This window comes from Xyrauchen texanus, chromosome 37 (assembly GCF_025860055.1).
Source record: "Xyrauchen texanus isolate HMW12.3.18 chromosome 37, RBS_HiC_50CHRs, whole genome shotgun sequence".
Taxonomy (NCBI): domain Eukaryota; kingdom Metazoa; phylum Chordata; class Actinopteri; order Cypriniformes; family Catostomidae; genus Xyrauchen; species Xyrauchen texanus.
Window position 1 is genome coordinate 22,952,606 of NC_068312.1, and position 144,179 is coordinate 23,096,784.

The following is a 144,179-nucleotide window of genomic DNA, read 5'->3' on the forward strand; positions in this document are numbered from 1 at the left end:
CCAATAGCTATTTAATAGAAACATATTAGCTATTTATAGCCTAAACACTAGGTATCATCAAGAAGCAAATCTAACATGCTACTTACCTGCACCTACTACCGACACAATGCTGGTCACACACAAATAAAGTCAACTTTTTGAGTCAGTGGTCCGGTACCGGCGCTCAAGCTGCTGCTGTTCCCTGCACTGAGCTCTGCCCTGATCTGCTCACCAACAGATGCTCAGCGGCCGCCTGTTGGGTGGAGAATGAAAGGGGAGCTGTGTGACAAAGCAAACACACACACACACACACACACACACACACACACACACACAGTTGTGTTTCCATGTTTTATGGGGACTTTCCATAGACATAATGGTTTTTATACTGTACAAACTTTATATTCTATCCCCTAAACCTAACCCTACCCCTAAACCTAACCCTCACAGAAAACTTTCTGCATTTTTAGATTTTCAAAAAACATAATTTAGTATGATTTATAAGCTGTTTTCCTCATGGGGACCGACAAAATGTCCCCACAAGGTCAAAAATTTCGGGTTTTACTATCCTTATGGGGACATTTGGTCCCCACAAAGTGATAAATACACGCTCACACACACACACACACACACTGTGTGACGATTTCTCTCTCTTTTATGTGTATTATTTAGGGTAAATCCAATGCATGTTATTTGAGTTTTTGTCTCAGGAAAGGTAATCTCTGCATGAAACAAGAGACTGCAGAGTATTTTTGCAGGTTCTAGAGGTTTGCTCCTTGTTGAAATTATGCTGGAGTGTTATGACAATGTTATAATAACGTTTATAACATGGAATAATCTATCAAGAATTACTGGTTTCAATGTTAAAAATGTAGTCTAATGTACGTGTTTCTTTGCCCACTCTAACCTTTTCTGGCTTTTTCTTTGCAATACTTCCCATAAGGCCTGCACCCCTGAGTCTTCTCTTTACTGTTATACATGAAACTGGTGTTGAGCGGGTAGAATTCAATGAAGCTGACAGCTGAAAACATGTGAGGAGTATATTTCTCAAACTAGAGACTCTGATGTACTTATCTTCTTGCCAGTTGTCCTTTATCTTTGAAGACTGTAGTGTACACCTTTGTATGTTCCTCAAAACAATGACTGACTGATTCGTTTCTAGAGAAAGCCGTTTCTTTTTTTGCCATTTTTGACCTAATATTGACCTTAAAACATGCCAGCTTATTGTATACTGTGGAAACTCATAAACAAACACAAAGACAATGTTAAGCTTCATTTAACAAACCAAATTTAAACTGTATATAATGATATAATGGCAAGTGATGGTACCATATTAACAATTTAGCATGATTACACAAGGATGAAGTGTTTGAGTGATGGCTGCTGGAAATGGGGCCTGTTCCAGAAAAAAAACAAAACAGTACAACAAGACAGAGATAATAATAAAACATTTATAAGGAAAATAAAAAGTGAAAAGAAAATAATATTCTACAAATTTCACAAATAATACAAGTGAAGTCTATTTACTTGAGTACTTTATACTCCTAATCACCTGCAAAACACACACAACATTGCAGATACCTTAGAGATACAAACAGATCTCTCTTACAACACCAAGTGAAACACACTCAATTTACAAATCTACACATCACCCACTCATTCAAACACACCCTGTATTCAGCACAATGAAATCAAAGAGCAGGTGTTTTGCTAAACATTTTGTTATTTAGGTTTTAAGCTATGACTGACAATTTGCTTCAGTAGGCCACAGAGCACAACAGTGTTACTGACAGTCCAACTGCATTCACTGCAAGACCTGTCACAGTTATTTGAATGCAACTCAACAATCTACAAAGGTACAATATACTGTATATGCTCTGTAAAATGAAATCACTGTAGCATCAAAACTAAACAATCTGTTGAATGCAAAGAAAACATATACTGTATGTGTGAATTGTTTTACTGGCGTGCATGGTGGTAGTGTGGTCATGGTCACCTGATTGTAGTCCGCTACTGGTTTGTAGATGTCAGTGCCAGGAATCTGGCCAAGGAGAGAGTATTTCAGTCTGTAGGGAAAGAAATGGGAAGATAAGGGGTAAAGGAGTGAAAAGGAGGAACAGATAGAGAGACTTTCATTTACAAACAGCTGAAACCACAATGTGTGATGCTGGCAAGAACCCACATTTAATTATCTTCATAAACCTCATTTGACAAAAAGGGTTTTATTTAAAAATACAATGAAAACTGAATTAAAAGTTACACTTCACTCCATGGGCCAATGGCCGCTCAGAAAACCGAATCCTCCATTAAGCATTTAACAACCAGAAAGTTTTATATCTCATTGGAGACTATTTCTTTATCTAAAATAGTTATTTGTGTTAGGTACAGGGTTCAGAGATAAGGGTTTAAGCTGTTTGGGTCAATGATTTAAGTGTAAGGAATCAGGGTGTACAGTTACATAGTTAATAGCGCAGGTATAACTTGCACACCTGAATGGTTTTGTACTGGGGTTTAGGGTGTGTGGAAGAGTCTTTTAGGCTTTAGGGTGAAAATGGTTTAGGGCAGTGTTTCACAACTGGATTTGCTTCAGGACACACATTTTCATTGCGACCCATGACAGTACCAGAATTGTTTTCATAAACAAAAATGTCCTCAAAATCAATTATTGCTATTAATTTATTAATCAACCCATATTTACCACACAAAACACCTTGTGGACAAATCTTTTGGATCCTCGTTGCAAGTGAACCTTTATTTAATGTAATCTAGAAACCCTGACATCCCCTCATTCCCCATGTTAACAAATGCCTAATAAAACATATGACTACATTGTATTATTTGCATTTAGTCTTCATATCGCCATGATACCACAGTAGATCTTTTTTATGATCTATGCACAGAACCAAGATTAAGCTTTAAGAAATCCTAAAAGCAAAAGAGGTCCATGACCTCTGAACAGGAAGAAGCAAAACTGATGACTATTAACTTAGTTAAAATGTAACATTGTCCACAATGTGTATTTTTTAATAACTGAGTGACTCACAGTGATGGGAATAGGAACAGGAATTTTGCATGCCGCCAAAGCACTTTGCAATGACCAAACCAGCAATGGATACAATGCTAAATACCAATGTTAGTCTCTCTGAGCAATGCACAAACCTCTTGATACTCTGGAGAGAGAGAGATAGAGGGGGAGAGAGAAAGAAAAATAGATAGATAAGTGTTTTTCATAACTTAGGGACAAAATATCATGTTCCCCACCACTATGGGGCACCTACAACAAATTACACTGGAAGATGTCAGAAGCATTATTGGGGATTTACAGGAGACACACATAGTTGTGTTCATGTGTGTGTTCATACTCACATAAATAAGAGTCAAAAGACCTCTGTACCATTTAGGGCTGATGCCGAACGAATATTTGAACTGTGATGATAACACGGATGGCAGCCGCTGTGGTGTAACTGCTCACCTGAATCTCAGAGAGATATGTCACCACAAAACTGAACCAAACTATACCAAGGAGAAACTACATGCATAAACACACACAGACACCAGAGACATAATATATATATATACTGTATATGTGTTCTGAGAATACTGAAGTGAATAGACATGTAGAAACACTTTTTATACATGAAAACGTACGGACGTTATTGAAACTCATGATAATTTAAGACTATTATTGTTGTCTTTTGATAAAAGTCATGCTCACAAACTGTTGGGAAATGATAGATTTGCTTTGTTCTTGTAATGCATAAAACCTCTAATAAATTCTCTTTGTATGTCTGTAGACATACACATTTTAAAGGATTATTATTTTTGATAGTTGATTAAGTGACTAACTCATTTCACACAAGACACTCATTTGTCACCACCTTCTGGCATCACCAGAAATGGTCACTGAATCATTAAATTAATCTGAACAAATTTTGGTTAATGTAGTCAAAACACTCGAGCCACTTAAATCCCACAATGCACATGCACAGAGTAAAAATAAAAATGTGCACATGCACAATTGTCATTATTGCAATTGATTAAATAATTTATTGAGGACCAGCTTGTGCTCAGTCTTTTATTGTCATGTGTGAAACAGAAGCAAGTGCACCACAAGATGCCTTTTATTTTTGCAGCTAATTTTGCAACATCTTGCAAGTATTTTGCAATACTTGAATCTTTAAAATACTACAAATATAAAGTAAATAATATGCATATATTAAAGTAATACTTATATCATACTTATAATAATAATTAATAATTCCTTGCATTTATATAGCGCTTTTCTAGGCACTCAAAGCGCTTTACATAGTATAGGGGGAATCTCCTCAACCACCACCAGTGTGCAGCATCCACCTGGATGATGCGACGGCAGCCATAGTGCGCCAGAACGCCCACCACACACCAGCTATTGGTGGAGAGGAGAGAGTATAGTTATGTAGCCAATTCAGGGATGGAGATTAATACGATGCCATGGTAGATAGGGGCCAATGGGGGGTATTTGGCCAGGACACCGGGGTTACACCCCTACTCTTTACAAGAAGTGTCCTGGGATTTTTAATGACCACAGAGAGTCAGGACCTCGGTTTAACATCACATCCGAAGCATTCTGTATATTAATACTGCACTGTAAGTGTTGGGTCTGTGCGAGCCACCATTTGACAGCTGTGCCCCCCCCACAATGCACATACAAATATACAAACACCTTTAATGCTACATAGGAAATCAAGTTGAAGAGAACCTACACAGAAAATACCAGATCAGATAGTTACTGTGGCAGCGATCTTAACCCTCTCCACATCACGGCTGGCAAAGTCTGTGATGGTGCAGTTAGTGTCATTGCCCGGCAACATGAAGTCGAGTTTATATACTGTATGTATTTATATATACACACACAAACACATTACTTTGCTAAAGTCTTTCAAAGAATAATGTGTTTCACTAAAACATATGTCTTAAGATGGTGATTTAAATCTTCAGCTTTACCTGCAACAGATGTCATGCAACAAAGCCCCACACTGAACATTGTGTCAGTGACAGAAGCAGTTTAGACAGCCTGAATAGATTGAAGATCTGTAGCAAATTCTCCAAGGAGCTTGGATCTGCCAACAACCAAGAATATATATATATATATATACACTACAGGTCAAAAGTTTTGAAGCAGTTACTCATTCTTTATTATAATGTTTTTTCCACATTTTAGAATAATAGTAAAGTCATAAAAACTGTGGAATAACATAAATGGAACTATGGGAATTATGTTGTGACTAAACATAATTCAAAATAAATCAAAACGGTGTAATATTTTAGCATTTTTAAAGTACTTGAACTCTTGACATTTTCTCAACCAACTTCTTGAGGTATCACCCTGGGATGATTTTTAAACAGTATTTAAGGAGTTCCCATCTATGTTGGGCACTTATTGGATGCTTTTCTTTATTATTTGGTCCAAGTCATCAATAAAATATATTTTCTTTTGTTTTATAATGAAATAAATGAATATGGTGACACAATTATACTTTTGTCTACAAAACTAATTTCAAACATTTAAGCATACGCCAACAGATCAAAAGATTTTTATGATCATGAGAAATATTTCAGTCAAGTGTTTCAAAACTTTTGACCAGTAGTGTAGATATTTATGTATATAAAAGAAAATGAATAGAAGTACACTAGATGGCTTCAGAGCTAACAGACATGGATTAAAAATGTAAACTACTGTAGTACAACAAGTCTACACAAGTGTGTCTGTAAAAGTGGCTTGGGTAATGTAGGTGAGCATGTGTCTTAGACCTTGTGACAGGTGCATGATTCCCACAGTGATTCCTGATACCGGATCTCCAATAACATTTTCTCTGAGAGAGTATTTTGGCAGCCATGCCAGGAGAGGAACATCAGACAGGATAAAGCTCTTAAACTTTGGGTCTGTACACCTGACATACAAAGAAAAAGAGAACAACACCTAAATAAATCACACAGCAAATCACCCCCTTTGCACAGATCTAAAAATGATGTTGTCCCAGTATGATCTTATTCTTTCAATGAAATTTCAATCCTTGTGGTAGCTGTAGAAGCTGGTCGTTTCTGGACATTAGAAAGGTTGGAAATCAGAAGAGACCTGGCAATATCGTATTGATTTCTGGGTCACAACACGATAATGTTGTTATTTTTATTTAGTGTATAGTCATTGAGAACAGTGATATATTGCAATATAATACTGTCTTGACTTATCTTTCATCTCCATAGGACTTTAGTGCTCTGTGCAATTATATTCTTAGCTAATTCTTAGTTTGGTTGTGTAGAATAGTGTACGTTGACCTAATGCTACAGTATTATTATTGCTTTATCAGACTTGCTTTGAGTGGCGGTCAATCTGTTTTTCCCAAAAATGTAAGAATTATTGACTCTTGGTGTTAGAATATAAATGCACCATCGCAATGTAAAATATTGCAATACTTTGAAATATCCTTTCCCATCACCCCTAGCCAATATTGTGCCATATTCCCCAAACTTTCACTGACATATGGCAAAATCTGTTACTTTTGTTTGTGTGGTTTGTATTTTATCAGCTACCCTGTGTTGATAAGAGTGACATAGATGATAATAATCAATGTCTTAATAATGTTGCTTGCAGCATAATTTGTTTGCAGCATAATTCAGTTAAAGGTGCAGTATGCAAAATTCAGAAACCCTTGTTATGAATGACACCTGTGGCCATTAAGTGAACTGCAGCCAGCTACCTGTTGCTCGTGCTCGCACTAGTGCACACACTCCATAGGGATGCGAGCAAACATCAGCCAAAACAATGACTTAACATCCAAACAGACAACGTGATTCACTGGCATCATGCTGACAGATGGGGTAGCATAATTAAAATGACGTTTTATTTATGATTGTTCTACTACAAACTTTGAGACTGTTTATTATATTTGACTCTCCAGTGCTGGAACAGGGCTAAAACAAAGTGTGGATATAGGTCTGACTATGCAAGAATGCAGTTTATAGTAATCACTTTTCTTTGCATGATACATTGACTGCATTTATACGATGCATTAGCCTATGTCAGTGTTAGCTAGCTAGCTAGCTTTATCAATAGCTGTTAGCTAAATTTGGTGTTTGATGACAGTAGCTGTTTATAAACTAGACTGTACATTATAAATATGTTGACACTATTCAGTATTGATGTCATTCCATCACAACTGTCATTTTGATATATCAATATGCAATTGTTTTATAATAATAATAGATTGTATATATTTTCTGTATAACCAAGTTACGTTACGTTGGAGCTTTTTGCATTATCTTGAACATTATTTAGCATTCATTTAATGTGTTATTGTAGTTTACCTTGCTGAGTAATTACAGATTAACATTGTTTATGACAGCTGTTTAGGCAATATCAAGTTAGCTAAAATTACACAGATCAATCCTTATGGCACTATATTTCACATGCAGTTATGTAAGCTTACCTGTCCAATAAGAAGAACGCCAATTCAGGGTCGGTTTTGATCTCCAAAACTGAACGAAAGTCCCTCCAGTAATCAAATGCCCTGTCGATGTTCACTCTAGTTTTCACATGACCACGATCACGTTCCCGCTTAGCCAGACGGGATTCAGTAGATACATTTTTTGTTGTTGTTGTTGTTGTTGTTTGGCTTACTCTGAGTTTGTGTAGGAGTCTGTGTTGTGCTGGGAACCGGACATTTGATGGATTCCATATCTAAGATAACATTACCTAGTGTTGCAATTTGTTGTCTCAGAGCGCGCATAAACGTCACATCCTTTGGATTTTCCTGGCTAAAGCAACCTGCTCCCTTGGCATGAAAATCAGTCTACAGGCTTTATTAGGCAACCTCGTTAGTCCAGGAAGGGCTCATTTACTTAAGTTGCATTACAAGCCATTCACACATTAGCAAATATAACATGAAAATTGTTACATATTGTACCTTCAAGCAGAATGAACCAAAACTGAATCATAATTTTACTTCATTATTTTATGTAGTCATTTTTTTAAATAGCCTGTGAGGAGACGCATGAGATTGTTTAAAATTTCAGTTAACATTTGTTCACCATGATTTAATTCCCTGTGAAATAATATGTCTGTGCTTCATGTGACCACTGTCTAAATATTAGTATGAGATCAAAACAAATGCATCGGTTGTCTTTGTGGAGAGATAACCACCAAGTTACAAAGAATGTGAAGTAACATATCTCTTCTCTGAGAAAAGACAAAATATAATCTTATCAGGCTGTGTAACTGTGAATTGATCCCAAATAACTATGACTGTAATGTGGGAATATATTTCATCAGAGATCAGGTAAAGGACAGCTGGTGTTCTCACCTGAGTCTGTCTGTCCAGCACCACACTACGAGACATAGATCCACTCACTGGAAAGCACTGGAACACCCCTCCGATGGAGTAACACAGACCCATAGCCAACAGCTCCTACAGTTTGTATGGGTTCAATGATCTGAATTCCATACTGAAAAGACAAATCAAACTGCACTGATGATAAAGTGGCAAATAAATCTAGAAACATCGAGAAAGAATTGCTATTGCAGAGAAAGTGTATAAGGGCAAACCTGCTGATAACTATAAAACTGAATCCAGTATGCGAAATGCAATTTTCTTCTGTAATGTAATGTATTTCTGAAAGGCTATTAAACAAGAATAAAATGTAGGGAGGAACTTAAATGTACACATCAAGAATGTATTGGATTGTTGAAAGTGGGTGTTATATAAAAAAATGGAGTCAGGTGTTTGGAGAGGATGGGTTGAAAAATAAGAGGGATTGATGACATGAGGCGAAAAGCAAAGTTGTTTTAGTGGTGAAGGATAGGGAAGAACGTGTATTGAGACAGTAAATAGGGTCAACTGAATAAAATAATTTAGTGATGACTTTTAAGTGTGCTTGCGTGCGTGTGTGTTTACCTGCATCAATCCACACAGAATGGTCAGTTGAGCTGCAATGGCAATTCTAGTCCTTTCAGCCTCTCTCTCATCTTCCTCTCCTCCACTGCCTGGCAGCACCGCATCACCTGTCACTGTACCGACCATGATGGAAAGGATTGAAAAAGTACTGACATTAATCCTGAATGTCAAAACATCTGTGTGTACAGTAATTACCCACTGACTGAGATGTGTTTAGATGTTCCAAATATGAAGTAAATAAGAACAGGGTAGAAGGAGGAATACAGGAAACACTGGACGAACTGCATTCAGCAAAGCATTCACAATTCCAATATGGAGAGAGAAAAAGAATTTGAGTGAATTATATTATAAATATAGATTAGATTAATATTTTAGAACAGGTGTATTATGTAAAACAGTTGTATGTTTGAAGCTATACTGTAGCTCAGGTAGCACATGTGTGTTCGTTGGTATAGCTCAGGTAACACAGGTGTGCATGTATGCATCTCAGACCTTGTGGCAGGTGCATGATCCCCGCACTGATTCCTGACATCAGATCTCCAGTAGTATTGTTTCTGAGTGAGTATGATGGCAGCAATGGCAGTAGAGGAACAATAGACACTTCTTCAGAAACACTTCTTCAGTCTCCAACTTGAACATAGATGAATGCATTCATTTATTATGAAAACTGTTCCTGCTGAAGTATTGTCACAATCATCTTATTGTCATCTTAGGTGCATCTGCTTCTTAAATGTCTAGTGTGTAATTTCTATGCCACTAGTGTCAGCAAATGGAATTGCAAAATAATGACTGCTTTCAAAAAGGTTTCCAGAACACTTCCCCTGTTTGCCATTGGCCATGTACACAGATAGTCCTGCCATATGTTGATATGTTGGGCTGGTAAAGATGCTAAAACAAACAGGTCAATGTTTTCATAATGCCACAGTGTTTACACTTTTCAGAGAAATCAACAGATGAATTAACTATTCTCTGCATAATAAGCTTGGATAAGAGAAAGTATTTTAACATAAAAAAAATGACACACTTCATCTTTAAGCAAGCTCTTGTACTCATATCCCACACCCACTCACCAGAACTCTGTTTTTAGCTTTTCATGAGCAGCCACAGCCTAAGTTTATAAGACATCAAGCTCATTCCTGTATCTGTCAGCATTATTTTATATGAGCACATGTGAGGACAGGTGACTTGGCAGGTGTGAGTGTGCCATAAAATTGGAAATAAGGTTGTTATCAATAAGAACCCAGAAAAAAGATTGCTTGTCTAGAGAATTCACTGATTTCTACCAGTTGTCCTGAAGTGAATTGCTAAAGTAAAACTCCACTTGTCTCTAAAGTACTCTCCTTAAATATTTTCATTGTTTTCTGATATTTAAAAGGTAAAACCTCATAAAACATTCAACACGAACAATCTCTCAACCCCATATAATGATCTCTGTGGTTATATTCCCCAACTCTGTGCTCCATTGGTTGGTTTGCTAATATGTTGACCAATGACAATGTTTAAGAACAGATAGCAATAAATTAATGAATAAAATATAATAATAAAATAAATAAAAAAACACACATTCCATAAATGTGTATTTAACAATCTAGAAGAAAATATTCAAAAGGAACAACAAAACCAAGCTAGAAATGTTCCATTACTCCAAAAGCTAATTATTTTACAGAGCCTAGAACACATAATGAGTTTAAGACTTCATTAGGGGTGTGAGATTATTATTATTATTATTATTATTATCATTATTATTTATTTATTTATTTCAGAATTGGGGCTGTGTTAAAGTAGACCCTGGATCAATTTATTTAAACAGGCACTAAATACAACAGTAAGTGTGGGACAACCCAGGCATATGAATTAATAAAGAGTACTGATCTAGGATTAGATACCACCACCAAACTGTCCAAGAAGCACACCAGGGTCAGAAATTAAGGGGGGCTTGGGGCAAAAAATGTCACTGAAAATAATAAAATGCCCCCAGAATTAAAATTTTGGGAGCAAAAAATGCCCTCATAATGAATACCTCTGTTTTTGTTTTTTTTTACATCTGACATACGTTTTAATATTCTATTCTAGGCATAGTTATGCATTTTATCACTTTAAATGTAAGCATTTAACCTAAAAAGATGACTTGAGTATATTTTTAAATAGTTAGAAAATTATTGCCCTCTGAAATGTAAAAAATGCCCCCAGGATGCAGAGTGCAAATATTGCCCCCTAATTGTAGAGTCAACTTCTGACACTGAGCATACCTTTTTTACTTTTAGAGTCATTTGCATACCAAACTAACAAATGAGAACTTTTAGCCACTTATTACTAAACACTATCACTCACTGAATAAATAATCATGGCTGACTGTAAATTGCACGTTTCTACAATGGCATCAGTAACTGAAATCTTTTGCGGGATGCTTTTATTCACACTGACTGGTGTCAATAAAAAGTCCTAAACCACTATCATATCAACCAGTGCTACATAAACTAACAAACAACAAAAAAATACTCAAGTGTATACACCCCAAACAGAATATAAAAGTTGTGTGCTGTCTTGTCCTGGTAATTGTAAGAGTCTAATGTAAATTTGCTTAACATCTTTTTCCACTGGATGCAGTTCTGCCCTAGATTTATCATGTTTTTCCTTTAGTAATGAAATTGCTTCAGTAGCACAGTTAGATCTCTGAGTCTCTCCGCTCTGTTTCGTGCTGACTGGTGAACCGGCAGCTCAAAAAAGGAAAAAGTGAAACTTCGCGAGAAGCTGAGATTTGTGACTGGCCTCAGAGGGGGCAAACGGGGAGGTCTAGGGGGAAATCTTGGTGGGAGGGGCTTACGTTTTACCCTGGCAGTCTGCCCATTTTCAGGCTGCGTGTTTTTGATTTGAGAAGGGGGTAGTTGGGGAAGGGGGTCCGGTGCTGTGATTGGTTTGGAGTGGGCAGGAGGAAAGGTTGAAATTGGAGTATGGAAACTGATCAAAGAAGACTCAGAGTGGGAAGAGCCTTCCCAGGGTGCCATGCTGTCAGGGAGAGCAGCAGAGGAGATGGGGAGATGACCACGTTTTCTCGTCTCAGACTGAGGAGGGCGCTGAGGCGTGGATAAAGCAGGCCTCACTAAAGATAACATAGGCAAAGAAATATTAGAAATGAATTATGAAAAAAGATGGACACAGCTCTAATTCCTCCTTTCTTTAAATTGATCTCACACTTGATTACAATTATCTACTCTACTGACAAGTCAAGTCCCCTTAAAAAAGATCAATGTACTGATAATAGAAGCTAATTAATTAAGCACCTTCTGAATTTCCTTGTGTTTTGTACTTGCATTGTTCATTGACAAGCTCAGGTAACATTGTGTAGACAGGAGGAACAAAGACCAGTGTAAACACACACTTTATACATCACGCATGAGAGAACTGATTAGCGTTCCATCAATTGCAATGGCCTTTAAAATGCATAAGAATCCTAAATCCATTATCTTGTCAAATCACATTTTGTCCTATATAATAAACAGCCAACACATTAAATCAATGCACTATTGATATTTATTTATTTGCAGGTTATGTATTAACTATACCTGCAGTTCTGTTGCCTGACGAACCAATCAGAGGAAGCCTATCTCTCGACATGACCCCACTGGCCTGTATGGTCATCATCACACATGCAAGCATGATTCAAAACTGGTAGATGTTGCTTAAATTACTTTTGCTAATAACAGACTGTTCAATTGATTAGATGTATTCCTATGTATGGTTGTAAATATGCAAGAATGCTCAGGAACAGCCATACCTTGTCATTTTCAGCATATCTTTTCTGTCGTTTTTGAGACATCCTCAAGTTCTTCTTTCCAGATTTGTCTTCTTTAAAGCCTTCCCTAAATCGTGACATCCTTTTTCTAAAGATCTGGGCACACACAGACATACTGAAACACACTTCAGCACACTGAGACTTACAAGTCACATACGTTCATGAACTGTTATGGTGCAATAGTCGTAAAGTTCTTCCATACTTACATCATTATTTTATCATCTCAACGTTTACAAGTTCTTCTTTTTTTCTTTCATTCTCAGTCTTCTTCATATTCCATCATACATTTTCACATACACTCTTATCTCAATTCTAACAAATGAAATAAAGGACACTTTCTCTTCTTTAACGTTCTGTCTGTAAATCCTAATAAGGCTTTTATCTTTTGTCTCTCCCTTCATGCTTTCCTTCCTTCCCTCCCTTGCTTTCATTCATTCTGCTGTGGATTAAAGGGGTTGGCCATCAAGCCACTAAGATGATGAACAAAAGGAAACTGGAGAAGGGGGTGAAATATTTATACTTAGTTGCACAGCCAAAGCCCCCCAACACTCTGTGTACCCTCTCTCTCTCTCTCTCTCTCTCTCTCTCTCTCTCTCACTCACTCACTCCTCCCCACACACACACACACACTGCTGGCATGCAGCCCAGGAAAACACTGATAAGGTGGCAGCATCATTATTTTTACACAAATATGAGTACTGTAGGTCTATTAATAAAATTTGTTGACTTCAGCATCCCTTGTTTAGTGTTGTAAGATGGTGTCTATTAAACTCCAGAAGTATTTCAGATATCTTAATATCCTTTTAATTTCTGGTTCAGAATCAACTTTCCTTTTGGTATCTTAATTTTTAAGGCCTAAAGTGGTTAAGTCTTATAGCTTTGGTACTTTCGATGTTGCTCCATGTGAAAATTTCGAGGGTTGAAAAATGTACAGTTATATATTCACATAAAATCAATAATGTAAAAATCTTGATTTTTGAGAGTCCAAAAACACACTATTAAGAATAAGCGACACCTGTGGCTCTTCAGTTAGGACTCTTTTTCCCCAAAAAATTGTATCCCCTTTTCTCCCCAGTTTGGAATGCCCAATTCCTACTACTTAGTAGGCCCTCGTTGTGGCGTGGTTACTCACCTCAATCCGGGTGGTGAAGCATTTTATCACGTGGCTCGTTATGCAGGACACTGCAGCGACTCCCAGCATGTGGAGGCTCATGCTATTCTCCAAAATCCATGCACAACTTACCACGTACCCCATTGAGAGCGAGAACCACTAATCACGACCATGAGGAGGTTACGCCATGTGACTCTACCCTCCCTAGCAACCGGGCCAATTTGGTTGCTTAGGAGACCTGGCTGGAGTCACTCAGCACACCCAGGATTTGAACCAGGGGTGATAGTCAGCATCAATAGTCAGCATACTCGCTGAGCTACCCAGGCCCCTCAGTTAGGACTCTCAAATTATCTAGTTTTTGGATCCCAGAAATGTACATCTGCAATATTTTGACTTTGATCATAATATAAGTGCATAACATAACATAAAAATTTTTTTTGGCTTTTGTGTTGACATGGAATGTCCATTAGATACTTTCCTTAGACAGAACAAGGCCTTCTGCACCACAGTAAAACAGTTAAAACATTTAACATCTTTATTTGAAAAATTTAAATTTTACAATTAACATTTTTGACTTCTTAACTTATCAATTATGCTATTTTAAGCAAGAATTATGTCCTCAGAAAAACTTTTTGAAACTATCCCTTTCCTTCTCTCCTCCTCTTCTTTTCTCTTAAGAGTTTCATTCAGTTCCTCCCTCTCTTCATCAGTTAATTGAAACAGCTGCCAGCCCTGACCACAAACAACCACCCAAGCTCCTCCCTCTAGCCCAGCCCCATGCCACACCCACAAACCTGCAGCGTCTGCTGTATGTGAGAACATTACCTTCTGTGGGCAGAGCCCATCACTGCTCACATGCTACAAACACATACGTTGGTCTGGTGAGGTGGAAAAAAACAGGGTATGGCTTAGCAAACATAACTCAGTAAGCAGGGCCGAGTGTGCCAGGGCCACTGACCAAAGAAAGTAGCTGTATGACAAGCCTTCATTCTCATGCTGTTCATGCTGTATCCTGAGATGCGGCACAGACAGCTGTCCGTCATCTCCACCGCTGACCAATGAGATGTGATTTTCCTCCATTTGTCCTTCCACTTTCAATTTTGATAAAGCAAGAGTACTGACTCCACTTTGATGGACAGGTATGGAAAAGAACAGGCTGACAGATCTAAAGCACACAGACTAAACAAAGATTCACATTTTAGAGAGGTCTGCTACATGGCCTGGGCCTGAAGGAAGCTTTACAAATTGTCAGGTTTAGGGCCAGGTTCAGGTCAGTCATGCATACCTGGGTTAATGTTATGTTTGGTTAAAATATTATTAATTTAAATAGACACACATTTCTTATCTGTAAATCAGAGCAAAAGCATTGTAAAATCAAGCCTATGAGAATCCATGCATCTGGGTCTACTCACACAGAGGGGAAATAAAAGAGTGGTCCATTTTGGGCTCATCTTAGATTTGACAGTCTGTTCCAACTCATTTATGGGCCGTGTTCAGGCTAGATTCAGCTTTACTTCAAACATAAAATTACATTACATTAACACATAATAAAACATGCAGACAAATACAAATAATTTTTAATTCATAATAAATAAAGCAAATAAGAGCACAGTTACAAACAACCACTTCTGCACAATAATGGCTCTCACAAAAACTGAAGCAAAAAAATAAACATCAATAAAAAGCAAGATTATGGTCAGCAGTTTGTATGACTCACCCTGCCTGCTAACATTGGCCTTAATGTTCAAAACTGCCGTTAAATACCACACACATATACAACCATCTGTAGCGGTACTGAACAGCAAAAAAATCTTGAAGGAGCAATAGATAGAGAAAGAGTGGTATGAAAGAGGGGAAAAGAAGTTATAAAAGATTTCTTTAAAACTTTTTTTTATATATTTAATAATTAACACAAAGTATCATCTGCTTACTATTTGCCATGTGTGTCTTCCAGCTTGTAGGTAGCAATGCTGAGCACACACCTTTGATGATAAACGCACTCAAAAAGCATCTCAACCCTCCTATTGCTCTCAATCACACTGACTAACCTAGCATGGAAAACAAGCACACACTCATTTAAACATGAATAAATACAGTTGCAGAATGTTAGAACATTTATTTCATGAATATAATTCATTTTCTCATCATTTCAAATCACCTTACTGCACCATCACTACACCCCAGAGCCAGGAGGACACATTCAGTCCCATCACACACCACTTCCATAGACATGCAAAACTGAAAAAGGATTTACGCATTAGAATAAGAATAAAATTGCTTACATCATTAAATGTAGGGGGTACTTTAGTGTTGTCCACCCTCTAGTGGTGAGAAATGGTCAAGTGGTCAAACCAGCAAACCATTAAAACACTTTGAAATCCTTATACCAAATTCTAGAAGCAAACTTGTAAGGTAGAAATCATTTTAATATACACTAATACACATATACACACACACCTCATCTTAGGGTCCATACTGATGGTCTTGTGTCAGTTCTGCTTCCATTCCCAATGCTCATCTAATCGATGACCAGCGATCTGAGGTACCTGACAGATCCGCTGACACTGCTGCTCATCCAAACAAATCAAGAGCTGGTAACACTGCAATTGGGCCCTTCCCCCACTGAGAAGACCACAGTAGAGAAAGAGGTGGAATCCTTTCTGCTTTCATTACTTTCTCCTCTTCTGATGGCATCCAGTGTGCGAACATTTGAAATATGGTCCATTAGAACAGTAAGCAAATTCACAGTTCCACTCTGCAGTTCTACAGCAAGTTCAATCACTGTGGTATCCTCCCCTCCAGTAACAAGAACATCCCAAGGTTTTGATCCACACTTGGTGACACTACCAAGGTGATACACACAGCCAATGCCCGCACATGTTGCCCCACCTTCAAGATATGCCCATTCAGATCAGTTTCTGTAGACTCTAAAGAATGAGACACCATGACATCTCCTTGCTTAATGAACACCAGAATACTGCCCAAGTGTGTGTGTGTGTGTGTGTGTGTGAAAGTCTAAGGGTATGTATCAGGGATCTTAAGACCCAGGATTGATGTCCGCTTTTTTATACCCTCATTTCCCTATTTTTTCGTATCTTTTATGACCATCCCAAAGATACAGGTGGGGAAGGCTTGAGGGGTGAGCCATGGAAGGTGGAGCCGTGGGAGGCTCGACAAGAGCTGGCTGCAACTGGGGAACGACCTCAGATGTTGTGAGCACTGGCAGCGACTGGGGAACGACCTCCGTGGTCGTGAGCACTAGCAGTGACTGGGGAACAACCTGGCAGATGTGGGCGCTGGCTAGTTGGCCGTGGTAGATGTGGGCGCTGTCTCGTTGGTCGTGGCAGGTGTGGGTGGCAGGTGTGGGTTCCGGATGCACTGTATATACACACACAAGTGATAATGGACGAATGGAAAAAAGGTGAGAACAATGGAGAACAGATGGCAGTAATGAGGGCAGTGCATGATGGGTAACATAGTACAGGGGAAACATGAGGGAGACAGTCTGTGATACGTAATTCATGTTTTTGATGTATTCTGCATAAATAATATTATTTAGAAATACATGTAACCCAAGTAATGTACTTAAAAGTAACAACTCAAAGTCAGTAACAGTAATCTCATTACAAGTATTTAAAAATGTAATGCTTTTAAAATGTAAAAAATAATTTTTTTAGCTCGTTTCGAGGGAAATAACACTGCCCACGTGGAGAGAGCTCTCGCAGCCGAAGCTACAGAGGTTAGTTCACTCTCCGTCTCTGTAGAAGATGTAACCCAATCCTTCCGACGGGTGAATATCGGGTCCATACGGCATTCCGGGCTATGTCATCAAGGCATGACCGAACCAACTGGCTGGTGCTTTTACAGACATTTTCAACCTTTCCCTCTCCTTGTTTGTAGTCCACACATGCTTTACCAAAGCAAGCCAAAATCACTTGCTTAAATGACAGGCATCCTGTTGCTCTGACCCCCATCATCAGCAAATGCTTTGAGAGACTAATCAGAGATTGCATCTGCTCTGTGCTGCCCGCCTCACTGGACTCACTGCAGTTTGCATACCGCAACAACCACTCCACTGATGATGCTATTGCATCTACATTACACACTGCTCTCTCCCACCTGGAAAAAAGGAACACGTATGTGAGAATTCTGTTTGTAGACTACATCTCAGTATTCAACACCATAGTGCCCTCCAAGCTTGATGAGAAACTCTGGGCTCTGGTCTTAAACAGCTCACTGTGCAGCTGGATCCTGGACTTCTGGTCAAGCAGATGCCAGGTGGTTAGAATGGGCAGCAACATCTCCTCATCATTGACCCTCAACACTGGAGCCCCGCAGGAATGTGTTCTAAGCCCACTCCTGTATTCCCTGTACACACATGACCGTTCATTTGAAATGAAATGAACAAGATGTGCTTTAACTGGAAACTTTCAGCTTTAATTTGAGGGTATTTACATCCAAATCAGGTGAACGGTGTAGGAATTACAACAGTTTGTATATGTGCCTCCCACTTTTTAAGGGACCAAAAGTAATGGGACAGATTAACAATCATAAATCAAACTTTCACTTTTTAATACTTGGTTGCAAATCCTTTGCAGTTAATTACAGCCTGAAGTCTGGAACGCATAGACATCACCAGCAGATGCCAGGTGGTTAGAATAGACATCACCAGACACTGGGTTTCATCCCTGGTGATGCTCTGCCAGGCCTCTACTGCAACTGTCTTCAGTTCCTGCTTGTTCTTGGGTCATTTTCCCTTCAGTTTTGTCTTCAGCAAGTGAAATGCATGCTCAATCGGATTCAGGTCAGGTGATTGACTTGGCCATTGTATAACATTCCACTTCTTTCCCTTAAACTCTTTGGTTGCTTTCACAGTATGCTTCGGGTCATTGTCCATCTGTACTGTGAAGCGCTGTCCAATGAGTTCTGAAGCATTTGGCTGAATATGAGCAGATAATATTGCCCGAAACACTTCAGAATTCATCCTGCTTCTTTTGTCAGCAGTCACATCATCAATAAATACAAGAGAACCAGTTCCATTGGCAGCCATACATGTCCACGCCATGACACTACCACCACCATGCTTCACTGATGAGGTGGTATGCTTTGGATCATGAGCAGTTCCTTTCCTTCTCCATACTCTTCTCTTCCCATCACTCTGGTACAAGTTGATCTTTGTCCGTCCACACTGAAGCCGTTGTGAAGAAGGCTCACCAGCACCTCTTCTTGCAGAGACGGCTGAGGAAGTTTGGAATGAACCACCACATCCTCACACAGTTCTACACCAGCACTGTACTATAGAGAGCATCCTGACTGGCTGTATCACTCTGGTACGGCAAAAGCACCACCCTCAACCACAAAGCCCTGCAAAGGGTGGTGCAATCTGCCAGACACATCATCGGAGGTGAGCTTCCCTCCCTCACCTCCGATGATGGACCCGCACCAGCCAACTTCATGACAGCTTCTTCCCCCAAGCAATCAGACTTTTGAACTCTAGATCTATCACAATACATATATCAGCACCACAATTTATTGCTGACTGGACACACATTTTATACTTCTCTTAATAACACACTGGCAACTTACAATCAACCGACAGCTGAATGTCAACAAAACAATTCATATATATTTCCACTGATTACATGATTACAAATACAGTGTATTTTTATTGTGTACAGTCTTCTTATTTTGTATTGTATATTGTATAATATTAGGTGTATATTGTGTTTTTTAACAGATGTGTTAACTGTGTTGTGTGTAAATTGGATGTTTATTGTAATTGTCACACTATTATGTTGCTTGGAACCGCACCCAAGACTTTCACCCATTGTTGCACTCGTGTATATGGTTGAGTGAAAATAAAGGGATTTGATTTGTTTGTTTTGACAGGAAACTAATGATTAGTTCTCTCTCTCTCTCTCTCTCTCTCTCTCTCTCTCTCTCTCTCTCTCTCTCTCTTTTTTCCTCCCTTAGTGGGGTTCTCAGGCACTAATGGGAATGATCATGAAGATGCTGACCATAGCCAAAATTATGTAAGTCTGAAATCGCTTTCAAAATTATTACAGGAAAGCCTCTTAAGCTTTGAATTTACAGTGAATTGCCATGTAAAGTGTTGCCAATTTGGGTATTAAATTTGAATTAGCTATTCTCACTTCATCTGATAGATTTTTCTGATAAAAATGACATGCAGAAAAACAGGTGCAGTGTACTTGCAACACTGGTGAAAGTAAATAAGTGAAAGCAAATAAGTTAAAGCTGTATGTGGCAGGGCGAAGGGCAGGGCCGGGTCGTGATCATACACACCCGGTCCTGTATTAGGCTAATCAAGCCTCTGAGGATAAAGGCCGACTGCAGAGTATCGTGTGGGAGCGAGAGATCGTTAGCGGACATGGCCGTCATATACACTCACCTAAAGGATTATTAGGAACACCTGTTCAATTTCTCATTAATGCAATTATCTAATCAACCAATCACATGGCAGTTGCTTCAATGCATTTAGGGGTGTGGTCCTGGTCAAAACAATCTCCTGAACTCCAAACTGAATGTCAGAATGGGAAAGAAAGGTGATTTAAGCAATTTTGAGCGTGGCATGGTTGTTGGTGCCAGACGGGCCGGTCTGAGTATTTCACAATCTGCTCAGTTACTGGGATTTTCACGCACAACCATTTCTAGGGTTTACAAAGAATGGTGTGAAAAGGGAAAAACATCCAGTATGCGGCAGTCCTGTGGGCGAAAATGCCTTGTTGATGCTAGCGGTCAGAGGAGAATGGGCCGACTGATTCAAGCTGATAGAAGAGCAACTTTGCCTGAAATAAGCACTCGTTACAACCGAGGTATGCAGCAAAGCATTTGTGAAGCCACAACACGCACAACCTTGAGGCGGATGGGCTACAACAGCAGAAGACCCCACCGGGTACCACTCATCTCCACTACAAATAGGAAAAGAGGCTACAATTTGCAAGAGCTCACCAAAATTGGACAGTTGAAGACTGGAAAAATGTTGCCTGGTCTGATGAGTCTCGATTTCTGTTGAGACATTCAGATGGTAGAGTCAGAATTTGGCGTAAACAGAATGAGAACATGGATCCATCATGCCTTGTTACCACTGTGCAGGCTGGTGGTGGTGGTGTAATGGTGTGGGGGATGATTTCTTGGCACACTTTAGGCCCCTTAGTGCCAATTGGGCATTGTTTAAATGCCACGGCCTACCTGAGCATTGTTTCTGACCATGTCCATCCCTTTATGGCCACCATGTACCCATCCTCTGATGGCTACTTCCAGCAGGATAATGCACCATGTCACAAAGCTCGAATCATTTCAAATTGGTTTCTTGAACATGACAATGAGTTCACTGTACTAAAATGGCCCCCACAGTCACCAGATCTCAACCCAATTGAGCATCTTTGGGATGTGGTGGAACGGGAGCTTCGTGCCCTAGATGTGCATCCCACAAATCTCCATCAACTGCAAGATGCTATCCTATCAATATGGGCCAACATTTCTAAAGAATGCTTTCAGCACCTTGTTTAATCAATGCCACGTAGAATTAAGGCAGTTCTGAAGGCGAAAGGAGGTCAAACACAGTATTAGTATGGTGTTCCTAATAATCCTTTAGGTGAGTGTATATATATGTGTGTGTGTGTGTGTGTGTGTGTGTGTGTGTGTGTGTGTGTGTGTGTGTGTGTGTGTGTGTGTGTGTCATTAAAACCATCATTTATATTATCAAGCCGGTTCTCGCCTCCTCCTTTCCATTGAATACGTTACACTATACTATGGAAGACTTGGTTAAAAAAAATGAACGAAATACCATTATTGAACAGTGTTCAAAACAATGTCCTTGCCTTACCACGATTCACTACGGTAAGCTTTCAAAAATGATTTGTATTTTGAGCTGTCGGATTTTATGCGAAATCACAGGCTTATGTTGTTCCTCCTTACGTCATTACTGTTACGTATTCCAGACGGTTAAAACTAAGATGTTCAGTCAGTCACGGGCACACAGTTCAGAACATGCATCGTTGCAGTCTGGATTGATGTTTTTCTGTTAACTATTTGGTGAATTTCTTTACTTGCTTTAATGCTTGGATATGTTGTCTGGTAGGGATGTAGATGCTTGTATTGCTTGTCATGCTTGTATGAACCGAACAATAATACTTGTGTGTTTGTTAACCAATCGTTTAGTAGCTACATTGTCCAGTGAATTACTGTAATGTGCTTACAAATATTCATGACTTCTGAGTATTTATAACATTGCTGTAGTTTCCAGATTTCTTAAAAGTGTGTGTGCTGTTTTCTCATTTATTTTGCCCCAGTTGTAGAAATGCCTTAGCGATCACTTATTGTCCTTTTAGCAGATAGCTTCTATTTTTACAATGTATTATCACAAGTTGTTTAAAATTTACCAATTGCATAGCACAGTATTGTACATATTAATTTGTTTAGTTTGTAACCATCTATCTATATTATTTTATAGCTAAATAAATGATTAATTAAACATATTATTGTAGTTTTTACAAGAAGAAGCTTTATTTTTGTCACACGTTTTTATATATATATATATATATATATATATATATATATATATATATATATATATATATATATATGTGGCAACTGTATTGGCAGTGCTAGGGCCACTGAAGTAAAGTGTATAAATGTTTAATAGAATAACATAATATCAACATTAAAATAGCACTTTATGACTCCGGATCTGAATATCTCCCAGTCATGATCACACACAGGTGATGTTCAGGTGCTTAAATTATGAGATCCATCAGCACTGAAGAGCACTGCTGAAACACAACTCATGTAAAGTGTTCTTCTGCCAATGGTTTTCAATTTTAAGTGTAAACAACAGATGTCGCTAGAGATTACAAAGTTCTGTATTGCAGCTTTAATATAAAAAAAATTATAGATCTCATGTAGGCTATCACGGACACAGAATGTTATATACAGTAGAATTATTCCTGGATTCTGATTGGTCAATACAGCATCCAGTTTTGCTAACATATGGAATAGGGCACAACAGTCTGGTTCCGGAAATAAAAAACCCTGTTAACTAATTGATTTTTAACGATAACTTACAAACCTTTAAAGACAAACCTACTGTGAGCTCCGGGGTTGTTGATGATATGTGCTTCTGCTGATTAAGTTATTTCGACTTAAAAATTTGAGTAGCAGAATTCCTGGTAAAGAATTCATGATCCTGAAGACTAAAGATCCACCGATCAGCAAGAAATAACTACTGCGATCGCCCACTCCAATTACGTACTGTGAATGACACAATGGAGACGGTCCCCCTTCACTCTCAATTCAAGCTACTTATAAATTTGTATATATATATATATATGAATATTTTGCAATAAAATAAAAAAATACAGTATTATTTCTGTACTTATAATCAAGAACCTAAAATCAATAATTTTTATGTTTTTTTAATAAACTTTGTATTTGATTATGTCATTCGCAATGCTTCGTGGGATTGTAGTTCATTTCCTTATTAAAGATGAGGAATTTTCAAATATTTTTTGCTTCAAATCAAAGCTTGTAATTAGGGATGTGCAAAACTAAAACAATATCATAATCGACTGGTCGGTTGTTTGAACGACTGTTCAACTAGTTTGTAATAATGTATAATTAGTCTTGTTATGTTCATGTGACCCTGATCAGTCATGTTTTAAAGGGATATACAGATGCTAAGCGCAGCACTTCAACATCTTATTGCACAAATAGAGAACAACCTCCCCGAACAATAGTTCCTACCCCCTATATACCCAACCGTGTGCTCCAAACATGATCACATGGTATCAGGAAGTGAACAGGAAGTAACAGGTGAGCACAGCATTATGGGAAATGGAGTTTACATAGAAAATAACATTTTCACCAGTCAAGAGGCAAGTACTTGACATGTCATTGATATTACATTTATCTTTTAACTTTTTATTTTTTACTGACATAGACAAATATAAATATGTTGCGGTGCTACATTATTGCTACAATGTGCTTTTTTTTCCAACAATTTTCCATCTAAGGACTATGTATAATTTTGATTCTGATATTTTTTAACAGTAAGCTGACAGCCAGGAGAACAACTTAGCCATCGACCTCGGTCACACTTAACCTTCCAACTATCAACTTTGGGATTCCTCCTGGCCCCACCTCCTCTCATCCCCCCATCCATTTCCATTCACATTCCAGCACTTCCAGGGTCAGTTGGCCCACTCTCTTCCATCCTGGCCATGCAGGAAGCATCTCAGGGCTGGGATCAGGTACAGACGAGGTCCACAAAATCTTATAGACAGGAAGTGCATCTACAGTCTGCAGTGCCACAGGATCTGCTGAGAATTTGTTACTGAATGACTCTTATGGGCCAGACTTAAAATGGGAGGCACGCCGATTGGAGCTGTTCAAGCTGGAGCATCAGCAGATGATGAGCCTGTTGCTGCTTCAGCAGTGTGTGTGGGAGGAGAAGAGGAAAGCAGTGAGACAGAAATAAAGCGGAACGGGCCAAGAAGCGGTATTATCAAGCCAAACTGTGGAAGATCAGTGCAGAGGTTCTGCCCTCCAGTAGTGACAGTGAAGATAGTGACCATCCACAGACTTGAACACAGATGTCTTAGCTTTGTTTACTTTAATTTGGAAAGTATTTTTTTCTTCTATTGATGCTGTTTATTTACAAAATAATATATTTTTATTTGTGGACTAAAGTTTTTTTTATATTTAGTAACGTACCATGCACTGCAAAAAATATATATATTTTTCTTAATCAGCATTTTTGTTGTTTTCAAGTAAAAATATCGAAACATTCTCAAAATAATACTCTACTTGAAAAGCAAAACTGCGCAAGATATTGTTTTCAGAGAATGAACAGTAACTTGAATTAAAATTTGTTTTAACCAATTGGCAAATGTTTATTAAAATTTTTTTAAGCAAAATATTAAATGTATTGAAGTTTATGCTTAACAAAATAAAAACCTTTGCCAATGGGGTAATTTGCCAATTAAAAATCACAAAATTCTCTAAAAACACCTCTAGAAAATGTATCTTGTTTTAACAGGATGTTTAGACATTTTTAATAGAAAGCTAGACAAAATGTTAATTTAAGCTTTGTTCCAATTGCCAAAATAAAAGTCTCATTACATTAAATCTTCAGCACTGAACCTCAGACTCTCAGGCCAGAATTGAGCAGGGAGAATGTGCTTACATTCAGTCCAGACTGAAAATTTTGTTGAAGAGTGAAAATGAAGAAGAGAAGGGAGATGCTATTTAAAAGATTCAGCGCATAATCATTTTGACAGGATCAAACTCATCCAGCTGTCTAATGGTGGTGTTTTCATTCATTTTTACTATGCAAATAAGTAAATAAGTGCTTCTCTTAAACTGACTTAAAACTTTTGAACTGGCTGAATTTATTTAATTTAGGCTCACCGCAGTGTTGTTCATTTACTATATAAATATAGTAAACAATGTATTTGGTGGGACAGAGCTCTTAGAACAGGGTTGTGGCCAGCGTCATGAAAAGACTTAAAGAATAGTTCACACAAAGTGACAAATTCCATTACTGTGTATTTACCTTCCAAACCCGAACAACTTTAAGATGGTAAGGTTTTCAGTGAATAACAACTTTCATTTTGGATTGCTCCACTCACAAAGAAGACATTTAATTTGTTTGTATGGGTTGTAAGGGCTAATCTTATTTATTTTTTTGGTCTTTTTTTCTTTTTGCTTGACAGCTCCCTGGACACTATAGGTTTCGTTGTTTAGAAAAGAGCAGCGTGAACATTCTTCAAAACATCTTTTGTGTTCCATAGACAAAAAGAAAATCATATGGGTTTGGAATGATTTGATTATGAGTAAATTATGTTTTTTCTTTTTTTGATGATTTTCATTTTTGAGTAACTTTTCCTTTTAAGCGACGTTTAAATAGCCATGATGCAGGATTGGGTTTATACAGACTGTTTTAATAAACAATGTTATAGTGAATGAAACTAGTGATAACCCACAACTGTTAAAACGTACAGTGTTTGATTTTAAAGCAAATTTAAATTAACATTGTACATATAATTTTATTTGATTAGATTAAAATTCTTGAACTGTATGTTCCTCAAGTGTTTGCCTTGAATATTCAACAAAAAATATACAGGAGCCTGGTAGCAATAACCTCTTTATTGATGTCCAGCTAGTCTCTAGTTCTCACCTCCCTTTGGTAGCAGTTGTTTTCTTTTTGAAACCCCCATAGGTAAATAGGATGCATGTCCCAAAATAAACATGTTGACCAATTATACATTCCCCCCTATTCTCTCCCACCCATTCACAGTCTTCCACTACTCTTTCTTTCTCTGATGGACACAGAACATTTATTTTCCCAGAATGCATCATTTGCAGAAGAGGAGGGGGGGCATATCAGATAGTACATGTACAAAAGTTTCACACATAAAACATTTTAACAGATGAAACCTTGTTCTTATAAAAACAAATCTCCCACACGCACCTCTTAAAAACACTCCAGCGATGATTATGATTAAGTGAAATTAACCTAATTAAATATACATTTAATAAATAAAATAATTTAATGTCTGTACAAGATAAAGTCTTTTAATAATAAATAAATTATAAAAATGATAAATAGAAAAAGTCCTGGAGCACTTTCTGACAGGTAAGAGGTATAAAAGGAATGACATAGGGCACTTTTTTTGTTTTGTTTTTTTGGCAAAAACTCTTGATAATACTGTAAAAGGAGATAAAGTCATATGTTGAAACATTATTTTCCTTTTAAGCAGCCTGATATTTTGAAATCTTATTTAACCTCAATGACTGCATGTATCTCATCTCACCATGTTTCTTCCCCTGAAGCACCAAGATTATTCAATACTTCACAGAGATAAGCACTGACATTTAGATATGCTCTCTTTGTCAAAAGGAATCAAAGATGGATTAAATATGTTCTCCTGAATAGCTGATTTAGGATCTGTAACTTTTCCTCAAGCAATTGTTGATTTATGATAAGCCAAGTTATGAAAGAGCTCTTGATTATGCTGTGAATATGCTTGTAGACTAAATAATTAACCAATCCATAAAGGCCTCTTCACACAGCTTCAACAAACTCCTTTTATATGCTTCAGTATTATCTCATATTGGCATAAAATGTCAAAAATTTCCTAGAAATAGGAAAGGCAAGTATTATTATACTCTTATACTCTAAGCCAAATATTGATGTTTGCTTAAGAAATGTTTAGACCAACCTAAAAATCTTCCATTTAAAAAAAGCAAATTCCTTGAATGACAATCATTACGGTCCAAACTTGTCTTTTGTTTCACAACTCTTTACAATTACAATCACATCTCTGGAGTTTCCTAACAATCCCATGCCAGTGCCAATACCTTCCTCAATAATATCGACCAATCATTTTCTTCATAGACTTAAGTTTCTCAGTCTTTTGTCAGAGGGCTTGGTTAATGTTGCATAAACACATGTTGGAATACAAGGATCAGAAAGTTTGGGACTGTATTGGCAAGGAATGAGTTTGAAAATGTTTTCAATCTTACCAAGTTAAAAACATCCATTCACACAAAAACTCAAATGCTGGACGCAATCATCAAAAACATCACTAGAGTTTTTTTTCCTTTGATCTTTGATGAAAAATATACAAAACGTATAAAAATTGTATGTACAGTTTTCTCTCTCTCTGTCCAGCCCTCTCAGCTGTTGATCTGGAAATCTGAGCTGCAGATTGGAAAAATTATTATCAATTAAGGCTACTCCTTATTGTTAATTTCCTGCCTGTTCTCAGGAGGATTATTTCTCAAGCCATTGGTGAGCAATTTCACTCTCAAGTGTTCAGTATGAGTCCTGATAGCTCCGGTTGGTTATGTCCTGTGATCCTCTTGAGCCCCTCTGTAGAAATGCATTACGGGGCTGCGAGGTAATCATCAAGATTGTCCATCACTTCTGTTAACTCTAAATAGAGAGAAACAGAGAACGAAAGATTAGGAAAGATGTCACTACCATGCCATTATGAGAAGGAAAACAATCAGTTATTATGAGAAAAGAAACTATGGCTATTAAAGTTCACCCAAAAATGAAGATTCTGTAGGACTTTCTTCCATGGAACACATGTGTTGATTTCTTTATATATTGTATATCCTGGCCACTCTTTTCAATATAATGAAAGTACATGTAAATGAGGACTGGGGCTGTCAAGCTCCATAGTAACAAAACAGCACTATTATTATTATCATAAAATGGTCCTTACGACTTATGTGTTTTATGCCAAGTCTTTTGAAGCCATAGGATAGGGATTGTGTGAGGAACAGACACAATTTTAAACTCTTACTCATTTACATTTTTGACATCTGGCCTAGCTCTCCTTGGCACACTCACGAGAGAAGCAGCGATGTCTGATTTGTGACTCAATTATCCAGCATTTATCAACTCCCTGGAAATGAAGATTATCAGTGAATAATGATTTCAATTTAGGTCTGTTCCTCACACAATAATTATTGATTGTTTTTAACATTTTGGTGCTTGTAAGCCCCAATTATTTTACTTGTATCATATAGAATCAATTGGTCAGCATATTATTAAAAAAATTCACCTTTTGTGTTCCATGGAAGAAAGAAAGTAATATGGGTTTGGAACTAAATGAGGGCAAGTAAATAATGACAGAATTTTTAGAACTTTTAACTATTTAAAAGCCATTATTTGTGCTTTTTTGAAATAAATGAGGGCTATAAATGGACGTACAGTGAGACAAAAAGGGTCTGGACTTACTCAGTGTCAGGTGACACTTCAGAGATGCTCTGAGAGGTTACAGAGAGAGGAGGCGGGGAAGGGGAGGGGCCAGTCGATGCAGAGACAGGGTTAGGGGGTGGGGTTAAGACAGAGGAGTTGAAGGAGGCCAGTATAGAGGACAGGATATCAAGATGTTCATTAGAAGGTGGACGACTAGATGGGGCTCCAGGTGCAGCTGCAGATGAAGGGTACCTACATGGAGGGGCGGAGTCTAGCCGTCCGCGCCGAAAGGGCATGGTTTCATGGGGTTCTTCTGTGATTGGTGGAGGGGGTGAGGAGGGGGGGTGTGGCTCAGGGTGTGAGAGCTGTCGCGGTGGCAGGGTTCTCAGCCACTCTCTACACGGCTGTGATCCGCCGTTAGAATCCAACTGTTCCCGAGACCGACTACTCATCAGCGCCCCCCCAAGATGTTCCCGAGAGGCCTGTTGCCTTGTTAGTGTGTTAAGTTGTGTTCTTGATCCACTTAATGAACTCTCCGCCCCCATTAACCCTGCCATCCCACCCCTGGCCACCAGATCCTCCCTGGAGGCATGGATGCTGTGAACAGGGCCAAGCCTCTCTCTGGACCCACCCAGGTTTTCAGCACCAAGATCACGTCGTCGTGGCAACAGGTCAAGGTTGTCGCGGGAACACTGTCGTCGGGCAAGTGAATCCAGGTGTTCGCGGGAAGAGTATCGGGAAGCGGGTTGAGACAGTGAGCCAGTACCGGAATACATACGACCATAGGAAGCAGCTGGGACACCTCGGTGACCCAACGTGGAGGTCTTGTACCAAGACATCTCACTAGGAGCACTACCCACTGCAGACAGACCCTGCAGAGCAGGAGGGCGGCCCAGACGATTCTTTAGGATTCCTGAGAAAAGGATGCAGAGGGGTATAAATGGGCCAAGGTTATTATAGTTTTCCATTTTCCATTTTTAATTAACTAATTTTCAGTTTTAATTTAATTTAGTTCGTTTTAGAGTCCTGTAAATGTATTTTCATTTAATATCAGGATTTTTTTCTTCAGTTTTTATGTTAGTTAAATACTTTCATTTAGTTTTATTTTTTTCTATGAAAATAAAACTGGCATGGGCCTCATCTGTCTGTGAACTGAGTGTGTTTAGTATTATACTTTGTCTGTATAAATATGTGCCTCACCCTTACGGTGTCTGTGTGTGAGCCCATTCTCATCCCCACTGGTCAGCGCTGCATCTGGCTGATTGTTATTAGCTGCATCCTTGCTGTAGTCGCCCCCTAGGCGGCGCTCTGAACCCCATTTCTGTAGAGAGTGCGCCTCGCACCCTTCCAGCGCTGGCCAGTAGGAGAGCAGGTCATTGCCATCCATATCTGATACATAAACAGTTTCATACACTAATACTGGAGCATCACACAATTAAAGGGACAGTACACCCAAAAATGAAAATTCTCTCATTATTTATTTAGACTTTCTTTCTTCAGCAGAACACAAACAAAGACTTTTAGAAGAATATATCAGCTCTGTAAGTACATCAAATGCAACTGAATGGTGATCAGACATTTGTAGCTCCAAAATTCATATAAAGGAAACATAAAAGTAATCCATAAGACTCCAGTGTTTAAATCCATATCTTCTGAAGTGATATAATAGGTGTGGGTGGGAAGTCCTTTTTTACTTTAAATCTCCACTTTCACTTTTACATCTGAAAGTCACATGTGGTGCCTGTTTAGTTTCACTTTCACATCTGAAAGTGAAATTTTAAGTTGATATTTAAAAAATGTGCTTTTTAAAGTGAATAAAAAAAAATGACTTAAATATTGTTCTGTTTCTCACTTACACCTATTATATTGCTTCTGAATATATGGATTTAACCACTGAAGTCATACTTAAGGATTACTTCTATGTTTTCTTCATGTGATTTTTGTAGCTACAAAGGTCTGATCACCATTCACTTGCATTGTATGGACCAACAGAGCTGAAATATTCTTCTAAAACTCTTCATCAGAAAAAAGGTCAGACACATCAGGGATGGCATGAGGGTGAGTAAATCAATAGAGAATTTTCATTTTTGGGTGAACTATCCCTTTAACAAGTGTTTTGGAACTCTTTTGGATTTAATAGATGATGTTGGTACCTTTTCCACCATTGTGAGTGGGCTCTGTGAGTAAACGTTTGCCGTGACTGGTCCGTTTGAAGCGCCGCTGGATGCGTCCACGCAGATGGACATTGTCCTCACTCTCTGAAGATGGGATGGACAGACTCCTCTCCTCTTCCAATGAGAGGTCAGAATCTGAGTCAGAGTCTTCACCTGTGAGAGAGAGAGACAGACAGACAGATGCAAAGAGAGACAGGAAATTATGAATGTGCACTTAGAAAAAAATCTTTCTTTTTTATCTTATTTAGCTTTTACTGTACAGTACCTAAATATAATCAGAAGGATACTTGAGAAGCAAAATTTTGTAAGATTCTAAGGCATCTTTTCAAAGAATATTTCTAAAGTTTTTAAATACATCAGGTTTTATTTCATAAACCTCACATTATTTTATTAGTTTTATGCTTTAACAATTGTCAAAGATGTAAAGAAAATAAACTTTATTCAAGATATGTTCTCTCAAATCAAGTCTAACTATCTTCTGAAATTTTGCTTCTCAAGTTAATTTATCTTGCTTATGGATGTTTAGATATATGTACTTAAAAACAAGACAAAAATACTGATTATAAGAACCAAAAACCATTAATGAATTAATAAAAAGATTTGTCAAAGTAGACATACTCATTAGAAAAGACAAGACCTTTGCAAGTAAAGAATTAAGAAGTGTGAGTTGCTTGTGTGTGTGTGTGGGGGGGTATACGTACATGCATGCAGGTTATTGTGTTTTAGTGTACCTCCATTGCGGTGGAACATTGCCACGTCCAGGTCAGTGGCTCCTGTGTGAGCTAGATTGTGTTCTAGAGTCTGCCGTGCCAAGAGATTCTCCCTGAGAGCAGCAAAAGGCAAAAAATAGATCAAGCTTTCAATTTGCTACATGTATAATGCAATTCTTACATCCTCTTTCACAGTTCAATAAACAATCTACAACAATGCACAATAGTAAACATTGCATGACAGGCCTTTCAATTCCATTCCTGGGCACCACTGTTCGACAGATTTACAGACAAACTCATTACAAGGCAATATTTGCCCTCTGGTTTTGCTTTTCCTTTATGAAGGCATGATTTCTAAACATTTAATTCTATGTTAAGTACTTCAATTTAATAAATGCATTAACAAAATTAATGTCAATAATTGTATCTTAGTTTTAATGCAATATGCTTACTTCAACCTAGAATCTAATATCTATAAACATATCAGATCTGATGTCACAAAGAAAACATTCATTCTAGGGTATTTTTTGCCACTTTTATGGACATTATTTAAAATAAATATTTTATTGCATATATGTAATAATTTGTGGCTAAAAGTATAAAATAAGGGTTAAATGCCTGTGCATGTAGCATATGCTGTACAGTACACTGTACATACATAATGCAGAAGAAAAAATATGTGTAAAGTAAAAATACCATTGACACTGTTTGTATTTGTTTGTTTGCATACTACTGTATATGTGTTTATATTTTCACAAACCTTGCACTGCTGACTGATGAGATGGTTGAAGTTCCAAGTGTGATCTGGTGTAATCCGCTCTGTTCAAGCAGGGAGGCGCTGTTGTATGGGTTTTGGCCCTACACACACAGAAATCCACATGCTTATTATCACGCCATGAGGGCAAATACCTGTATATGTTTGGTGTGGAGATCTGTGAGAGTGACTGTGCCCTGTGTGAGGGTCATATGTTAAATGTATGTTTGTTCATACTAACAGAAATCTGTGGAGGTCTGGGAGGCTCTTCGCTGCTTTTCTTGCCCAGACAGGCCAGTTTCCAGGCCTCCTGCACCTCCAAGTTTAGTACTGTGAACACCAACATTATGGCCAAGCCCTACACACACACACACACACACACACACAAATTAATGTAGAAGAGTAACATTATACTGTCCAGACCATTAAACTCTCTATGATACAATTAACAAAGACTACTGTGTAAAACTAAATATCAAGACCAGATCTTATTAAACTTAAAAAAAACTTGCATTACAACACAATAAATCACATGATACCAAACATCAGTGATGAGAAGCAGCTTCGCTACAAATAGCTTAACTGCATTTATGAGCAGTTAGTAGCTTCGCTAGTTTTTAAATCGAGTAACTTTTCAGTAGCAAAACAATATTTTTGACTAGGTAGCGGCATAGCATTGAGGAAAGCTACATCATGCCTTGTACCCAGTGTTTACTATTGCCAGTTTTGAATAAAAACTAAAGATGTTCGATCACAAATTAATCGCTCATCTGAGTCGGTTCATTAAAATGTATTGGTCACACGTGATTGGAAAGCAGTCTGTATCGGTTCACGATTTGAGAGAAAGCTTGCGTGCGCGCTGCTGAAATATTTGTGTGTGCTCTCACTTGCCAGTAAGCTCACTGAATATTTTATTGCACGAAAAATAAAAATAACGCTGTTGGAGTGGACCTACAATCAATGGAAACCAAACCTGCAAATGCGTCCTATCGTTTGCCAGTGATGAAGAAGGTTTTTATAAAGTGTAAACCACCCAAACCCGCACACGCGCACACACACACACACACACACACACACACACACACACACACACACACACACACACACACACACACACACACACTTGTTGTGTTTCCATGTTTTATGGGGACTTTCCATAGACATAATGGTTTTTATACTGTACAAACTTTATATTCTATCCCCTAAACCTAACCCTACCCCTAAACCTAACCCTCACAGAAAACATTCTGCATTTTTACATTTTCAAAAAACAAAATTTAGTATGATTTATAAGCTGTTTTCCTCATGGGGACCGACAAAATGTCCCCACAAGGTCAAAAATTTCGGGTTTTACTATCCTTATGGGGACATTTGGTCCCCACAAAGTGATAAATACACGCTCACACACACACACACACACACACACACACACACACACACACACACACACACACACACACACACGCTCATGCTCTCTCACACACACAAACACATGCTCTCTCTCACACACAATCACACACACACACACTTTTTTTTAACTCTTTTCCCCCCTTTTTTTCAGGAAAACAGTGTAGAGGCTTCATTTGACTGATAGAGCAACATTTGGCTGCATGCATGTGAATTGGACTCCGCTTCTCTCTGCTCTGCAGTTTCAATAAATAAAATAAATAATTTGTAATAATACATTGTTTGTTGTGAAGTTATTTCCCCTGCATGAATCCAGCAGAAGACAACTTGCAAAGTCCTGCATAATTGCATATATATCCTGCACAACAGTCCTACAGGAAGTTTGAAAATTATATTTTAAAACCCTGCAGGGATATAATTCCTGCATGTTTTCCTTCATAAAATTCCTGCAGGTATTCCTACAGGAAAATGAGCTGAAAATCCTGTAGGAAATCTGCATAATATTCCTGCAGGATTCCTGTACGTTATTTTTGTAAGGGCACACACACACACACACACACACACACACACACACACACACACACACACACACACACACACACACACACACACACACACACAAGAAATGTGGCCTCTGATGATATATCCTGTAATTCTGTGTCTAGCTGCTGTATTTCTGTATTGTAAAGATGAGTATATAGATGAATAGTATACTGTAAATACACAGAGTTTTTATACAGGAATGTGCAAATTAAATTATGTTTAAATGGGTATTGGTTTGTAGAGGTAGTAGTATAAATATGAAAAATAAAATTTTTAAATAGTGACTTTAAATTCAAAAACATGGGTTTAAGTAGCATGTCTAAATATGAATTTACATGTTTTTTTTTGTTTTTGTTATTTTATGTGCACTTGTATACTGTAGCTATACTTAGCTATAGCTATACTTATGTATTGTATTGCATTAAACTTGAATATACTGTACCATGGCTTTGATAAGCATCATGTGAATAAGTCTTTTAGATGCTTTGTCTATGGCGATATGCTCTGTACACCTGCGTTTAAAAAAAATATGAAGTAGCTTAAATGTAGCAAGCTACTTTTTGCGTGTAGCTTGTAGTGTGACTTGCTACTTTACCTGAAGTGTAGCTTTTAGCTTAGCTTAACTAATATTTCTGTTGAGTAGTTTGTAGCTTAGCTTGCTAAATGTTTTTAGTAGCTTGCAAAACACTGCCAAACATACACACAGATACACAAAATCAAGACTATAATTCTTTCTTACCTGCACGCTACAGAGCACAATGAACAGGTAGTGGAATGCCAGGACACTGTTATTAACAGCCATCAGACCAAATAACCAAACACAAGTACTCAACAACAACAAGAGGAAGGCACTGCGGATAGTAGAACTGAGAGAGAGAGAAAAAGAAAATAAGAAGAATTAATGTAAAATTAGTGCTGTCAATTACAATGTTGATTACAATGTTTTTTTAATCAAATTGATTACATGGTATGCAGATTAATCAATTAATTAATTGCCTATATAGCAATATTTTCAATATATTGTTTTCTTTATTTAAATATTATTGATCATATGCCTATCACTGGCCTACAGTCAACAGTGATCCATTTTAGAATTCAATTTAATCTCAATTAAGTTTAATCTTTTAAAGTTTTATGATAGGTGAGGTTGAGAAACAGATCAATATTGAAGTTCTTTTTTACAATAAATCTCTACCTTTGACTAGCCCCAACCAGTAGGTGGCTGAACGTGAAAGTAACTTCCACATCAGAATGTTAAAGTGAAATTGGCAGTGTATATTTACAGTGAAAAGGGACTTACATATTGATCTGTTTTTCACCCTCACTTATCATATAAATTCTGAAGATATGGATTTAACCACTGGAGTCTGATAGGGGCCTTTTTTGGGGGCCTTTAAAGTTCTAGCCACCAATCACTTAAATACAGATCGGAAATTTTCTTCTAAAAATCTTTGTTTGTGTTGAGCAGTAGAAAGTCATACACATCTGGGATAGCATGAGGGTGAGTAAATGATTTGACTGGTTTTCAGCATGTCTAGCCATAAACGCTACGTTTTGGGATGCTGTGTCAAGTTGCCATAAACTTACGATTTTTGTTAGGGTGGAGGTGGCACCCCTTACAAAACAAATCTAAATTAGCCACAAATTTGCCACTTTTTTCTCGCAGCTCTTCACCGGTAGTGGTGTACCTCTGGCAAACCTTTGGCAACAATAGACAATTTGCCAAAAGTTTGCATGTGAAAATTATCTGTGGCAAATTTTTGTAAGGGTCTTCAAGCTTCAATTGCTCTACTGGTATGAAAATTACTCATTGCCGTGGCATGATTAAATGTGATTTTCTTTAACACATTATTTTTTTATATAATTAATCGCACTGAATTCATGCATAAAATTGAAAGCGTTATGTATAATAGATGTATATTAAGTCAATAATTTTGTACTGAAAACATGTTTGACACTTATGTACTGCCAGCTTCAACTCTAGACTCTAGAGAAGATCCCTCTGTCTCAATCAACTCCTTAGCTCCCTATGTCATGACTCAGTATATTGTGAACATGAATTCGGGCACTGGCAAGGGTGTTCATCCACTGAGCATTGGGACACTTATGACTCAATCACCTGCGACACAATAACGAGTTTGCACATTGAAGCGCAGCTGTTATTGATTAACAACGTCGCTGTAAAAAAAAAATGTGTTGTTATTGGCCACTCTTTATTTTTACATGCAAATGAGCTTGTGATTCACTGCAGATGTTTGTCAGAAGTTTGCATCTCTTTAGTGGTGAACCCCTGGCAAACCTTTGGCAACAATGGACAATTTGCCCCATTGTTTGCCGCAAAAGCTCATTTGAATGTGAAAATGATCAGTGGCAAATTTTCAGTGAATGGTTATACTCACATAACAGGCAGCTTTTTTATCTCTTTCTGAGTTGGGTTACACATCATACGCAGGACCACTAAAAACATTCCACCATTCATCTGTAATACAGTGAAAAATTACTGTACACATCCATCCAAAATACAGAGAGAATAGAAAAGCTACATAAACATCCCTTAAATACATTTAATACACCTAGCCACACACACACACACACACACACACACACACACACACACACACACACACACACACACACACTCAAGAGCATAATACCAGTATGACGACGCTAACTGGTCCCGCAAAACTCCACATGAGCTTATCATACATGGAGATCCAGCAGAAATCTGGATTACCATATCCGTCTGGATCCAACCCCACTGCTAGGCCTGCAACACACATAAAAGTCACAGACCATGCCTATATGAAAGCATATATTAATTTGTGTGTGTGCTTATATGTGCACATACCTGTAATGATGGCAGGAACTCCCCAGCCAATAGCATAGTAGAATCTCATGGCTCCATAGTTGATGTTTCTTGCTTCTGTCTGCATGCGGTAAATGTGCAGAGCCTCCACAAACAGCCACGCAAAAGCCGACATGAAGAAATAATGGAGCAGTATCGCAACCACCGTACACATAAACTGTAATAATTAGAGAGCAGGAGACAATGAACAGATCAATTAGAAAAAAGAGAACAAAATCAGCATATCACGAAAAAAAAAATGCTGTTGTGCATACATGGGAGAAATGTACAGATTACAGATGGAGTAAGGCACTGAAGACATCCCCAATGTGTCGGAACTGGGGGCTAGAGGTTAACACATGTGCTTTGACTCATTGAGGTGCTCAAATGGGTGTTGTGAGTTTGAATCCAGCTTGCAACATTTCCCGATCCCATTCCCCACTTTTCTTAATTCTTTTTTGGCTACTATGTAATATGATATGCATCATGGTTTCCCAATCTATTTGATTTTTAGAGAAACTGATTACAATTTCAACTTTAGCCACTATTAAGCTATAATACCAAAGTCTTCAAAATGATCAGTTTTCTCAGTGAAAATTCTCGGACATTCAGCGTACTGCTTGCCATCAAAACAAAGGCACACCACAGACTAGAACGCACAATGACTTTCGTATGGCAATCACTGAAATCACTCCAGAGACAAAACAGACACATGGTTTCCATTAAAAATCAAAAGTCATGCAACTTGGTAATGGTGAGTAATTATGTTAGTTATATCAAATTGTTATTGTATGTTAAACAGAAGTCCCCAAAGTAAAATAATGGGTACCACTGCTATAAAATAAAAAAAAATGGAAGAAAAAAAGAGGATCTAAAGACTTAATCAATAGACCAAAGCAAAACTCATTGTCTGTGAGAGAATCTGAATTATGAATGAACAAGTGCACTATTTCACACACCCACATCCCAGCACAGCGGTTGAAATGAATGAACTCAACAGTAACTGGCTTTTAGTGTAAGTGAGTTGCACACAAGAGAATTATGTCTATTAAAAAACAGTGTTAATGAGAGAGATGTGCACATGTCTGCCTGAGGAAGAGAGACAAAGGGACAGTAAGTGTGTCTGTTTTTCAGGAAACTTCTTTTAATAATGTCTGAGCACAAGCTCACAATGTAGTTTAAGTGGTTTTTCAACCATACTGTACTAATGGCTGTAATGTCTGTTTCATAAGAACACAATTTACATTCAAACTGCCTAGTATTTTATCCTGATCCTCAACTCTCTTTCTATTGAGCTTTTCACAATCTTTAATACCTGCTGTTACACATGTCTTTAAATGCTGTAATGTGAGGTCATGGGGGAATTCAAAAATAATTTATTGCACCCATTATATGATCATTTTTTGATTAATTATTACTTCCATGATCTATCAAAAATGTACACAAGCATCTCTTTTTATAAAATTAATTTTATACTTTGGACTATACTTAAATACTCAAGACGCAGTGCTATTTCAGCACTGATTGCACCTGTTTAAACTAGACTGGTGGTGGTTAGTGATGAAAATGCAGCTTTTTGCACTGAAATACCACGAGCAAAAATGGCGCAACTGTTTAGTGAATTCACCCCTTTCACATTGAAAATGTGATATTTTTCATATTAACCTGGATATAAACAAAGTTTTTGGATTTTGAAAATGTAAACAAGGAAACGGTATTTAATAGGACTTCAAAAATGACTTATTAAAAAACTTAGTAATTATTATTTAAATGTAAGCAAATTTGTGACATTGGCAATGTTAACTCCTTTGAATGAAAGGTCAGATTTCCTTGGGACCAATGAAGCACAAAAGAGGCTCTTTGGAACATTCTCAAACCATTCTGGAAAACATCGACCATCAGGTTTTGCACAAACATGTGTCATCCATGATGCTCGAGTGCATAATGTTATTTAAAATGAAGGACATCCAAATTCTAAGAATTTCTAAACTTCATGTAAATTTGCATTTCAACTTTTCACTCAAATTGTTACAGTATGTTGACATTATAATTTGTCATAAAAAAAAAAAAAAAATCTGTATTAAATTAGAAAAGAAAGCAAAAAAAGACATTTCACAAAATATATTTTCACTAATTTTAAACTTTTGGGCCCTACTATATTAGTCTACTTTCTGCTGAATGTAAATTGTGTTTGAATGTCCACACGTGTGTTTTTGTATCTTGAAGGCCGCCCATACTTTGTCTCCATCACTAACACACACATACTTCGTGTTTTGTCTCTGACCTGTTGTTCAGTCTGGTTGATCCCCAGCACGTATGTGAGGTGGGAAAGGAGAGTAGCGGCAGCCATGTTGGAATGAATACTGCGTGTGTTTGATTTCAGTCCCCTCAGGCATGATAAAACCAGCACAGTTAGCAACAATGCTGCCATGGAAACGGAGAGTGAGGTGTACGTTACAATGGCAAGGGTTTCCAGGTCACCCTCTAACTGCTGCTTAGCAAAGACAGAGACAGAGAGAGAGAGAGAGAGAGAGAGAGAGAGAGAGAGAGAGAGAAGGAAAGAGAGAGAATAAAAAGGTATAGAAATTAAGTGTGCGTAATTTACCTTTTATATGTGTGTGTGTGTGTGTGTGTGTGTGTGTGTGTGTGTGTACTTTACCTCTCTTTGTGAGCTGTCCATAAGGACTCCAAAGGTTCCAAGTCTGTGACACTGACAGCGAACATGTGATGTGTTTCTATAGACCACACTACAGTCTCTCACAGTCCAGCAGCCCCCTACTGAAACACTGCACACATACGTTCAAAGAATGTGTTCACAATTTATACTTTACGACAATATATATACAATACAACAATATGTTTTCTTTAAAGTATTCAAATTCTACATTCAGACGGATGTCTTTGGCCATTTCATGAGTGCCACGTTTTTAAGATGGTATGTCAAGTTAAAATCAGTTTAGCCTTTAAAAATGTGTCTTGAGACCCCTGCATTCTGTTCCATTCTACTGTGTTCCATATAGCTGTCTTTGAACTGTTAAGAGTGGTTTCACAAGGTGCCTAATAGCAACTGGGGTTGGGCTGACTGCGGACTCGCAAAAACAGAGAAAAATTCCTTATTACAGAATTTATGTACAGGTATGTTAAAACACAACTGTTTGCACATTAAAGAATATAAAACACTGTGGAACATCCAGATCTTTGTCTGAACACACACACTTACGGGCTGCTGTGATTCCACTGCACACAAAGCGGTTTGCTGCGATTGCTGGTCTCCAGCAGCTGAAACTCCAGCAGGACCGGAGTGTCTAGAAAACCCTCCACAAACGTCTGGTTGTTATACACAGACACACTCACTACAGGGGAATTCAACACAGGGTGCCTGGGTAACCTGCGGAGATGAGACACACACCCACCATTAGAAAGAGAATCACACACATGACTCTGGAGAGGTTTGTGTTTTATATACACACACACACTCTTACCTGACGCCGCGGCGGTCTGTGTGGTATTTGGGGGGGAGTGCAGCCCCCAGGCTCCGATAGATGAGGATAATGACAATGGTGACAGGTGCCTCTTGCAGTGCCAAAGACCGCCGTGCAGCCGTCACTTCTACCGTCTGATTGGCCAACAGATTCACAGGGCCAGCTGGAGATGGGGCTGAGACTAAACACAAGGTATGACTTATTGCTTAATAATGTCTTTAAGTGGACATTAAGAGTGTGAGTGGGTTCACTTAGCTAAAGTCTGGGAATAAAACTGTCCCCAGAAGTAAGCTAAATCTGACAAAACCTCCCTTTGGTGACATTCAGGGACATCATCAATTGGAAAAACAAAACTAAAAGGAATGTTCCGGTTTTAATACAAGTTAAGCTCAATCGACAGCATTTGTGGCATAGGGTTGATTACCACAAAAAAAAAAATCCTTTTCTTTAAAAAAAGCAAAATCAAGGTTACAGTGAGGTACTGGAATGGAATGGAAGTGAATGGGGCCAATTTTTGAACATTACAATACTCACTGTTTCAAAAGTATAGCCACAATACATAAAGGATAAGCATGTAAACATGATTTTAGTGATATAAAATATCTAACAAACCTTTACAGTGTAAAGTTATAGCCAATTTTACAACTTTGTTACCATGTCGATGTCAAAAAAACCTAAAACAACTGTAAAAAATTATGATTTAAACAACTTTACATCTCAAATAATACACAAGTTTTAACAGAAGAATTAATGCAAGTGCTTTTATAAAATGATCAAAATGTTCAATAATAAGTTATTATTTATTATTAATAAGGATCTGGCATTATTTTCCCACCAAGTAATATAGTCAGTTATCGTAACAGAGTTCTGTTATACTGCATCTCGGAAATCAAGTATAACATAAAACTACAGTTTAGTCAATGACAGGTTTTATTAATTTTTCTAAATACAGTTAATTGTCAGTGCTTACTGTTTTGGTCATATTCATTTATGTATATCAGCAATGAACTCAACAGTAACTGGCTTTTAGTGTGAGTGGTTTGCACACAAGATAATTATGTCTGTTGCATGATGTACATTTTTACTGCGTAAAAATAGCTTGTATTTGACCAAAATTCCATTATGTCAACAAGCTAATTAGAGTAATATTATGTATTATGGTGTAAAAATAAAATTTATTTTAAGAAATATTTATGAATGAACCTGGCGTCGTCCATAACCCTTACCATTTCCTGTTCTTTCCAACAACAAAGCACTTGAACACAACGTACTCGTAATTAGCACTTCAGAACTGGGAAGTAGGATAATTCCGATAGCATGTGAAGGCAGCAAAAATCTCAGTATCTGCACTGTTATTGGACACTTTCAGTCATGTATTAAATTAATCCTGGCTTACTATGGATAATGAATTTCTACAATGGCATTGGTCACTGAAAACTACTGTGTTGGAATGTTGAGCATCCAGGCCACTATGTGTATGTGTAAGCCAATGTAAGTCACTTCAACATACTTTAAACAATTACTGAGTGCACCTTTAATATTTAAATTGTAAGTTAACAAGTGTGTGTGTTTACAGTATAATCATTTTACAATGACTATGAATGTGGCCCATCCAATCAGAATTTAGATCTGAGACGTATGGTATGCATGAAAAAGTATGGTATGTCCCCATTTACAAGGCGTGTGTACAACTCACAGAAGTTGCGCTGTGGCACTAGTGCAGTAGGTGGCAGCACAACATGTGTGTGAGAGTCCCAAAGTGTTTGACCTCGGAAAAGAGTGCTGTGATACCGTGGAAACCGTCGCCGCACATGTGTATGGTTGTCAACGCGATCCAGAGTCATGACTGCAACACAAAAACACACAGTGTTTCCACAGCAATCCTTTAACATAAAAATATCAATCAAATTCAGATTGTGAGATCAGATCAATCTTTCTTTGTACTGAATGAACTGGATAAGCGAGTTAAGTTTATCATCAAAATGTATCTTGCACATTCCTACCTTAAAATGCTTTCTCTAGTGTGTAAATGCCCTAAGAAATTATGTGTGTATTTTTCATGCATTGAGGCTGACCGATGTTAGGGGCAACGAGTGCCACAGGATTGAGGTAGGTCTGTTTCATATTCTGGGCAAGTGTGCGGGCGTACTGCCCCAGCAAATCAGCCAATCCCCTGGCTCCGCTCTGACCTGAAATTTGACCTCTCCATAACATAGCACTGCTCGGACCCAACAAACCACTACAGCCTCGTAACACATTCTGTAGTTAGAGAGAAAGGGAGAGACAGGCGAAAGAGCAGTTAATAAAGAATTCCTATCAAGATCAATAAAATTTGAATAACAAATATCTTTCTATTCATCATTTCCCTACGGTAAAGCAGACCTCATTGAAATGTGCATCCTGAGTGGCTGTCAAACCGAAGCCTGACTGGAGGCCCTCAAAGGTCAGGAGGCGGGACAACAGCCGCTCAGCTATCTGAAGGTCGTTGCCATAAAGACGGGTTGTTGCCTCTGTGACATCACGAAGCTGATGGGCCAGTTTTTTCTCAATGATGGTATTGAGCTCTGTCTCATTACGTTCCAATGCCTCCAGCTACACACACAAAAGGGTTATGTAACAGAAACACCACTGTATACATGACTTTGCAAAAAATATGGATCTTAGTTTATTGTTCAAAATCAATGAGTATGTGTAGCTTCTTACAGCTGTGTTCAGCTCCACAAAAGGAGGAGAGGTACAGTTGTACAGATCAGGGTCCAGCCAACCTCTTTCTCCATCACAGTGCCGAATTGCAGTTCCTTTGAGAGAGACAGTCACATATATAAACAGAAATAAATATACACAACATATATATATACGCTCCAGGTGTGAATGGCTTGTTAGGAATCCATTGTTTCAAATCATTTTAATTGTGGTGAGGAATTGAGATGCAGATTTGTGTTTGGTGTGAAAAATCCTTAAGACTGAAATCCTAGATCACTCTAACACTTACCTACTGATCCTTTGGGACAGGGGACAGCTGCAGGCAGGTTGAACTTTGTTCTGGGCCACCAGATTCCTGATGTTATGGTCTTAGGACAACCATCATAGATCACTGAGAAAAGAGAGGTATGAGTGAGAGAGAGTGCCACGTGATCAACAAAAAGAGAACAAGAAAAACAATTGATTATATGGAGAGGTAACGGGATGGATGGATGGATGGATATATGCTGAATTCAGAATCACATACTACCAAACTACTCTTACTATTTCTGTCATATCTTTAATCAATACACTCACCTTCACAGCCTGTTTGTGTGACTTCAGCAAATGGGTTGTCACACATGTTGCACTGTCGGTCAATCACACCTGGTCTGCACTGGCACTGGCCGCTTTCTGGGTCACATGACCTTGAAAAGGAGCCCACTGGGTAGCAGTCGCATGGCAGGCAGACGTCACTGCCCCGCCGTCGATAATGAAACTCCTAATTCACACAAACATATGCAAATTTAATGAAAATACATTAATTATGAAAACAAAAATACAGTCGATGTGTGTAGTTTTGGAACTACTTTAAATATCATAACTTACCTTGGCATAATTTCTATAACAATAAACAAAAACAATCATTTACTTTCAAAAGCCTCAAGACAAGAGTGTGTGTGTTGTGTTTTCCATTGGGATCAGTGCAATATACTGTGGTGTTAATGAAAAGGCCTGGCGTATCAGAGTGTGAGGCGCTTTATTATCTACAGCACCCAAGAGTGAGGAACACCATCTCTACTCTCCCTTTATTACACTTATACACAAAACAAACCAATTAATGCTCCCCGGACCAGCTATATGTGCAATTACATCTACAGTATGAGTGAACAAGAGGGCATTTACTTATAAAAGAACCAACTCAGAGATATATGTTTGTTTTTTACTATAACTAGAAGTCCAATTTAAAAGGAGCAATGGATGGAGGGTCTCAGTATATACTGGTAAACTGGGGTTTAAAATATGCAGTGAGGTGTTTGCGCAACAGCAAAGTAGCGTAACATTTGCTGATGCCAACAAACAGTTCTCAATTTGTTCTTCCCATCATTTCCTGAGCTCTTTATGTGGCTCAATAAATACAAATTACAAAAAGGCCTGGTGAATGTAAATTCACCACAGTTAGGGACTGTTTTCACTGAAACTCGTGACAAGAACATCCAGTTTTCTCACTTTGCAAACAGGTTAGATTACAGATCAGACATTCAGATTACAGATTAGGGCCAAAAATCTGTATTAAAGGTCTTTGTGTTAGTGGGATGATTCCATTAGTGGAGTGTTTGAGTGTGTGTGTGTGTGTGTGTGTGTGTGTGTAGTGAGAGAGAGAGAGAGAGAGAGAGAGAGAGATGTGACTTTTAATCACTGCTGTGTCTGTAAACTCTTTTTTAGGATTACATGTTAATTTTATTATGTCTACCTGTGATCTGATTGATATACTAATTGCGATTAGGGTCACTGCAGAGTGATACAGTACAGAAGGAATAATATACTCTACAATATAATAATATACTAGCACTAATTTCTAGGCGTCTATATGTAGTGACATTTTGCTATAATGTGTAAACACACAATTAACTGTATTTTGTAAAGACTAAGGTGCTGTAAGTGGATTCAGCAATTTTGCTACTTTCTACCAACTTTAGCTACTAAATTAAACTGCCCGTTTTTTATTGGCTATAAAAAGCTCTCTTTTACCCTGTTTACACCTGCATTAAGATGCATCTCGGGTGATCCGATCAAATGTGGTCAGGCGAGACACACACTGTTTACACCTGGTTGCTTAAATACATCTCCTGTAACCACTTGTGTTTTGATTTCGAGGGAAGTGTCTCTGGGTCTCTGTTTAAAATTTTAAGATCTGACTTGTATTTAATTTTAAAGCCAATTGTAATCGACAAAGTTTAAACTCTGTTGATTGTCAGGCATTGGATGCATTCAGGACGGATTAGTGTTTACACCTCAAATGCAAAAAGTGTTTTTTGTGATCCGATCACAAAACGTTTTAGACCCCATTTAGATCTATATTTAGCGCTGACCACAAAATGCACATTAATACGTGTTCTTTGACAGAATTTAGGACTGTAGGTTCCTGGTTGCCCCCCCCCCCGATGATGGTAAAGTTGACAGCCCTGACTGTGTGTGTCTGAGTTTGAGTGCGTGTGTGTGCACCTTGCAGTGGCAGTGTCCAGTGGTCTTATTGCAGTCTGTATCGAATCCTTTACTGACATCACAGTGGCAGGGTCCACATGTTGGGCTGCCCCACCAACCACGAGGGCACTGTTGCTCAATCCTATACACACAAACACAGTTAGATTTGATCAAATACCTGTATCTTGGGCAGATCTGACTCAGAGAATGAGACAGCAAGACAAAGCAAGAGAGAGACAGAGAGAGAGAGAGAGAGCAAGAGATGGAGCCGACAGATAAAAGAGACTAGATGAGATTGCCGCTGAAGTGAAGGATTTGGTTGAGTGTGTGTGTTTGAGGTGGGAGCTGAATTAAGGTCACTTCAGTCACAGACTGTAAACTTAAACATACTTTCATCTGTTCTAAGGTAATATCTTACGCACACATATACATAAAAACGATAAAGTAGAACAAATGCATCATAATATAAATACAAACTTATCCGCCATATACATCCTGCCATTTGGATAAGCCTAAACACTGCATTAGTATGATCCAAAGCACTCTCACACACACATACTGTACACAAAGTCAGAATGCCATAAATCTGAATGCATCAATACGTTCTTTGTCCATTTCTCACTTATTATATTAATGGTGCATTTGTTAGTCCACTTATTAGAGCTTAAAGATCAGGCAATATATTCTTGGACTGTGTGCCTCTAGTCTGTGTTTATGGTTTTGTAGAGTATGTGTTTGAGTGTGTACCTATGTTGGCAGTACTGTCCGTAGTGACTGTCCTCACAGTCGCAGATATATCCATGAGAGGAGCTGGGCTTCCTGTGGCACTTTGCTTGATTCTCACATGGGTTGAGCTGACATGCATCCATACAGCTTTTACCATAGAATCCTGGTACAAAATATAAAAAATTAAATACATAAACATATAGATTTAACTGTTAGAGCACATCCCTTAAAGTAAGGAAACACATTTTAAAGCAAAAGCCAAACAAAGGATTGATCTTTAAGAATAATATAATTTAAATATGTGGCTATTTGTATTTTGTCATTCTGAATTTCCTCTGCTTGTATATCAGAATATGAGAAATCAAATTTTTCTTTATCTTTTGAGTGAATAGAGTTCAAAGTTTAACTATGAAAACATACTTTAAGAATTAAAAACTTCCTTCCAGTCATCCAGTCCAGCATCTATTAAAGTAAAGGCAAGGGTATACTTTGATTTTCCACATGCTGTTCCGTCTCGCATATGGTCTAGCCTTAAGCCAGATACTCTTTTGACCATGTGCTGACATGCAAAGAAATTTCACATTCTGCTGCACCATGAAAGTTCAAGTTCGGTGAACTCTCACCTGTGAATCTGTATGATGAGAAGATGTGTGACCAGTAGAAGATCAAAACATCACACAGTGACCTCTTAGCTCAATACAAAGAATACATATTTCAAAGCTGCATGTTTTTATTGTTGAAGGAATGTGAGTAGATAGTTAGTATATTTTTACATTTTGAATATTATATTATTTGTAATTTGTACTTAGCTAGTTATTAAAGCCAGAAACCTTCGAATGTGACATCATATCCTGTCAGTTGCAGTATCTGAAATAATTTTGCATGCTCAAAGCATAGTGAATAACAGATCGATATTTAAGTACATTTTTGCTAGAAATTGTTCTCTCTGCCCAGTAGGGAGCATATGCATGGACAATGTGAATCACCAAAAACACAAGAAGAAGAATGTGAAAGTGAAAGTGGAGACTGACTGAGCAGGGAGGAAAATGTATAGTAAAAATTTATGAAAAAGTTATTATGAATTATGACTGTTTGGTGCAAAAACACCTCAACTAACATTATAAGTGTATGATAAAAAAGCGCATGATATGCCTACTTTATTATTATGCTAAGACAATATAGGAGATGCAGTGATTTTGTCAATAACACACACACTACACACACTCACACATACACACTACGCATCCTAAATAAATATACCAAGCTCTACCTCCACACGTTTCAAATGCAAACTCATATTCAGATTAAGGAAATTAAAAACATAGGACGTAAATGGAAGTATTTCACTGCTCAAAATAGGAGCACACCTTGATCGCTCCATCACTGGAATCATATAGAAAAGCCTCCATCTGCACAACAGCTGATCAAAAGATACAATACCCCTCCCATCTCTCCCTCTCTCAGTGCAGATATTTTTACACTATAGAAACAATGTGCAGTGTGTGCCAACACTGATTCATCCTATTAAGCTGAATAGAGAAAAGCTAACTAATCAGAAATGGAATGCAGTAAGACATACATTGTTTTCATAGATAGATACAGAAACACTCCTGATGAGGATTTTCAAAGCATTGAATGGTATGGAAGTCACTATAGGATTAGAATGAAACAACTGTATTCATCCAATGTCAAATATATATATATATATTTGGCAACTTCAATTTATGTTGTTTATGTATGGGAATAAAAAACTACAAGAAAGAAAGAGAAAAAAATGGACTTTTCTGTTCTTAAATGTAGGCACTCCTATGTGTGTGTGTGTGTGTGTGTGTGTGTGTGTGTGTGTGTGTGTGTGTGTGTGTGTGTGTGTGTGTACTTTTTCTACCAGTAGGAGGTCTGAGAAATATATTCAGAGTTTATGAGGGGAGCCTTTGATTTCTCTTTCTGCAGAGCACTATTAATAACACTGAGGCTGATGCAACTATAACAGCATGATAATGAAGTGAACGTGTCTCTGTGTATCTTCATTTAGAAGTGGGGAGAGCTCATACTGATGCAGGGAGATCATGTAAATGTATTACTGTTTATAAGAGTGGGCGAACTGTAAGGATCCTGGCATTTGAATACAAATTAATATTTTGCAAATTTTCATCATCTCTATAAAAACAAACTGAGACATTTCCAAGCACAGACAAAAGGATACACAACATTAAACACTTTTTGGCTTACCTGGCTCACAAACACAGGTGTGGCGATCCCATTCGTCAGTGCAGTGACTGTGGGTGGGGCAAGGGGAGGAGTTACAGGGGTTGCCAACATTACAGCCAGTCTCCACTTTGATGGTTCTGGAGGGCCGGGGCAATGCAGGGGAATCAGGACGCACCCCCAGACGCACCCCCTGAAAAAACATGACAAGACACAACATACAAATGTATCATAATACACAAATCCTCATTAGATATGTTTTGCATTTTACACAAGCAAAATCAATTATTACACAAATTATAATAAATATAGATAACATAAATGCTGATAAAAATAGATAATTACAGCATGAAAGGAATTTATTGACAAAATGTACACGCGAAAGAGCTGCTTTTCATTATTATTTCTGAGCTCCAACATCTCATTATTTATTAAATAGTCCGCTTGTTAAAACTAATGACCCCATTAGGAATTGTTAGCTATTGTCATGCTGTGTGCCATTCAACTCAGAATGACAGATTTTCCAACTGCCTACAAGGAAAAGTGCAATGGAATGCCACTTGAAGTTGGAATTCCAACTTGGAGACTCGTGTGGAAATTTTCAACAACAAGGGGCAGGTGTGTGTCATCACACAAACATGTCAGCACTCGGGGAGATATGCAAAGTAAGTGATAAACATTCACTTTTAAAGTTAAATTAAACTCTCTTTTCATAATCGTACACCTGTAGCACAAATGCTCACGTTGCAGCATTCTTTATCAGTTGGGTTGCTAGGAGACGTCTCTGGTGACAGTCGAACTCCTGCTAAGCTAACGGGAGCACTGCAGATTTGTTTCCTTAAATGTTATTTTCAGATCATTTGGTAAAGGAATGCCTTTATTGTTGGAGATTGGAGATATCAAGTAGGAATATCCCACATCTGAGTTGAATGGAACGCAACATTAGCTTTAATAGCAATTAAAGAAGGTTGCAAAAGACAGATGGGTGAGTAGAGGTGAGATTATAAATCATTGTGGTAAAAAGAGTCTGTTGAGTTTTAGTTGCCATGACACACCTGAATACAGCCACGTATGCCATTTTGCACCTCTCCTGACCCTAAAACTCCACCCACATGCAGGTGCTTCACCTTTACACCATTAATCTCATTGCCGACAATTACTGTTCCCTGTAACACAAAGAGAGTAAGACACGAAAGAGAGACAGAGAGAAAATGAGATTAGTCAATTTAAATTACATTGTGTGTATGCCAGTGTGTTTGTGTGTGTGTCATTTTACAAGTTGATCTCTCTGTATGTGTGTGTATACAGTGTAAATATTTACAGTTAGCATCACTGTCTGATTTGCTTTACCTAATCCACAAAGATTCCAGAATTCCAGATTATGGATTACAATATGGGATTATGGCAGCGAGTCAGTAAACAGAATAGGGGTTAGCGGACCCATGATGTGTGTGTGCGTGTGTGCGTGCGTGCCTGCGTGCGCGCGCGTGCGTGCGTGCGTGCGTGCGTGCATGCATTTGTGAAAGGGAGTCTAGGCCTGTGTACCTGATACAGTCCAAAATCTAGTCTGACTGTAGCAATATATCGAGTCTCTCGTCCACTCCTGACATCACGGAGCTCGAGCTGTATGTCATGCCAGCGTCCGTCACACACTTGAACCTGATCTAGTCTCAACCGGACCGGCCGAGTAGAACCTTGCGCCACAGAAAACACCAGCTGGCCCGACATAACCTGGAATCACACACATAGACACACACAACCAACTTTATGAATTAAAACTGACAAAATTGTCTCTCCAATTCATTTTATAAGTGATGAGATGCAGCACATTTACATTTTTGGACAGGTTGTATATGTAAAATGATTAAAAAAAATCTGATGTTGCAGAGTTGCCAAGTTTGCAGATCAGGGCAACTGTTACAAAGAGTAGATTTTATTTGTTCTACAGTTTGAGGGTTTGACAAATCACACAAATTAGATTAGAATACAAGGATTTTAGACTAACCAACAGCCAATGTTTCACAAGCCAAACCAGATAATAGATACTATTTTTTTTTATGGAAACAGACAGTGGATTTACAAAGTGTTTGGAAACAAGGTAACAATGGGTATTAAGCCTACATGTGAAGAAAAAGCAGCACTGTACACATTATGCATTTATGTTGAATAAGTAAATCCCTAAAGGCTTTCCTGCCTCAGTTAAAATGTATTGCATTTAGTTACTTCATAAATAATTCGACTTTAAATGCTACCACTGACTTCAATGGTTTTGAACACTTTTATTAAAATAGGAACCTTAAAGGGTTAGTTTACCCAAAAATACAAGTTATCTCATGATTTACTTAACTTTAAGCCAGATGTGTATGACTTTGCTTCTTCAGCAGAACTGAAGTGAAGATTTTCATAAGCAGATTTCAGCTAAGTTTGTCCAATAAATGGGTGCAATCAGGCTGCTGGCTGGTTGATGGTCCAAAAGGCATATTTAGGCAGTACACATGTAATCCACAAGACTCCAGTGGATCAATTAAAGTCTTCTGAAGCAAATCGATAGGTATGTGTAAGAAACAAATTGATAATTGAAGATTTTTTTTTACTTTAAATCGTTGCTCCCGGCCAGTGCTGGATTGCTGTTTTAAATTACCAAACTCTCTTGTGATGTTCATTCCGCTGTGGTAAACAAAGTACACTGACTTCTTGCGTGAACACACCATTTCACTTACATCACGCAACGGTAATGCGTTGCGTCAACTGCTAGCAGGAAGCGATTTTTAAAAGGTAATAACGTTTTAATTATCAATTTACACAAACGTTTCAATTCGGTTCAGAATACATTAATTGATTGACTGGAGTAATATAGATTACTTTTATGATGCCTAAATATGCCTTTTGGACCGTCAAACAGCCAGCAGCCAGATGGCACCCATTTATTGGACAAACAGAGCTGAAATTTGCTTATGAAAATCTTAATTTTGGTTATGCTGAAGCTGGAAAGTCATACACATCTGGAATGTCTTAAAGGTAAGTAAATCATTAGAGAATTTAAATTTTTGGGTGAACTAACCCTTTAATATCTGAACGATATTTTGAGTTTTTAACTGAGACCAGGCAACCCTGGCATTCTGCATGCATGTCTGTGTGTGTTTGTAAGTGTGTGAACCCAACCTGAAAGATTAAGTTGGTGTATTGTCCAGCTTGAGCCTGCAAGATAATTCCCTCTTTTGATCTGGTGCGGAACACCAGCCCCATGTACCAAGGCGTGGTGATAGTGACGTCATTTTTCAGGTCCCACCACAGCGCACTGTTTCCAAGGAAGCGATGGGGGTGGGACATCACTGTGGAAGAATCATTCCAATATTACTGTCATCATCATTGTCATCACAATCATCATAATTTTAAAGAGCAACAAAGAAGCCAGATAAATGTGTATACAGTATGTATTTCTCACCTTGGCTGCAGTTCTTCCCTCCAAATCCAACAGGGCAGTCACATGCGAATGTCTCCCAACTCACCCTGCACGTGCCTCCATTCTGGCAAGGGTTCAATTTACAGAAAGGCATTTTGGCACTGCAGCCTATTGAAGACACATAACATTACATCATAACCACTTAAGCCAATCACAGAAGCAAAATTTTAAATAATAACACTTGCAGCCAATCACAGACACAAAACCACAACCAACGGTAGGCCAAGAATATTGCAGAACTGCAGACACTCATTACAAAATGACAAAGAATATGTTGACGCCATTAAAATCTTGCATCACAGATGACTGTATTCCATCATTGTTAAGGACGTCACTGTTATCACATTGTAAAAACCCACACAAACACACCTGGTAAGGTGCCATTATTAGCAATGAATCCTGCCATGTCCACTGGTCTGTTATCAATGTGCAGGTCTTTCATGCAGCCAATAAATTCTCTTGTACCAAATGGAAAATTCTCTGGCATGTTAGGAACTCCACCCAAAAACAACGGGCCTGTCAGATCCAAAGACCTGTGAGAGAAAAAATACAGAAGGAAAGAATGAAAGCGATGCTAATTGCATTCCTCCAAGGTTAAAAACAAAACCAGCCCTGTTCTTGTATATGTGACAATATGAACATAGCTTGTGTACTCAAGTATCAAGTAAGTATGCACTCACTTTTTGTTGCTAGTCTGTCTTCCCTGAGCAGCACAGCTGTAGTTGCCAAGCTGAATTCCAAATCTCAGGGAAACAGCCGAATCACAGTCATCCACACTCAAGACTGCCACTTTCTCGTCAGATGGGCCCTGAACCTCACCGCTCACACTGCGCTTTGGCTGAACACACACAAATTAGTTTTGTTGAGTTATCACAATGACACAGTAAACCATTCTATTCTCCGTGAGCTCCAGGGGGACTGTGCCAATAAATGTACCTCAACTTGCTTTGGATTGCATCAGCTTCTCACCTTGTTATAGTAATGGATGTGAACGGTGTGCCAGTTGCCGTCACTCACTCCGCCAGGCAGATATGGGCTCACCTGAGTAGATGACTCACCTATTGAAAAGGTCAATCAGGGATCATAAACAGCTTTTCCAACTCAAGGAAAGCAGAATCATATTTATTTATTAGCTTGATTTTGTTGTAATCCAGAATAGGCATTAGGACCGTGAATGTGTACAGGATTTATATTAAAGGAATGTTCCAGGTGCAACACAAGTTAAGCTCAATCGACAGGATTTGTAACATAATTTTGCTTACAACAAAAATTTATTCTGACTCGCCCATCCTTTTCTTTAAAAAAAGCAAAAATCTTTGTTCCAGTGAGGAACATACAATGGAAGTGAATTTTTGAACATTAAAATCTTCACTGTTTCAAAAGTACTGCCACACGACATAAAGGATAAGTGTGAAAACATAACTTTAACATGATCAAATTACTTACAAACCTTTTCTGTGTAAAGTTATAGCCAATTTTACAACTTTGTTACCATGACAATGTAGTGTTAACCAACCCTAAAACCACTATACAAATTTTTATTTAAACAACTTTATAGCTCAAGTTGTTACAGAAGAATTAATGCAATTGCTTTTATAAAATTATTAGCTTCATATATCTGTGTTTAAACACTCCAAAAATTGGCCCCATTCACTTCCATTGTAAGTGCCTCACTGTAGGCTAAATTTTTTAAGAAACGGAGGGGTGAGTCTAAATACATATTTGTGGTAATCAACATTATGCCACAAATGCTGTTGATTGAGCTTAACATGCATGGAACCCAGAACATTCCTTTTACTCCCAGAACACACACACATGCACACTCGTTGTAATTTACCTGTGGAGTATTTAAGAACCACTTGTCCATTCAGTATCTCCAGAGCAAGAAAGTCATGTTTCTCATTAAATCGACCATTGTAGAATAGTAAACCATTACTTTCCAATGTGGCAAACCTACAAAACACATTTAAAGTTCATCAAAGGTCTGGAATGACTCATGACAGTTCCATTAAAAGTTTAATGCGAAGTCCATAAATGGTTTGAAGAGCAGACTCAGCATAGAGTGATCACTAAAGTAATCCACCATTAGCATATATCTAGGAAACATTAAAAGCAAAAAACATTTAAAGGTATTTTAAATATTAAAAAGGGAAAGGGAAAACACAGCGGACAGCATGTTAAACAAATATAATGATAGGGATTTGTCATTTCATTAAATAGCCAAATAGATGCAACTGCATCATTTCAGATAAATATTCACACTTACCCAGCTAAAAAGACCATCTTAGACCAACATGAATTTTCATGCTGGGCCAAGCTGGATCATGCTGGTTATTGCTGGTTTGGAGCTGGTCTAGCTGGTGGACCAATCTAGCAAAAATGAAGCTGGTTGACCAAGGAGGTTTGCTGGTTAAGATGCCATGTACTGTAGGCATACCAGCACACCATGCAAAAGACCAGCTTTTTAAAAGGGTATTGTTACATAGATTTAAAGCTGACATGCTTTTGAACGTCCTCTGGGTTTAAAACTACTAAAAGAGCAGAGAGGTTCAGTGAAAACAGCTTTTAGTTTTGTCTAAACATAGGCCTGAGCTGTTAAAGGGATGGTCCCTGTTTTACGCTCTCCTGAGCAAAGACTTTTAGATTTAAAATAGTTTTTTATAGAACAGCATCAGTCCATAAATTGCATAATGTAACACAATGGTCTTTCACTGCAAGAAAAAATGCATGACTTTGACAGAGAGAGAAATTTTGAGAGGGAATCATTTATTATTCTGGAGTATCTGGGGGGACAATAGAAGGTTGCCCTTTTCTGGAAGTGTTGATATTTGACCATATTAATAAATAAAATATCTCTGTTTTTGCCACCCTGGAGATTACAACATACATCCATTATATTACCTCTGCGCCATAGCAACCAAACCCTGACCAACCACAATACATGACTGGAAAATAGCACTCACAAGAAGAAGTAGATAAAACAAGAAAGGTTGAAAGAAGATGGAGGGAGCTAGGAGCCTTTTTGATGGACAGAAAATGTAAGAGAGAGGGAGACGGAAAGAAACAGATCAAAGAGGAAAATAGGATTTATAGTATTTAAACAATGAATCATATTTAAAAATAATAATAAACAAAACACCAAAATACTCTTAAAATCATGAATATCTCTTTCACAGTTTTGAACCTCAGACTCATGACTAAAGACTGGACTACAATAACTAACATGTTAGGAAACAGATGTTTCTGTGTACGTTTTACTCACGAGAGAGAGATGGAGAGGTGAAATCGTTGTCGAAGGCCTCTGAACATGATGAATGATTTTGGCGGGAAGGATCTAGTGGTAACAGAGCAGTAGGGCCTCTCATAACCTCCCGCAGGACACTCACACCTGAAACCTCCTCCAGAGAGCTCAAGACACGTACCACCGTTGCGACAAACACCTGCCACACACTTCCCAGCACGCCGGTCAAACTCACACTGCTCACCTGAAACAGACAGAGAAATGAAGCCATTTAAAACACATTTAATACACTCACACAATGCATCACCATTAGGGTCCAACTTGCACCTAAGAAAACAATCCGATGTATTGGAAAAGAGATTAAAAAAATCTATACATATTCAAGCACCAATAAAGAAAACACACTTACATGCTGTCCACTTTTTACATCCCCCCTACTACAAAAACACAGTTTAAACTAGCATTGGTTTGCTGGTTTTAGCTAGTTTAAGATTGTCTAGCTGGTCTCCCGGCCAGGCCAAGCTGGTTCTCAGCTGGTTAAACTGATAGACCACCTGGACCGCTGCCTGATGATCTTTGTGCTTACAGTTTAATATGTGTAAAGTTTCCCCATACAATAGCTATAGGAGCACAGTTTACTGTCATTGATGTACTGAATTTCTTATTGAAACAGGAAATTGGTGCTGGACATATTGAAGAGCTCATCCTTTAAAAAAAACAACTAAATAAATATAGCCAATAACCTTTAGTTTACATTACAGCCATGAATCATGATTGGCTACTTACCATTGCTTGTCAGTAGTATTAAGGGGAGGGCATTCTCACACTAGAGAGCATTTGATAGCCTCAATAGAATCTGTCTCTCTTTTAGTAAATTAACTTAGCATTAGAGTTTATTAAGATGATTGAATGATTGATAATGATTTTTTAAAACCCCATTTCCACCTGGTATTAAGATGTGTCTCGGTGGATCCGATCACATGTGGTCAGGTAAGACACATCGCTGTTTACACCTGGTCATTTAAATGTGTCTTCTGTGACCACTTGTGTTCGGATTTAGAGGGGAGGTACTCTGTTTCATAACGACATACATTGATCACTATGTCAGTGTGTTCATGCATGATAATAAACCACAATTATCATTGTGGTACAAAGTCAGAAAATACCAAAAAATCCCTGATGCAGCTGAAATGTAATCTAAGCACAAACAAAAAAGTTTGAGCAGAATTGTCCATTATTTTAGTGAATTACCTGTATTAATCTGGATTAAAGGTGTTCGTGCTTCTTGTAAGTGTCCCTGTGTGTTGATATCAGACACACTGAAGAAGATCTGTGAAGTTCTCATGCTTGTGTATATATCTGCTTTTTTAAATGTTTCTTATCGGATGGTTATTTCCTTTTAATTGTGGTTTTTGCAGTCCGATCACAAAACCTTTAGACCCCATTTTGACCTGTATTTAGTGCTGAACACATGTGATCTGATCACCAAAAATGCATTGGAATACCAGGTGGAAACGGGGTCTTTATGTTAAGTTATTAGGGATGAGTTCAATTCAGTGGTCACAGCAATATGTTTTATGTGGCTTTTGAATATTCAGTGAGACTGGTGCTGTCAAGAGGACTGTGCAAAAATCCTTTTCAGGTGATGTGTTTGTAAGCTATGATGAATATGCTAATGCCTCTCTTTAATTATGAATATGCTGATCATTCTAAGTAGCCAGTGGGAAAAAGGCTGGACTGAGTTTTTTTAAAATCTGCAAGCCTATGTGTCTTGGGGGCTTTGGTTTATGTGTGTGTGTGTGTGAGCGTGTATTTATCACTTTGTGGGGACCAAATGTCCCCATAAGGATAGTAAAACCCGAAATTTTTGACCTTGTGGGGACATTTTGTCGGTCCCCATGAGGAAAACAGCTTATAAATCATATTAAATTATGTTTTTTGAAAAGGTAAAAATGCAGAATGTTTTCTGTGAGGGTTAGGTTTAGGGGTAGGGTTAGGTTTAGGGGATAGAATATAAAGTTTGTACAGTATAAAAACCATTATGTCTATGGAAAGTCCCCATAAAACATGGAAACACAACATGTGTGTGTGTGTGTGTGTGTGTGTGTGTGTGTGTGTGTGTGTGTGTGTGTGTGTGTGTGTGTGTGTGAGCGGGTTTGGTTGGGAATTTTTTTAGGTTACAAACTAGTTTGGGTGGAATTGTTTTTAGGTTACAAACTGGTAATTACAACGGTATAATGCTACAAATGTGGCTTATGAGGACATTTCTAGTATCCCCATAATCCAAATTGCTTAAAAAACATACTAAATTATGTTTTGTTAATGTTTATTTCAAATGTAAAAATGCAAAAAGTTTTTTGTGAGGTTTAGGTTTAGGTTTAGGGGTTGTGATAGGTTTAGGGGATAGAATCTATAGGTTGTACAATATACAAATCATTATGTCTATGGAGAGTCCTCATAAGGATAGCTGCACCAAAATGTGCGTGTGTGTGTGTGTGTGTAATTGTGGCTGATTTGCATGCATGTCCACTGGTAAGTGTAAACACTGTTGGTTTGTTTGCATGTGGTTTGAGTCTGTCCTTATGTTTATCCTGAGGCATGTTTGGTATATGTGTGTGTGGTTTTAATAGTGGATCAGAGTTTGATGCTTTTAAAGGCAATGCTTTCACACTCCCACTAAGGGGAGATGGAGTAGTCAACATGTGTGTCTGTGTCATAGGTTTTCACATTAATGTGCTTTATTTAACTGTTGCCAGAGGCTCGCCAACACATTGCTGGTACATCACAGTGCCAGACTCTGGCTCACACTTGGCTCAGCATCGTAATGCCTGAGGGCAGGATCTGCTGATGTTTCAAACCCAAACAACAAGCTGCTTTAAGAATGAGCATGAGTGTGGGGGTTATTGGTCCATTGGGGCTTCCCTGTCTACTGTTTTTTTTAGAGATTCCACACATCCTGCCAGCAATTTATGTTTGTGTGTGTGTGTGTGTGTGTGGGAGCGGTAGTATAGCGTTTAGCGCGCTGCGCTACGAACCTGGTGACCCGAGTACGATTCCTGCTCATGGCCAACACCAGAGACGATTATCTGAACCGGTCCCGGGCCTCCCCTAGGTCGACTCAGCCTAAAATGAGTACCTGGTGTGGTGTGTAAAACATCGCCACCGGGGAGACAAAGGCAGTCGGGCGTGGTGCTGGCCACCCACCCCCTCGTGTACTAGTTCTGGCCTTCATAGGTGCTCGCTAACAGCACTTGCCCCTACAGTCTGTTAAGGCTAAATGGGGGATTTTTGTCTTTGTTTGTGTTAGCTGGACTCTTTCTGTACCATGACAAATCATTGTAAAATTTAAAGGCTCTTGAAAAATACAGATTTTTAAATACATTTTCAAGCACCTTTGTTTGCTGGTTTTAGCTAGTTTAAGATTGTCTAGCTGGTCTCCCGGCCAGGCCAAGCTGGTTCTCAGCTGGTTAAACTGATAGACCACCTGGACGCTGCCTGATGATTTTTGTGCTTACAGTTTAATATGTGTAAAGTTTCCCCATACAATAGCTATAGGAGCACAGTTTACTGTCATTGATGTACTGTATTTCTTATTGAAACAGGAAATTGGTGCTGGACATATTGAAGAGCTCATCCTTTAAAAAAAACAACTAAATAAATAAAACAACAACTAAATATTTTTGGACCTTCTGACATGTACATACAAGCAATTATGAAAAAAGTACATAACATCTGCTCCCGCTCACAGAGCATACCACACATACTCAGAGACAACATCAATTTCTTGAATTTCCTAAACCAGAATGACCAAAAACACTGAAATATAACCCTGCATTAATTTCCATGTTGGTCCAGGTTGGTTTAGGCTGGTTGGTGCAGGTCTAGCTAACAGACCAGCCATGCTGTTTACAAGCAACCCTTAGGTTGTGAAACTGATCAACCAGCAGGGAATATCATGTATATAAGCATAACATATGCTCAAACACAAAAATATAAACAAATGGACACATATTACAAAAATGTCATATCTAGTCCAAAAATAAAGACTGAGAAAAACAGGACTGGCTTCTTAAACATTCAAAACAACCTCAACAAATTAGTATATTCATCTAAATGTACACAAAGAGCATTCAAGCACAGTTATCTAGTTATCTAGTGATCTTTTAAGTACACATCAGGACACTTAAACAAATCTCTATTGATTTGCAGCAGACTTCAAATCACTTAGATAAAAACCAGCCAGGAAAGGCTTAAAACCCCTCTTTCCATCTCACTGCAAATATCTCCCCATCTTTAGTCTGTCTATCGTTAGTCTCTAGATACCTTTGTCCTTTTATATTTGCATCTGGTGCTCTCTTGCTCTCTCCATTTCTCAAGCTGTTCACTATTCTGAATAGCTAAACTTCCTGACTTACTATTAAGAGCACTTCCCACTCTTTCTTCCTCTATCTCTCTCTCTTTTCTCTCTCCTCCCCTCTACCTATCCCTCCATCCCCTCAGCAGATTTGGTAATGTATTCTCTCCCCTTTGTTCACATGATGTTTAATTCATCAAAGCTATTCTTCTTCTCTAAGGCTAAACCAACCTCTCTTCCCAACCCCCACAACTCTCACACATGGTACGACCCTCAGGGGATCCTGCATCTGCCCATGCTCTCATCCTTCCGCTATCCTATTTCACTATCGTTCACTCTAGAGTGAGTATTACTAAGAGTTGCGCATTTAACTTCAGACTGACTTCATAGCTGACAGTTTAGATCTGGTTAATCTTATTGGACACGCACACACACACATGAATTTGCAGTATTGTCAGTCACAACCATCTAGTCATTTGGTATACTTCGTTTTTCTGCGTTCTGGATTGGATCGCACACAGATGGCCAAGTTGTCTTTCTGAGTATACTCTTCTGACCGCAAGTGAATATGACCACATTAGATGCATGCCAACTACAACTGCTTTGTAATAGTCATTTAGTAGAGTCAATGGCCGGAGCATGCGCCAATGACGCACACAGAGAAAATCCGCCTGGCCATGCGCAAACCAATCAGCAATGTGGACAATCAATGTATACTAATGTATTTACACTCTGTACACTGACTGTCTGATGCATTTTGCAAACAAAAGTGGTAGGCTCTAATCTGATTGGATGGCTGCTTCTCAATTTCTGAGAGTCAGAACACTTCTGGATTTGGAAAAGTATGCAAGGCTTATGGTATTAATAAGGAAAATTAATCAAAAATAAAAATGCAGTCACAATTTATATTCCTTTCGTTTCAATCCCGTATTACATTAAGTGGAACACAAAATGCGATAAATATCGTGGTCTGTCTTTTTAATATAATGTCAGGTGATAGTGACTCACTTTAAAGCTTTAAAAGGACCCAAATGTGTCATAAAAGCAATCCACGTGACTTGTGTGTCATATTCCAAGTCTTCTGAAGACTGACGATAGATATTGGTTAAAAAATCTAAAATGTCATTTTTAGCTCAATTCTATACACCCTTTATGTTTTCATGAACATTATGAGAGAACCTTGTTCACACAAGAAGTTGTGTTGCTTAGTACCAAAAACAAAGTTCTGTTCTCTTGTAAACGCTCACATAAGCCACTGTGAAAAAATACTTACACTTTGGGTTGTTATCATCAGTGATGGGTCGCTACAAAAAGCAACGCTATTAGCCTAACTACATTACTGAATAGTGAGGTAATAGCTATGCTAGTTTTTAAATCAAGTAGCTTTACAGAAGCAAAGCTATATTTTTGATTATTTAGTGGTTGAGCTTTGACAAAAGCAAGCTACTCCTGGCCTGTAGCTTGTAGTGTAACTTGCTACTTTCTCTGAAGTATAGCTTTAAGCTTAGCTTAACACATTTTCCTATTGAGTAGTTGGTAGCTTAGCTATCTAACTTTTTGAGTAGCTTGCCCAACACCAGTTATCGTATACATCAGAGGACTTGGAATATGATAAGAAAGAAATGTATATGGATTGGGAACAACATGATGGTGAGTAAATTATGACAGAATTACATTTTTTTGGAGTGAACTACTCGTTTAAATCTTAAAAAATATTTTGAAAAGTATATTTGATGCACGTAGCAAGTAAATTGGAAATCCTCAGGCATAATGCCATATTACACCTTGTTTTCAGAGTTATATATATTAAATAATCTGTACATATTTTTGTATGGACAGAATTGATAATCACAAAGTCATAATCAGATTGACGAACTCTAGCATTTTTTTTACTTTTTTTGTTTGTAATTTTTTTGCCACTCTTTCCCGATCTGTTTCACCAAGAATGAACTGCTGAATATTCGGCAGAGTATACCTAATCATTTCTTGCCAATGGTTGATAATTCAGATGTTTTATTAGACATCATAGTTGGAGGTGCAGCCGTGCTCTACAAACGATCCAAAAGACACACGCTTCATCAACACGGCTTTAGGACTCCGCTGCAAGTATTCATCTGGCGAATGTCCGCACCCTCGCCAGCAAAACGGACAAACTACTTCTGCTCACTCAAACAAATAAGGGCTTTTCTAACTCTGCTGCTCTGTGATTCATGGAAACCTGGCTGAATGAAGCCATCCCGGACAGCGCGTTTCATCTGCCGGGCTTCCAGCTTTTCAGTGCAGATCGCATTGCGGAATCATCTGGGAAATCGAGAGGCAGTGGAACATGCTTTGAAAGTTGGTGTACAGATGTAACAGCACTGAAGAAGATGTGCTGTCCTAATTTAGAAGTGCTCTTCATCAACTGTCAGCCTTTCTACTCGCCATGGGAGTTTTCCTCGTTCATTCTGGTGAGTGTTTATATCCCACCACAAGCATGTGCGAACGCAGAATTGCAACAGCTGGCTGATCAAATCACAGACACGGAACCACCCGGACTCACTTATTATTATTCTGGGAGATTTTAATAAAGCTAACCTCACCCATGAACTGCCAAAATACAAACAACACATCACATGCCCCACCAGAGACAGAAATATACAAGACCACTGCTACACCACAGTAAAGTATGCTCTGTCCCACGTGCAGATTTAGCACTCTCACATCACTGTCTGGTTCATCTTCTCACAGCCTACAAGCAGAAACTAAAATCAGATAAGCCTGTAGTAAGTTCTGTAAAGAGATGGACTAATGAAGCAGAGCTGGAACTACAAGCCTGCTTTGACTACACTGTTTGGAGTGTTTTTGAAGCTGCAGCCACAGACCCGGATGAGCTCATAGATACTGTGACATCATGTATCAGTTTCTGAGAGGATGGAGTCAATGGGATCTACCATCTCTCAGGACCTGAAGTGGGACACCCACATAGACTCCATTATGAAGAAGGATCCAAATCAGAGAGAAGGAAACTACAACGAACAGTCAAGAATGCTGAGTGGATTATTGGTGCCCCCTGCCCACCCTCCAAGACCTGTACATCTCCAGAGTGAGGAAACATGCAGGTAGAATCACTCTGGTCCCCACACACCCTGCCCACTCCCGCTCTGAACTGTTGCCCTATGGCTGGCGATACAGAGAACTAAGCGCAAGGACATCCAGGCACAAGAACAGTTTTCAACCTCAGGCTATTTTCCACATGAACAATTCAGCTGCTTCAGGACTCCCCCATAATGCAATAATGTAAATAAACATCTTATACACATGTACATTTACATATTTAATTCAAATAACTGTATATACCCCTACCATACACATACATTACCACTTGCATATGTACCTTGTTTTATACACTGTAATGTTCTGTTTGAACTTTTTTCTCCTATCACCAAAAAAATTACTTGTGTACCTGAGAACTCTTAGCAATAAAGCCCAACCTGATTCTGATACATATTATACAGATTTGTTTAGGTGTTTTCTGTTCAACATTTCTTAGAAGCTGCCACTTTATTGCTCGCTGGTCAATTAGAGTGGTATCATCGATTTCACAAGTTTTCTGTCTAAGAGTGAGTTTGCAAGACTACAAACCATTAAAAAAAAATGTATAATAATAATTAATACTACCCTAATACCCTAATAATTAAAACACATTAACAATGCCAACACTGAAACTGAGAAAAATGGCTTTAATTCTTTTTCCAGCTAAATGGGGATTATGAAAGAGTAAAAATAGTGTTAAATAGTCTCTTTTTTCTCAGATTCTGAGCATAGTTGAACCAAACCTGTCTGTCCCGGGACAAATCATAAAGACCACATTTCAGTAAAGTTTTGACAAAATTTGGAGTTACAATGTTTTGCCTTTGTAGGGCAGAATACATCGCTCACCCATGTACTCTACACACACCTGTGCACTACATGCACACGCTCACCTGTGTAATCTTCTCGACAGATGCAGGTGTACCCTCCCTCCCTGCGAGCACACACTCCTCCATTCAAGCACGGGTTAGAGTAACAAAGGTTAATTTCAATTTCGCAGTAATCTCCGGTGAATCCTGCCGGGCAGCGGCAGCGCAGGCCTGTGATTGGATGAATGGGTCGGAACAGTGTGGATGGAGAGGCGATAAAAGGGGCGGAGCTGTTGAAGTGGAGTACACTGATGCACTTCATGTAGTTCTGACACGGCTCACGCAAACACACATTATCATCAAACGGGAGAACCTGCAGGAATACACAACATAGTGTCAGAGTGTAAGTGTGTGTGTGTGCATTGGTTTTTGTGCAAAGAGGTATACGGTACCAATATTTGGACATTAAATCCACGGTTACTAATGTATGAATGTCATTGCATTATATAATAAAATATCAAACGAAGTTATATTTTTTTTATCAGACAAATTTTATGCAGACACACATTGGTTACTCTGCTAGGACACCTATGTGTACTTGGGGTTACTGATTTTATACAATCACTAAAATTCACAGCTAGATAGTTAAAAAGCTAACATAATTTGTTTCCAGATGCCACTTGGTTTGATATTTTTCTACCTAATATATTAAGTATGCCCAAATACTTTTTTGTGACTGTATTTACAAAACTGTCCCTTAATCTGAGCTAGTTTGGGCATTCCCAGGGGCATTCTCAATTGGAAAATCAATTAAATTAAATCCATTTTTATTTTATTCTACAAAACGTTTATTTTAAGGCTAGGATTAGGGTTTGGGTTAGGGATAGTCTATACAGTAATTCTAATTAGCTCTACATAAAAATAATAATAGACGTATATGGTTGGTCCTGACTTAACATACAGTATGTGTGCACTACCTCCATATGTGCAAGAGCATTGAGTCTAGGCCTGTTGAGGTAGAGCTGCTCCTCTAGTGCCTCTGATGGGAAAAACTGTCCTCCCGGCAATGCTGCTGAGAAACTAACATTGAGCACCTTTCCTGCATCTGCATCTGGCTGTATGTTAAACACAAACACATCATCAGGAGAGACTGACAGCACTGCTGACACCCCTTCCAGGAAGTGAGTGAGCAGCGGGGATAGGAAGTGCTCCTGGGACATGTTCTGGAGTCGCACAGTGATGCTGCTGCTGAGCATCTCCTCTGTAATGATGAGAATCCTCAACACACACTGAGCACTGATGCTGTGAATGCCATCTAAAACAAAAAGAGAATGAGAGAAAAAAGAGAGAGTGGAAGTGAGACAAAGAGAGTGATAATGGTCAGGAAAATTAAAAGGCTTGATCGTAACATTTTGTTCAATTTAAGTTTGCTAAGAATCTATCATACATATCTATCGTATGACTCCAGAAGACTTGGAATAATGCACATGAGTCATATGGACCACTTTTAGGATAATTTAATAGTGCCTTTGCATCCTTTTTAAGCCTGAAAGCCTCAGTCCCCATTCATTGTAATTGCATGGAAAAGAGTGACCAGTAGTATACAATTCTTCAGAATTTCTTTTTTTTATGTTCTATGAAAGTCATACTGATTTGGACATACTCATTTACTGACATGAGGGTAAGAACATTATGACAGAATTTTCATGTTTGTGTAAACTATCCCTTTTAAGATGTCTAACAGCCCAATAAATCAAAACAACATCACTTCAGCCTCTCGGACAAAAACTGCCCACACAATCTATGTTTTATTTTACTGTGATCTGAACCAAAACACTTTGATATTGCAGCTGTTCAGTGAGAGTTGTATTACTTTAGAGGTCCATCTAAACATGCACAACTGAGTCTGGTTGGTGTCAGTAATGCCCACAATATCATCTACAGCTCACTGACTGTGAAATTAGAACATGCTACAAAGAGAATCATGCGTATCCATCAAATGCATGCATACCTTATGCCCATGCATGCACATACACACAACCTCACACATTCATAGTTATACTGTCCATCTTAAAATCATTAAGGTAAAATAGCGAGAATCGAAAAGAGAGTGAAACAAATAGAAGAGATCAATGGGTTAGTTCACCCAAAAATGAAAATTCATTTATTCACTCTCATGCCACCACAGATGTGTATGACTTTCTTTCTTCTGAACAGCTTGCTCACTGGGGTTATTAACACAATTATCATTTAATAATTTTTAAACACTATTAAAAATCGTATTTTATCTAAATTACACAATGATGATTAATCGACTTTATAGACATTACAGTTTTATCGTCTGTTAATGCTGATATTCTGTAAAGCTGCTTTGAAACGATGTGTGTTGTGAAAGGCACTATACAAATAAACTTGACTTGACTTGAACACAAACAAATATTTTTAGAAGAATATTTCAGCTCTGTATGTCCATACAATGCAAGTGAATGAGTGCCAAAATTTTGAAGCTCCAAAATCCAAATAAGGGCAACATAAAAGTACTCGAGATGACTCTGGTGGATAAATTAATATCTCCTAAAGTGATTTGATATGTGTGGGTGAGAAACTGATCAATATTTAAGTTCCTTCCCTTTCACTTTGTTCTTCTTCTGTTTTTGGTGATTTACATTTTTTGTGCATTTCACCCCCTACTGGGCAGGGAGGAGAATTTATTATTAAAAAATGACATAAAAAATGTATCTGTTTCTTATGTGTCTGAACACATCTATTTAACCACTGGAGTCATATGGATTACTTTTTTGCTGCCTTTATGTGGATTTTGGAGCTTCAAAATGTTGGCATCCATTCACTTGCATTGTATATAGATCTACAGAGCAGACATATTCTTCTATAAATCTTTGGTTCTTTAAAAGAAAGAAAGTCATACACAGCTGGAATGCCAGGAGGGTGAGTAAATCATGAGATTTTTCATTTTGGGGTGAAATATCCTTTAAGATTTGATTCAAAGGGTTAGAGGATTTTTTGGTACAACGCAGAAGTTATAAAGCTGAATATAATAAAAATTGCCCAAGTCAAATTTCATTCCAAAATCAAAAGAAAAGAAAAAATACATCTTGCATTTAAAAAATCCAGTCTTAAGAGGACCATTAAGATTTTCATTGTGAAGATTGTCATGTGTGTTTCATTATTCCCATGACAATTTCCCTCTAAAATCTTTAAAATTAGAGAATTATTATTTTTGCATTACAAAAAAATACACAGGGGTATAAAAAGTGGTAACCTGCAATTGTTCCCTTAATGATCTATTTCTACTCTATCTGATCTATAAAAAATACTTTTGTTGTTTTAACCTATTTTCAGGTACATTTAGTCAGGTTAAACCATATTTTTTTACTTAAAATCAGTCATGTAAATGTTACCACATGGTTAGGTTTTAGTGAATAGGCTTCTTCAAACAAAATACAATTTCAAATGTATTTATTTAGATTTTTGAAATATGTTCTTGGCAGGTTTTATGAGATTCACTTGTACATATCTAGAGAAGTTTGGGTTCAAAAATAAAGCCACTGGCTGGAACTTTGGACCTTGAACCACTTTTGGGCTGTGAGTTCAAAAATACACACCATTACACCCATTATCATTATAGTTATCACTGAAGCATATGGGAGTGCTCTTAGTGTTTGATGAAATTTGGCATTGCAGTTCAACTAATAACCTGCCTGTTCCAGCAATTCTGAATCATTTTCTTCAGCATTGTCCTTGATATTTCTGTTGCAACATCATTGACATTTGCTGCTATTTTTCCATTTTCTAAATGATGTTTTAGCAAAAGTGCATGAATATGGCCTTGGCACTAAGTCTCTGTAAAGTTAATCTAAACTGAGTGAAAGACAATTACATAGTATGGAGTGATTCAGAAGAGAGCAGAAGCAAGAGAGAGATGGACTTGGGGTGTGGGGTGAGGTTTCTTGTATGGAGAAGTCAGAGATGGTAAAGAATAAAAGCATAGGGTATAAGAGTCTCTCATAAAATTCACCTTCCATCCTCCACTCCTCTCTCTTCTACAAAATCATACACAAACATGCTTTCTTCACAACTATATATCTAAGTTTTTTTTTACACTGCTAGCTGCCTTGAGATGACACACAGGTCACATAAAATACAACACATAGAGACTGTATCACCTAGATATCATATAGAGACTGTGTCTGTTCCCCAAACTACCAAACACAAACCCCTCACTAAATCATGCAGATAAAATCTGATTTAGGTAAAACTTGATAAAAAGAAATTGAAGATAAACGTCATATAAAGATAGGGCTATAATTATTTGATCTCTTTTAACCAAAGCACTGACTGTAAATGAAATTATTACAGATCATAGTTTGGATGTGTTCTGCTTTACTGAAATCTGGCTTAAACCGGATAAATATATACATTTAAATGAATCTACTCCCCAGGTTTTTTATGTAAAAATGAGCCTCGTCGGAAGGGTTCGAGGAGGAGGTGTTGCTACAATTTACAGTGACGTGTTTGGTGTTACTCAGAGGACAAGAAGTTGAGTTTGTCTTTTGAACTAATAATGCTAAATGTGACACTGTCAGATATAAATCTCTGTCTACTTTTGCCCTTGCTACAGTATATATATCAGCCGGGCCATATTCTAAATTTTCAAATGTACTATCAGATCTAGTAGTTACTGTGGATAGAGCTTTAATTGTTGGTGACTTCAACATTCACATAGTTAATGAAAATGACCCATTGGAATTAGCATTTATTGATATTCTCAACTCTCTTGGAGTCAGACAAAATTTGACAGGACAAACTCATCATCATAATCATATGTTAGATTTAATTCTGTCATATGGAGCTAATATTGATACTATATAAATTTTACAGCAGAGTGATGACATCTCAGACCTCATCTCTTGTATGCTGTTATCAGCTAATATCACTCAATCTACACCACGCTATCATTCAGGTAGAACTATTCTTTTGACCACTAAATATAGCCTCACTAATAACCTTCCAGATTTATCTCATATACTCAGTAAGCCAAAAAGTCTAGAAGAACTTGATGTAATAACAAAATAGTCTTTCTAGCACTATTGATAGTGTCGCCCCCTTCAGTTAAATACAATTAAAGAAAAAAAAACACACCATGGTACAATGATCACACTAAGAAAATGGAGTGCAAGTGGAAAATACAAAATTACAGGTATTTCGCGTTGCATGAAAGGATAGTGTCTGTAGCTACAGACAGGCACTAAAAGCTGCCAGTTCAGCATATTATTACAGACCGCAACCACTTTATCGTGTAAACGAGGAACTGTCAAAAAAAAAAAAAAAAGGTAAGTATGGAGTACCAAGGGGATCAGTTTTAGGGTCTCTCCTTTTCTCCTTAGAAATGCTTCCCCTGGGCGATATTATCAGGAATCATGGAATAAGTTTCCACTGTTATGCCAACGATACCCAACTTTATATTTCTTCAAAACTAAAAAAAATTCCCAATTCTCCAAATTAGCAGAGTGTATCAATGAAATAAAAGTCATAGCATTTTAGTGATTGTATAAAATCAGTAACCCTCAAGTACACATAGGTGTCCTAGCAGAGTAACCAATGTGTGTCCGCATAAAATTTGTCTGATAAAACAAAATAAAATAATTGTTTTATAATTTAAAACCTAACAAACTTCCATTTAGATAAATGCCTTATTTATCTATAACTTCGTTTGATATTTTATTATATAATGCAATGACATCCAGAAATTTCCTTCTACTCAATTCCGATAAAACAGAGGTACAAATTATTGGACCAAAACCCTCTAAAAATAAGACGCTAAAATATAGTTTGACTCTCGATGGATGTACTGTTATGCCGTCTTCTACAGCGAAGAACTTGGGTGTTATATGTGATACCAATCTGTCTTTTGAAAATAAAATGTCCATCGTTTGTAAATAGCATTCTTCCACCTCAGAAATATTGCTAGGTTACAACACATGTTCTCTGATGCTGAAAAAAAAATTGTATTTATGCATTCATTACCTCGATTATTAGTAGATTATTGTAATGCATTACTGGGAGGATGTCCAGCAAATTCAATAAATAATCTTCAATTGGCTCAAAATGCAGCAGCCAGAGAGCTGACTAGAACCAAGAAATATTATTATATTAGCACCATTTTCTCGCCCTTACTGCAACGTTGGGTTCGTGGAGAGGAAGAGAGGAGACGCAGGAGTAATATTTCAGACTTTTAATTGCAGACGCAGGAGTGGAACATTAATCATACAAGGAGAAAATCAAGGAAAACATGCTGGAGTGGAATAAACATCATACATGGAATTAGTCAAGTAATCACTCTGGAGTGAAACAAATATATAACTAAACATTACAATGAAACAATTCAAGAACTGACAAAGGAATGGACAAAACTAGAGGATATTTATCCAAAAGGTGCTAATAAAGAAATGGAGGACAGGTGAGGAAGATAAGGAACAGAAGGTACTGAAGAGGGCAGTGAATTCTGGGAGATGTAGTCCAGGGAATCACTTCAAAATAAGAGTCCTAGAAAACCATGAGGGAGACGGACTGTGACAGTTACATTGGCTACCTGTTAAATTTCATACTAATTTTTACAATTTTGTAAACTATGTACAAAACTTTGAATGGTCTAGCTCCACAGCACTTAAGTGACCTTCTGATATGCTTTATTCCATCACGTTCATTACGATCACAAAATTCTGGCCTGTTAATAGTTCCTAGGATATCAGAATCCTAAAAAGGAGGTAGATCATTTTCCTATTTGGCTTCTAAACTATGGAATAGTCTCCCTAACACTGTTCGGTATGCAGACACACTCACTCAGTTTAAGTCTAGACTAAAGACTCATCTATTTAGCCAGGCATGCACCTAATTTATCCATCAACTCACAATTAGGCTGCTTTAGTTAGGTCTGCCGGAACCAGAAACATTTATCATGATCTACAATTCAACAAATTGAATGGCATCTATGCTAATCTTGTTCTATTTGTTTCCCTGTCTCAACCTCGGGATTTGTAAAATGTGTTGTAAAATCCTGTTTGTAAGGTACAATGTGCGAGTGACTATAAGAGGACGACAGCCACGGCTTGAAGTTTTTAATGTCACTGGATGTCTCAGTGTCTAAGGAGATTACATCCTCCTTTGATGAAATGCCACCCAGAGAGAGAGAGAGAAATGGAGAGAGAGCGAACAGGGTTAGAGAAGAAAGGATGGAAGTAGGGAAGCAGGAACACAGAGTGTTTAAATAGATGACAGAAAGATGAAGGCAATATCTAGCTGACAAGAGAACCAGGAGAGAATGTGTTTACGAGCAAGACCGAGATGAAGAAAAGACAGATAGAAAGAAAGAGTGGGGGAGAGGGAAGTAAAGGAGAGGTGGGGGAAGGGTATAAGGTGGCAGCTGGTTTGATTATGGGATTATAAGGCAGTGACTCCCTATTGACCTCATGAAAAACACTCTCTTTGTGTGTCCCTCTCTCTTTCACCACACAGCCATTAAACTAATGCATTACAAAAACTTATGGTGCAAAACACAACAGAGGCAAATCACTGAGGGCAAACAATAAATAACAACAAATTATTGCAAAATGACAAGTAACTAATCTCAAATACTACATACAGCCACAACTAGTGCAGAGAAAACACACAATGGTTACATCGCATCTATGTAAATACTGCATAACACAAGTCATTTATTCTAATGATTAATGCAATTTAGAGCATGAAAACATTATTAGTCATACTACAGATTAAATCTATACATCCGGTCTCCCACAGAGGTCAAGTCAAGTAATAATCAATGTGTTTTATGTGAATATGTCCTTGTTCTTTGTTTTATATTTCTGTCTGTGGTTTTTGGTGTCTGCAAGCAAATAAGCAGTCTTTGGAAGGACATTCAATATTTGTAGAGGTTGGAATTTATTAGTGGTGCTTGCTTAGGCAATCATCACTACTAATTTATTACTGGGCCAGTAAGCAACCACCAAGCAACCACCTAGAACATTTGTAGCCACCAACTAGCAATGCCTTAGCAATCACATAAAATAAACTGTAGCAACCACAATACAATATGCTAAAAACACTCGGGAAACCTTTGCAACCACGTACCACTGCCCTGGTAATAAGCTACAACATCCTATCCTGTCATAGCAGTGAGTTTTGCATAGGCAAGCACTCATATTTTCTTCAGAAAATGTCCATCCAGTTTCTGTATACTGTATTTTAAATATTGAATCAATAGACTGATTTATTGCACATAAAACCCTGTATACTGTATATACAGCACACATGCGCACAGCTCTTTGTATTAGTGAGAAGCACCAGAACATGCACAAATAGAGCCATTACACATACGGTATGTAACACACATACACTGTCATCTTTTAGAAACGTTGTTAAAAGCTGTGTGGCAGGTTTCAAAGAGCGCAATTTTCCATTTCTTTCATCTGAAATAATTTCATTTTAGCCAAGCTCCTTTCTGAAAGTTGAACACAGGGAGTCCTACCTCTCTTTATTCCTCCTCCTGTGCAATTGCTACTCCCCCTTTAACCTCCATCCATCTTTCAGTCTTTGTTCCTCTTTAGCCTCTTCTCTTCATTTTCCTTCATTTCCACTATACCACTTCCTCAATTTATTCCTCATTGTATCTCTCTCTTGCTCTCGCATACCCTTTAAATCTTTCATAATCCAGCTCACTTACCCAAACTAAAGTGAAGTTTATTTTAGGCTACTTTTGCTCAGGGAGATCATTTAGAAATACCGCTGTGTGTACAGTATGTGTGTCTGTGAGATGATACTTCAAAGACCTCGGTTTTCTTTCCTTTTGGGATTGCAGGTGAACATGAAAATAGCCTTAACCAGCTCACAATAACAGAATAAACACAAATGCATTTGTTTTATATGCTGGTGGTGGGGACCTCCCATTGACCTCTTCATCTATTTCTTTAATAAAATAAAGAATAAGAAGTGATCCACATTGATATTTAATACAAGTTAAAGATATAGTTCAGATAGGCAGAATTACAGCATCACTCACCATTCACTTTAATTGTATAAAAAGAGTCATACTGGTTTGGAACAACATGAGGATGATTTAACAATGACAGAATATGAATTTTTGGGTGAACTATCCCTTTAAATTCTAACAACATGTGTAGAATATCACACTAATGTATAACGAAATCCTATAACATATAATATTTCAGTCTTGTGGCTAAACTTATTCTAGTGCAATGCTTACCTCATAGACTGCCATTGCACAAGCATTAGTGACATTTTTGTATTTTACAAATCCAAATTAGTTTTTGTGTTAAACGGCAGCATGTAACTAACCCTCTTACAGTCATTTTTGTTATTGTTGCATGTGAATTAATGTGAAAGACATGATTTAGTCCCTTTATGAAGCTGTTTACACCGTGGGCTATGAGGTAGCCCCCCACTAGTGCTGGGTGGATTACTTGTGAATTGTAATCAGGTACTTATTACAAATTACATGACAAAAAATGCAATCAGTAACGTCATCTCGTAGATTACATTTCTGGATAATCTAATCATATACATTCTGGATTACTTCTGAATGATTTTCAACCGAATTCAGTATGGTTTAATAGTTTGAGTGGTGCATATATTCACAAATTCAGATAAATTATTACAAACACAAAAATGTGAAAGAAGTTTTTATATTTTCAAGTTTTCCCCCATGATGCTAATAGTGGTCTAGGCCTTCCATCAATGACAGACTCAAATACATTTTCGTTTAACAGGCATTTCTTATTGGAGATTCTAAAGTTATGGACAGCTTCCCGGGGCATGTTAACACAAATTTTATTATGCAATTTCGCCATTTTACAAACACCACCCACATGTAATAAGACATCAGACCAGTTATATTTGTAAATCAGCATCACAAAAACGTCTCAAAGTTATCACTACACCAAAAATGCATTCATATACATTTGTGAAGCCGACCTCAAAAGCAATTTTAGAAACTAAAAGTAATGTTATGGTTCTAATCCAATTGAATATGAAATGAAGTACTTGTGCATTTTGATACATTTGATGGACAAAACCCTTCCAAAGACATTGCGACACATGATTATATTATACACAGAGAGATAATTAAAATAACAATCGAAAAAATGTGTTTGAGTTGGTTATATTTGCAATGTAAAGTTTCCAAATGCTTCTTTAGATTTGACGTAGTATCCTTCGCAGTTAACAGGATATTAACATTTCGAAGGCAGAGTTTACATTGATTGCACAGTGATGTTTTTGCTCTGTGTATCCTTAAAAATTAAATGATCTCTATAGATTCAGTGGTTAAATGCAGACATAGACCATTCCATCTTCACCTGACTAGCTAGTAGCGAGTATCAGTTCTGAATGCAATACACACAACCCTCCCCCTCACTTCCAAAAACTCTCGAAGGCTGTCTGAAAGTTTATCAGCGGTGCGCTGATTTAGAATGAAAAATGTAAAAGACTGAAAAAAGAAAATGATTAGGATGATCAATAAATTATAAACAATTTACTGCATTTTCCTTGTTAATATGTAATCATGTAATCTATACAAAAGTAACTAATCTTATTACAGTATTTTAAAAGGCAATGTAATCTGATTGCAAGTAATTGATTTGTGTAATCTGATTACATAATCTAGATTACATGTAATCTGTTACTACCTGACACTGGCCCCAACAACTTAGGTTTCTCATGTTTTATCATATTTTACTATCACAAAAATCTGACACACACTCAGATACAGACAAATGAAGGCACTCAAGAACTGTGAATGAATGACTTACATTCTATCATTTACTTAAAATAATTACAATTTATCTAAACTTTCAAATTTCTAACTTGAAATGTCTCACATGCCTCTGTGTGTGTGTGTGTGTGTTTTGTGCACAACATATAGTGCAAAGACAATAGTGAGAGGCTAAGGTGTATTTGCACTTTATCGCTGAAATGAGTCACCTAGAAATGTATTTCTAACCCAACTGGCAAAGTAGAAACAAACAGAATGCATTCAACTACACAGACACACACATATGTGTACATTTACAAACGTCACTGAATATATGCTCAAACAAACCCATATGTAGGCGTAAACAATGTGAATGCCTGCATGAACGCATATTATACCATCTGATTACACACGCACACACACAAATCTTGGGCACAGGTTTGACAGCTGATTACTGTGCTCTGTTTGTTTCCAAAGCCAGGCTTTCCCTAAGGACCTCCTATTACACTCAAATTAAAGTAGAACAGAGAGAAAGAAGGAGAGAGAGAGAGAGAGAGAGAGAGAGAGAGAGAGAGAGAGAGAGAGAGAGAGAGAGAGAGAGAGATAAGAAGGCTGTCTATAATCCTCTATTAAACTACATTTATTTGTATGCATACACACACACGTGAACAGAACACATCTCTGAGACCAATGCAGCTTTGGCATAAATGTGCATTTATACAGTGCCTCACTATGGACATAGCAAAGTAAACACACAGTTCTCACAACTAACATCATTTAAACACATACACATTTGCCTTGCTTGGAGAATGACACGATAAAAGCTAAATTAAGTTTCAAACTATGTAATCTCTTACAAACGATGATCTGTGCTCATTAAACTGTAACGTTTTCTCTGGGTGAAGTGGAATACAAAGGAATTATTTAATATGAAATTCCTTCAACTTAGCCAGTCATCTTGCTTAGGACGTCAAAATTCTGATAAAATATCACTATACCGAAGAATACAGCCCTGCCTGTTTAGATAAACATACAAAAACATAGTTAAGCCTACAGAAAAAGACACATATGGGAGAAATATAGGGAGAGAAAGGAACAGACAGAGTGAAAATAAGCAGGGAGGCAAAAATGAGTAAGGGATAAAGAACAGGAGGGGGTGGATAGAGATGTGTGTGTGCTTTTTTGAGAGAGAAAGAGAGAGAGAGAGAGAGAGAGAGAGAGAGAGAGAGAGAGAGAGAGAGTTCTGATTGCAGTTGGCAGCAAAAAATATCAGCTCCTGCTGTAACTTACATTTTTTGCCAGAGAATGTGTTTTTATAATTCAAACACTACTTAGTAACTTCTAGGCTTAGTAACTACTAGTTAGTTTGTAACCAAGTCAGTGCTTAATTTAGTTGCACCACCTGTTCTTAAGGCAAGACTTAACTAGTAGGTCATAAACTCTCCATGAAGTAATGCATAGTCACATAATATGACGTTTACCTTTATTGATCCAAAAACAGCCTTCGAATTTGTACACAGAAGTGTTAAAAAGCCGTGAATTCAGTTTAATCTTGTTACAGTTGATGTTCAAACCTTGTTTGATCACATAACTGTCAGCTGTAATAAATTATATCCCCATTAAAATACAATACATAATAAAAGTAGCTACATTTGATAAATAGTATATTTGCCCGGTATAAATAACAATAAATAGGAACTGTATCTAAAATAAATAAAGGGTGATAAATATTAATACAACAGGCTGTAAAAATAGACATTTATTAATTTTAATTTCATTAATTTTGAATGTTGAAACTTGACACTGGGCGACGCACCCTGAAAATTGCACCGTTAGAAAGGTTTCATGCTGAAGAGCTGCTTTAAAATATGTTTTTTTTCCCTCTCGTAAATGTAAACGAGTGTAAATGTCAACATCATACTGTATGTCAAAAGGATTGAAGCCTGACATGAGTTCATTGATGTCATAAAATATCTGGTGTCCCACCTCTCACTCTGCTTTGAAGTTGCTGAGAGAGGATGTTTTGGGAACACCATCACACATTATACTGCACACTGGGACAAACGACCTAGGCACCAGGAGAGTGGATGTTGCCAAATTCTAATCAACGTGGCGAAATCAGCTAGAGGAATCTACCCCACTGCCAAAGTCAACATCTCTACACACGCCTCACAGAGACGTTCCACAAAACATCATCAATCCCATTAATGCAGAGATAGCTTATGTGTGTTCAATCATGCCGAATGTACATATAGCAAATCAGTGTATCACTCATGAGCATCTTTATGACCATATACACATTCATTGAGAGGGCATGAAAATATTTGTTAAAACTATCAAGGACGTGACACTGAAAAGCTCTGAGAACAAGTATATTTTATTAAGAATACAAATACAAATCAAAATAAGTGTTCTAATAAACCATGTCAGAACTATGACAACAGAAATGGAAAACAAGTTCTGTAGCTCTGTAAAAGCCTGGTTCTCTATATAGTTAAAGGCAAAACAAAGGGTGATTCTCTATGTCGATTTACCAACTGCTCTTTTTAGGTAGTAGCACAGTGGACTACACCATCACAGGTCTAGACCAAAACAAAATAAATTACTTCATAGTGATACCACAGCTACCTTTCTCAGACCACTGTCACATTGTTATTAGTCTGAACAAGTCAGCTAGTCTTCTATCATCTTCAGATCAGAAGTCTAAACTATATCCCCTCCCAACCAGATTCTTCTGGAGAAAAGATAGTCCAGCCCAGTATGAAGCTAAACTCCTCAGCACTCAGGATGAGAATATGATAGGTGCATTTCTCCTTTTCACATTTGGAGAAGATGAGAAAAGCAATAATTTGCCAACAAAAAAATTGCCAGCATAACGGTGGCCAGCTAATATATAGCTGTGCAATGTGTATAAACCTCACTCTCATAACCTCAAGAGGTGCACTAACGATTAAAGGCTGTAGCCTTTAGCTTCCTTGTTAGCGCACCCGCCTCCCATACCGGAGACGCCAGTTTGAGTCCCATACGGAGCGGGTAGAACTGGAGCGTCACACCAGCCAATCATGGAATAAAATAAAACTGAAAAAGAGTTACCATGAAACCATGAAAGTTGACTGGTTTGATCAAGAATGTCAAATGTCAAGAAAAGAACAACGATTGTTATCAAATAAAAACAGAGACCCCGCAAATCAACTAACATGTGCCACCGATCAACAAACTCTTAAAAAGTACAAGTCACTGCTAAAAAGAAAAATGACATTATAAATGACAGATTAACCCAACATCTCCAAGAAAACAAGACTTTACACAACTGTCAAATTGGATTAATGCAAAAACAGAGAACAACTGATCATATCTACACACTGCACACACTTATAAACATACATGTCCACTAAACAAAACAAAGACAACTTTTTGGATTTTTATATATATAAGCCTTTGATTCGGTTTGGCATGATGATTGTTCCTAAAACTGATTCAGAGTGGATTAAAAAGTGTATAATTTAATAAAGGACATCAAATGCTGCATTAAAGGAAAAAACAGACTAACTGAGTATTTCAGCCAGAATAAGGATGATTGTCAAGGCTGCAGCCTAAGCCAAACTGTATTTAATATTGATATGAATGAATTGGCCACAATGCTTCAAAACTCTTCTAGCCATGGACTCACACTAGAGGACAGAGAAATTAAATGTCTTCTATACGCACATGACCTACTGCTGCTCTCACCTACTGAAGAGGGATTATGAAACATGGATGTCAAAAGTGATAATTTTTCAAAATAGAAATCATACTCAACACAAAAATATGTTTTTGCACTTGGGGGAACAATGCTTAACCATGTTACCAGTTACAATTATTTAGGTCTAACTATCTCCGCTTCTGGACAATTTGACATGGCAATAGAAGACCTAACAGACAAGGCTTATATAGCATTATATAGTATAAGAAAATCACTATTTAAATTCAACCTCCCTATTAAACTGTGGCTGAATTTGTTTGACAGTGTCATCAAGCCCATACTTATGTATGCAGCAAAATCTGGGGACCCAAATATAAATTGAATTATGAAAAGTCCAGTTGAAATCTTCCACCTGGAATTCTGTAAAAATATCCTGGGAGTTCACAGAAGTGCTTCTAACCTGGGCTGTAGGGCAGAACTGGGCAGATTCCCTCTCTGGACTGACATTCAAAAGAGAGCCATTAAATTCTGGTTCCACCTATCAGACTCATCCCCAAAAAAACACCATCACTGTGCATTTATACACAGAGCAGAAGACCCAGAGAGTGACCCTTTACAGTACTTAGTGGACAAGCACCAGCTACATTTTTAAATTGAGGAAGGCAAAACTAAAATAAATTCAACACAACCCCAGAGGAGTACATTCATCATTGGCACAGAAAACTCAAAGAACTTACACAATCTAACTTATTTCCCAAAAATTAAGACAGCATATACATTGGAATCATATCTGACCAAAATTAAAGACTACCGTCACAAGAAGCTCCTTACGAAGTATCGTGTGAGTGAGCACAGTCTGGTTGTAAAGACGGGTCAGCACAGACAGAACTGGAGGCCCAGAGAGAACAGATTGTGTTCACACTGCACTCAAGGAGTCACAGAGGATGACCATCACTTCCTCACTGAGTGCAGTAAATATGAGACCATCAGACACACACTTTACACTCATAGAACAGATTCTGCCTGAATTCAGCAGAATGAGTAATATAGAGATACTCTGATATGTTCTAGGAGAGAAGGTGGAATGTATAGATTTAGCAGCAGAGTATGTGTTCTCATGTCATAAGAACATGGGAGAGAGGGTGACCCTCACTAAATACTGAAAGTGTCAGTTTAATTCACTTTTATTCATTGTTCTCTGTAGTTACTTTTCTTTACATTTTGTGCATTTACCTGTATGATTATTATTATTATTATAATAATAATTATTATTATTATTATTTGACTTTTTATGTATGTAATACATGTTTTGTTTTTTGTTTTTCTGTTTGTTTGTTTTGTTTTTTGTTAACGAATGCTTTGGCAACATTGTACATGGTCATGCCAATAAAGCTAATTTGAATTTAATTTAATTGAAATTGTAGATTGTGATAAAAACCACACATGTTACATTTACCATTTTAGCCATCATGTCTTATAATAATAACATGTCACAATTTATAAACTTTCAAAAACATCAATTATTTGCACTTCCAAAAAAATGCCATCAACATAACCAGTCGTTGTGGCCAAGTAATTCTTGCCCAGCAATAATAACCTCTCATTTTATCAACACTCCATTAAAGGGTATTGTTACCTGCTAATACCAGCAAAAATCACTCTATCTTAAAGTAATTCACAATGATCTCTAAATGTTTTTAGAAGAAAAAAGCCCTGACAGTGAAGAGTCTTTCTCCAAAGATTTCTGGTATGCTTTCCATTCTTTCCTCTAAAATAAACTAACCACTCTGACACATTGCCTCTAGCAATATTTCATAATACAGCATTGAGCCATTTAGAGTGCAGAAAAGCGTTAGCCAAACCAGTTTGACCTGGTTTAATTTTATCATCGTGACCTTAATAGCCCTCGCCGCATTTCCCCATTTCCTTTTCTTCCTCCCTTCCCCTCTCTCTCACATCTTTCCCTCCCCCTCTTCATTCTTCCCAATGATTTTGATCTTACCAGTGACGGTCACCATCATTGGGGCCACCAGGGGTCTGTTGTTGTCCAGTTTTCTGCTCAGACGGATCTCTCCACTTGTGTGGTTCAGCAGTAGCAGGTGCAGCTCATTTCCACGATCTATAGTGTAATAGAGACGATCTGAAACATCTGGGTCATGGGCCGGAACTCGTCCAATAACCCCACTTGGGAAAGTGTTTGAACGATTGGATACAAAATTGTTAAAGATGATTTGAAAGTCTTGCATTTGGGGGCCATTATCATTCTGGTCAACAAGTCGGATCCGCACTGTGGCTCGACTCACTAGTGGTGCTGATGTAGCCTGTACAACAATTACATACTCATTCCGAGCCTCATAGTCTAGGTCAATTAAAGAAGTGAGTTCTCCTGAAAAAATGTCCATCTGGAAGATTTCTGGAATATTTCCTTCCACAATCTGATACATAATTTGAGCATTTGGGCCCTCATCTGGGTCTGTCGCTGTAATCTGAGCTACAACGGACCCAACGGCACTGTTCTCTTTCACTAGAACCTCAAAGTCATCAGCAGGAAACACTGGAGCATTGTCATTGACATCCATGACACTGACTTGAATGTGTACAGGTGTTCGCTGAGGTGGAACACCTCGATCCACGGCATATGCTGTCAGCTCATAGAATGGAACACTTTCACGGTCAAGTCTCCTGACTGTCCGGACTATTCCGGATGTCGGTTCGATAGTGAAATCACCATCACCATCTTCTCCATTCTGGAATGTATACTGGACACGACCATTGGCATGAGCATCACGGTCAGTGGCAGAGATTTGTAGAACACTAGTGAAGGGCGGGGCATCCTCACTTACTCCGCCCTGATATCTGGGACTCAAGAACTGAGGTGCATTGTCATTTACATCATTAACGTTAACCTCCACATATGTGGTGTCGGATTTTTGTGGGATTCCGTTGTCACGAGCCGTAATGGCAAGTGTGTAAGTCATCTGGTCTTCATAGTCTAGTTCGGCTTGAAGTGTAATTGCTCCAGATTCAGGATTGATACGAAACTGAGGAATATTGTCCTCCAAGTAGTAAGTGATGCGTGCATTTTCTCCTACATCTTCGTCTGTGGCACTTATAACCACCACGGTGCTGCCAGGAGGCCGGTCCTCATTCACATTGACTGAATAATGAGCGCTCTGAAATACTGGGCGGTGTGTGTTGGCATCTGTGATGTTGACATGCACCTGACAGGTGTCATGGAGAGTTCTGTCAGAGGCGGTGACTGTTAGCACATAGCGACGCTCCTGTTTGTAGTCTAAAGGTAGCGCTAACGAGACGAGCCCAGAACCACTGGCTGTGCTTATGGCAAATCGATTACGTGTGTTTCCACCAGTTATTTGATATGTGACTGCGCTGTTTACATCACGATCAACTGCAGTTACGCTGATCACACTTGTGCCAACAACAGCATCCTCATTGAGTCGGACATAATACTCTTTTTGAAGAAATTCTGGCCTGTTATCATTAACATCCATTACTGTGATCGTAACACTAGCCGTGGCAGAAAGTGGCGGGGCGCCATAATCCCGTGCCTCAACACCAAAAAAGAAGTGCTCTACTGATTCACGGTCAAGCTCTGAGCTCACTGTGACCCAACCAGTGGCAGCGTTGATAACAAACGGTGTATCTGTACCAGTTCCTGTTAAACGATATTCCAGGCGTGCATTGTCACCATTATCTGTATCAATAGCTTGTATATGGAGAATGGAGTGACCAATAGGAGCGCTCTCCAACACTGTAGCCTGGAATGGTGTAGATACAAAGATTGGTGGGTTATCATTGACATCAGTGACCTGCACACTCACAATTCCAGTGTTATTGGAAAGAGGCGGACGGCCATTGTCCTGAGCACGTAGACGTAGGGTGTATTCTCGTTCTGTCTCAAAGTCCAGTGGTGCGACAACCTGGATTTCCCCAGTAACGCTGTCGATAGCAAACTGTCCACGGCTGTTCCCACTTATAATGTTATAATGCACAGCAGCATTCCCATCTTTATCTAGGTCCGAAGCACTAACTCTAAGGATTTCAGAATGTGGGCGAATATCCTCTCTAACAGCAACGACGTACCGCTTTTGACTGAACTGTGGCACGTTGTCATTCTCATCCAACACAGTGATATGGACACTTACAGTAGCCGATCGTGGGCCCGGCTCTCTCCCTTGGTCATTAGCTTCAACCAGCAATGTGTAGCGCTCATTTGTTTCTCTGTCAACAATGCCTCGTGTTGTAATCAATCCTGATCTTGGGTCAATCTCAAACGCAGAACGTGCAACAGCTGCACTTTCACCAATAAATCGGTATCTTATGTTGGCGTTCGCCAGTGAGTCGAGATCTGTTGCACGTAGTTGTAGAATAGGATACCCCTCTTCAACATTCTCTCGAATTGTCTCACGGTACTCTGTTTGCTCAAACACAGGAGTGTGATCATTACGGTCAGCCACAGTGATGGTCACCATAGTTGTTCCAGAAAGGCGTGATGAGCTGTGGTCTGTGGCAGTGACTCGGAAATAGTGCAGGTCCATGTGCTCTCTATCCAGAATGTGTGTGGTGGTGAGAAGGCCAGTAATTGGGTCAATTTGGAAGTAATCTATGGATCTGCTGTTCATTAAAGGGGCCATGCTGTAACTGAGTCGGCCTGCCTCACCAGCATCAGCATCCTCAGCTGTCATAGTTATGACTGACGTACCAGGAGGCTGGTTTTCAGCAACCTGAGCCTGATAGTTGTACTGGGGGAAATGGGGTTGTCGATTAGCAGCTCTGCGGGAGCGCCCAACAGGAGGGACACCTGCCTGCTCTTCATTGTACTCCTGATCCTCTCCTCCCTGCACTTCACCACTCTCTCCCTCTTTTTGTTTCATGCTGTATAGATGTTTTTCTGCCTCATCTCCACTATTTTTGAGCCCATCTCGTTCATTCCATATGCCCTCATTTTTGTGCCACTCTTTTACTTCATCTACCTCTCTGTCTGACTGAAAAGTACCATTGCCTTGATCTTTTTCTCCCTCTTCAAGTAAATTTGTGTCTTTCTCCATTACCTCATCCTTTGTGTCTTCTGCAATCACCCACTCCATGCTTTCCAGTCTTTCTCTCTCCACAGGCTGTCTGACTCCCTTCCCCCTTACCTCCCCTTTCACCCCGCCCTCTGTCTCTCCCTCCCTCCTACCACACTCAACAGGGGCCTCCAGCTGCTCCTCATGCTGACTAACGCCCTCAGCTTTTAATGACATCCGTTTACCCGAATTTAAATGTGGCCGCGTGGCTCCCCCATCGGTGGTTAAGCTGTCGTCGGCGTTGTATTCATCACACCCTGCACGTGCAGTAGAGCAAGGAAAACGCGAGCTTCCCTCATTTGTAAAGTCGCTATCTTCACTGACAGAAATATATTGTGTTTCATTTGAATTTTGATCATCAGGGCTGCTATTGTTGTTGTTGTTGTTGTTACGATTTTTTGCACAGTTGTTATTGTTACTGTTCCAATTCTTAAGAGGCAAACTTTCAACAAAGTTCGTAGAGTGAGCGAGCTCGTTCACGGCGCTCGCGCTTGGCGCTGTCCACTGAGAGGCTGGTGCTGATTCTTCTCTCGCGCTCCGCGTGTTACTACTGTGAGTGTGTGAGTCATGGAATCGTTTATTTAAGTTAAGGAGGTAGATATGTGATACAGTAAGACTCCTGGTAGTGTTAGTAACAGATGAGTCAGATTTCTGCTCATCACTGCTATTCAAGTCAAAGCGAGTTGCGCTGATATCATCTGATCTATGATAATTAGCCTTTCTGTCATCAGAGCGAGCTGTGTCAACAGGAGAGATGTTGTCGCCCCAGTCAGCAGCCTGTGGCATTAAATCTCGAGCAGTCTCGCGCAATGCATCAATTCGTTTGAGTGCACAAGAGGACTTCTGTGCACTATTCCGATCAGACTTTCCACACTCTTTACGAGTGTTCAGCTCGTTCGTTCTACCAGTCTTGGCATTCAAACATAGTAATAATGAGTAGTTGTATGAAAATGTAGTGCTTGTATTTTCTTTTGCCCGCCTTCCATAAACAGCACAGCTCAAGCCTATCGCTCGCCTCGGAGAGATGTCGAACCGGTGCCAATCACTGCTGTGCCAGGCTGTAGGTCTTTCACAACAACCTGTGCACAAGAGAGCAGCATCCGTGACCCGGTGTGTCTCGAGACAGCTGTTTGTTTGCTCTGGAGAGAGGTGCAGCGCGCGTGGTTCAGAGCACCCCCGGACATTCACAAACACTGCTTTAAAAGACCCATTCCAGCCCTTTCTGGTGAGATCGATAACATTCAAGAGGGCTGAAAGGGGACAGTCCGTTGTCGCTTTGTCCAATTTTTTGGCGTCCAAAACAATGCAAGCCACATTAGAATGAGAATAGTCTTTTGATGACGGCCGGGCTGGTCTCCTGGCAGCGGTAAACTCCCGTTTTACTCCCGCAGGCCTTAATTTCCTACCCACGGTTCTACTGTTATCCACCTGCGAGCGAAACAACGCACAACTCAGCTCCTGGCGCTCGCTTTGCGCAGCGACTCCGTCCGTGTCGAGGTGTGGATGTATTTGTGACCACGAGTACCCTCTAGTCCTTTGTATAGTCCTCTTTTTTTCACTCTGAACTGGAGAGTCGAGAACAGGAGAAACAACGCCCTTCTCTCCGCCACCACCGTCACTCCAAACTAGCTGGTGATGACAGTGTCCGGTGTGCGGTGCAGGTTCTGATATGCATATTCTAGAATTCCAATATTCCAGACGCAATTGACCAGAAAGCGTTCCCACTGCACTGGATCGTAAGCATTGTTCACACGTTAGACTTTCAAATCGCCGTCCACACGACTGTATGGTCCGTGCAGGGTGGATCTTCGAATTGCCCCCAGCCAAAGCCCCCGTTGCCGTTCTTTCGGGCAGGCTTGCGCTTTGAGTGTCTCCGGGGGATGGGTGGGTGCACAGGGAGCGGCAGCACGGTCCTGCTGCACTCCCCGGGATGACAGCGAACAAAGAGCTGAGGAGAAGGTGTAACAGTAGCGGCGAAAGCGAGCCCAAGTCCAGCAGCAGTGCAGCCATTAGTCTGGTGAAATCCTTTCTCTCTCTCCCCCTTCCTCCCCTCTCACTCTTTCAGTCTCTCGGTCCCCTCACTCTTAACTAAAGTGTCTCTCTCTTTCTCTCTCCAAATGCCGGCTAAGTGACCAGCTCATCCACGACCGCCCTACTCCTTCCGCCGTGCTCCCCGGTCGCTCGGTGATCCCGGGAAGCTCGCATCTACTCTCGATGAGCTCCAGCTAGCAGCGGCACGAGCGCAGCATCTCTCATTCACATACAACATGGCTCACAGCAAACCCTCACTCCTCCCCCTCTTGCTGCTTTCTTTCTCCCTCCACTCCCTCTCTCAATGAGACTAGAATGGTTCGTTCCAGTGTGCGCAACGCTGATTTCTCACCCATAGACGCCATGTCCACCACTGGAGAGCAAGCCAGTATACACGCGAGAACCTGTCAATATCAAAGTGAAACCATTCATTAAAAAGCAGTATCATTTATTAAATACATTAACACGGGGGAAATTGATTTCTCCTTGAAGTTATCCATAAATTAATTTAAAAATGAATAAGGAATTCATTATAGCAATATTATAAATAGCTAAATGTTCATTTTAATTCAATTCTGTACTAAAAAAAAAAAAAACAATCTTTTTTTTATTTTTACGAATTTGTATGACACATTTCCATCAAAATGTGCAGAGCAATCTTTAAATAATCTACTTTATAATAAATCTGTAAATCTGCATTTTATTGTGTACTTTGAATAAAGGTTATTAGTATGATGAAATATAGGCCTGCATGGATACAGGCTCAATCAAGGTAATCTGTGCCCCTTTCCTGTTACAGTAAAAATATAGTTTAGAATTTGTTGTGGGGCCCCCTGTAACTTTGGGCCCCTAGATTCATTACCAATTTTCACCCCACTATGGCCCAGTACTGTATTCACTGTAGCGCCATCTTCAATGAGGCTGTAAGGAATTTATAGTCCTTTACAGTCTTTTCAATGGGTTGTAGGCTACTGTTGTTTAATGTGTTTTGCATTTCTCTGCTGACTAAACATCCTTTTTAGAAATTTAAGTTGACAAAAAACTCCAAAATACATGAGTTGTGATAAATTATATGTGATCTAGGAGCATTATACATTGGTTGCCATTGAAGAGACTGTAAATCCATGCCTCACAGCCTCGTTTTCATTCACTATAATAGGTCTATTAATTCCTCAATCAGCAAAATTTCAAACATCAACTTCAAGGTATCCACACAGGCCTGGCTCCAGCTCTAAGATGTAAGGTGGGCCATAGGACCTGCCTGGTGGGCTGAACAGTTGGATGGGTGTTTTAAACATTTACTGATATATACATTTTTTTTTCTAAATATACGATTACATATAGGCTTACATATACCAAATCAGTCCAATTTAAAACATTTTAATATATTATTTTATGTTAAATGTAATATGCTATTTCTGTGATTGGAGGTCTGGAAGCACATGGTGGTATTGTGTTGCAGCTGTTACAATGAGTCGGTGTCCATTTGTGACGTCATGTCTTATCCACGGAATAATTTCCTGAGGCGTCATTCTTCCATTAAAATGTAATACTGAACTCATATAACTTCCAGCCCTTCCTCCCACTATATAGACTGTTTTTGTATGTAGTGTTCGACATCGACACCATAGTCATGATAGGCTATCATGCCCCCCACCCGCGCGCAGTCTGCCTACCACTGACAAGGTTACACACACAAGCTGCACACGCTCCCCACTGCTCTCGTGCTGTCTTCTTAGCTGAGCAGAGTTTACTACTGTAAAGAGCTCGTGCTCTCCGTGTGCTGTTACCAGTGATGTCTAAGCAGGGAAAATTGTTTGCGAATTTTCCTCGTTGACTGTGGAGGATGAGCTTAATGTCTAGTCTTTAGTGCTGAGGGTGTGCGAGACGCTTGATGGTATTATATCACATTCACGGCTGGCCTAAATCACATTAAGAAGGAGAGGCAATCCCATAACTGAGAGCTTCCTCTGTGAAACCTGTCTGAGGCTGACTGGCTACACCGATCAACCAGCCTGCGATTCAGCACTCGCCAAATCCCCGCTGGGGAGAGCGATCATATTTAACGTTACTCATCATTCTGCGAATAAACAGCCCATATTTTGAAATATTGCTTGTCATGAAAATGCATTGCTAAGGTCTACATTTATCACATTTCTCAATGCCTATACTTGCGGGCCCAAATATAGGCTTAAGACTTTTTTTAAATGTAGGCCTAGCGCTAACGTTTATTAGGATTTAGCCTAAATGTTGGCTTGAAAACAACAGATGCATAAAATTACCTAAGTAAACCTATAAAAGTTTTAAAACCACGTGCCTGCGAAAAAAAAAGCAAGACGCAGCGTCATGAATGCAGATGCCTCGAGACGCGTTTTTAACAGTTGAAAAACTTTGTAACGTTACACGGCACTCCTGCATGGTTAATGACCCCTAATAGTGTGTTTCAGATCCTTTCAGCACCGCGGAGAGCGCTCGTGTCCTCGGCTCTAGTTCTGTAGCTTTCTAGTAGGTTTTAAATTGTGTAGTTCAAAGTGAGAGAACAAGGACAGTTTTATACATTTCGGACCATTTTTGTGAAAATAATTGGGCCCACAATAATGGAAGGCCTATTATTTTCAATTTTAAAGCACGGTATCATACACAGTCGTGTTTTAATCATGCCTGCGTCAACTTTGACAGACTAAATATAGACTGTTCACAAAACTATTAAAGGGATAGTTCATCCAAAAATGAAAATTCTCTCATTATTTACTCTCCCTCATTCCATCCCAGATGTGTATGACTTTCTTTCATCAGCAGAACACAACTGAAGATTTTTAGAAGAATATCTCAGCTCTGTAGGTCTACACAATGTAAATTAATGGATCAGACCTTTGTAGCTCCACAAATCACATAAAGTAATCCATAAGACTCCAGTGTTTAAATCCATATCACTGAATGTCACGTGTGGCGCCTGTTAAGTTGCACTTTCACATCTGAGTTTAGAATAATTTAGTGTAAAAAAGGAGTTTTATATTTTATGTTTTCTTTCTTTTATTTTTGGAGCTACAAATGTCTGATCACCGTTCACTTGCATTGTAGGGCAAACAGAGCGGAGATATTATCCTACAATCTTCTTTTGTGTTCTGCTGAAGAAAGTTATACACATCTGGGATGCCATGAGGTGGGTAAATGATTTGAGAATTGTCATTTTTGGGTGAACTATTCCTTTAATAAGCTGACTATAAACACAAGGCTAGAGAAACACATTCTACACAGAAACCAAGTACGCCTATTTCATATGCGCAGAATGAGATGAGAAGAGAGAAAAGATAGGGAGAGAGCTCTAATGGGTTGATTTGTAATCCACAAAAATCCAGCTTGCGGATTAGAGGAGCGCACACTTCAGAGCACACCTGGGGGTGCTTAACACACACACATACACTCACACACACACACATACAGGTACGCTGTATGCTACAAGGCCATGGCTATTCAATGGTAGGAGTTACCATGGGAACGGCAAGATTAGGGGATGCATTCCATCAAGAAGAGGGGTTTGTGTTTGTTACAGGCCACATTGTTACCGCCCACCACTGTTGATCTGTAATTGCTCAACCCCCCTCTCTCTGCTCACCCTGTTAAACCCTCCCTGTGGACACAGCAGCAGGTGACCTCGGCCAGTGAGCATCTGTCATGGCTTGGTCCAAATGGAGTAGTGGCAATATTACATATTCACGAGAGAGAGGGCTGGCTGCACACATACTGACATCACCGATTGTGATGACAATTTTCTATTTGAGGGCTCTTCTTAGTGTGGGTGTATACACACAATGCAGGCAGACTAAGGTATAAATAATAAAAAAAATACTTTTTTATATACTATAGAGAGACAGTCTCTCAAGCATTCTCTTTCCCTGACACCTACACACACACTAATCTTTCTCTCAAAATACTACCACCTTTTCAATGCACATACGTAGAGCTCTTGAGATAGGGATGGAAGGCATGCGGTGACATTTGAGTGGTGTGCAGAGTATTGTGAGACTGTTACCACACCAAATCTGTGCATGGTGAGTGTGAATTAATTAAAATGGCATGCACGTTTGCAGAACCTGAATATTCAATGTAGCACCACACCCAGAATCCACAAAAGCAAAATAAGCTTAGGACACCCCTACCCTAGGGCCCTTCCCTGTTGTGGTCCTGTGCACAAGCGCACTGTTCTGTTGTTGCCCAGCAGCATGATAATGTCATTAAGAATTTTAGAAGATTATGAGATTATAAAAGTTGGATGTTCATTATTTGCTGCATGGTTATTGGATTCTGACATGGAGCTCTCATAATTTAACTTCTGAATGACTCTTAGAGCAGACCTCGCTCTTTCATTCATTCACATGGGGCGAATATGTGAAATCTTGGAATTAGTCCATCCGTGCCCATACACAGGCGCACACATACCCTTCAAAATGTGTTATCATCGCATTACTGATGCATCACTTCCAATTCATAAACAAACACAGCAGTCTGCTGTTTGCAGTAAAATAAAGCAAAATGGTGAATTAATAAATGTGTACAGGGCTAAAATATTAACAAACACAGCTGGATAATCAACCCCAATTTTTTATGATAATATTTACTGTAATGGACAGAATCATTTTCATATCAAAAAATGATAAAGCATAAAATGCTTTACATTTTTATAAACAGAAAAACGTGAGGCTTACATGGAACAGGAAAACATTGTGTAAGGTAATCACATTACAACAAGGTAAATTGAAAAAAGAAGATATTGAAATTCACTGCAAATTACTAACTACTTCTGTAAAAATTGTAATCAGATTACTTTATAGATTACTTCATGAGAAAAATAATCTCATTACTATTTCCATTATTTTTAATTTAATTTCTAAAGACATTCACAGAAAGGTTTTTCTAAAATGTATAGATAATATTATTTTTAGAACGATGTGTAAACCAAGCAATAACTTAAAGGTGCAATATGTACACATTTTCATGTAATATTCACTTTTTTTGTGAATGTGTGAATGGCTTGTAACGCAACTTAAAAAATTTGCCCTTTCCGGACTTCCTAGGTTGACTATTAAAGCCGGTAGACTAATTTTCATGTGAAGGGAGTGGGTCGGTTTTGCCAGGAAAATCTGAAGGATGTGACATTTATTCGTGCTCCTGAGAGCCTTAACTCAGTGCTTCTCTTCCACTATTCAACAGCATCAACAGATAGTCTGCAACAATAGGTAACGTTATCTTAGATATGGAATCCAGCAAACGTCCGTCTCCCAGCACAACACCGACTCCTACACAAACAAAAAAAAACATTTATCTACTGAATCCCGTCTGGCTCAGCGGGAACGTGATCGTGGCCGAGCGAAAACTAGAGTGAACATCGGCAGGGCATTTGATTCCTGGAGGGACCTTCGTTTGTTTTTGGGGATCAAAACCGACACTTAATTGGCGTTCTTCTCATTGGACAGGTAAGCTTACATAACTGCATGTGAAATATAGTGCCATAAGGATTGATCTGTGTAATTTTAGCTAACTTGATATTGCCTGCACAGTAACTTGCAAAAACAATGTTAATCTGTAATTATTCAGCAAGGTAAACTACAATATTACATTAAATAAATGCTATATAATGTTCAAGATAATGTAAAAAGCTCCATTCATTAGTGTAATGTAACTTGGTTATACAGAAAATATATACAATCTATTATTATAAAACAATAGCATATCAAAATATCAAAATGATAGTTGTGATGGATAGTTGTGACATCAATACTGAATAGTGTCAACATATTTATAATGTACAGTCTATTTTATAAACAGCTACTGTCATCAAACACCAAATTTAGCTAACAGCTATTGATAAAGCTGGCTAGCTAGCTAACACTGACATAGGCTAATGCATCGTATAAATGCAGTCAATGTATCATGCAAAGAAAAGTGATTACTATAAACTGCAGTCTTGCATAGTCAGACCTATATCCACACTTTGTTTTAGCCCTGTTCCAGCACTGGAGATTCAAATATAATATTGTAAGTGGTTTAATGGAGAGGAGGCAAGAACCGGCTTGACAATATAAATAATATTTTAATATAAACTGAAACAAAAAGACAAACACACAAAGGTGTCAGACAGCTGTCCGTAAATCTCTCTCGAACTGTAGCTTCCAGTTGGTCTTTATTCCAAATCAGGCTTGATTAGCCTGATTTGGGGCTGGGTGTGCGGAATCACGACCCTGCTCCGCCCTCTGACCGGCATTACATACACCACCCCCACCCACTTTCCCTGGGGAGGGGAGTGCCTTCCGCACCGTCTGCCGGTAGGTCATCCCTGTCTACCAGAATGAGGGAGGGGACAAGTGGAATGAAACAAAAAAAACGTTTCAGCATAGGTTGGGGTGGGGTGTCCTCAGCCCCTGGCAGCGGCCCTGACCGCTCCAGGCGGTCGGTTAAGAGCCCCTTCACCATTCTTGGATGGCGGTCGTTCGTCCGCTCTGAGGCAGCCAGGCTCCTCCGTCCTCCGGTGGATGGCCGCTGTTGCTCCGTTGGGGTGAATGGTAGTGGCAGGGACTCTACAATGACGCATCCCTCCTCCTTCCCGGATTTCGGCACCAGTGTAAAGGGATTAATTGAAAGGATGAGGCGAGAACCGGCTTGTCAATATAAATAATATAAAACTGAAACAAAAAGGCAAACACACAAAGGCGTCGGACAGCTGTCCGTAAATCTCTCTCTCTCTCTCGCACTGCAGCTTCCAGTCGGCCTTTATACCTCTCTCAGGCTTTATTAGCCTGATTAGGGCCGTGTGTGTGGAATCACGACCCAGCCCCGCCAACCACCCTGTCACAAATAGACAGTCTCAAAGTTTGTAGTAAACAATCATAACTGGGTAATTTTAATTATGCTACCTCATCTATCAGCATGATGCCAGTGAATCACGTTGAGCCTCTTTGCATGTTACATCATTGTTTTGGTCGATAATAGCTCTCGTCCCTATGGACTGTTGTTGTAGTTACTGACTTTCAATTAAAGGTGCAGTATGTAAGAATCAGAAACCCTATTATGACACCTGTGGCCGTTAAGTGAACTGCAGCCAACTACCTGTTGCTATTATTATTATATTTATATGGGAATTCGTTACATGACTTTTTAAATAAGTATATAGATTACAGTAATTACTGCAATTACTTCTAGTCAGATTGCACCCAACATTGTCAATTGTACATTTAAAAAAAGTGTTCAGTGAAATATAATATGTAAGTGTTGCACACCTATAACAGAGAACAAAAAATAATTTGAAAAATGAAAAAGCAATATTGCAAGCACTTTTATCATGTTTAGGCACATTTTTATTGCCTCAGAGTGCAAGCTGTAAAACCGCTTTGTCACTTTTCTGCTATTTGACTGGGATGTATAAAAATGGTCTTGACTGGATTATCTCAGTGGTTATGATCTGTCTGATTCAAAATGCATGAGACTTACTGAGCTTTCAAATACAGCAAAATAAAATTTAAATCAACCTTAAATAAATAACAATGCCTGAGGCAAAATGCAACAAGATCCTCTAATGTTCTTCTGTAGTTAATATTCCGACAGCAGTATTTTGTAAAGCAGCTTATTTTTCTTTATTTATTACATCTTATTTTTTATATTTTAAAGCAGTCCGGTTAAAAGTGAATAGCAGAAACACACATCACAGGACCTTGCTGCATGCGTTTTCATTTAACCTGAACAATGATAAGATGAAAGAATATATTTCTGTAAACTATATTACTGAATCTAAAACATTGTTTTCTCAAAAATGTATATACTATTTATCCACAAACACTAGATTACAAATGTACAGGACGTGTTAATTAGATGTCTTTACAGAATGTTATCCAGTCCAGTCTGACTGTGCTGACCTGATAAATCTATAATTCTTTATTGCTGCAAGCTTAAGCCAGAACAGCATGGAAAAAGTAGAGTGGTGTTTTCTTAATATACATTCACACAATATACAAACTATGAGAGAGTGGTCCAAAAAGCTCATTTTAATAAGAGTAAAAGACCCAGTAAACAAATGATGCCCGGTGAGAATGCGTGAGAGAGATTTGTGTGTCTGAGTGCTGGAGTGAGAGGAGATTGTGTATGTGTATGTGAGAGCGTAATGCTGCTGAAAGGGGGAATGTTGTTTATAGGCCAGCTGTGAGTTGTCTCTTAGTCAGCCAGTGACCCAAATCAGCAACTAAAAAAATTGAAGGAATGAGAGAGAGAAAGAGAAAAAGACAGGGGAATGAACAAGCAAGTTAGAGTGTGAAAACAAGAGCAAAACTAAGAGAGTGAGAGAGAGAGAGAGAGAGAGAGAGAGACAGAGAGAGAGAGAGAGAGAGGACATTTAAAAAGGCAGAAATTTGTTCATATAAAGCAGCTATAAATATTTGCTATTTTTCCTCCCCATCACTCAGAAACAGCCAGAACAATCACACAGCACTGACATAGGTAGTAGTGTGTACATATAGATAACTTGCTATATATACAGATAGATGACGCTGCATTTCACATGCTCAGCTAAATGTTCTGCAGAAAAAACAAAATGGATACATACAGTATAGATGATTAAACATACATAATCATGAAATACTGGCAACTAAAAGAGAAGCACAAGAGGTAAAATATGAATTAAGCCATAACCAAAGAAAATATCAGCAATATATAAATATTCATATATACACCGATTAGCCACAACATTAAAACCACCCAGCTAATATTGTATAGGTCCCATTTGTGCAGCTAAAACAGTGCCAACCCGCATCTCAGAACAGCATTTTGTGATGATATTCTTCTCACCACAATTGCACAGAGTGGTTATCTGAGTAACCGTAGACTTTGTCAGTGCAAACCAGCATTTCTATCCACAGAACTGCCACTCACCGGATGTTTTTTGTTTTTAGCACCATTCTGAGTAAATTCTAGAGACTGTTGTGTGTGAAAATCCCAGGAGATCAGCAGTTACAGAAAAACTCAAACCAGCCCATCTGGCACCAACAATCACAATGAAATCCAAATGTTCCCCATTCTGATGGTTGATGTGAACATTAACTGAAGTTCCTGGCCTGTATCAGTAAATGTACTGAAATTAAAAAGAATTGACTATGAACTGTGCATTTACAGTAATAGGACCCTAACGATTATGCAGTATTATTTTAAAGAGAAAAAATCTTGCTGGATCCAATAACATCTAAAGAGGAGAAGCACATTAATTTGCTCCATCATGGGATAGAATTGGCCGTTATAAAGCAGCCATGTTTAAACAAGCTTCAGTCAAGTGCTCATGAGCATCTGCCAAGAACCCTGAACCCAAGAGTCTATCTGATACGAATCAGAATTAATCCTGATTCAGTTTAAACAGAAGGTTTAGACGAATTCAGATAGCCTGGAAGCCAGCTCTAGTTATGCTCAGAGTGAAAGTGAACTGGGATTAAAACGGATTAGTATCAGATGAGAGTGTTATCTAGCTGTCTTACTCAGGATTTAGACCTGCTTAAACTCCAATCCAGCTTGTTTCTTACCCAGCTGCTGGGTCAGAAGCCTACAGAGAGAAAAAGACATTCATTTAGAGCATGACTTGATGGAATTGGAGAATTTTATTTTATTTATTTTGGACCATGAATTTCCTAGACCTCATTGCCATCAACAAGCATGTCATTTGTGGTCAAAAAAACACCGGTTACTTATTATTTTTCATATTAAGCTAGGATGATTTTTCTACATTTTGTGGATGTTGTGGGAGAAGAACATTCACCTTTTTTATGACCTGGAATGTTATCTTCAGAAGAGCAGGGTGATCTCTGTCTGTCTCTCTGAGAACGTGAAATATCAGTGTCCAAAAGCCCTACAGTGTGTAACTAAGAGATAGGAAATGGTTAGTAGTCAGTACAAACCGCTTTTTAAAACCAAAGCTAGAGAAACAGAGAAAAAGGAGAGAGCGAGAAAGCTGTTGCACAAGGTCCTTATCTATTAATACACACATACAGTGCACAAGCCTGGATGGGTGTGAAATTCATTATTGCTTACACTCATCTGTTTTTCTGTTTCTGCAGTATGCAGTTGCTTTTAATCTAAAACTTTTCAAGCAACTATGCCAAAGTTCAGAGTATGTAACACATGCATAATTCAGACATAATACAATCTTGATGCAACAATTGTCTTAATGTGACAAGGCAGGCAAGGAATAAGGATCTAAACACAGCTTTATTAAACTGAAAAAGTAAACTCGGAGCAAAGGAAATACAAAACACAGGGAACCTGGCATAGACAAAAACATTCATACATGCAAGAACTGACACAGGAAACAGGGAAACCAAGGGCTTAAATACACAAGGGAACAAACAAGGCAACGAGGAACACCTGGGGAAACAATCAAGGAGTGAGAAATAATCAGGGAGAACCAATCAAGGAATAAAACTACAAAGGACTACAAAACTAACAGGAAACAGGAACTAAACAAGAATTTCAACATAAAAGTACAAAAACAAAAGACAACAGGGAATATGACACTTAACTTTTTCATGAAAAACCTAATAAAAACCTTCTACTCAATAAAAATGATTTTTTTTTTTTTTTATGTTTGAGGGAAAACAACATGGTTAAGTCAAACTGTCAAAAGTTTCAGTAGTGAGATCCACATCAAACACAGTTCTGCAATCTCTCAGCTTCATATTTGTTACAAGGAACCCGAAGGCTTTGAGAAAGATTTCTTTCCAGCATGTTGAAGGTATAAAACGCACACAACCATGCACAAACGCCCTCACTTGGAACCACTGACACACTCAGGTTTTATTTTAATTAGATGTTGCGGTGAGGCACACTGTCCTGGCAATACCGCCATCTCTGCTCTAACTCTTACAGTAGGAAGAAATAACAAATTACTAGAAAACGAATCGGTTACCTAACGTAACCTCGGTTCTCTCTAGATGAGGGAACGAGTATTGCGTAAGCTAGCTTACGCTATGGGAAAGATTCATCTTTTCTGAGATATTGAAGCCAAAAAATTATCCTTAATTTTGTATCATTTGTCAACGCAGTGCAGCAACTGCAGACCTTGAGCGGGCTAGCTAGCGAGCTCATTGGTTGCTCTGCGGCAACTGCTGCAGCCTATAGATGAACTTGGGCGAACTCGCGTCCAATGAGAGGCGTCTGCGCGCTTACTGCATCAAAGCCCGCAAAAAGGGCTTGGCTAGAGTGCATATAAGCGTAGTTCGTAGGCTGGAACCCTGGTTTTCATTGAATGAAGCGAAAGTCGCTCGTGGCGTGAGCACGGCCGTCTACGCAATACTCGTTCCCTAATCTAGAGAGAACCGAGGTTACGTTAGGTAACCGATTCGTTCTCTTACGAGAGGTTCTCTCGTATTGCGTAAGCTAGCTTACGCTACGGGAACCCATTGTCAACGCCGTGCGCGCCAAGCATCCACTGCATATTTGGCCAGCAAGAGTGCGGGCCAGTGTGTGTGTAATACATAAGCACATAGTGGGAAGGGAACGACAGAGCGGCGGTGCCGGTCTGTGTGGAATGAGTCCCATCAGTGCAGCTCACCAGGGGAGCTGTAGCGTATTAAACCGCTAGTAGTTTTGCCTGCAGGGCGGGCACTTCCAGATTGTAAAATCTGACAAAGGTGGAGGGGGAAGCCCAGCCCGCTGCTACACATATGTCGTGAATGGAAATCCCGCTGGACCATGCCCAAGATGAGGCCATGCCTCTAGTGGAGTGAGCCCTAATGCCCAACGGGCATGGCAGGTCTTTTGACGCGTATGCGGCAGCAATAGCATCCACTATCCATCTAGACAGTGTCTGTTTCGAGGCGGCGAGACCTTTGGTGCGCCCTCCGAACGAAACGAAAAGCTGCTCAGAGCGTCTGAAAGAGGCGGAGCGCGCAGTATACAATCTCAGTGCTCTGACTGGGCAAAGGAGATCGGCGTCGCGGATGACCAGCTCGTTTTTTCCCAGTGACTGGCCGTGCAGGGGTTCAGCGAACGCCACGACGGCCGCCATTTTGAAAACACAGACCATTTTGACGCATAGAGTCTTCTCGTGGAAGGGGCTCTAGCGTGTATGATGGTGTTTATTACCCCTTCTGGCAGAGCGACGGGTAGTCGTTGATCACCCACGCGTGCGGCGCCCAGCGCTCTGGGTGGGTATGCCAGATCGTGCCGCGAGCTTGAGAGAGGAGATCTGCTCTCACTGGGATGGGCCACGGCGCTGTCAGTGACAGCTGCGTAAGCTCCGGGAACCATGTCTGATTCTCCCAACGCGGGGCTATGAGGAGCACCGAGTGACGTGTTTCCCTGATCCTCTGCATTACCTGTGGCAATAGCGAGACGGGAGGGAAGGCGTAAGCGGGCGGTTGGGCCAGTCCTGGGCCAGCGGCGTCCTCGCTTCGAGAAAAATATTGGACAGTGAGAGTTCTCTTCTGACTCAAAGAGGTCTATCTCTGCTCTGCCGAATATGCGCCATAACTTCTGGACTGTTTGAGCGTGCAGGGACCATTCCCCTGGAGGAATATTGTCTCTGGACAGTCTGTCTGGGCCGTCGTTCAGGTGGCCTGGCACGCGCGTCGCCCTCAGCGAGCGCAGGTGGCACTGGGACCAACTCAGTATGCGTTTCGTCAGATGGAAGAGGTTCCTGGATCTGACACCGCCCTGACGGTTTAGGTAGGATACCACAGATCTGTTGTCCGAACGGACCAGGACGTGTTGACCCTGAATGACCGGGAGAAAGCGCACAAGCGCGTACTCGACCGCTATCATTTCCAGACAATTTATGTGAAGGAGCTTTTCCTGAACTGACCATAGGCCAAAAACCGGAGAGCCCTCGCAGACCACGCCCCAACCCGTGTTGGACGCGTCTGTCAAGATGACTTTTCGGCGAGATACAGCTCCCATCGTCACTCCCCGCTGATACCATTCGGCCACTGTCCAGGGCTGCAGAGCTGAAATACAGGTCTGAGTCACCTTGATCGGCATGGTGGCCTGTGGCCCAAGCCCGGCGAGACGCACGGGTGTTTAGCCAATGCTGAAGCGGGCACATGCGCAGTAAACCCAGCTGAAGTACTGCTGCGGCTGAGGCCATGTAACCTAGCACTCTCTGAAATTTTTTCAGAGGCGTGAGGCTGTTCATCTGAAAGGACGCGACTAGTTGCTGAAAACGGCGCGCGCGCTGTGTAGATAAGCGAGCCGTCATTGCCACGGAGTCTAGTTCTATTCCAAGGAAGGAAATTGCCTGACTGGGCTGTAGTGAGCTCTTGGTCCAATTGACTGCAAGACCCAAGCTGTTCAGATGGCTGAGGAGAACTATTCTGTGAGACAGAAGCTCCGTATGTGACTGTGTCATAATCAGCCAGTCGTCCAAATAGTTCAGAATACGCAAGCCCTGACTCCGCAGGGGTGCGAGCGCCGCATCCATGCACTTCGTGAAAGTACGGGGTGCTAAAGACAGGCCGAACGGAAGGACGGTGTATTGATAAACCTGGCCGTCGAAGGCGAATCTCAAGAATGGCCTGTGACGGGATTTATCTGAATCTGAAAGTAGGCATCTTTCAGATCGAGAGAGATAAACCAGTCCCCCTGGCGCATATGCGCGAGGAGTTTCCTGATTGTAAGCATTTTGAATGGTCTTTTTGCAAGCACCTTGTTCAAACCCTTGAGATCTAATATTGGTCTGAGGCCGCCGTCTTTCTTGGGAATAAGAAAATAACGGCTGTAAAACCCCGACTCGCTCAGCGAAAGCGGCACTTTCTCTATGGCCCTTTTGCACAGAAGGTTTGCTATTTCTGAACGAAGCATGCAGGCTGCTTCCGTGTTCATAATGGTTTCGAGCACGCTCTGAAGCAGGGAGGGCGGCAATCGAACTGTAGCAAATAGCCCTGTTTTATTGTGCTTAACACCCATTTGGATATCCCTGGGATAGCTTCCCACGCTTTGAAGCGTAACGCTAGAGGGTGAATGGCCAAATCGCCCTGATTGCTGCACACAGCGGCTGAACAGAATGTGTGAGCGCGCTTACTGTGCTTATGCATGACTGCTCGCAGACAGCAGGGACAGGCTGTTCTTTGAGTGACTTCCCGATTGAGGTGAATGGGGAAAGAGTCACATCTGTTAAGTGATGCGCAAGCATAGTCACGGGCACGGGACTTACATACAGAGAAGTGTTTGCTGGCCGTGTGACAGAGCGGGCAGAGAATGGGCGCGCGCACGTATTCGTGAGCGCGTTTATTGACTCACACGTTTATTGACTTTATTGAACACTCGAGCGAGCTGTGTCCGCTTTATGTGAATGGGCTCTGATCGGGACACGGGAAGTGTAATGCTTGTGTGTAGGGGTGAACACTGGATTGTGGGCACATTTTCTACACATAAGGCATGTTTGCTCTTTACAAGATTTCTTTGGGTCGCCATGAAAACGCCGTTTGAGTGCAGGCAAGCGGGCAGTATCACCGGCTTGTTGGCTGCTGAATCCACCACTGTAGTAGCCTGAGAGAGGAGGACTGACAGGGGGCGAAGCTTTGACGGTGGTCCGGCCGCGGCGGGACTGAGCCGTCGTTTTTTCAACAAGGCTAGGAGGACTTTGGTTGCTCAGGTTTCAGCGCAACCTTAGACTGAGGCCCGCGGGGGGGCGGCGGTCTGCGGCGGCTGTCTGAGCGCGATCGAGGGCGGCCGCCCTGTCAACGCTGAGAAGTCTGACTTTGTTGAGCTGGGCGCTGTGAAGAGGCTCGTGCAGGAGGCTGGTCACGTGGGCGGCCTGCAGAGGAGCTAGCGCGATGCGGCAGGAAGAGGTTCATGGCTTGGGAAGCCGAAGAGACCGGTCGGAGAGAGCGGTGCGTTGAGGAACGTGGAGCGCTCTGCTTCTCCCATGTCGGCTAGCATTAGCCACAGGTGTCTCTCGGTCACAGTCAGCGAGGCCATGCACTTCCCTAGAGCTTGGGCTGCAGCTTTGGTGGCGCAAAGGGCGAGGTCCGTCGCGCTTCTTAGATCTGTAACAGCCTCTGGGTGCCTGCCTTTCTCATCCCACTCCCGAAGAAGGTCCACTTGGAGGATCTGTAAGACGGTCATGGAGTGCAGAGCAGATGCGGCTTGGCCGGCGGCAGAATAGGCGCGGCCAACATAGGCGGAAGTCGCTCTGCAGGCCTTAGACGGGAGCACTGGCTTAGACCGCCATCTCGCGGAGGGCGGGCAAAGGTGTGCTGCTACCGAATCCTCGACCGGGGGGATGGAGGAGTAGCCCTTCTCGGTGGTGCCGTCCACCGAGGCGAGAGGGGTGGAGACGTGGGAACGGATCCTGGCCGAGAAAGGCGCTGCTCCATGACTTTGCAAGCTCAGTGTGGAGTTCCGGCAGGAAGGGAGCGGCCCGGGCCGCGGGTGTTGCGCGGCGACGGCTCTGAAGAAAGCAGCCGTCGAGTCTGTTGGGAGCCTGCTCAGGGGGCGGTGACCACTCGAGCCCGAGGCGGTCGACGGCCTGTGTGAGGAGGCGTGTTAGTTCCCCTTCGACTCCGGCGCGGGTCCTGCTGGATTCCTGGGCCGAGGAGGAGGCATGGGAGCCTGACCACTCCTCGCTGTCCAAAGCCATGATGGAACAGCCCTTATCCTCCGCCTCGTCCTCCGAGATGGCCGCAGTGCGGCCGCTGGGCGGCAACTGCGTGTCCCGGGGGGGCGGGGAGGGTGAGAGTGATGCTCGAGGGAGAGGCTCCGGCGAGGCAGTCGCTTCTATCACCGGTTCTGGCAGCCTTTGGGAGCGGCGCTTTTTCCTGCTTCGGTTCTGAGCGCTTCGAGTCGAGCCCTCAGGGTCGACATCGGAAGCTCCTCGCAGAGGTCGCATCCGCTGTCAGCGAGGGCGAGCTCTGCATGCCCCAGTCCCAGGCAGAGAGCGCAGATGATGTGGCGGTCTCCGCCGCTGAGAGAGGCGCGGCATGAAGTGCAAGTGGTGCGAGGCATCTTAAAAAAGACGCTCGTTACTCTTTTGTGAAGTTCGTTAAGAACTAGCTTGCTCTAAAAAAGGATACGTCGCCGGATGGCGTAGCTCGCAGGATGGCTGAAGGTGGCGGACACGGCCGGCTTATTCGAGCGCTGTCCAAGCTTGCTAGATGCCCCTCGAACGCCGACGCGGCTTCCAGTTCAGAGATGCGAAGAGCTTCGCTGAAGAGATGAAAATCAGGGTTCCAGCCTACGAACTACGCTTATATGTACTCTAGCCACGCCCATTTTGGCGGGCTTTGATGCAGTAAGCGCGCGGACGCCTCTCATTGGACGCGAGTTTGCCCAAGTTCGTCTATAGGCTGCAGCAGTTGCCGCAGAGCAACCAATGAGCTCGCTAGCTAGCCCGCTCAAGGTCTGCAGTTGCTGCACTGCGTTGACAAATGATACAAAATTAAGGATAATTTTTTGGCTTCAATAACTCAGAAAAGATGAATCTTTCCCGTAGCGTAATACGAGAGAACTTCGTATCTAGCTTACGCTATACGAGAGAACCTCTCGTAAGAGAACTCAGTTCTTTTCCAATTAAACTTTTCCCTCAAAATGTTACCAATTTTGTTACTTTGAAAATAACCGTAATAAATTAGATAAATGCAAAATAGAAGCATTGGACTCAGACTTTAGAAAGCCACCATGTCTCTTTGAATCTTATATGGTTTGATCTTTGCAAAGTTACTGTGCTTTCTTCATGATCGTTTAATTTAAAAAGTACAAAACATGTTCATCATAGTTGAAGTGTGCTCAAGTCATTGTGTGAATTACATTATTTTATACTTAATATAGATTGACAAATAAAAAATGAGCATCTCATCATTGACCTTTATCAGTGCCAATAATAATTACTAATGACTAACTTCCTGAGTTTTCAGGATTTAAAATATAGATTTTGCTTTATTTATGAATCCATTTTCTAATTAAGAACATCTAATAATGTCCCCAAAGAAAGGTTGTTAGATTAGCTATCTCACTCTCGCTCGCTCTCTCTCTCTCACACACACACACACACACACACAAACAAAGCCCGGCAGTACCTGTATGTAGTGAGTTACAAGTACAATAGGCATTGGCCCTCCTTGAGCAGCACACACCTATAACAATCTATCTCCATGTGTAATTTCCTATCACTCCCCAAACCACAACCACCTATCACACTCTTTTATCCTGTCCAGGGCTCCATGCCAGTCATCCAGAAGACATACGTCAATATCCCTCCCATCATCTCCACCCCTTTTCCGCTCTTCTCTGTCTTTCTACCCCTGGCAACCACAAAAATCATTCAATTCTCATGGGCACCCCTGACCTCATTCATTCATCTCTCCCTCACACACACCTCTTGAAATCACAGCAGTTTTGCTTGTAGCGATTACACAGCGTACGCTCCTTCATCCCTTGAACTCCTTTCACGCACTCATCCCTCATTTCTCTCTCTCACTGCTCCTTTTCATCTCTCCTCCCTCTTTGTCTTCAAGGGAGAGATGCCTGGCAGTGAAGAATGACAGCCTAAACTAGCCCCAAGCCACATTAGAGGGATTGAGAGAGAAAGACAGATTTAGCAAACCCATTTAGATTTTAATGCATCCAGCGTTACTCATAATTGTATTTGCACTAATATTTCAATTAGAGAGCTCTATAATATATTTTCTACTAGTAAGAATTATAATTACAGAGCTCTGTAATGGCATTGTTACTAGTAAGAATGCAATTGCAGAAATCTCTGCATTTCTACTAGTAAGAATGCAATTGCAGAGCTCTACAATGGCATTTTACTAGTAAAAACTCCAATTAAAGAGATCTACATTTACCACAGTACTATGCTAGATTCTAGATTACTACATATCTTTTTTTCTATGCATTTGGCAGATGCTTTTATCCAAAGCAACTTACAGTGTGCACTTATTACAGGGACAATCCCCCAGAGCAACCTGGAGTTAAGTGCCTTGCTCAAGGACACAATGATGGTGGCTGTAAGGATTGAACTGGCAACCTTCTGCTTACCAGTTCTGTGCTTTACCTCACTACGCTACCACCACCACTCCACTACTAGTAAGAATTATAATTACAGAGAGCTCTGTAATGACATTGTTACTAGTAAGAATTCCAATTTCAGAGCTCTGCAATTGACTTTTACTAGTAAAAATGTAGTAATTCAATTACAGAGCTCTGTAATTAAACATATCTTTAATGTGATTTTTTTTTACCAGTAAAAATTTAATTAGAAAGCTCTCTAATTGGATTTATACAAGTTAGTAATTCTTACTAGCAATAATTCGTTTTCAGAGCTCTTTAATTAAAAATGAATGGGAGTCAATGTAAACTTACGACAAGTAAACATTCAGATAGAGAGCTCTCTAATTGGTATTCTTACAAGTAAAAATGCAATTTTGAAGAGTAACGCTGGGAACATCAAAAGATAATTTGGCTTTCCGTTGACAGAAACAGTTCATCGGATGAAGAAGAGTCATGATTGCACCCTAGTGGTAGAACTGTGGTATTACATTTACTAAAAACAAACGTTTATGATGAGGTAACACTCAGCAGTGTTTTTACAGGCAGTCTGCTGTATCTCTGGGCATTAAAATATGATATCATCATTTGGAGGTGACTGTAGGGTCTACAGTAGGGTCCAAAAGTCTGAGACTTCAGGTTATAATCAAAGATTCGGGAAGTGCAAGTTCAACTAATCCTGTCAGCCCACTTGGAGCTATTGTGGGTTTTTAGTCATGCCAGGAGTGTATCACCATTCTAGCCCCATCCAAAGATCAATAAGCTTCAAATCACCCACTACACGATGAGCTTGGAATCAGTACTTAACTAGAAATTAAACGAGGGTGACAAAAATGCCACAGATATTTAAATTTTGCTAGCAACGCAATGCCCTTAATCAATTCATCCAAATGGTTTATATAAATTGATTCAATGTAATTATTTAGAAGTTGCGGTTTATATTTATACGCACAAAGATGCCCTCATAAAGCAACTCTCTACGGACACGTTGGAGAATTAGTCGCCACTGGCTAGTACATTTTTGCCATAATAAATAATACTATTTATTGTACACGTTCTCAAATCAAATCTACAAGTTTTGCAACACTTTTACCTTCTAACAAGCGTGAAACTGGTATGTTCGCTTGCTTTTATACTGAGCATTTTGAGAATGAATAGGACTTCCACGGAACAGCCCCAAGCACGAGATGACATCGCTAAATTCAATGCCAGTGTCATTCCGAATTTCAACGAAAGTGGAGACAGCGCGAGCACGACAGATCCGGACCCACTGCAACCAAATAAGGTCAATTTCCTTCAAGGCGCGCTCACGAGACAGAACATGCCGTTAAAGACGAGATCCAGCTTTCTAATCGTCGCCTTCTTATTCAGTAAAAGGACTGCGGTGCTCAAGTTCTTGTGTGTCACTACACAACTGAAGCTCTGGGGGATAAAATTCATATTTTAGTCGCATAACACGAAATTTGTTCGCATATTACTCGCTATATAGAGGCTAAGGTAAACGTAACTGAAAATATTTTTCATGGGGCATATATACCATTGACTTAATTTCTGACAAGTGTATTATGATTAAAGGAATAGTTCACCCAAAAATGAAAATTCTCTCATAATTTACCCACCCTCATGCCATCCCAGATATGCATGACTTTCTTTCTTCTGCAGAACACAAACAAAGGTTTGTAAAAAAAATATTTCAGCTCTGTAGCTCCATATAATTCAAGTGAATGGTGGCCAGAATTTGAAGCTGATAAAAGCACATAAAGGCAGCATAAAAGTAATCCATATGACTCCAGTGGCTAAATGTGTCTTCAGAAGCGATATAGGTGTGGGCGAGAACAGATCAATACTTGACTCCTTTTTATATACTATAAATGTCCACTTTCACATTCTTGTTTTTGGCGATTCACATTTCCATTCGTGCATATCACCACCTACTGTGCAGGGAGGAGAATTTATGGTAAAAAAAAAAAAAAAAGGACCAACAGTGCTGAGTTTTTCAGCAGAATAAAGAAAGTCATACACATCTAAGATAGTATGGGGGTGAGTAAATGATGAGAATTTTTTGTTTTGTTTTGTGGTGAACTGTTCCTTTAAAAAAATAAGACAAATAAAAAAAACACACACACAAATAAACAAAAAAAGTGCACACTTTACATTTTGAATAAGACTCTTTTTAATCATTAAATCTATGTGGGTTGTTCATATATTTAAATACATTAAGTGAGATCACTAACAAAACCTTGGAAGTGGGACAGTATTACATACAGTCACTTTAAGTGCTTAGTACTCTCAAGTGTTTAAATACAGCATGGTGTTATGGCACAGTTTACAGACAGTACTGGCACATTTGAACTCTGTATGGCACGTGAGTGGTACACCTGTATATTTATAGTGCCATAACACTGAGGGACACTGGGGGTGACAATCTAGAATAAAAAACTTTATATTTGGTACAGATAAGACTATATTTCGATTTTAATTAATTTAAAATAGCATTCCACAATACAGCATTTCAGGAAATCCAGATGATGGTGTTTGTTTGAGATGATTCCTGATCAGAAACAGTGGTGACAGGCAAGTTACTTTCTTGGGTGTGCATCTATCAAACTGTGAGTACAACTGTGCTACATTGTCACTTTATGATTAACAAAAGGGAGGTGCTGATTAAATTTGAGTGGAACAGTTATAATTAATTAAAGACTGTTACATTGAAGACAATGTCATGCATGGGAGCAGAAAATATGACTATGGTGCAGTAGAGTGCAGATTAGCGCACTTAGACAGATAATAGCTTTTACCATAATAATTTGCCAAATCATTTTCAGATTGACTGTGCATGAAAGCATCTTCCTTGATGAAATGTCTAGGGGCAGAAACAGACTGGCTAGGCTAATTGGATGAATTAGGTAAAAGCTAAAAGATGCACATTAATTAAAGGGTGATAACGTTGGGTATCCAGGCATGTGTGTGGTATCTGGCCTGTTCTATCTTCAGCATATGGTTTTTCAGTGGCAAACAGGAGGAACCAGGTTGAATACGGGGACATTTGAGTTTTAACTCTGAGATGGGTATGAGAAGGTTTTTGAAGAGTAAAAACTAAAGAGAATTGCAGAGTGCTGGCTGTTAATGAGGGTATTTGAGAATAATGTAGAGTCTGCGGTATAAATTCTATAGCTGGGTAATTGGGGGTAGGCTAAGGGAGTCCAGGGCGCTGTGGTAAAGTTCTCTTAATGCTCTCAGCAACAATAAACGACAAAACATCTGATTAAAGAGATGAGGCAGTGGCTCCTAAAGAAAGTGAGAAAGAAAAGATTAGAAGGTTAATGACCCTGAAATTAATGTGAACCGGTTTAATCACATTAATATATGTCAATGCTAACACATGCACACACTATCAAAAAAACAACATCACAAGTCCAGATACAAATTCATCATACTGAACTGGTTTGAGTTTTTTTTGCTAATAATCACATAGACCTACAATGTCTTACCCCAAGGACATGGACTCTGTTGTAATAGGAGCTAAAATCTTTACTCAGAGACACCAAGAATCTGCACACCTGTGACACAAGACACACAAACAATGAAACACTAAATTAAACTTAGACCGTATGAGTTAAGATTGGATGAGATTACCATTTTAAAAATTGCCTAAATTATTGATAAAATAAAAAATCAAGTCTGAATTAAACTGTACCTGTTCCGTTCTTAAATTAACTCTGGCCCCACCTCCTTCATGCTCCAGGAGCTGTCCTGATTGGTCCAGCAGTTCAGAGAATGGAATGAGGTAATTGAAGAGAAGAAGCCACTCACCCTAATGATGACATGTCAACATTACACTATCTTAACAACTTGCTAAACCACTCAATCTTTACAGAAGCAGAATTTCAGAATTGAATATCTAAACAAGGATTCAAAAATAGGACCTTGTTGAAATAAACAGCATGTCTGAGGTGGTTGAACAAAATAAATATGATGTTTATAGTAAACTAGTTACATGTTTTATTACCTCCTCTTTTAGTGCAGAAAAGTCTAGCTCTGTGCCTGCAGGGATTTCTGGATAAAGACCTACATATTTCAAACACATTGTCTATTTTAATATCTTGTGCTCAGATGTCCATGTAAACACACACATAGACACTGATATTACAACAAATAGTTAATCACATGGCCTAAAGGAGAAAGGTGCCCTGAACATGGACTGGAAGGCTAAAGTACACAGCCAATCAAAATGCTGCTTCTCTCGGTTGCACACACCACACAATATTCAATGTTGTCAGTAAATTATGCATATTTTCTGTACATTTTGTATATTATCTCAGAGAATACCTGTTGTCTTTCACTGCCTTTGTCTTGACTTTGTTCAGGCATGGTAGAATTGAGAATGTTCAAAATCAACTTTGAACTTTGATCATGTTTGTAACTACAAATTAAATAGCTTGGATTTTGGTGTAGCCACACTGACTGAACTTTCTAAGGAAACCTCTACGTGTTTACTGTTCTTGAAAACATTACCACTTTGAACAGGATGCATATAGTCAATATACTGTGGTGTGTATGTTACCTTGCTCCACCCCCTTCTCGTAGCTGCTAAAAAGAGTGTGAAGACGAGCACAGTTATACATGACAAAGACTCCACCCCTGGGGCCCTTCGTGGACACGCCGCTGTCCCGCTGCACATCTAGTGTCACCTGAAAGAGAGCCATCAATCATCTCCAACACGGGACAATACATTTCACAAATACATTTGCACAAAAATACACTGACCGGACTCGTGTGCACTGTGGACAGAAGCTCAAATCTAACAGTGGCTGATGTCATGACTCTGATGATGTCATCCCATGTCTGACCTTAAATTGTTGGAAGGAAAAGTAAATTGACAGTGCAAAGACAAACACAACCATATAAAGTGAAATTAGACTCACTCGCAGCTGACTAATAACTGCCTCTCTTTCTGGAGACACAAATGGACATTGAAATATTCAGAGTACCTATGCAAGATATTACAAAATCATTACCTTCAACTTGGTCTCCATACTTGATTTCTGAGGCTTCTTTCATCTGAGCTTTTCTTAATCTGCAGCAGGATACAAACACACACACGCGCACAGTTACAGAGTGCTGTTACGGAGATTTGAAGAGTAGCAACAATGAGTTATAAAGTTGACAGAATAACAGATTGCAGTAAGTAAATAAACATTTACAAAGCATCAATAAACATTTACAAAGTGGCAGTGCTGTTATACTGTAAGCTTTTGTCTTACTGGAGATACTGTGCTGCATTCATCTGAACACCAGGAGTTTTAACAGGACCACAAATCACCAATCTCTAATCGAGTGAAAGAAAGAGAGACAGAGAGATAGAGATTATTAATTAATTTATTGCCAGTGGCCATTGTGATTTATGTAGTCACATTCCTTTGTGCAACAAGAGCTGGAATTTGTATACGCTCAATTTGTTGTGTCTTAACATTTGTTATGCACACTTGTGCGTTTGTGTGGGGAAAATGTATGAAACCTGCATTGCCATTACACCCGCTGCTCTCCACAGCATGGCTGTTTGCTGCTGACGAAACTCATCCTGACAGGAAGTGACATGAAGGACTGTTGCTGTGGAGACCTGAAGTAGAGAAATCCATTATGAGAGTCCAACTAAAAACATTGCAAGTTACTTTAATTTACAGCAGTCAGAGATGAGCGATCTACAACATGAGAAAAGGTCATTTTGACTCACAGGGAAATCTGCGGAAGCGCTGTCCAGCTGGGCGAGGTGACACAGCGCTTCTCTCTGCACTAAAAATGGAGAGACCACTGAACAATATAGAGAAACACAGATTCTATCCAACAATTTAGTCACAAAAGTCTAAACAGTGTCAATGCCAATAAAGTACTTTTAAATTGAAATTGAATTGATGCCCCAGATGCATCTATTTTTTATGTGTTTGAACAGTTTGTGCATAGTCGCTTTATATTGCCAGTATATGACAAACCCCTAATGGAAATTTAAAGGGATAGTTCACCAAAAAAGAAAATTCTCATTTACTCACCCTCATGCCATCCAAGATGTATATGACTTTCTTACTTAAAACAGACAGACTTTTAAAAGAATATCTCAGCTCTGTATGACTCCATATGACACCAGTGATTATATCCATGTCTTCGGAAGTGATATGATAGTTGTGGGTGAGAAACAGATCCATATTTAAGTCCTTTTTTAACTATAAATTCTCCTATCTGCCGAGTAGGTGGGGATATGGATGAAGAATGCAAATCAACAAAAACAAAAGAACTAATCTTTGGAGAGACGAGAGCACTTAAGAGGGCTGGTGAAAGAGGACATTTATAGTAAAAAAGGACTTAAATATTGATCTGTTTCTCACCCACACTTATCATATCACTTCTGAAGACATGGATTTATCCACTGGAGTCATACTTTTATGCTGCATTTATGTGCTTTTTGGAGCGTCAAAGTTTTGGTCACCATTCAATAGCATTGTATGGACCTACAGAGCTGAGATATTCTTCTAAAAATCTACATTTGTATTCTGCAGAAGAAAGAAGGTCATACACATCTGGGATGGCATGAGGGTAAGAAAAGTGAAATATTGCTTTAAGAAAGATATATGTATATGTGTTGAAATAACAGTAAAAACACCAATAACGGCACTGAGACCTCTTCTCACCAATGCTTAATTTTAAGAGATTTGCATTATTATAAATTTAATAAAAATATGTTTTCCATATATTACGATAAATGTTGACATTTGACAAAATGTAAATTGCTATTAGTAATATTTCAGTGTGGTGGACTTTGCTGCAGAATATGGCTTAATGATTGTAATGGTGTGGCTTTTAAATAACTGTGATTGGATAGGTATTGGCCCATAACAGCATTAAAATATATTAGCCGGTTTAAGCCTCAAATTTCCTATTCGGTGCATCCTTGAAATCCATGTTCAAAATAATTACTGACCATACAGACTCTGTAACCACAAATCGGTGTTATAAACAGAACAGTGAGAAATTTTAACCATTACACCAATTATAAAAACACAGGTACTACAGCTCACCTGTACATGTGCCAAGACTGGGATCATACCCCTGGAGATTGTCATCCTGTACCACTTGTGTAAGGTTTATCCTAACATCCTCTTTAATCCCTCTCTTCTCTCCCTCTATCTCTTCTCCTCTGCTTCTCCTCTTTCCTCTATCCATCTCTCTGTCTCGGTAGGCAGAGTTCTCTAAAGCTTTTTTCATCTTCTCCTCCCTGTCCTCATTGGTCCAACTGACAGGAACCGTTGGCCAATCAATGCCAAGTGTTTTTAGGAAGTTGACAATGTCACTCTCTTGTGGCAAGGCTGGGCAAAAGAACACAGTGTACCTAAATGGAACAAAAAAAGAAGAGTTGATTACAGATACACACACACAACACATAATCCCAAATACATTGTTTAGATATATTTTCTGCACTCTTTCTAAAGGGGCGTTCAATGATGAGAGTTCAATAAGAGTTGCCAATTTCTGGCGAAATGAGCGAGAGCGACAATTGGCGGTGAGTCCAATTTGAGGAGAGATTAAATGCATCGATATGCTTCCTACGAAATCGAAGAACAAATGGGTATGACTTCACTTAGAACAAAATCTGTCTGAAAATAAGGTGTTTTTGCATTTGTGTGAGAATGTTTGGAAACAGTATACCGTTGCTCGGCTGTTTAGAACTTTTTTTTACCCCTGAACGAAGAAAGAAGAACATCTCCATGAGTATATCGAGGCCTTAACTTTATTCAAATGAGTAGTGATGCATCAATTACAAATTGGAGAGCAGAAAGATATTGGATATTGCAGTTGAGTAGTAATGCCTACTAGCAACCAAAAGTACAGAAACTTGATGACCTCCAGTGATTAAATTGATGCCAATGTGAACCCACTTTGCCAGCCACACACAACATACTTTAAGCTCTTTTCCTTTGTTAATAAAGTGTATGTCAAATCATAAATGTAAACACACACACACACACACACACACACACACACACCCTTGTCCTCTGAGCTGTGCCCCGAGGTGGTCGGCAATTAGAGCGGTTCGGAGTTGCCCCAGTGCTAATGTATTAGGAGAGGGCGTGGCTTGTTTGGTGTGCAGGGCGGGGCAGTTGATGAGAATACAGCCCTGTCTCTGAGCAGCAGGTTTTAGGTATGGCATTATTCCACACAGAACACCTCTGAAAGCTGCACAGCGATCCACACACACGCGTAATCCTTCCAAGGTCACTTCACTGGCTCCTATTGGCAACACACCACTCCCACGAAGACAGCGAATACCACTCAGAACCTCAGAGGGAACCTGGGTACACACAAAAGCATTACAAATCATGTGGATTGCATGAAAATGCATAATCAAAAACATGGTTCACAAATGCATATACAACAACAGAAATCAATAAGGCACACACATCACATGGATTAATGAAGTGATGCGAGTAGTTAAGCAGTTTAGTTTGAAAATATGAATAATATTTGAAAAATGTTGTCCGTCAATCACATTTGTATGGTATGGCAAGATTAGTTCAGGTTGCAAAATGGCAAATTCGTAACAAACCCAAGAAATCAAAAATACATCTAACAAATAGTACTCTTTTAAAAATGCCTGAAAACTTTTTTGACAACAATAATTAAGATGTGTACACTCACATGTATTAAAGGTGTAAGCAAAATGTTATAGCTTTATGCCTGACATCATTAAAGGAATAGTTCACCCAAAAATGAAAATTCTCTCATAATTTACTCACAGTCATGCCATCCAAGATGTGTATGACTTTCTGTAAGTCTTTTTTTTTTTTTTTACTATAAATTTCCACTTTCAAACAGTCCTTCTAAGCCCTTTTCTCTCCTAAGAGATGTTGTTCTGTTTTTGGATATTCACATTCTTTGTGCATACCACCACCTACTGGGCAGGGAGAATTAATAGTAAAAAACTATTTTAACACTTCTGAAGACATAGATTGAACCACTGGAGTCATTTGGATTACTTTTATGCTGCCCTTATGTGCTTTTTGGACCCAGTTGACTTGCATTGCTTGGACTTACAGAGCTGAGAAATTCTCCTAAAATCTTTGTTTTAGAAGTCAGTCATACACATCTGGGATGGCATGAGGATGAGTCAATTATGAGAATTTTCCTTTTTGGGTGAACTATCCCTGTAAATCAAAACTTTTGTTCAAAAACGCATGAAACCATCATGAAAGCAAAGACTTTCTAAGAACATGACACATGCGTTTTGAACAAGATTTTTAACAGATTTGTCTTTTTCAGCATCATGGACTTCATTTGTCAGTGACTAACGAAGAATCATCCATGCATAGCCATAAAAAATATCCACAAAAACAAAACAATTATCTATTTTTGTGGGACATGCAAAATATATATATATATATATATATATATATATATATATATATATATATATATATATATATATATATATATCTTGTCCTGGAATCATGACAAAATTATTATCCCATTAGCTATGCGTTTCTCAGGCATTTTCTGGCATTTATCAGGTCGCATGGGCAATGAGGAGTTAATCATTTCTGCCGCAGGGTTCAACTGTTTGGTCGATGCGACCAATGTCAACGGTCTAGCTGGCGCCGGGTTGTTTTGTTTTTTGACAAATCTGTGCCAGCGAATCAGTGATTCATAATCAGATATCCATGTAAAAGCTGGAAACATCTAAGGGCACGTTGCCTAATGTCAAAAGCGGCGCGTGAAGCCATGCGTAAAAACCCCATGCGGAGGACAGGCGCGAGCGCATCTGTCAGCGCTGCAGGCCAGTAAAAACTAATAACATATTAAATTAAAAACACACACACACATATATATATGCAATAAATTCAGCCTGACCTCTCCACCGGCGTACAACGTCGTGAGAACCGTATTAGGAGACAAGAAGTCCCGATTTCTCAGGTTTTTTGCGCTGCTTTCCTTGAACCAGAGCTTCTCTCGCTCCCGGCTGATCTCGGCTTCATGTTCCGCGTCTCGCAGTGCACTGTTCAGCGCTTTAACGGTAGACACGATGCTGAAAGGCACGGCTTCTTCCATCATTGGGCTTATGCACACATCGTTATTGGAGACTGGACTCGTAGATAGTTAATGAGTAAATAACTGGAGTCTCGATTAAAACAGCGCTGCTCTGCTCCGGCACTCCAATTGATTACCAATCAAAACAAATGCATGTATGGGGCCCGGAACGTTAATGCGATAACTCTAGTTAGAAGGGGACACATTTTCACGCAACACTAGTTCTTAGTTCCGACCTGTTGAGAGACGCCATTTTTGGTGTGGCAAAATCAGGTTTATCATTGACAGAACAGAAAGTAAAAGGAATTTGTTCCTCTTTTGATATTAAAATATTTGTTATTCAGATGCTATTGTTATTTTAAATATTAGAAACTAACAATTTTACTATTCTAGAGATTGCTTTCTTTCTCCTCACTAATATTTTAACCTATTATTTTGCCTTAACTCCATCTAAACTGTGTTAGACTTTTGTTTCCCTCTCAGTGAACACAGCAGCCTTGTACTCTATGTAATGTTTAAACAGGTAGCTTCAGGGATATTGTTTAAAGCATAAACAGCTTCAAAAGTGTCAACAGGGTTTTAATGTCTACCCTCTAATATGAAATGTGCAATGTGATCAAAGGTCGTAAAGGAATAATTCACCAAAAAAATTAAATAATTAAAAAATCTCTCATCATTTACATCTTCTGCTGAACTCAAATGAAGATTTCTAGAAGAATATCTCAGCTCTGTAGGTCCATACAATGCAAGTGAATGGTGGCCAGAACTTTGAAGGTCCAAAAAACACATAAAGGCAGCATTAAAGTAATCCATATGACTCCATGTCTTCAGAAGCAAATTTATAGGTGAAGTTGAGTGATCAATATTTATGTAATGTTTTACTAGAAATCTCCACCTTTGACCAGCCCCAACCAATAGGTGACTATATGCATAAGAATGTGAATCTCCCAAAAAACAAAAGAGGAATATGGAAATGAAAGTTGAGGTTAATAGTAAAAAAGGACTTAAACATTGATCCGTTTTTTCTACCTACACCTATTATATTGCTTCTGAAGACACGGATTCAACCACTGGAGTCTTATGGATTACTTTTATGCTGCCTTTTGGAGCTTCAAAGTTCTGGCCACCATTTACTTCCATTGTATGGACCTACGGAGCTGAGATATTCTTCTAAACATCTTTGTTTGTGTTCAGCAGAAGAAAGAAAGTCCCACACAACTGCCATGGGTGAGTAAATTATGAAAGAATTTAAATTTTTGTGTGAACTATCACTTTAAGAAAAAGATGAGCAAATTGAGACCTGCCCTTCCTATATACTGACACATACATTTGAATGCTGGTTCATACGCTCAAATATTTGAGTATTTGTGCTTAGTTTGATGTTAAATTTGCCTGAAAAAAAGTGCTGAACTTGGTCCAGAGTTGCACGCCACGCTTATAGTTTACAGTATGATTTGGATCTGTCCCAAATCAACTAAAAACTGCAACATTTTTACTTTATATCCTCTGACCAGAGTAAAATCTACAAAGCAAATCATCCAAAACCTGATCCAGTTCAGTCAGCCAAGGTTATAGTCAGTAAAACACCATGCACTTTGAGATAATTCACTTGCTGTTTGGATGGCAGACCAAAAAAATAATACAACAAATGATGCTAAAACAAATGTTTTTATTTTGATTGAAGAACTGAAGAAATACACAGTGGAAATTGTTCATTAGAGGTTCTGTGATTGGTGGAGTGTTAAAGATTTGTGACTGGCAGCTATAGATGTCAATCCTGGCTGACACGATGTTCCCGGTGGCAAAAAGTATTGCTGGCCATCCGGGAGAAAACGTGTCATTTAAGAGCAACATCAGTATTAAAATGTTAACTACATAATTAATACAAATACATTCTTAGACATTTCAGGAATAATGCACTTCTAATATCATATTCAAATGAGGACAATCCATGTGATGCTTCTACTGCAAGAAAGGAGGGACACAGAATCCATACCCAGCTGTCAATCAATCAAACAGCTGCATTATGGGTTCCGTTACCATCCAGACTGCTGTGGCCATTTTACACTGACGATAAATACATCTGACACTTGGTAATCCAACAATATTCCATCTGGGATTTACAACCTTTTTTGCCCTTATAAAATACTTGTAAGACAGTTAACAGATAATCATACAGTAAAAATTTGAATAACTTTCAACCTGTTTGTTACACAAACCAGTTTGGTGTCTCTACAAAAGAATAAAACTTGTTTAATTATCTTGCTTCATCTGTAGGCTTGTGTCTTGAAAAACCTGTTCCCTATCAGAAAAGAGTGGGCAGAGAAAGGGAGGGAGAGAGACAGAAGAGGGGTTATACAAGGTAAATGGAGACAAGATGAACATGAGATTAACTGGATAATATAAAAACATGAAGTCAGATGAAAGGAGGAACTAGCCAGAAATATGTAGCTTCATTTTTTTTTGATGCCACATAACAGATATCATGTTAATGACTCATTTTGATTATCTCTTCTTTCTCTTTCCATTTGAAATGTGAAGATTTCCTCGTTCTAAGACCCATTGAAATGAGTGAGGAAAATATGGACAGAACAAGAGAAAGAAAATCTGCAATTAAGGAACATTTGTATGATTATCTTACTTTCCATTTAAGTGCAATCACCTGACAGAAGACAATTAAGCAAATTAAAGAAATAGAATGTACAGAGGAAGGCAAAAAGAGATAAAGGTGTGAAAAGTTTAAAGAAAGCAATGTCACTGTGAAACAACAAGAGAGAACAGCTTTAAAATGACAGAAAAAGTGTAAGTCACACACAATGAAGGAGATGTGACAAATTCTGCATGAGCAATCCTACTTTACCTGCTCCTGTCATTGTTTCATCTCTTTCTTACAATCTCTCTTTCTCTCTCTGCTCCCTGGCTTCTGTGAGTTTGTGAGTTTGTGTCAAAGAGTGTTTGCGTATTTATGCCTCCTGACTTCCTCCTCAGATATCTGAGCAGCATTTTCACTTTCACTTCTTCACTGGGCAGCCCACAGCCCTCCCTCCCCCTCTCTTCTGATGTCTTTTCCATCTCATAGTGACCCGTTTCTTTCTTTTAATAAATTTATTTGTTATTGCAATCTATGGTATTGTGACACAATTCACTGTAGGTATGTATGTTGAACATAAAGGTGTATTTAAGTCCCCAGTACAAGGTATGACCTAGAATGTTTCATTTCAACATATTACAATTTTAGTAGGTTTTTAAAAAAATAAAGACTATTTACAATGTTAAACACTGCTGTGCACCTTAAAGTCAAGTTTTAAATATCTGAAATCAATTTAATTTATTGCACTTGTGTCATTTCCTCATATCTCCAGAGCTGCATTTCGAACATCCATGATAGAAATAAGAGCTAAACCATTTCAAAAATATTTTAAAAATGTTCTTCCGTTATATTTAGTTTTTATTACATTCTCTAACTAACATGTGTTTATGTGTGGTAAATGTGTCATTTTGACACTGATCAAGGAGATTTTTTATGTCTCTTGACATGATGTCTACCCTGTTATGTAAATTTTCAATGACCTTTGAAGATCTATGTAAAGAAGCATCAGCTTTTCAACAAAATCACATTCGAGATATCTGAAGTGTGGAATTCTTTTGTTTCATTTATGTTTACCTTTATTTTGTGATTGTTAAGTCATATGTGGTCAAGCATAACATGTCCACTTTGTTATCGGAAGAGTTAGGGAAAATCAATGTAATTTTACAGTAAAATGACAATACATTTAATATTTTATAAAAATTAAATTAATATCATTATTAGTTTACAAGTATGTTAGCTGTCATATGCTATCACCATGTCATTCACAGAACATGTAGTTGCTAATTTTACTTATTGAATATCCACCCTGAACCTGCTTGACTTTTAGCCTTAAATGATAAAACAAAAAGATAATTTCAGTATAAAAGTGTTACATTTTTAAAATGTTTTGAACCTGAAAAGGCCCCATATTGTAGCAATATTGAACAAAATAAAACATTTTTTTAAAATAGTATTTATTTTAAGAGAAATATAGCACAAATACTTTCCAAATAAGTAAAAAAAATATATATAAATTTCTTATAACTTTTTTTTAAACTCAGAAAACACTTGACAGCAGCAGCCTACATGAAAGACAATACTGTTTCCCACATTAATACATCTTTGTCTGTCATGTAATTTTTTTGCTGTGTATACAAGCGTTAAGAGATCTGGGCCCAGCTGGGCTGAGCTCACTAACGGGTCAATATCAGATTTCATTGATCAGGAGCCACCTGGAGCTCTCAACCCAACCTGTCCAGGTGCAGGCCCATTAGTGAGCACGTGTGAACGCTTGTTTGGAAAGTCCGAAGGTTTTGGAGGTGAAGGCTGGTTCCCTTGAGACATGCTTGAAAATGAGGAATAGCGTACCAGTGTCTCTTCAACAAATGGCCATCTACTCACACACCCACAGACTCAGGCTTTGAAAATCTATTTATTATTATTAATAAAAACAAACACATTCAAGTAATTAAAACATGTTCTAAATTATATCAAGATAACAGATATATGAAGGCACTTAAATGCACACACCAAACCTGAACTGTCAGTTCTCTTTTATAACACATTGAACAGAAATCCCATAAAAAAATAACACTTCCTGTTTCGCACAGATCATGAACTACACTGAGCCATCCAGTCTTTCTTAATATACTGAAAGTTTTGATTGTTTTTATTGCTTAAAATGATGCAGGTATATGTTTGATGGCATTTTCTTTTAACAAACAGACTCCGTGTAATATCACTGTCAATTTCTTTTTAAATTTGTAAAAAAAAATTTGTGTCAAATCTCAAATAAAAACAGAACTTTTTTTTTTTTTTTACAACTTAAGGCATCTGATACAAACAACAGACAGCACGTGCTCCCCACAACCACACAAATTAATGCAATGCGCACATTCACGCACACTGGCATATGCACATGGACATTTACAAGTGGTTTCTCTCCTCACTAAGTGGGAAGGCGGCTGGGAAGACAAAAGAAAGAGGAAGCTTAGGTTCTCAATTGTGGCTGTCCATATGTGCGAAAGCATAAGTAGAAGTACATAAACAGAAGAGTATGTACTGGCATATGTAGTTTCTTCATTAAAACAGACGCTTCTCATAGCTGAAAGAACAAAAACATTATAAATGAAAGTATTTAATTTTAAAAACTTAAAGGGTGTGAATTTCTTCCATGGAAAACAAAAGGATATGTTTGGCAGAATGGAAAAAAATGCCAAAAAGTTAGAGGTGACCGAGGATGTCAATCCCTTACATTCTGACATATATCCTTTCATGTTCAACAATGTAAAAGAGAAAGTCATGCAGGTTTGGAACAACATGAGGGTGAGTAAATGAATTTTCATTGTTGGGTGAACAATCCCTTTAAAATTTAAATGTGCATTATCTTGACACTAAATGTATATGACTGTGTATGCAAGTTTAATTACCTGTGTAGGCTGTGCACTCCACCCTCCATCTGAGCTGACATGGTTCTTTTTTCAAACCTCAGTTCCCCAGAATACATCATTGCCCTGAGAGCAAGATGGTGATGGAACATGAAAGAGAGAAATTAAAATAGTCTCTCATGAACTCTGTTATTGGAAAAACATGCAAGTATATTTGGGTTTGTGTCTGTTTCAGCAATGCATTATTGGGTTAAAGGTGCAGTGTTTAATTTCTGCACCACATGTGGCACCAAACAGAACTGCAAAAATATGATAGTTTCCAAAAAACATCATATTTTGGAAACAACTTATTTTGCAATGCCATTTGGTGCCGCTGAAATGACACACTTCACCTTTAAATGTGCACAATTGCAGGTATGTGAGTAAATAGCATGTTTGCGTGTACCTCAACTGAGTGAGGCTCTTTGCACCGATGTCTTGGCAGGAATGCTGTATTCCAGCATGGAGATATGAAACAAACTTTTGGATGGAGCCTTTATCCTGAACTGCCCCTGAAACCCCCTGAGCTACTTTAATCTTATCACTCTCACTGGAAGAGATAGAGAGCAAGGGAGAAATGGAGGGAGAGGATGAGAGGGTTGAGAGAACACGGTTTAAATGTACACCTTTGCTCCTAAAATTAGCACTTCACTGAGAGATGTTATGTAATTAAAATTATTTTACTGCTTCATATTGTGGGAATTATAATTGCATCAGCTTAAACAAGTGTACAGTTATTTGTATGTAACAAAGCCATTTTAAAGGAATAGTTCATCCAAAAATGAAAATTCTCTCATAATTTACTCACATGCCATCCCATATATGTATGACTTTCTTCAGCAGAACACAAATTAAATTTTCTAGAAGAATATCTCAGCTCTGTAGGTCCATCAATGCAAGTAAATGGTGGCCAAAAACTTGAAGCCCCAAAAAGCATATAAAGGCAGCAAAAAAGTAATCCCTACAACTGTAAGTAATCCCTACAACTACAAAGTAATCCCTACAAATCCCTGTGGATGAGAAAAAACAGATCAATACTTCAGTCCTTTTTTTACTATAAATTCTCCTCCCTGTTCAGTAGGTGGTGATATGCACGAAGAATGCGAATTGCCAAAAACAAAAGAAGATGAATGTGAAAGTGGATTTACAGTAAAAAAAAGGACTTAAATATTGATGTTTCTCACCCACACCTATACCACTGGAGTTATATGGATTACTTTTATATGCTAATATGCCTTTTGAACCTTTAAAGTTCTGGCCACCACCACTTGCATTGAACACTTGCTACAGAGCTGAGATATCTTTTTAAAAGTTTTTGTTTGTGTTCAGGAGAAGAAAGTAAGTCATAAACATCTAGAATGTCACGTGAGTGAGTAAATGAGATCATTTTCATTTTTGGGTGAAATATCCCTTTAAGAGGAAATCAGAACCTGTAATTAGTGGCTGAACTGCAGCAGGAATTAACAGCAATTATTGTACAGTATTGTACGTGGGAAAGAGTATTTGTGTGTAATACCTAAAGTATCGGTTTTGTGAGCCCAGGTTCTTATCCATGGCATCAAGAGAGCCCATCCCTCTGTACTTCTTCAGACGGATCCCATCAGAGAAGAAATATTCACCAGGAGCTTCAGAGGTGGCGGCTAGCAATGACCCCATCATTACTGAGAGAGAGCGATCAAAAGCGTAAGAGAATTTAACTTCAACTTCAAATTTAAATCCTATAGCATTATTCTTAAATATATTAAAATACTTAATTAAAAATATTAATGTATATAAAATGTATTTTCAATTATAGAAAAAAAAAACAATTGCATGATTATATTAAACAAATATTTTGAAAAACATATTGTGATCTACTGAATGTGGGTGACTTAATTGATATACTTTGGAGAAGTTGATATGTCCTGTGGTTTCATGTGCTATTTTAAACAATATTTTGTTAATTAATTCCAATGATCAGCCATTAAAACATTGACAGGTGAAGTGTATAAAATGTATTATCTTGTTACAATGGCACCTGTCAATGGGTGGGATATATTAGGCAGCAAGTGAACGGTCAGTTCTTGAATTTCATGTGTTGGAAGCAGGAAAAATGGGTAAAGGTAAGGATTTGAGCGACTTTGACAAGGGCCTAATTGTGATGGCTATATGACTTGGTCAGAGCATTTCCAAAATGGAAGATCTTGTGGGGTGTTCCTGATACACAGTGGTTAGTACCTACCAAAAGTGGTTCAAGGAAGGACAATCGGTGAACCGGCGACATGATCATGGGCACCCAAGGCTCACTGATGCACCTGGTGAGCGAAGGCTAGCCCGTCTGGTCCGATCCCACAGAAGACTTACTGTAGCACAAATTGCTAAAAACGTAATGCTGGCCATGATAGAAAGGTGTCAGAACACACAGTGCATCGCAGCTTACTGCGTAGCCGAAGACTGGTCAGAGTGCCCATGCTAACCACCTTCCACCTCCGAAAGCGCCTACAATGTGCACGTGAACGTCAGAACTGGACCATGGAGCAATGTAAGAAGGTGGCCTGGTCTGATGAATCACATTTTCTTTTAGATCATGTGGATGGCCGGGTGCGTGTGTATCGGTTACCTGGGGAAGAGATGGCAGCAGGATGCACTATGGGAAGAAGGCAGGACGGCGGAGGCCGTGTGATGCTCTGGGCAATGTTCTGTTGGGAAACCTTTGGGCCTTGGCATTCAGCGGATGTTACTTTGACACGTACCACCTACCTAAAGATTGTTGCAGACCACATACACACCTTCAAGGCAACAGTATTGCCTGTTGGCAGTGGCCTCTTTCAGAAGGATAATATGTTCTGCTATAATGCAACAATTGTTCAGGAATGGTTTGAGAAACATGACAGAGTTCAAGGTGTTGACTTGGCCTCCAAATATTTCCCAGATCTCAATCCGACTGAGTATCTCTGGGACGTGCTGGACCAAGATGTCTGATCCATGGAGGCCCCACCTTGCAAATTACAGGACTGCTAATGTCTTGGTGCCAGATACCACAAAACACCTTCAGAGGTCATGTGGAGTCCATGCCTCAACGGGTCAGATCATTTTGGCAGCACGAGGGGGACCTACACGATATTAGGCAGGTGGTTTTAATGTTGTGGCTGATCGGTGTAATTATTATACATGCTAATGGTGGTGGTTGAGGAGATTCCCCCTATACTATGTAAAGCGCTTTGAGTGCCTAGAAAAGCGCTATATAAATGTAAATTGTTGTTGTTGTTACATGCTGTTTTCATGACCTCAAATAAATTGAGACAAGAAGGAATATTTCTACTTCTACATTTTTTTTTTTTAAATGTACTGTGAAACAAGTTGATTTAAAAAAATAAATGATTTTTGATGTGGATAAAAAAAACGACATATGTTATGCATAAACTACGCATATGCATGCGTGTCTCACCTGTAGATGCCCCTAAAGCAAGAGCTTTAGCAATGTGACCAACTGTCTGAATTCCCCCATCAGCAATCACAGGCACTCCAAACCGGCGAGCATATTCAGATACCTTATACACAGCTGTAGCCTGAGGCCTCCCACATGCCAGCACTGTGTGAAGAGAGAGAGATTTGTAATTAATTTCAACTTAATTTCAAATTACCATAACAAATTTAGTATCTGGCTTGTTTACTCTTGTATATCTAGAAAATGTGTAAGTGTGTAACTGTTTCCAGTGGCATTGAAGTCAAATGAAAACTAAGCTGTGAGGGATAGAAATACAGTCTGTTCAGTGGCTTTTACCATTGTATACATTGGTGGTGTCAAATTGTCAATCTTTTACAGCGCAACATTTAAAATATAATTCCAAATCATAAAACAAAAAAGACAAGGGGACAAACAAAACATGGGATGTGGAAAGCAGTTCTGACAGGAATTTAAACTGTACATCTGTACTGTACATCTATACTGCAGCCTCGTTTTCATTCATGTAAAATTAAATATACCGCCTACCCAGACTAAGGTCTATTCATAAACAAAACCTCACTCTTCACTACATGTGCACACGTGAATGACTATAGGCATATTCTTTATGCATGCAGTCATGTGACTTCAGTAAGTGGCAATCAATGAACATTACGGAGACTGTGGATTACATTTGGATTGAACAGGATTGAAAAGTGTGACCAAAGCAAAATTAATGAAAAAGATATCCATATGACACCGCTTCTTTGAACCTCAACAAGTTCAAAAGACAAATAGTTTGCTGTATATGAAAAGTGTGAATTTTTAAATGCAAAAATGCTAATTTCTTTCAACCATGAAATGGAGAGGGGATAAAGGGGTGTCATCTGCAAACCCTCTTTAAGTCTGTGTTTCATGACAAACAACAAGAATATCTGAGAGCCTGGATGGACAGGACAAAACCCGAGAAAAATTAGGTGAGCTGTTCTCTAAATCTTTTTCTCCACTCCTACCTGTACGTGCAACCTAACAGAAGCCTGGTTTCTATAGTAGCACAACAAAACAGAAAACCAGCTCATGTTATAAATGCTCACACACGCACACATGCACGCACACATGCACACCTTTCCTACCCACAAAACCTTAAAAAATTTGTAATTGCTAAGTATTTATCCATCCTAATTATTGATTGAAATAACGCAAAATAAAAGATTGGTAAACTGCAATTGGAAAAGTAAACACTTTTTAAGATCATCCAGGTTTTGTCTGACTACAACAAGGCATTACCAGTGTTAAAGTGTGTCTCTGTTAATATTCATTTCTCTCCATTTTATTTAGTCGCCCAGGTTTTATGTGGCCTTTTGTAGTTTTATTTTTAGAAACCGAGTACACAGAAAATGATAAGCAGAAGTGAGGAGAACTACACTTTGTAGGGGCCAATGTATAAGCTAGTGCACTTACGTAAGTAAGGGATTCTGGGTAACAGACTTAGATCAAAGGAATTGACAAACCCAATTACTGACAGGTTAGTCAGACAATGACAAACATCCAAAACCCATGACTACTTCTAATGATGCAGAACCATTAACCAATCAATGCAGCAGGCTGTGGGAAGGGGCAGGCAGAGTAAAAAAGTGAGCCAATGGGATGTCTGTATGGGGATCAGGGGGAGGGACTTACTGGAGTATCCCGTAACAGAAGTTGGGGTTTTGGGGCTGTGGAGCTTTAAACCAGGAGGAATACTGAGAGGTGCTAGAGAGAAATCATTTTAGAAAGGAAGATAGAGGACACTGAGAAAGAGGCGACTGATGCAAATGACTTGTGAGACAAGCAGACTAGAGGTAGAAAAAGAAGAAAAAAAGATAAATAAAAAGAGAGGAAAAGTGAGAAATAAAAGCGCAAGAGGTGGCTTCAATTCTATACCTCCATCATACAGTGACATAGAATAGGACTTATTACCGGAGAACAACACAAAAAGCATGTGGACAGATGCACATGCATAGGCTATATATCCTTAAAGGTGATGTGTGTAACTTTTTGGATGTAAAAAATTATCCAATCCTAGCTAAATATGCAGAGATAAGTAAGCCATTCATAGGTTGAATTTAATTTTAAACACTGTGGCACTTTCAAAACAATGCTCTTTGTTTTTAAGGGTGTTTTCACACTTGAGTCCTCTTTAAAAGAAACAAAACTCAGAACCCTTTAAGTGGACTGAGTAAAAAAGGACCAGTTCTCTTTGCATTCACACTGTCTGTCGTTTGTGGAACCCAGCCCACTTTAAAACTATAATATTGATTATAATTATTAGGGTAATATTCAATGTTTAGAGTACAATTAGCACTACATATTTACTTATGAGATTATTTAAATGTGTTTAATGCTCTTAAAAAGAATAAACAGCAAAAGTACAGGTGTCTGTGTTCAATAAAACTTATTTTATTGATCTTTGGCATTGAGATTATGTAATATTTTCATTTATACAATAAAAGAGTAATGTTGAAGAATGGAATAAACTGTATTTTTATATTAAAATACTGTATTTAGAGGCTAAATTGAATTTAATCACAGTAGATCAGTAATATTAACAACAAACAATAAGATGGATCACAATATTTAATCTACTGGCAGCCTCAGGTAATTTCAACTCATAGAAAACAATTCTAATATATTCCCAAAATAATTTATTTTCTACCCAATTTCAGTTGCCTTTCCGTCTGAGACAGACAATCCACGCATCTTATAACGTGGCTTGTTGAGCGCGTTACCGCAGAGACCTAGCGCACATGGAGGCTTCACGCTATTCTCCGTGGCGTCCACGCACAACTCACCACGCGCCCCACTGAGAGCAAGAACAACATTATAGCGACCACGAGGAGCTTAACCCAAAGTGACCATACTCACCCTAGCAACCAGGCCAATTGGTTGCTTAGGAAGCCTGACTGTAGTCACTCAGCGTGCCCTGGATTTGAACTTGCGACTCCAGGGGTGGTAGTCAGTGTCTTAAATTTCTGAGCTACCCAGGCCCCCCTCCAGTCATAATTTCTTAACTGTCATGCAGCTTTCCAGATCATCCTGTTAAATCATCGAATCTTTATTTGTACAGAACTTTATTTGTTTTGCTTTAAAGGGGTCGGAGATTGTTTGGAGTGTTCACATATGGGTCAAGAATCCCATGAACTGTGATCAGACCCCTGAAATGAACAAAGTGTGAAAACACCCTTTGCCCAACACAGCAACATTGACTTAACCAATGGCATGAGTTGGAGGGCAGGACCATCTGTCCAACCAATAGCAGATTGGGTGAGTGATTAGGAAACCTATTTAAAATATAACTATTTTTGCAATTCCATTTGGTGATGCTAGTGGCACAGAAAATACACACTTCACCTTTACTTAAAACCATGGAATATTACTTACACCACACAAACAAACAAAAAGAAAGAAAACAACATTTTTCTCCACGGGTGCTAAAACCCCAGAAAAAAAATCTAGAAATGAGAAAAGGGTGAGTGTAGACTGTTCACCAATAAATCTGCACAGTGGCTTAACAGACCAAAACAACTGAAGGGATTTTAAGAAATGACTATATTTTTTCACTGCTCTAAACATGCAAAAGAGGACCAGGGGATGCACTGGACATTCTGTGTTTGCCTTTAGAGGTATTGGATATGGAAACACAGACTGTGATTGGAAGCCAGGCACAGGATTGGTAGACTAACCTTCTTGTGTGATGCAGATGGAGCCGCTTCCCATTCCCACTCTCAGAGCATCCACTCCTGCATCAATCAAATTCTTCGCCTGGGCCGCAGTCACCACTGTGACAGAGTTAACCCAGCGTGTTAATTGTGTATTTGTAAGTGTGAATTTGTTAGATTTTGTGCATGTTTAAAACTAACCATTGCCACCGATGACCTGTAGGCTGGGATATTTCTCCTTTATGTGCTTAATCATATTAATCTGAAAGATGGAATTTCCTTGGGAAGAGTCCTAAAATCAGGAAAGACAAAATGATTATCAAACTGGCATTAAATAAGGAATAATGTACAGTTAACTGGTCATTAAGGCAAAATATAGCGAGAGGGTCATCACCATAAAAGGTTTTATGTTGTGATAATTTTGTTGTTTATTCAGCGCCTTGTGCATTTTTTAGATGACAGGTCAAGTTAAAAATTTGTCTCGAGACATCTGTGTTCTGTTAAAATTGTATATGCTGCGCTGCATCTAACCTTTAATAGCAAGAATGCAATAGGTCTGAAGTAATTGTCATTGCTTAAAGTACCGCCATTCCCTATACATATACCACGCAGTCGGTGTAGGGCACCAACTCCCTAGAGGGGCACAATCTTACCGGAACACAGACCCAATTTCATTGATTCACTGGAGACACAGGTGGCACACACACTCACCAGGACGACCACGTCCACACCAGCCTGCACCAGCAGATCAAGTCTATATTTGTCATCATTGTGTGTTCCAATGGCAGCACCACAAAGAAGCTGTTTCCGGGAGTCTTTTGAGGCCAGTGGGAAATCTCTGTTCTTCTTCAGATCTGTCCGGGCGATGATGGCCACCAAACAGCCCTCTTCATTTACAATGGGAAGCTTGCCTATACATGGTAAATATTGAGTGTGAGAATGTCCTGTGGGAAGATTAGCATTTAAAGGAATATTCCGAGTTCAGTTCAAGTTAAACTCAATCGACAGTATTTGTGGCATAATACTGATTACCACTAAAATGAATTTTGACTTGTCCCTTGTTTTCTATAAAAAAAAAATTGAATCTGGGGTTTACAGTGAGGCACTTACAATGGAAGTGAATGGGGGCCAATTTTTTAACATTACAATACTCACCGTTTCAAAAATGTAGCTACAAAACAAACGATATGCGTGTAAACATGATTTTAGTGTGATAAAATCAATTACTAATATTTTCTGTGTAAAAAGACAATTTTACAACTTCATTGCCATGACGATGTAATGTCAACAAACCATAAAACCCTAAAATTACAATTTAAAAAACTTTACAGCTCAAATTATAAATTAGTTTTAACAGAAGAATGAAAGTGCTTATAAAATAAGCTGCACGTTTCACTTTAAACCCTTCAAAGATTGGCCACATTCACTTCCATTGTAAGTGCCTCACTTTAATTTTTGCTTTTTTTTAAAGAGGGGCGAATTTTTGTGGTAATCAACACTATGCCACAAATGCTGTCGATTGAGCATATCTGTTTTGAACCCAGAATATTCCTTCAAATACACTTTTACAGTATGCAACAGTCTATTTGGGTAATGAATGGATAACCTTCTTGCTAAGGTGCTTGTGTTTTAATTGGTTGGTAAATCTATCACACCTTTTTTGCTCCTCTGAAGGATTTCATTGGCCTCTTTCAGTGTCACTCCTGCTGGAGCTACAACAAGGTCCTCCCTCTTAGTCATCACCTATGAGAAAGAGAGAGAATGATATAAAATGAAGGCTCAGAACGGAGTTCAGTTATTAGACAAGCAATTCGTTCTATGCCCCACCCACCTCACTGAGTGGCAGGTCATGCTCCGACTCTTTCAGGAAGTCGATATCTCGTGATGAAATGATGCCGACCAGACATCCGCCCATCTGTCCGTTGTCTGTGATCGGAATTCCACAGAATCCATGACGAGCTTTAGCCTGAAAGACGTCCCTTACCTGCTCGTTTGGACTCATAACCACTGGATCCGTAATGAAACCTTGTTCATACCTCTAAGAAAGGGCGGGTCAAGGTGTGGAGTAAGAGGAAGGACAGTTCTATTAGGCCTTTCTAGTGGGAGTCACCTAAGCATATTACAAAGCAGCACTGAAAGTGAAGGCACAGAGGAGAGATTGAAATAGGAGGAAACGGATATAGCAGGTGAGGGCTTCTCGTTGAGAGGGAATGTGGCAGGGCAGAGGGCGGGGCCGGGTGGTGATTCTACACACCTGGTCCCTTATCGGCGAGAACCGGCTTGAAAAAATAAATAATAGTTTAATGAGAAACTTAAACAAGACACATGCCAGACATGACTGTAAATGATCTCTTTCTCCCGCAGCATCTTCCGCAGTCTGCCTTTATCCCTCTCGGAGGCTTGATTAGCCTAATAAGGGACCAGATGTGTAGAATCACCACCCGGCCCGCCCTCCGCCCTCCGCCCTCCGCCCTGCCACAGGAACATACAGCACACATTGCTGCTACAGGGGCATGGGTCAGAGGAAAACAGATCAGATTGAATGGAAAAAAAGAAAACTGGTAAAAAATGAGAAACAGAAAATTCAGAGTCATGGATAGATGTGAAGAGACTCACCTTGACCTTACGAACTTCATTGGCTTGGAACTCTGGAGTGCAGTTATGATGAATAAAGCCAATTCCACCAGTCAGCTATGACAAGACAAGACAATACACACACTTTAGAAGAGGTTCACTAATTGTAAATATAAGGCTACGTGAGACAGTTTAAGGATGTAGCACATGTTTGCATATGAACTATTAGTTCAGTTTCAGTTATGATGGTGTTTGCATAATATGGACACTTTTATGGACACTGTCTTTATACAGTATATTAAAGTGTGTGAAAGTAAGAGCACGTTCAAATGTGTTTCTTTACCGCCATAGCGATGGCCATTCCAGACTCTGTGACTGTGTCCATGGGTGACGAAACAAGAGGAGTTTTCATTGTGATCCGTTTGGTCAAGGCTGATGTTAAGACCTGCAGGGAGAGCCAGTCAAATTAACCCACTGAAGCCAAACCATACAATCCATGCATGCATAAATCCCTCTTTATCATATCTTCATTCTAGCTGTCTAATTTCCTTATTTTCAGTAAATTTGAGAGGAGAATGACTTCACAAAGGCCGTGGAGTGCTAGCATTGCTTCCTTTAAAATAAAGGAGAGTATTTCACTTACCACCTGGTCAGCTGTGAAGTCAATGTATCCTGGCAGAATCAGGAAATCACTGAAAGAGAGAGAACGGGAATAGATGAAGGGAATATCTTACATAAAGCTGCTTCAAGTAATCTTTTGAATTAACACATAAATATGTACGCAAAATCTGAAAAATGACACTTGGCTCTGTAAACAAAAAAATAACAAACAAAAACAAGACTCTTTCAATGACCAGCACATATTAGCCAATCAGAAATCTTGAAAGACTGCAATCTGCCAATGGCATGAGATTGGGGTGGGGGTACTTTTTCTCCGACCAATGTAAAACGATAATAGTGTTTTGGAAAACCTATTCGAAACAGTAATTATATTTACAATTTCATTCGGTACAGCTAGTGGCGCAGAAACCGCTTTCGGCACCACATGTACACGCTCACTCTTACCTCGTTCACCGACTGAAACAATCTAAAACATGCCAAACACGCCACTTGGTTCTGTTCCAAACTCAGCCTCCTTATCTATGACACATTATGTCACATATCTTGCCGTTTCAGTATTTTAAAAAACGCCCTGTTTTTTCGTAATGATAAACAGGAGTATGTCAGTCTCATGTCCGATGTAAACAAAGTTCCATAGAGTACCATACTTGTGTTGGGGACAAAACAGAGTATTTCTGGAACACACTGAACACTCCCCAGCATGTGAAACTGCAAAGTTCAGCTCGCACTTGCCGCAGATTAGTTCTCACTCTGGGATTTTATTAGTTTAATATGGCACCAGAGAATTAAGGAGAAATTAAGGACACAACATGGCGTACACTAACAATATTGCTTGACAAAGCTCCTCTTATTTATAGTTCATTTGGGAGGCCTTGTAGGGGAGACAGCGCTTAGCTTTAGTACATGAAAAGCAGTTTGGGATGTCATTGGTTAAAATAGACTGAACACTTTGCTCTGTTGCCTCTACTCTCAACTTGGTAAAAAATCGAATTCATTGAATTGCAGCATGTGATCGAAGGTCTGATTAATTTACTGTTCATCAGCCAGTCCAACATGTATTTCCAATCTGAAATAACCTTTTAAATCCAAAAGCATATTGAAATGATTTCAAAGTAAATATTTAAAGACCATGATATTGACATATAATATTGATCTTGATCTTGTATTTGTGAGGTACCAACTCAAGTGAACCGTCCCGAATTGCAACAGCTCACAGCGTGCTGTCACACATATCCATGCTGGATGCTGTCTGGAAATTAAACCAGAAAAACGCAGACCAACAACGACACCTACATGCCAACTCATGTTAGTTTGCCAGATTATTGTTGGCTAAAAAGGTGTGCACTGCTGTAAAATGTTTAATAAATAGCGAAGCAATTAAGAAGGTACAATGGCAGATAAGATTCACACACAGCACCATCTCATTTACTTGTAAGTGAGGCCGTCTCTGCAGTTAAAGAGTTGCTGTCCCGTTAGACCGTCGTCAGGCACGTAGCCCGTATGTCCACTGATTAAATAGTCAGCCATTGTACGTTAAAAAGTTCAAAGTGTCCCTGAAGGAAATGCAGCTCAAGACAGCAGCCTGTGCTCACACAGTGCGGTAAGTTCAATTCGCCTCAGAGCTTCAGTCCGGTGTTACGGATCAACTTGGTGTCATGTTAACTGAGGATGTGCGCGTGCATGTGAATAATTTTACTTGCCTTTTCAGCAGATTCGTTCAATGTGAATTGCCAAAGATTAAAGAAAAGACGTTTTGCACATTATAAAAAATGTTGGTATCATTACTAAACAGATTTGTTTTATCGATGTCTGTTCTAAATAATTAGGCACAGTTTAAGAGCGATTTTAAGGGTTTCACATGGTAACATCTGGTGTCCCATGTTAACGTGGGACATTGGTTTGAATGCGAACTGGTGATTCCACTTGTCAAGAGCTGTACATCGCAAGTGGAATTATTTTATATACAACACTATAATGGCTTAATTAACCATGATAGTTTGTGTAACTTTCTCCTACCATTGAAAATTACAAAGTTAGGCTATATATTAATAAGAGCTAATATGCCTGTTCATTGGTAAATCACCCTAATTTGACACTCAGCAGCCTGGGTTTAAATCCTGGCACATCAAGTGCAATTGTATATTTGCTGCAGGCTATGATGTCCTTTAAATAGGTATCTTGAGAATTATTTTGTAAAACACAGACACAATTTATTATATAGTTTTCAAAATTTCAACCGAAACTCACAGCCAGTAATCACAGTATAACCTACTGAATTGTCTGAAAGTGATTGATTTACTATTAGAAATACGCTAGTTTACAGGCTTTTTAAAAAAATTTAATTGTCAAACAATGTATTTAAGGTAAGATCTTAAGATTTGGCCAAACAAACGAAATCATTGTTTCTGAAGAACTTTCAGTGTTTGTGTGCGTGTGTCTCACGTACACACGGATTTTGGAAGTGCACACAGAATATTACAGTGAGAGACAGAATATAAAACAAGGTAAGAGTATAAATAGACATATAACAGAATGGCGTATGTACACGTGCAAGTGGTAATGTATGTGCAAGGTAGGGGTATGTACAGATATTGAATGAAATATGTGGGAGGATTTCTCCTGAAATCCACAATCATCTCCACTGATTTGAGCGTGTTCATCTGCAAACTTCAGAAGCTTGACAGTGGGGTATTTTGCAATGCAGTCATTCGTGTACAGGGAGAAGAGCAGTGGAGAGAGAGAGAGAGAGAGAGAGAGAGAGAGAGAGAGAGAGAGAGAGAGAGAGAGAGAGAATGCATCCCTGAGGCGCACCAGTGTTAATAGTGAGGGTCCTGGATGCGAGTTTCCCCAGTCTCACAAGCTGCTGCCTATCTGTCAGAAAGCTGGTGATCCATTGACAGATTGGGGTCGGCACAGATAGCTGGGTCAGTTTGGTTGAGAGAAGTTCAGGCATGGTGGTAGGCCGAACTGAAATCCACAAATAGGATCCGTGCATAAATCCCAGGTCTGTCGAGGTGTTGCAGGATATAATTGAGTCCCATGTTGACAGCATCATCCACAGTTAAGTCGATAAGTAAACTGAAGGGGGGTCCATCAGGGGTCCAGTGATGTCCTTCAGGTAGGCCAAAACCATTATCTCAAACTCTCAGTCTCTCCTTTCTCGGAGTATAATTTATAATAGGTCAGTTTGACCTTTGTACATGCTTTCCAGTGTCCATACAAAAACTTCTGAAAGATCATCTTTGTCATGGATAATCATAAATATATGACGGTCACAGAACCGTTGAAAAGTAAAGTATATTGTTATATCAATTTAATAAAATTTACTGATGTTTACTGGGGAATTGAACCCAGTTCTCTATTCCTAGACCAACCGGCCATTCTATTATCTGCAAACAACAATTTTCTTTAACTTATAAGTATAACTTGTATAGTAATTTAAGCAATTAATTTTAGAGTAAATGCCTATTATTGACACACATCAGCCTATTATGCTTTACTGTTGTATATAAAAGAAATCCACTTGCGATTTACTGCTCTTGATAACCAGTGTCCCACGTCAACATGGGAAACCAGATGATTAAAATTGCTCTTAAAATGTTAAGATTCATTAGATCAGACACCAATGAAACAAAGCTGGTTAATAATGATACAAATAATAATAATGTGCAAAACGTCTTTTCTTTACTGACAATTCCCATTTTGAACGAATCTGCTGAAAAGGCACTTCTGAATGAGGCTGTAGGCCTACTAACACGAGCTCAGCTCTGGTGGTTGATGCGTTATTCAGGCGAGTCGACTCCCTATATAAAATACACAAATATGCGATAAAGTTTTGTCCAGGATATTTTTTTATTTTTTTAAACCAGCCGTGAAGTAGAGTGTGGTTATGGTTGTTTGTACCCCCATTCTTGGCGCACGCGCTCTGCGTTAGTGAACTTAAATTTCTTCGATTAAATTTTATCTCGCGTACACAGCCGCTGCCTTTATTTGTCTCCCATGACCTGAATATGCAGTCGCGGGAGCTCAATGGCTACAGTGCGCGCAATCTTCAAACAACTTCTCCTTAATTTTCCTTAAATTAACTCAATAGGTCCACATATACCAATTTGATATATTAGACCATAAACCGTTTTCGCCCTTTGTCACTAAAATAAATGTTTTGTATAAAGTTTATTTATTAAAATACCAAATACTTAAGGGTCCATAGTAATTCAATAGAATTTAACATATTAAAAACGGCATAAACCACACACCTTTTCATGGTATATACTGTATATGTTGCACTTGCATCTTTAGAGAGCTTAATAAATGTGTGTATGCACAATAAATCACAAGAGTCGCTATCTGCTTTAAAAACTTTTTCTCAGTAGCTATTTCTGTATTAATGTACAACCGTTGAAAATTACAGCATTTTTTTTTTTTTTTTCATATTTTTTTTTTTTCAGTGTTTTTTCAAATGATAACTATCAACAGCCATTTCCAGGGGGGAAAAACATAGGAGAGCAAGAGTGAGAAAAAAAGAAGGCAGAAGTTATGGCTGGAGCAAAGATGGAGAGAAAGAGTCAGACTGTGTTTGGTGGAGTGTTTTGAGTGTGTGCGTGTAATGTCAGCTGGCATGGGGATGTGAGAATACAACGTGTGTGTATATATGAGTATGTTGGCATACAATTGTACTATTCTCAAACCCTGGAGCCAAGTAAAGATTAGAAAGCAAAAAACGGGAGCATTGATGAAGGAAAGAATGACCAAAGGGGGAAAATACAGCTTTGAAAGACAGGCCATGAATGAGAGAAATAGAAAGACAATGTCTTTAGATGCAGTGTAGAGTGTTGACAAAAAGAGTGGAGGGGTTCTTTGTGGGGCAAGACAGTTGAGAGAAGACAGAACTCAATGTGGACTTGTTGATGGACGGCTGTTTAGGTGTCATGGAAGTCCTTCAGCAGTGTGCGTCTCTTCTGCTCAGCAATGTGCATCTGATTCTCCAGATCCTACAGAGAGAGAGAGAGAGAGAGACAGACAAAGCAAATATAAGAATTTAACTGTTATTTTCTCCTTTTCACATCTTCCCCCAGCCATTGTTCCCTCTCTCACCCCTCTATCGTTGGCGCTTGGCTCTCCTCTCTCATAACTGTCTGCTCTCTCCACTTTCCATGACAGGTTCTCAATCTCTGCCTCCAGCTGTGCCTGCTGATACTCAAACTACAGGAAATAAATACACATTCAAATTAGATTTGTTACCCAGACAAGAGACAGATATTAAAGAGATCAGATACTTTTAATGAAAGATTCACATCCTAAAGAGATGGGTCATGCAAAAATGAATTAAAGTACTTCAATTATTATTAGTACATTAAAGTACTAGGTGTACTTAAGACCAAACCAACACCAGACCCCTTAAGACCCAGACTAGACCTTTCAAGACCCAGATACAGATCAAAACCTGTCGGTCCAAGGACCAGACAGTACATTTTAATGAACCAAGATTCTGAATTTATTGCAGCAATCATTTCAAACAGTCAACAATCAAACTTTAACCACCTTTTTGTTTCAGGTTTTTCCCAAGAAAAATTCCTCATATGAATAAAGCAGAGAAATCTCAACTTTTTGGTGTTCTTTACCACCCCTCAACACTTTCTCCGCACCGCTGTCAATCCCACATAGCACCTCGCAAGCGTGGCTCTTGATTTACTGATGCATAAAACAGCGATAAACTAATTCAGGAACACAGTTCTCAGCTTGTTTGGGATGTGTAGCTACATAAACAAAGCATGCAGTACATTTCTACTAATCAATATTATTAATATTGGTTACAATATCAAAGGAAATAATCTTCAGTTTTGATTTTTGTCATAATCGTGCTTCGTGCAGCCTTACTCCTGGCAACAACTCATAAGAATACTTGCCACTCGCGCAACATGGCTACCGTGAGTAAAGTCAAAGCCTCTATATGACAGTTTTAATTATTAATCACAAATTACTGCTTTGTGTTGTTAGACCATAGTTCTTGCACTTTCATTCGTGTGATGAGAGAGCCAGAGATTGTCGAAACATGCATGATGACACAGAGGCAGAAGTACTTGCAAATTCACAGTAATTTGTAAATATGACACAAACTAGTGGTTGAAATAATTAGCGCATTTAGGTAACACACTGCAGTCTTGACTAAGACCATAAGCTGAGACCCAGACCAAGACCATATTTATATGGTCTCAAGAGGTCTTGAGCACAAGACTCCAACTCTTGGACATGAGGGTGAGTACGTTAAGGCTGAATTTTTATTTTTGGGTCAACTATCCTTTAAATGCAGTTGCTGATTAACAAAGATGATTCCGAGTGTATGAATGGATGCTTACCAGTTTTTTGCGGGGTCCAGACTCCATGTAGTAGGCATAAGGATAGGTGTACTGCAGTGTGTAACGACACTATGGAGAGAGCACACCAGACAGTGTGTGAGTGTCTGGGAGCACTGAATGCATTTACCAGTGCATGAGGAATACGAATATATATGAATTGAGCATGAATCCGTGAATTTATGTGTGGCTAGTTGACATGAAATTTCAAACAGTGGGAGCGATGTATGACATGCGATTCATAGCCTAAACCTACAACATTTTTATCATTCTTGTCTAATTATTATTCACACAGTTTTATGGCCTCACATTAATAGAGTACACTGAATATTTTTTCTTATCCAGAAACCCTTAAACTCCTTAACTGACTCTCCCCGCATTTAGTGTATCATAAATCCCATAAATGACAAGCAGACCTAGCTGTTGGAATCCGCATGTACCTTGGCCAGTAGCTTGGCAGCATTTTGCAGGTACTGCCAGTCAATCCAGGTGCCCAGATTATTCATCACTCTCTCCTGAATCTTCTCCTGGATCCGCTGGTATGTCTGTGCTTCAAGTTGCAAGCTCTTATTGTGGTTCTCCCACTAAACACACATAGAGAATGTACAGATATGCCTACATATTGTCACATCATCTACTGTCTCTTCACATAAACAGTTCACACGATCCTCATCCCTTGCATATTAATCCCTCACTGGACTACAACTCCCATCATACATTGCCTCCCACCATTTTCTCTAACACCTGTTCATTGTTGCTTGTTATCTGTGTATTTAAACCCTGTTGTTCCATCATTCTGTGCAAAGTCTTGCCAGTTCTTTTCTAGTCTGCAATTCTGAGCGTTTATTCCCGTTTGCCTTTTTGGATTTTTGACCTGTGCCTGTTTATTGTGGATTTTTGACTCTTGTGTTCCACATTTTGGATTTGTCTGCCTCTCTGGACTCTTTTCTGGTTTTGACCTTAGCCCGTTTGATCACTCTATTAAATCTGCATATGGATCCTATGTGTGCCTCACAGTCTGGTTCATTACACATGTCTACATTTAGACTCCAAGAAAGTAACTATCAATAGTTATTAAGCTACAAAAATAGCCTTTTAAAAATCTCTCTGAAATGAAATTATCCCTTTTGTTAATAAGATCCATAAATATAGAATTAACAGTAGCACAGTGAAAGAAAACTCCTTTTGCCACCCATAAAATAGAATGAGAGAGAAAATGTATCAGTGCACTTTATGCCTGTCTGCACAATCGGGCACAAAACATGCTTTGCGCAAAAAACATGAAAGCAAACGCTTCTAGATATCCAGCTCGACATTCCAAAATAATGTAATGAAAATATTGCACCCTTGAGTACTGAGGTTTTTTATCGCCATAATGCATGTTAAGTATGTAAGACAACACCTCACGCTTCCAATTCGTTGGCATTTGCTGTCTTGCTCAAAACATCTAAATTCTAATATTTTATTAATCAGAGCTTTTCTGGAATATGTGTGTTTCTGTCTCACCCTCTCAAAGTAGAACAGGTACTTTTTGAGAGCCTCCCTGGCCTGGGCCTGTTGGCTTTGATTCACGATGTCTGGATTCTCTTTGTAGCGGCTGCATTCGTAGTACTCACTGCCATGAGTCTTCCAATCACCCAGACACATCCAGCAGAAATCTAAGTACACCCATAACAACAGCCATATTAAAATCAAGAACACTTCATCCTCCACTGTAATTTTAATTTAACTTCTAGACACCAAAAATCAAAGGGGGAAAAAAAATCATACCATGTTTACACTTGGAGCATTGCTGCAAAGAGAAATGGACAAAAACATGTTGAGTGAAAACAAACCTCACTTATTTCACCTTGAGTTTTAATTTGTTTTTATTTGATCCACTACTGATGGCAACATAGGGACTGAAAAGGAGAGTATTAAAGAGTGTGCACTACTCACCATGTGGTTGCATCCTCCATTCTTCTCAATGCAGATATTGCACTTAGGGCACTGAGGGTGAAATCAAAGCAGTCAACACAGACTGAACCTAAGTGTATACTAATTCGACTTGTGTATTAAACTAAACCTGCATGTTCTTACGTCCTTAGTGTGTGCACTGATGTAGTTGGCTGTCTCAGAGTCATCTGCACATTTTGTCAGCCATTTGCGAATGGTAGCACAGTCTGTGGGGGCATGGTACATCTGTCTGCATTTAAAACTGAAGAGGACACAATCCATTCAAATGTCATATACTATACCACAAACTGGAATTTAAATGTTTGAAGCAGAATTAAAATACAAGCATGTTACAGAGTTCCCATACTTTTTTACCAATTAATTTCTATTACCTTTCCAGTTATTCATGATAACTGGAAAAATAACAAATATTTTGATTCAGACCGATTCACTTATGAATCATTCAGAGCGATATGTAAACCAATTTTGACGGATTCATAGAAAAGAACAGAATAAAAAGAATTATTCAATTATAAATCAAACAGCAATATGGCTTGCAAGTATGAAAATGTACACCGATGTGCCAAAACATTATGACCACTCACAGGTGAAGTGAATAACATTGATTATCTCCTAACAAGGCCGCATGTCAAGGTCTGGGTAGATTGGATGGTAAGCGAACAATAAGTTCTCATAGTGAACGTGTTGAATGCAGGAGAAATGGGCAGGAGTAAAGACATGAGTGACTTTGACAAGGGCCAAATTGTTATGGCCAGACGACTGGGTGAGTAGTGGTCCGAGGAGGGACAAACCACAAACCAGCAACAGGGTGTTGGGCACCTAAGGCTCATCGTTGCTCGAGGGCAACGAAGGCCATCCAATCTTGTCTGAACTGACAGAAGGTCTACTGAGGCACAAGTCACAAACATTTTTAATGATGGTCAGTGTATCACACCCTGCTGCGTAGACTGGAAGAGTGCCCATGATGACCCCTGTCCACCATCGAAAGCGCCTACAATAGGTATGTGAGTGTCGGAACTGGACCTTGGAGCAGTGGAAGAAGGATGCCTGGTCCGATGAGTCACATTGACGGCAATGTACATGTGCACCATTTACCTGGGAAAGTGCTGGCACCAGGATGCACTGTAGGAAGATGACAAATCGGTGGAGGCAGTGTGATGCTCTGGGAAATGTTCTTCTGGGAAACCCTGTGTCCGCCCATTCATGTGGACATCAATTTGACATGTGCCACCTACCTCAGCATCATTGCAGACCAGGTACACCCCTTCATGGTATTCCCAAAATGGCAGTGGCCTCTTTCAGCAGGATAATAAGCCCTGCCACACTACACTTGCCACACTACAACTTGATGCAGAGTTTCATGTGTTGCCCAGGCCTCCAAATTCCCCACATCTCAATCTTATTGAGCATCTGTGGAATGTGCAAGACCAACAAGTCTGATCCACTGCGCAACAGTCAGGACTTGAAGGATCTGCTGCTAATATCTTGGTGCCAGATACCACAGGACACCTTCAGGGGTCTTGTAAACTCAATGCCTCGGCACTGTTTGGTGACACGCGGAGGACCAATAGCATATTAGGCAGGTGGTCATATTGTTTTGGCTCATCAGTGTATATTGACTATTGAGATTTTCCTGACTTTTCCATGACTAAGATTGTATTACGATTTTGCCAATACGGACAATTACGGTGGTGGAAAAGGCTGAAAATTGCTGTTAGGTTGTTTAAAAATAAATGTAAAGAATGTTTAGAAATGTCTTCCTTAATATGACAGGCCCAGACAAGGATGCTAAAGAGTCCAAAATGAATAAAATCCCTGATGAGGTTTATTGTTGAACCCAATAATAATGAAGATTTGGTGCATAATGTGGAACTTCTGTAAATAAGCCCAAACCCCACAAGGGGCCCTTATTTTGAATAAGACTTGGCTCTGTTATAATGCTCTATCTTTAAGTATTTACCCAATTAATTTTAATAGCCTAAATTTATTCACCAGATGAAGAGATTTACATTAGGTTTGATGAGGATTAAGCTTTATTATTTTTCACAAGATATGAAGTTGGAGACACGATGTATGTGCTGACGGGGATGTTTCCATAAAAACGCATTTTTTTAAATAGTTTTTATTTATTTTTTCCAACTGAAAACACTTGATTATCAAATCAAACAAAATACACTTTGGAGTGAGGATAAAAATATGAATGAATTGTCAATAATTTAGGTGCAGCAAATCCTCATGTGATTGTTTATATTTTATTTATTTAAGTCCATTATATTTCCAGTTTACCATGACCATAGGAACCCTGATGTTACAATGGAGTGAATATGTGTGCGCAGGTTTGTGTAATACCAGAAAACCTCCCCGCAGCAGCTGCACTGGACTCTACGAGCTCGAGGTTTCTGCACCTGTATAACTATTGGACAGTCTGCACCAGGACACAGCTGCAACTGGAAATGACTCTGCAGACAAACAGAAACACAAACAGGTTCAAAGGAATAGTTTACCCCAAAAATAAAAATTCTGTTTTTATTTACCCTCATGGCATTGCAAACTTCTGTCTGAAAAATCTGACTTCTGCTGAAAACAAAAGTTAATTATTTGAAGAATATCCTGGCCAAAAATTTGGTCTATTCCTCACACAAAGCTGCCATAAGGCTTCAGAAGACTAGGAATACAGACCACATTTATGATACAATTTGTTTTGTAATTTTGGAACTTGACTGCCCCACTCCTCATTCACTTTCATTATATGGAAAAGAGTGCCACAATACTCTTCAAAACTTCAAAGTCATACAAATTTGCAACGACATGAGGGTGAATTAATAATGAAAGAATATTTAATTTTGGATGAACAATTCCTTTAAGACAGATCATTTAAATAGCCTATTTAAGTCTCTCCTTGCATTTGATAAGACAGACACACACCTCCACGTAGTCCCTGAAGAGGTAGCGTCTGTATTTGTCCTTCAGTTCTTCGCTGGGCAGCAGAGGAAGAACAAAATCATCTGGCATTCGAAGAGAGCAGTCCTGCGCCATGCAGGAGATCTCTAAGCACACACAAAATCCATGTCGGAGATCAAATAATATGTTGTAATTTGCCATACACAGCCTTGCCCTCACTTTTCATGCTCAGAGAGTGTGTGCAAGTACGCTCACCTACTCCCACGCCATCTTTGACAAGTACAGTGCAGTGCTGCTCCCAGCATGCCTTGCAAAAGGAGTGCTGACATGGTAGAGAGAGTAAAGTATCTCTCCGAACCAGCTGCAGACACACCCCACACTGCAGTGACACCCCAGTCTGAACACAACACAAAAAAGAGAGGAAAGTCCAGTTATTGACACACTGCACAAAAGCAAAGCCAAGAATGCCATTTGACATATCAGTCATTCATACATTTATGCATTTGGCAGATGCTTTTATCCAAAGTGACTTACAGTGCACTTATTGCAGGGACAATCACCCCTGAGCAACCTGGAGTTAAGTGCCTTGCTCAAGGACACAATGGTGGTGGCCGTGGGGTTCGAACCAGCGACCTTCTGATTAACAGTTATGTGCTTTAGCCAACTACGCCACCACCAATCAAGTGTCATTGATTTAGTTAATGCACTATGTTGAGCAATCGCTGTGAACATCACAATCAACAAACCAATGGTAAGTTTGTCCCAACCATTTCCATCAGCACTCTGTCAATTCAAAGGGGATTCAAGAGATATTTTCAAATACCTTTAAAGGGATCCAAAAATTTAAATTCTGTCATCATTCACTCACCCTCAAGATATGGGGTGATGACTCACCCCATATGACTTACTTTCTTCTGTGGAACACAAAAGGAGATGTTAGGCAAAATGTTAGTCTCAGTCACCATTCATTTTCATTGTATGGAACATGGAATTCGCCCTCATGGAAGAGATTGGTGACAGAGGCTACATTCTGCCTAACATCTCATTTTGTGTTCCACAGAAGAATAAATGTCACAGGCTGGAATGACAGAATGTTGGAATGTTTTGGCTGAACTATCCCTTTAACATTGCATTTTAGAGTTTGCAATCATCTTGGGGAAAACAAATGTTTAGGTGGTTGTATAAAAAATTATTTACGTTGATTTCAGGGATTTTCAAAATCCCTAACTCGAGACCAAAATTTCAGACTCTAATTTCTCCTAGAGGTTTCGAGCTACATACACCAAACTCAGCACATATATTTAGCTTGATCTAACGTGGGTTGCTACATTTTTTCTAACTGATCGTAATTGCTTTCTTGTAAAATTACCCAAATTCAATCAGTCTCGCTGTCTGTCAGGCATATAAAATCTTCAAACCTTTTTACGCTGTTTTAAACTTTCAGGCAAGGTTTTGTGGAGTCAGCATTCAATGCTTGTCTTGACAAACTTTACTTTTCTAGCTGTAAACCTGTATGTGTACTACAAGGGATATAGACCTATAAATGAGAATTCTCAAGCTTAAACACACATTTTTAGTACTCACGGGGAGAGATCTGCAGGTGCTTGTGGGCTGGGTGTGGGCATGTGCTTCACAAAGCAACTGAGAAGAATTGGACTTACACCTTCAAACATAGAAAACACATTCATATATTGTGTTAGAAATAATGGATAACTGACAAAAGAAACATACCCACAACTTTTTTGGTTTCAACATCAAGATTTTAGGTTTAAGCTGAAGTGTGTAATTTCTGCATCACAAGCCCTACCAAACGGAATTGCAAAAATAAACATTGTTTTCAAACAGCCATCCAAATACATCCCATCTCCATTGATCAAACATCAAATAGTCCAGCCCCCAACTCATGCCATTAGTTGAGTGTCGTTGTTGTGTCAGGATGGCAGGAATTTTTTTTATCACCAGACACAGCGTGTTAAACCTACGAATGGCTATCTTATAGTTGTCTTTGCATATTTAGCTGGGATAGAAGATAGAATTCTAACACCGAAAAAGTTACACAGTTCAGCTTTATCCATGTATACGGGAAGGCGCAGATTTCAGGTGAGCTTGTCAACATTTTTATCACATTTAGCTTTAGTGCAGTTCATTTAAATAGTCCTGCGGTGGGACACATTTTACATGATGGAGTCTCTGAAGTGTAATGTCATAAAAGCATGATAAAAAAATCATACAAGAATTTGAAAAAATAGCTTCAGACTGTTTTTAATTATTATTGCATGACACACTGCAGGACACTGCTTAAACTGCTCGACTTTTCATGTCCACTACCCAAAAATGTCTACATAGCTTTGTTTGCATGTTGTTGTCTTGCATTACCTTTCGAGTATTTGTGACACCTGCCATTGAAACTGTACAAGGACCAGTTTGGCTACAGCTGGTGATACCTGAAGAAAGAGACAGTCGCTTTGTACTGGCAAAACCAAACCCACTGAACATTCTAAACAAATTATGGTTTGAAAACAAACTCACACACACAGATAAAAACATGCTGTTAAAGGAATGTTCTGGGTTCAAAACAAGTTCATCTTAATCGACAGCAATTGTGCCATAATGTTGATTACCACAAAAATTATTTTGACTCGTCCCTCCTTTTCTTTAAAAAACAAAACAAAAAGAGGGGCCTGGGTAGACTACCACCCCTAAAGTTGTGAGTTTGAATCCTGGGTGTGCTGAGTGAATCCAGCCAGGTCTCCGAAGCAACCAAATTGGTTGTGGTTCTCGCTCAGCGCGTGGCAAGTTGTGCGTGGATCGCGGAGAGTAGCATGAGCCTCCACATGCCCTAACCCTAAGTCTCTGTGGTGTCATGTACAACGAGCCATATGATAAGATGCCGGATTGACTGTCTCAGAAGTTGAGGCAACTGAGACCACACGGATTGAGGCGAATAACCACGCCACCATGAGGACCTATTAAGTAGTGGTAATAGGGCATTCCAAACTGGGAGAAAAGGTCCAAACTTTGGAGGGTTTAAAAGCAGAAATGAGAAGCTTGTAATTTTATAAAAGCATTTACATTAGGATGTAACAGATGCCTGGGTAGCTCAGCGAGTATTGATGCTGACTACCACCCCTGGAGTCACGAGTTCGAATCCAGGACGTGCTGAGTGACTAAAGCCAGGTCTCCTAAGCAACCAAATTGGCCCGGTTGCTAGGGTGGGTAGAGTCAAATGGGGTAACCTCCTTGTGGTCACTATAATGTGGTTCTCCCTCTTGGTGGGGCATGTGGCGAGTTGTGCGTGGATGCCGCGGAGAATAGCGTGAAGCCTCTACATGCGTGATGTCTCCGCGGTAATGCACTCAACAAGCCATGTGATAAGATGAACAGATTGACGGTCTTAGACACGGAGGCAAATGAGATTCGTCCTCTGCCACCCGGATTAAAGCGAGTCACTACGTCACCACAAGGATTTAGAGCGCATAGGGAATTGGGCATTACAATTGGGTAAAAACAAAAAAGCACATCATTTTTACAATAGTTGTAGAAGTTTAGGTTTCGTTGACATCGTCATAGCAACGAAGATGTAAAATTGGCTATAACGTTACAAAGAAAAGTTTAGTAAGTGATTTTATCACACAAAAATCAGGTTAACATGCATATTGTTTACGTCTTGTGGCTATACTTTTGAAACGGTGAGTATTTTGACAAACAATTTGGTCCCCATTCACTTCCATTTTAAGTGCCTCACTGTAATACAGATTTTTTTCTTTTTTAAAGAAAAGGACGGACGAGCCAAAATAAATTTTTGTGGTAATCAATATTATGCTACAAATGCTGTCGATTGAGCTTACCTTGTATTGAACTCAGAACATTCCTTTGAAGTATTCTCAGCGAACACTAAACCTGCTAAACATCTCTGCCAAACATAGACTGTTCCAAGAACAAAATCTCACATTCTCTCTTTTTGGTCACATACCTTCAGGGCACTGGCT

At 39.1% G+C, this 144,179-nt stretch overlaps 5 protein-coding genes and 2 pseudogenes across 7 annotated transcripts in view; 1 reads left to right on the top strand and 6 right to left on the bottom strand.

The window, feature by feature from the left end:
* Nucleotides 1-252, bottom strand: part of LOC127630788 (monoglyceride lipase-like) — a 26,636-nt gene extending 26,384 nt beyond the window's left edge. For both annotated transcript variants that reach the window (XM_052108569.1, XM_052108568.1), the window contains exon 1: nt 87-252. The gene's annotated coding sequence lies outside the window, so the exon portion shown is untranslated. The remainder of the gene's footprint in view (nt 1-86) is intronic.
* A 14,161-nt stretch (nt 253-14,413) lies between these two features.
* Nucleotides 14,414-16,890, bottom strand: LOC127630561 (WD repeat-containing protein 6-like; annotated as a pseudogene).
* Nucleotides 16,891-17,215: 325 nt separating this feature from the next.
* On the top strand, nt 17,216-24,417 carry LOC127630562 (uncharacterized; annotated as a pseudogene).
* A 1,565-nt stretch (nt 24,418-25,982) lies between these two features.
* Nucleotides 25,983-85,075, bottom strand: LOC127630775 (cadherin EGF LAG seven-pass G-type receptor 3-like). The gene is made up of 37 exons (XM_052108542.1): nt 83,902-85,075; nt 79,966-83,787; nt 64,473-64,810; nt 63,572-63,868; nt 55,282-55,496; nt 53,857-53,972; nt 52,989-53,077; nt 52,700-52,857; nt 52,389-52,552; nt 52,002-52,127; nt 51,719-51,888; nt 50,102-50,287; nt 49,612-49,722; nt 48,581-48,749; nt 46,373-46,514; nt 45,647-45,767; nt 43,739-43,922; nt 43,452-43,553; nt 43,163-43,257; nt 42,842-43,051; nt 42,535-42,718; nt 42,156-42,305; nt 40,460-40,640; nt 40,198-40,365; nt 39,637-39,763; nt 39,262-39,468; nt 36,981-37,155; nt 36,787-36,899; nt 36,532-36,611; nt 34,872-34,998; nt 32,424-32,540; nt 32,189-32,286; nt 31,420-31,541; nt 30,698-30,871; nt 29,745-29,933; nt 28,584-29,457; nt 25,983-27,770 (listed from the first exon to the last, which is right to left on the bottom strand). The coding sequence occupies exons 1-37, from the start codon at nt 85,058-85,060 to the stop codon at nt 27,743-27,745; spliced, it is 11,088 nt and encodes a 3,695-aa protein (XP_051964502.1). The 5' UTR covers nt 85,061-85,075; the 3' UTR covers nt 25,983-27,742.
* A 20,191-nt stretch (nt 85,076-105,266) lies between these two features.
* LOC127630777 (DALR anticodon-binding domain-containing protein 3) lies at nt 105,267-113,338 on the bottom strand. Its single transcript, XM_052108545.1, has 13 exons — nt 112,991-113,338; nt 111,130-111,434; nt 110,164-110,474; nt 108,828-108,886; nt 108,612-108,713; nt 108,358-108,422; nt 108,112-108,170; nt 107,861-107,943; nt 107,658-107,784; nt 107,103-107,161; nt 106,791-106,907; nt 106,585-106,653; nt 105,267-106,381 (listed from the first exon to the last, which is right to left on the bottom strand). Exons 1-13 carry the CDS (start codon nt 113,189-113,191, stop codon nt 106,262-106,264), a joined length of 1,677 nt encoding a protein of 558 aa, XP_051964505.1. The 5' UTR covers nt 113,192-113,338; the 3' UTR covers nt 105,267-106,261.
* Nucleotides 113,339-117,330: 3,992 nt separating this feature from the next.
* On the bottom strand, nt 117,331-130,649 carry LOC127630778 (inosine-5'-monophosphate dehydrogenase 2-like). 2 transcript variants are annotated; one of them, XM_052108546.1, is made up of 15 exons: nt 130,410-130,649; nt 129,003-129,051; nt 128,703-128,804; nt 128,402-128,476; nt 127,617-127,823; nt 127,441-127,528; nt 126,497-126,696; nt 125,987-126,077; nt 125,810-125,905; nt 123,768-123,839; nt 122,091-122,234; nt 120,180-120,324; nt 119,070-119,213; nt 118,667-118,750; nt 117,331-118,341 (listed from the first exon to the last, which is right to left on the bottom strand). In XM_052108546.1, exons 1-15 carry the CDS (start codon nt 130,505-130,507, stop codon nt 118,320-118,322), a joined length of 1,617 nt encoding a protein of 538 aa, XP_051964506.1. In that variant the 5' UTR covers nt 130,508-130,649; the 3' UTR covers nt 117,331-118,319. The 2 variants fall into 2 exon arrangements, with proteins under 2 accessions (XP_051964506.1, XP_051964507.1); XM_052108547.1 differs by lacking the exon at nt 123,768-123,839.
* Nucleotides 130,650-133,326: 2,677 nt separating this feature from the next.
* LOC127630780 (E3 ubiquitin-protein ligase ARIH2-like) overlaps nt 133,327-144,179 on the bottom strand; it is a 14,382-nt gene continuing 3,529 nt past the window's right edge. Inside the window, exons 2-15 of the mRNA XM_052108550.1 lie at nt 144,164-144,179; nt 142,567-142,634; nt 141,775-141,853; nt 140,446-140,587; nt 140,215-140,336; nt 139,639-139,748; nt 137,413-137,530; nt 137,272-137,322; nt 137,104-137,125; nt 136,840-136,991; nt 135,774-135,917; nt 135,337-135,405; nt 134,075-134,182; nt 133,327-133,971 (exon numbers count right to left, since the gene is read on the bottom strand). The exon at nt 144,164-144,179 is cut by the window's right edge and continues 413 nt beyond it. Of these exons, the coding sequence (XP_051964510.1) occupies nt 133,900-133,971; nt 134,075-134,182; nt 135,337-135,405; nt 135,774-135,917; nt 136,840-136,991; nt 137,104-137,125; nt 137,272-137,322; nt 137,413-137,530; nt 139,639-139,748; nt 140,215-140,336; nt 140,446-140,587; nt 141,775-141,853; nt 142,567-142,634; nt 144,164-144,179 (1,273 nt within the window). The 3' untranslated portion in view covers nt 133,327-133,899. The remainder of the gene's footprint in view (nt 133,972-134,074; nt 134,183-135,336; nt 135,406-135,773; nt 135,918-136,839; nt 136,992-137,103; nt 137,126-137,271; nt 137,323-137,412; nt 137,531-139,638; nt 139,749-140,214; nt 140,337-140,445; nt 140,588-141,774; nt 141,854-142,566; nt 142,635-144,163) is intronic.

What these genes read in the sequence shown, in the direction of transcription:
- LOC127630778 (XM_052108546.1), bottom strand. Translation starts at nt 130,507, where the DNA reads ATGGCTGACTATTTAATCAGTGGACATACGGGCTACGTGCCTGACGAC. An exon ending in GTGTGGACGTGGTCGTCCTG is followed by an intron (nt 126,078 to 126,496) that starts GTGAGTGTGTGT and finishes TCCTGATTTTAG; the next exon opens with GACTCTTCCCAAGGAAATTC. An exon ending in TCACAAAACCGATACTTTAG is followed by an intron (nt 119,214 to 120,179) that starts GTATTACACACA and finishes TATCTCTTCCAG; the next exon opens with TGAGAGTGATAAGATTAAAG.
- LOC127630775 (XM_052108542.1), bottom strand. Translation starts at nt 85,060, where the DNA reads ATGGCTGCACTGCTGCTGGACTTGGGCTCGCTTTCGCCGCTACTGTTA. An exon ending in CACTCACAATGGTGGAAAAG is followed by an intron (nt 29,934 to 30,697) that starts GTACCAACATCA and finishes TTTATGTATCAG; the next exon opens with ATATGGATGGCAATGACCTG. An exon ending in GAAGTGTCACCTGACACTGA is followed by an intron (nt 27,771 to 28,583) that starts GTAAGTCCAGAC and finishes CTCTCTATTTAG; the next exon opens with AGTTAACAGAAGTGATGGAC.
- LOC127630777 (XM_052108545.1), bottom strand. Translation starts at nt 113,191, where the DNA reads ATGATGGAAGAAGCCGTGCCTTTCAGCATCGTGTCTACCGTTAAAGCG. An exon ending in GCGCTTCCGCAGATTTCCCT is followed by an intron (nt 108,714 to 108,827) that starts GTGAGTCAAAAT and finishes TCTCTACTTCAG; the next exon opens with GTCTCCACAGCAACAGTCCT. An exon ending in TTTCTGCACTAAAAGAGGAG is followed by an intron (nt 106,908 to 107,102) that starts GTAATAAAACAT and finishes TGTCATCATTAG; the next exon opens with GGTGAGTGGCTTCTTCTCTT.